The sequence below is a fragment of the Pogoniulus pusillus genome, chromosome 9, assembly GCF_015220805.1.
Source record: "Pogoniulus pusillus isolate bPogPus1 chromosome 9, bPogPus1.pri, whole genome shotgun sequence".
In the NCBI taxonomy this organism is placed as follows: Eukaryota; Metazoa; Chordata; class Aves; order Piciformes; family Lybiidae; genus Pogoniulus; species Pogoniulus pusillus.
The window spans coordinates 16,282,131-16,398,049 of record NC_087272.1 but is presented as its reverse complement, the minus strand read 5'-3'; the positions used below and the strand labels follow the sequence as shown (position 1 = coordinate 16,398,049).

The following is a 115,919-nucleotide window of genomic DNA, read 5'->3' as shown; positions in this document are numbered from 1 at the left end:
CACCTTGGTGAGACATTTTAATAGCTGCATTGCTGCGCAGGAGGAAAGCCAGGTGTGACTGTCTACAACTACCTGAGGGGTGGTTGTGGCCAGGAGGAGGTTGCTCTCTTCTCTCAGGTGGCCAGCACCAGAACAAGAGGACATAGCCTCAGGCTGCGCCAGGGGAGATTTAGGCTTGAGGTGAGGAGAAAGTTCTTCACTGAGAGAGTCATTGGGCACTGGAATGGGCTGCCCGGGGAGGTGGTGGAGTCGCTGTCCCTGGAGCTGTTCAAGGCAGGGTTGGACGTGGCACTTGGTGCCATGGTCTAGCCTTGAGCTCTGTGGTAAAGGGTTGGACTTGATGATCTGTGAGGTCTCTTCCAGCCCTCATGATACTGTGATACTGTGACTTCACGGAGGACTCATTTAGTAGGAAATCAAAGTCTCCCAAGAGAGAATCGTTAGACCTATTCTCCTTCCCCCAAAGATACTTCTTTTCCTAACGATTTCCCCATCCTGGGGAGCTGCTCACCTGTTACCTGCCACAGTCTGACATTCTCAGACATCCCACATTGTGATTCCAGGGGAGTATGGGCCTTAGTCCCTGGCCCTTCACCCTTGTGCCTGCCTCACCACAGTGGCCCTGGCCAGAGGCAGCTATTGGCATTAGCTTGCCTACACATCCAGCCTGTTGCAATTTACTGCCTGGTTTATTAACTGCCTCCATTTGTATTAAGGTTAATTCACAGGAGCATGAACTGGAGCAGACAAAATGCTGGCCTGGGTCTCATCCTGCAGCTGTGGAGCAGTGCCACATGCAAATGAGCAGCAGAGAGTGGGGAGAGGTAAGTCATGCACTGCTGCCATGATGGCTGGGCACCCTCTCTGAATGTTTTTCTCTGTCCCAGCTTACTCTCCCTGGTGCCCAGGTAATTGCCTTTGTAGTCACTGGGAGGAGTTTCAATACATTTCCCAGTTCTCAGCCTTCCCAGTTCACAGCTTATTCCTCGGTTCATAATCGACTGTGTTTGAAATGAGACACAGAGAGACATGTAAGTGGAAAACCAAAGGAGAGGTCCCAAACCGTGCTGTTACACACTATTAACAGCAGGGCTACCAGCCAGCGAGTTCACCTGGTTATGCCAAACCCAGATTAGACAAACCCTGACAGTTTGGTATGATGTTCTGAAGAAATTATTCCAAACCAGTTTTCTAGCAGGGAGCACAGACAGTGTTTTGGGGGAAAGGAATAACTTTCCTGAGCTGCTGAGCAAATACAGAGCATCTGCCTAATATGTGCTATGCATATCCAAGGAGATGCAGGCAAAAAGAAACTTCATGGATGAAATCCTGTCCCATTATTGTAAACAGGAGATCTGCCACTGACTTCAGTCAGGCCAACATTTCACACAACACTTTTAACACATGTCTTACAATGTTATTATGATTTATGACTGAACTAAGCCAATCCCTTTAGAGACTATATGAGGATCATTCTCTACCATGTGGGGAGCAATCTTCATTTGTTGCTTGCTATACTGGAGTCCTTGGAAAAAACATGGATCAGAGAGGCTTTATTGCACTAATGATGCGTACTTTATCTTGCATCTCTCTTTTGTATAATCCATCAACAGCAGGATTACAGAGAGGTTAGCTGAGAAAGTAGCACAGATAGGAAGAAGATGTCTGAAATTGTGTCTGGATGGAGGTTGTAACCAAAAGAGAAAGCAAAGAGAGTATCTTTCCCTTTGGGCTTGTCTGTCTTAGGTTGTTCCAAGTCTACGATCCAAAGGCCTGGTTGGGTTTCCAGTCTCATTCTGGCTAAATTTCTTAATGCTCAGAACAGAATTAGTATCCAAGACAAACTTTTTTGTTTGTTTCTGTTTGCTGCCTGGCCAGGAGAGACTCTGATGAATTCTTCTGGAAACAGACCTTGTCATTTCATCCAAGCCTTTGCCTCCCAATAGCAGGTTCTCTCAACAAGTTCTCTATAAAGATGTATCTTCCATCTGATCAGAAACTGATACCTGTGGAGATTACGAGCTGGTTTCATCTCCCTGTGAGCACATAGTGCCTATGTTCCATAGTCTGTTTTGGCCGCCTTGTGCCTTGATTTGAACATGTTAGTCTTGGCCTGGGAAGCTCCAGCAATATGAGGGAGCTTGTCCTTTCCTGGCCCAGCCACAAGTTAATGCTGGCCCTTGGCCTGGAAGGCTGTTAATGTGAGAGAGAAAAGAGGTAGCTGGAGAACCATTTTCTGTTCAAGACCTTTGACTTGGAAATTTGCTTTCTTCTTTTTTTGTCAGAATGTCTTGAGTCGAGTGAATAAGTGGTTTGGAACTTAGGGAAGGAAAGAAAGAGAATGAAGCTAATGTCATGCTATTTTCTGTTGCAAGACTGTTCTTAGCAGGCAATTGAAAGAATACTCCGTTATGGCAACTGTGCTTGGTTTAAATGTTAGGTGGAATAAGAAGTGGCCACCCAGTGAGAATAAAACCACAGTTAATATTAAGTGTATGTAAATCAGAGAGTGAGAAGATGCTACGAACACCTAGTAGGAGAAAGATGTTGATGATGCTGTTGACCAGAGTGTGCAAAATTCCCAAACCTTTGCTGGCAAATCTGCATTGCCCAGTTCAGAAGTGGAAGCAGTAAAGCCAGTTGGGTGGTATTGTGTGCGAGTCAAAGAGCTTGTCTTTTCAGATCAATTTGGATGTCCTTTGCATCTGTGGTACGAGTAATTCCCAGTCGTGATGCTTTATTGCATGTAATTGAGAGTTGTCTGTGTTTCCAAGTGAATCCTACAGTTATGAGTGCATTACTGCTATTTACGTAGTTAAAAAGGTGTATTTAAAATTCATAAGAAGATTGAATTGCTCATTGTACCTCTTTAGCAGCCTAACAGTGTGCAATTCTGAATGCTTGTGATGGTTTGGGTGTTCCCCGCCACCCTACACTTTAGGAATCACCCAGACTAGACTCAGCTGGCTCTGGAAATATGAATGAAGCTTATATTTACAGCTAGCACAATATACAAGCAGATATTTACAGTATATACAGTTATAGACAGAAATACACAAGGTAAAAAGGTAATACAGAAACACAACTCCCCTCCCAGAAACCTGAGTCCCCAGGAGGGGCTCCTAACCGCCCCTTCACCTTCCCCCTACCCCTCTCAACCTTACCCCAGTCCCAAGGAAGAATGGAGGTTCTGCCAGGGGGTTAGGAAGCAAAGTGGATTAGGAAAGAAACAGAGTGTGAGGTTAGAAATGCAGCTCAGCCAGCAGCCCCAGTGAGAGTGGTTATCTGTGTTCTTATTTCTTGTTCCTATACATCTCAGCAAGCCTATGAGTGAAGTAGACATCACCATTGTTTTCCTTTCACAGCCTGTAATCTAGTTCTTCTCACCAAACCATTCTAGCCTGCTTCAAACTAGCACAATGGTCCATATTTTTCATTTCCTCATACACCACTGAGTTTTGACTTCTAGTTGGTACTTCTGCTGTAGCTTGTTAGGTGATTAAGCTAACATGAAATTGTTGCAGTAAATAAAGCATTTCAGGTAAGTTTTTAGTGCTCGAGCAAAGAATCCTGTGGGGATATTTCAGCTTATTCTTGTTTCCTTCAAGGATCATCTTGGCTACAAAGTGCTATTAGTTGTCCTTGCAATATGAAATTTTGCTGGAAAGCTTTAACACAAGTTCTCTTTTATCATATTGTCTTACAATAAATCATCGTGGTTTGGCTGATGTTCTGGTTTAAGTCATCTCTAAAACAGAAGGAAGGAAAGTAGCCTAAAATAGCAATTAGAAGACAGATTTGAGGTCATGAATTATTTTCCATTTTTTGTCACTAGCTTATGTCTCAGCTCAGAACATTTGAAGCCACAGGAAATCTTCCATTGGTTACAGCAGATGTTAGATCAGGTGCATTCAGTCTGACGCTGGACACGTCAGGTGCCTTCTCTACGTAGGAATGAAATGTGCATGCTCTGCTTACTCTCTGACAGAATCATTGTAATGCTTCATTCATTCACATCTGCAGATTCATTCCCTGCAGAGGGACTTTGACAGGTTGGATGGGTGGGCAGAGGCCAATGGGATGAGATTGAACAAGGTCAAGTGCAGAGTTCTACACTTTGGCCACAACAACCCCAAGCAGGGGACAGAGTGGCTAGAGAGCAGCCAGGCAGAAAGGGACCTGGGGGTGCTGGTAGATAGTAGCTGAACATGAGCCAGCAGTGTGCCCAGGTGGCCAGGAGAACCAATGGCATCCTGGCCTGTATCAGGAACAGTGTGGCCAGTAGGACAAGGGAGGTTATTCTGCCCCTGTACTCAGCACTGGCCAGGCCACACCTTGAGTACTGTGTCCAGTTCTGGGCTCCTCAATTCAAGAGAGATGTTGAGGTGCTGGAAGGTGTCCAGAGAAGGGCAGTAAGGCTGATGAAAGGCCTGGAACACAAACCCTATGAGGAGAGGCTGAGGGAGCTGGGGGTTGTGCAGCCTGGAGAAGAGGAGGCTCAAGGGGAACCTAATTGATGTCTACAACTCCGTGAAGGGAGGCTGTAGCCAGGTGGGGGTTGGTCTCTTCTGCCAGGCAACCAGCAACAGAACAAGGGGACACAGTCTCAAGTTGTGCTGGGGGAAGTATAGGCTGGATGTTAGGAGGAAGTTGTTGGCAGAGAGAGTGATTGGCATTGGAATGGGCTGCCCAGGGAGGTGGTGGAGTCCCCATCCCTGGAGGTGTTCAAGAAAAGCCTGGATGAGGCACTTAGTGCCATGGTCTAGTTGATTGGATAGGGCTGGGTGCTAGGTTGGACTGGATGATCTTGGAGATCTCTTCCAAACTGGTTGATTTTATGATTCTATGATCTGTAGAAAGCTTTAGGACTCACAAACAAATGTCACTTTTTAAAGTAAAAACTGTTAGTTCAGTGTAGATTAATTCATTTTACATTCCCACCGTCTGCCAAAAATCTGTTTAGGGCAATGAAAACCTAACAGCCTGTGTCAACAACTGAGAGCAGCACTTTCATGGCAGACAGAAGAAAAAGACAAAGCACAGACCTGAATTCTTTGTCTTACAAAGAATGTCTTAGAGCATGAAAATAAAACTTGTCTGTCATTTCAAAGGGCCCTCTCGTAAAAGGAATGCACATGAAATTAAACTGTTGTTATTGTTTCATTCCATCTCAATACAGGCCCCTCCTGGTCCTTGATGAAGAGTGAGGTGAAATATCACACGACTGAGCTACAGAAAAAAGAGCAGGCAGTTCCAAGTGTGTAAGCCAAAATGAGCACTCGGAGAGAGATCACTATGTCATGAGCTCATGCTAGCAATATGTTTTTTTCTGTGGGTGTAAACTGAGATTTGAGCCTCAGAGAGACCCTATATTGAGCCTCTCAGGAGCACTTTTATGTGGTGTTTTCTTTATCATCAGCAAGGAAGCTGTGAACTGCTTCCAGACCTAGAAAAACACCTACAGCTTTCAGCAAGTCCTGCTGCCCTATGGTCTGCTCCCCTTCCATCCCTCTCCATCACGCTGCCATAAACTGGAGGTGGATCCAGATTTCAGCGAAGGGACAGTGTCATTTTGCCCTGGGTAGCTATTTGGGTTTGTGTGGTGGTCTGAGAATCTTGCTCGGTTTCACTTGATGTGCTGAAGAGGTGTAGGGATGCGGTGAGCAGGAGCAGGGGTGTGGTGGGTGGGGCTGGGAAGCCAAAAGGCAAAGTGAGGCTACATGAGAGGTAGGTGTGGTGAAGACCCTGGTGTTCCTGCTCTCTGTGGCAGTAGGGAGCACATGTGTGTTGTCAGAACAGCAACTTTTCCCATGCAGAACGAAGGCCCCATGGTGGCTGTGGCATCCTTGAAATTCCCCTCTTAGGCACCAGCCCAGAAGCCAGCTGGAGAAATGGCTTTTTTCTGGTTCCTCTGAAGGGAAGATGATGGTCCTGTCTTCCCTGTGAAGGGAAGATGACAGCCCAAAGTCAGCAGAGCACCCAGTTTCTCCATATTCTGAATTTTTCAGTCAAGTATCTACTGTGCTGCACAGGAATAAGGGCATTTGAATTCTCTAGGGTATTTTATGCTCTTCCCAGTGCTGGTTTGTTTCTGCTGGATGTAAGCAAGAGTGGTATTGATGTTTCTATATATTTTGTTGTTGTTATTATTATTTTATTTAAAGTAGTTTTAATTTTCTTTTTCTGTATTGTAAGTCTCTCTCTTACAAGCCTGAAATATTCTGCTTCTTTCTAACAAAAACTGGTTTTATCTTTTGTGATGCAGACAGGCACTGCCAAATACAGAAGTCTGTGCTATATTGAGAGTGCAAAGACAGTTAAAAGTAAAATTATTCCGTTAAAATGGCAGGGGGGTATTGTTTGGACTGCATTGCTTCTGTGAAATCCAGTTAAGCCTCTCTTTCAAGATGTCCATGGGAGAAATGTGGTGACTGTGTAACAAGCTCCTGTGTGCAGCTGCACTCTCTCTCTCCATATTCCCTTTCTTTTCCCCTTTGGGAAAGGAGAGGGGCTAACAGCAGGCCACTCATTTAGCAGCCAGCCCAGCCCTAACTCTTGACAAGACTGTCATACCTTTCTTCTTGATGAGGTCCAAAAAGCATAGCAGTAATTCCTTTCCTTGGAGTTCTAAAAAATAGATGTACTTCTCTAATACATGATATTCTGGCACCTGGTTTTAGACTGAGGCCAGAAGGATCCCAAAAGGTTGAGAGGAGCCATCCTCAGCTGTGCTGACCCTGAGACACCTACTCTGATGAGCAGGCTTAGGAATCTGGTTTCATTTCCCTGATGGCACTGTTCAGCACAGTCCAGCAAAAGGATGTGTTTTCTGTTACTCTGAAAGAAGCAGCCATAAAGCCTTTGATGTAGGAACCCAGGAGCAAAGTAGTCAAGTCAGGCATGAATACATGGTACGGACAATTGAGGCGTTCAGACAGTTCTTACCTAAATTTAGCTATATGAATTTAGACTTCCCATGATATTTTCTTGACCCTGTAGCCATATTCTAGGGCATTTATGTTTATAGGTCTACAAGTACTGCTTTCCTTTCACAGATGCCTACCACTTTTCCTTTTTCCTCTCCATATATTGCAGAAATTTATCTGGACCCTTACTTAAAGGTTTGGGAAGCTTCTCTTTCCTGTCCTTTTTGGCTGAGTTCATTCTGAAGCACAAACACTGATTTCTGTATTTACTGCTGAATGATACAAGAAAGCAGTTAACAGTAACATAGTCAAAGAGGTGAATACAGAGGAATATGACTAGAAGTGCTAAAAAGATATTTTGAAAGGTATTTCATTGGCAGTTCTATGTTGGGGAACAAACTGCTTTGGGTAACAGTGCAATCCCCAGTGTCTGAAACTTTAACAATACTGCTGTGAAGCTGTGATCTCAAGGATCTCATAGCTGACATTCCAGCTAGCAGAACAGAAGATACACAGCTGAAATGGGTAAAAGCCTGCATTATTTTATTCTTGGCACACCAGAACAAAAAGGTTGATGGTCAAGTTTATGTAGAACAGGCTGATAAGTGCAAGCACAGAAAAACACACCCAAAGGCAAACTCTGCAAAAAAGGATGAGGACTTAGGATAATTCAGTGAGAGCACCATAAGGTTTCCCCCTGCAGATGTGGACTGGCTGGCTGGAGGAAGCTGGCAGAACTGCTCTTATGTCACCAGCACTTGGTTTGGCTTATTTTCAAACAGACAGGATCCTTTAATTAGGACTTGCACAAATGTGTTTTCATTCATAGTAAAAATGGTTGCCTGTCCAAAAGCTGCTAGGTACTCCACTACCAGTTATTGAAATGAAATGAGCAGAATTAGCCAGCAGCAGTTTTTACTGTCAGCTGTCAAAAACCCCAAGCCTGCTACAGGAGATAATGCAAACATCTGCTCACTTATGGCTTCTGGAGGGGTTCACCTTGTTCAGCCACACCTCCAGTTGTCACCTTCCCAAAGAAACAGTGCTGCATGATACTGAGTGCCCTGCAAATCAGCAGGTCAGAGCACTATCTTGGTCAGGCAAGGAGCATTGCTTTGCTCTTGTCTAGCTATAGACTTAACAGACTCTTCAAGAAAATAGAAAATAGGCAAACCTTTTAATTGCAATTGTGGTGCTATCAGTTGGAGTACAGCAACCAAGACTCAGGCATCCAAACTCCTTACGAGATTATTGTCAGGAAAAGGAGTGCAAAGGCTCAAAACCTTCTGGTGAATTACCTTCTTCTGGTGTTTGTGTGCATGTGTGTGAGAGAAGGTAGACAGGGGCCTTAATTCACACGTGGGTTGTAGCATATTTTACTCGTAGAACCAAACCTCTTTTCTGATTTACAGCTATTTTAAATAATTACTTAGTTCAGAACAGCAAGGGAGTCGGCTGGCATAGTGGCTTAGTGTATTAAGCTACAGCTGTATGTGTCAACCCTCTCCCCTCTCAGTGCCACAAGCTTGAGCCCTCGGCAGGGACTGCAGCTGATGAAGTGATAGCAGCAGGTTTCCAGATCTCAAGCACACTGTGTGGGCTGCTTTTCTGTGCTGAGGGCAGCTGCCCTGGGAAACCAGATTTTCATAGATGTGAAAACCAGAAGGAACAGTCTAATCATATACCTTGACTTAACTTTACTTAGTAATTCCTGCCTGAAGCCCTGTTATTTGTGGCTGAAATAGAACAAGTCTGTTAGCTGTCTAATCTTGATTTGAAGACTGTGACAGAAAATGCATCCTATACAGTGGCATGCCCTTGCAACTGCTCTTGCTGTTTGCATCTTGTTTGCAGTTTGAGCTCCGTTAACAGACTGTTAACTTGTAACTATTTTGGCCTGCTGGCACCAGTGGGGTTCTGTGTAGCTCTAGCCAATGTTAACATTGGCTATCTGACATCCCTGAAGGGAAATCTGGGCAGAACATCCTTGACTTGATGACTTCTGTGTCTTCAGATATGGTTGCACTGGCTTTTTTCCTTTCTCTGCACCAACTCTTGCTTTTTGAATCTCTGAAGTTTAGAGAAAGAGAGAGATTTAGGAAATGGAGGATATCATATCTTGTAGATGGCAGAATAACTTCCCTAATGCTGTGCCCCAGTCCCTGAGTTAAGATGCCCCATCCAGATGAAGATTACCTGTGGATTTAGAGCTCCTGCAACTACGTTTAGTCATTGCATACTCCCAGCATTATCTGCAGTTCAGACAAATGCATCAGATTACAGGATTTAGTCCTCCTTTGTTTGTCACGTCTGTGCATTTTTCTCTCTTGCTCTTCTACATAGATGCAGTTTGGTCTGAGTGCAAACTGTGATCTGTTACTGTGTGGAAAAAGTTTATAATGGAGATAATCTCATCGATTTTATGTGAAAATTTAACACAGTAGCCAAGGGGGGTATTATATGAAGGAAGTATTAAATACTTTATCAAGCTTTTTGGAGCTCACCTCCAAGTTTTAGAGGGACTACTACATTCTGGATTTAGCAGTGGAAGCAGATGGCAAAAGACAGCTTTATGCAAAATGCAACTCGTGTAGTAAGAACTTCTGGTGTGCTCATTCCTGGCCCAAAAGGGTGAAACTTTTGCCATCTCAAAAGCATTTCTTCAAATCTGCATCAGCTTTTTGGAGTGACAGACAGCAAGACACCTTCCTTCTGTTTTAAAGATAAGTTGGTAACATGCTGGATTGCAGACCATGTGAGGATGTGAACAGCAACAAAAAATAGGGTATTTTATTTTTTGATAAGTCCTATTGCTAATCAAACTTATCGCTAAGTTTACAAACTAAATGAAGATATATACATGAAAAAAGGGTTAAGATGTTAAAATCTGAATGAAGACCTATCTAGCAGGATCTCATTTAATTGCTGATATCTGTTCTCATATTTTCACATTTTCTAGAAACTTTGTTCATTGAAAAAGATGAGTTCTGTATTAACAAGAAATGTCTTCATCGTGCAGGGGACAGTGGATATGATATCATCATATATGATATGAGTAGACAAACATGTTAACATTTTCCAGGCAGATCCATATATATTTGAGCAATCCTCTTGACAAGTGATGTGACACTTGGGTTTGCAGCTGGGAAGATATGGAGTAGAAATAGAATGGGATTGAGAGCAGAGAGACCAATGAAGGGCCATAAAATAGAAATGCGTCAGCACAGATTAGGCCTGGATGATAGCATATGAGGTAAGTGATCTAGAAATAAAGGTAATGTGAAAATATTGATCTGGGTAATCCTACTTATCCAACTGACACATTCAGAAATAATTTGCCACAGAAGGAAGCAGCAACATCCACTCCACAGATGGGAGTGAAAGCATCACAATACATATATAATGTAAGGGAAAAAAAAAACTCTCACTAGTGCTACTCCAGCACAAAAGCCTTGCCTACTTTTGAAGAGAGACTCAGGTGCACTATTTCCAATCAGATTCTGTCAACAAACACAGTTCCTCATCACTGAAAGCAAAGCACCTGTTCCACAGTTCTGCAAATTAATTCATAATCAAGAGTGAACGAATGGTTACCAGTAAAACAAAAATCACTCTTAAACACATTTCACTTCATTTTTAAGAAAATCAGTCCATAGCTTTCTATTGCAGTAACTGTGACCAGCCTTCATTTGGTCACTAGCAAATCTTTTGTGCAGCTGACATTCCTTCAAAGAGGTGTTGCTGAAATCAATATACATATACCTGGGGAATTGTAAATAATGAAACGCCTGATGCTCTGCAAAGTTAGCCCTTTCTCCATACATCATCTATTCTAGGCTGAATATCTGTAGTAATCCCAGCCCATAAGGCTGTGGACAGACATCCTTTCTTAGATCCAGCTGCAACAGTTGATAATAGTAGTGCTTCCTCACACCACAGTTTTGCTAGAAAGCTGATTTATATGGGATCTCTGTAATCCAGCACAGGGGGAAAAAAGATCGATGGGGTTAAGGGAAACCATTGTTTCATCGTAGCTTAAACTAATCTCTTTGCTTAAACCCACAGAGGATCATGGAATACCATCTGGTAGGCAGAAATGGAAGTGTACTGCCCGCTGACTGAAGGGCGTAACAAGCAGCTGAGACCATACTGCCTTCAAAGAGCACAGGAAATAACTTCATGGAAAGTTGTTTGGGTTTTTTTATTTGCTTCAGCTCCATCGGGAGCAGTTCAGCCACTCTCTGCCCTTGGCTGCCTGCTACCACCCATCTGAGGAGTGCTGGAATGGATCCTGTAGCACTCCCACCCTGTGTCAGCCCCAGTTCAGCTGGTTTGGCTTAAGCTGCTGCTGCTGCTGCTGCTGAAGATGGCTTGCAGTAAGCCACTGAGCTGCAGAAAATGAAGTAGTCATGCTGCTTTACTATCTCAGCTGCTGCACGGACAAAACAATGTTTGTAGGTAGAATTAACTCTAATAATGATGGACCTTCACGGTTGTAACAACACCGTCTCCGTTTCAATGACATTTTGTGCTCTAGTATTGTACCGCAGCTTTAGTTTGTTACAGTTTAATTCTCCTTGAAGGAAAAAGAATTTCCAATTAATCTGAGGATTAATCTACAGCAAACACTGATTTACAGATATGGGCTGGTTAATTTTGAACAGCTGATACAGTTATCACCTTCCAGTTTCCTTCCTTGCTTCTTTCCTGGAAGTTGGGTCTTTGCCACAAGGGCAGCTGAATTGGCATCCAAAGCTGCTCAGGGAGCACCGGAATTCTCTGCCTTGCATAGCAGAGAGATGTCTGTGTAGCTTTCCTGGAGAAGCAAGGCTGGAAACTTCAGTGGTTTGAAAGTGGATTCACATACTCTTCACCTGCTAGGAAGTCAAAGGTGGTCTCCTCCAGGAAAAGGATAGGACAGCTGGAGAACTAACTCTTACCATTATCTGACCAAGCGTGCTGGCTCACAAACAGATTGTCCTTTCTGAACTATGCTAAATGCCTGTAGTTTCTAGTTCAGAAAGGACAATCTGTTTGTGAGCCAGCACGCTTGGTCAGATAATGGTAAGAGTTAGTTCTCCAGCTGTCCTATCCTTCAGACAAGGTTATACTCCTGCCCACTTTTTAAATGGGACAACTTGGTAGATCTGAGGAGCTAGCAAGTGTCTTCACTATGAGAGTGACTTGTTGAGAATACAGGAGATAGCTAATGCACTAAGATTTTGCACCCTTGCTTCCTTTCTGATGACAACATAGTGCAGCTTCCCTACATTGTGATGCCACTTTTGGTTGGTTTGGGGCTTTTTGTGCAGGTCTGAACGTCACTGAGACCAGAGGGAACAGCAGAGGTAGATAAATACACCTAGAAGATGGCAAACACCTCAAGATTTAGAAACTTCCATTTGTGGAAGGAATGAGGTTATGAACATGGCAAAAGCAAGAGAGAGGGGAAAAAAGCTTGAGAAGGGAATGGAGGAAAGAAGAAAAGGCTCAGAGAAGACAGAAAAACAAAGAAGGTGGAGGCACACTTACAAGGTAAGGCTCACAGTAAACAGGACATCTGTGGTGTCATGAAGATGTGGTATTTCTAGAAACACACTGTAGTTGGGCAATGCTTTTATACCACTTCATTATAAAATTGTTCCAGTGCCCTGGCCTCACAAAACACATGAATACCACCATAATAACAAAAAGCTATGTCCACTGTAGGCTTTTCCCCACTGTCTTCATGTGTGCCATATCCTAAACACAGACCTTTGCTCTCTAGGCACTGCCTGACCTTGGCAACAGAGGGTTTTGTTTGGTTTTTCAATGCCTGTGCCTGACTGAACATGATTCACATATTTTCTTAGTGACTGCATGGGCTGCATGGGACATGGCTGTTTTTCCAAACTTGCTGTGATTCAATGGAATTCAGGCATTTTCATACTGAACATCTGTGACTTGGGGAGGATCCATGTGTTTTCTCAATGAATGTGAATGAAACTGGCAAGGGCCTCAGCGTTTCCTTCTTGCTTCTATGTTTGTAATTATCACTGTATATAAATATACAGAGACTGTCTCAGAATGTACCTAAGAAGATCTAACAAAATCTGACTTGCTCAGGCCGGTCTCTCTGTAAGGAGGCAAATCAGATATAGTGGATGCAAACTTGCCTGTTTCCCCTCCTGTGTGTGCAGATGCACACATGCACTGAGACTTCAAGACTTACTTTAGAACCTAATTCTCCTTATCTGGATATGTGGAATGGTTGGAAAACACACTTCTCTTCCCCTACTTCTTCCCTGCATGGAAACATCAAGGGCTGTTACGGGGGCTTTGTCCCCTCCTTGGGCAACAGGTTCTCTGGAAGTGGTACTTAGGTAGTTCTGTGACAGGAGAAAGCATCAAATAGCAAAATGTCTGCCTTCCCAAGTGCCCCTTCATAAGAGAGGGTTGAGCTACTGTTACGTTATTGTCTTTGTCCTGATTTTACTTGTCCATTCAGCACTTTTCTCTGCTAGGCTCTTGCCAGAAAGGTGAAATTAAGTTTGGTAAAGGACCAGTGTTAACAGCAAGAAATTGGCAACTCCAAATATTCTTAGCCAGGCAACCAGCAACAGAACAAGGGGACAGTCTCAAGTTGTGCTCGGGGAGGTCTAGGCTGGATGTTAGGAGGAAGTTCTTCAAAGAGTGATTTGCCATTGCAATGGGCTGCCCAGGGAGGTGGTGGAGTTGCTGTTCCTGAAGGTGTTCAAAAAAAGACTGGCTGAGGCACTTAGTGCCATGGTCTAGTTGACTGGCTAGGGCTGGGTGCTAGGTTGGACTGGATGATCTTGGAGATCTCTTCCAACCTGGTTGATTCTATGATTCTATTGCACTTAGCTTTTATGGAAAGATAGTACTTAGTGTTTACATAATGCTGTGCATTCTCAGTATCACAGAGGAAACAATAATTCAGCCTTAGACCATTTTCAGTTAGGCATAGGAATCAGAAGTGGTTAAAAAAGAAGGCAATTCTGGTCTTGGTGAAGCTGATATGAGTTTCTACTTAAAGCTCATTTCTCATACGTGTTCCCCTGCGCTGCTACGCACTGCCAGAATAGCAAGCAAGCCTTTCCATGGTGAACGACGACCAGAATATTAAGGTAAGAAAACTCCGGATGAATTGAGCAAACCCGTTTATCCTCGCACAACCCTGTCGCATTTAAACTCTCCTCCTCCGTGCGCCATGCCTCACCGCTTTCTCTCCATCAGCAGCTAAGCCGGCTGATTCCCCCAGAAATCAATTCTGACCCAAGACCTCTCCGACCCCAGGGCTGCCTCACAGCAGCGTCGCACTATACAAAGCATACGCGACGTGCCCGCGGGTGGGGAAACGCCACCTCCCGGGCGTGGGGTGGGCGGGTGGCGGCCCGGCAGCCCGACAGGGGACAACGCGCCCCGCGGGGCGGGGGCTGTGCGAGGCGGCAGCGGAGGGGAGCCGCCTTCCCCGCCCCTCGCTTAGGCTTGTCCTTTCCAGCCGCGGCGGGGCCGCGCACAGGATTTGCTCCGGCGGCGGCAGGGTGAAGGCACCTGCCGGGCGGCGGGGGGGGACCGGCGCGAGGCCGGCTGCCCTCGATGCTCGCGTAGCGGCGGAGTATGGCGCAGCGGCTACAAAGCGGCAGGTGCCGGGGCGGGCGAGGCGGCGGTCCCCCGACGGGGAGGGTGCTGGTGCTGCTGCTGCCGCTGTGGCTATGCGCGGCGGCCGACGGCTCGGCGCCGGTGTATAACCTTAGTTTGTCAGTGGACGAGGGGCTTCCGCCCGACACGCTGGTGGGGGACATCCGCGCGGGCCTCCCAGCAGGCGCGGGGCCGCCGGGGGGCTTTTTGCTGTCGGAAGGGAGCGGCGAATCGGCGGTGCTGGCGGACTTCCACGTCCAGCCAGAGACAGGTATCATCCGCACAGCGCGTCGGCTGGACCGGGAGCGGCGAGCCCGTTACAGCTTCGCAGCGGCTACGCTGCGCGGGGAGGTGGTGCAGGTGGAGATCGCAGTCACCGACGTGAACGACCACCCGCCGCGCTTCCCTTGGGATTTCCTGCAGCTCAACGTTTCCGAGCTCAGCCCGCCCGGCACCTCCTTCCGCCTCCCGGCCGCCCGGGACCCAGACGCCGGGCGCTTCGGCACACAGGGCTACGCGCTGCTGGAGGAGGGCAGCGTAGCGGGTGAGCCACCGCTCTTCCAGTTGCGCTACGGGCACCCGGAGCCGCTGGAGCTGGTGCTGTTGCGGCGGCTGGATCGCGAGCGGGCAGAGGTGCACCGAATAGTAGTGGAGGCGTGGGACGGCGGCAGCCCCCGGCGCCGCGGCCGCCTGCAGGTGTCGGTGCGGGTGCTGGACGAGAACGACAACGCGCCTGCTTTCAGTCGCGCCGAGTACCGGGCTCGGCTGCGGGAGGACGCGCCGCCGGGCACCGTCGTCTGCCGCTTGCGGGCTACTGACCCCGACCTGGGCGCCAACGGCGAGGTGCGCTACGCCATCAACCGCCGTCAGAGCGACCCCGACGGCTACTTCGCAGTGGAGGAGCGCAGCGGCGTGCTGCGCCTCCGCCGCCCGCTGGACCGCGAGGCACGAGCCCTGCACCGTCTGGTCGTGGAGGCGCGAGACGGCGGCGACGAGCCCGAGGTCTCCAGCGCCCTGGTCTCCGTGGCCGTGCTAGACGTGAACGACAACCGCCCCACTATCCGCCTGCTCTACCTCACTGAGAGCGGCGACCCACGGGTCTCCGAAGGGGCGCGGCCCGGTGACTACGTGGCCCGCATCTCAGTTTCGGACGCCGACGAGAGCAGCTGGGAGGAGAGCGGAGGCATCACACTAACACTGCTGGGCGGCGACGGCGCCTTCGCGCTGCGGCTGGCCGGCGCTGGCATCTTCTTCCTCTGCGTGGCGGGGCCGCTGGACCGCGAGAACCACGACCTTTACGAGCTGCGGTTGGTGGCCACGGACGGCGGCGTGCCACCCCTCTCCTCCGAGGAGTCGCTGCTGTTGCGCGTCGCCGACCTCAACGACGAGGCGCCCGTCTTCCCGCAGTCCTATTACCGCACCTCTGTCTCCGAGGCCGCCTCCCCCGGCACCGCCGTGCTCCACCTCAGCGCCTTCGATGCCGACGAGCCGGGCTCGCCCAACGCTGAGGTACGGTACGCGCTGGAGGGCGAGCCGGCCACCCTGGCCTTGCTGCGCATCGACGCGCGGAGTGGGGCCGTCAGCACCCGAGCCCGCCTGGACCGGGAGCGGCAGGCGGCGCTGGAGCTGCGCGTGGTGGCGCGGGACGGCGGACACCCGCCGCTTTCCGCCGCCTGCCGCCTCAGCATCCTCGTGGAGGACGCCAACGACAACGAGCCGCGGTTCGAGCGGCAGCTTTACCGCGGCCGCCTGCCTGAGCACGCCGCGCTCGGCCATTGTCTCCTTCAGGTGAGCCGCCGCCTCGCCGCGGGTGTGGGCTCGGCCGCCGGTGCGGCGTGAAGTAGTCGCGCTGCTGCGGGCGCTCCAGTAACCAGCATATTCATAATACCGTAATCCTCACCAGTGCCCTTAAAAATGCATTCCTTATCCCGTGAAACTAGCAGCACGGACACTGAGCACAGACGCTCATCTTCAGAGAGGATCCCGTGGCGACTCTCGTTAAGTCCAAGGGGGAGCTGAGCTTCAGCAGTACTTTCGAGGGCTTGAGATCATCCTCACTCAGAGTAAAATTAGTTAAGACCTATCTTTAAGGGTGAGTGTGACCTTCACAAAAGCAGAGAGAAGGCCAGACGATGTAATGGCATTAAAAAGCACTCCTGGGACTTAGTAATATTTCTAGAGCACTCTGCCACTGAAGGGGCAGTTCATTCAGCCTCCACATAAAGTGACTAATCTCAGTAGTCAGGTGAGGTTGGGTGGAGGTTTTGCAGGGCCAGGAGTTGTCTGGTAGTGCTTTTACCTTCTCTTGGAGAGGCACCTCGGAATTTGTATCTTTGAGTATTCACTGCAGTTGATCCTAGGTGCAGGTACAAATATTTCAGCCTTTGTGCAGAAACTTACATGCATTTCAGGAAAATGTGCTCGAAGGGGAGACCTAGGGAGACCTGTAGTGTGTTTTTGCTGTAGTTTCGAAGAAAAATCATTCTACTTTTATCTCCAGGTAGCCTACTTGTTTGGTTTTTTTTCCTTTCTTTAATCATGCCCTATCAATGATGTTCTAACAATCATACAATGTTTATTTCAGGGAAAAAAAAAATTGCACCAAAACTCCCAAAAGTACACAATTCACACAGCTGTAATTACTAATCAACCAATGAACACTTTGGGAGGGTGGAACTCAGGGAGTTTTTTATTTCGTATCTCAAACTGAAAAGAAAATCCCATCACTGCTCTTTCTTTTCCCACCATTCCTGGGGGAGGAGGGGGGATAAGAAGGACATACTGCAGTATATCCTCCCCTGAGGACCGAGGGACCTCCTGGCAGCCTTAGACACTGCAGGTGCACAAGGGGGAGGGAGCAGGATCAAGATGGAGGGTGGGTATCCCTAGTGTTGAAAGGCAGCAGAGCAGAAGTCTCTGCCGCCGCCAGATACTGTGGCTAGAGATGATGAATAGTGTTTTCTACTTTTGAGTTAGTTAGGTGGAAGCATTGTGAAGGCTTCCTGACATTTTTAGAAGAAAATAACTTCTGGGGGGTTCTGTTTGTTAAATTTTTGTTTGTTTGCTTTGCTTTGCTGCTTGTTGTACATTTTGATATAGTGCAGATTTTCTAGCAGGTCAAAGGTGTCAGCACACTGCTGATAATCATCTGTGGTCTGTGTAGTTTTGAAAGTGTCACCCTACTGCCATAATCGTCTTTAGAGTGGGAAGAAATATTTGTGTCCTGGTGGCTGAATGATTAAACCTGGGATACTAAACATAATAAGGCTTGTGTTGGAGGAATAGCAGATAAGCATCCCATGGGCTGCCAGCTGGTGTCTCTGTTTGCGGTTTAATTCTAGACTATCATAGTGATGTCCAGATCTCATACGAGACTGTATAGTAGGCTTAAGCTTTAAACATAGTCACCTTTTAACCTTTAAGTGTATCTGTTTTTAAAGTAATCCTATTTTCCTTCTACTCAACCATTCTTAGCAGGAAAAGCTATCATGAAGCAGGCAGCTTCATTTGTGTTGCTGCAGGAGGGGCAGATAGTGATAAGAAGGAGAAAAATACTTTTTAAGTTGGCCAGACTCTTTTTCAGGGTCTGTATTTAACTGGGCTCTTGAGTTTAAAAACTAGCATGAAAAGGAACTAACCATGTTATTGCAGTGCCTGGAGAACTGGAAATAAACAAGACCCCTGAGGAGGTGACTCTTGTCAGTTGCTTCTGCTCCACGACCAGCAGGGCAGCAGAAGAGGCCTAGGGTTGTTTATAACGCATTGTTGATAAACATTTCTGCTCTGTTTTATATCTGGATCACAACCATAGTAGCTGGAAGTCTTTTGAACTTTCCCCTCTTTCCCCTCTGCAAGTGGAGGTGGCTCTTGCAGAAGTGCATCACTGAAGTCGTCATTAGTAGCCTTTGTTTGGGAACCAGCTGCTGATGAGCCATCACTTTATAGATCACGGGTTTGGGGCTTTCAGCACTAGTGCTTCACTGTAGCTCTGCCCAGCCGCGGAATACTGGACAGTTTATTCCCTTGTGTTCTTCACTGTGTTGGTAACAGGAGATTTCTTTCCTTTTGGAAAATCTTTTACTCCTACTGCTACCATAACTTAGGTGCTCGCTCCCTATTCTTCACAAATCTAGCCCATAACGTGGGCTAGCTTTAAGAGGTGGATCAATTTGCATGTCAGTCTGTCTTTTACTGGTTTCTCCTACTCAGCAGAAGTTGACTGGTTAGAAGAGCCAACTGTGCACTTGGAAGACATAGTCTTCAGTCACTTCTGAAAACGCTGCTTTATTCCAGGGCTTGTGTGGGCTTTTCCGTGTTGGCAAAAGGCCATCTCACCAGTGCTGATTGATCAGTAAGGAAGAGTCTGTGTCCTGAAAAATAACTGGAATTTATTTCCATCAGCTAATACAAGAAAGAAAAATTGTCAGTGTAGTGATTGGGAAAGACAACACAGGTGGAGATCAGAAATCTGAGAAATATGAGAAAGTCTAAATGAAAAAAGTGAAAATGGGAAAGTAATGGGATGTTGGACATTGGAAAGTTGAGCAAAGGTGTGCTGTGAAACAAGTAAGTAGGTTTTTTAAGATCTTAACAGCATTTACCACATTTTTGTCCAATTTTGGATACTGAACTTCTGGTTTATTATCAGTTGTTATTGTCACAGCTTTGTTAAAAATCAAGCTATGCTAGTGGCATGATTAAAAATAAGCAAACAAACAAAAAATGTACAGGCACAGGGAGGGAAAGGTGAACACAATTGCAGACCAAAGCACTTTGCAGTAATAAAAGTGGAGGGAGAAGAAGCACTCCTTTTGTGATGTGACATGTCAGTAACACTTTGGATTCTGCAGATGTATTAATGTCCCTGTTTCTTCTTGTAGGGACATTGTATATTATTATTTTTGAGTAGTCATTTGCCATATAGATGGTATTTCTTAGTCAGTGTGGTGAACTTTAAGTGTAACACAGCTCTGTTTCCTGAAGATCTTTAGCATGACCTAGAAACAGGGTAAGATGGAGGAATGAGTGAGAGAGCCTCTTGGGCTTTCTGCTGTTTTTCTTACTATACCTTTCATCCCATCCTCAAGAACCAACCTGATCACAAGTGTGTGTGGACTGTAGAGTGACAGTGATGATTGTGTCCTATTTCTGCTTTCCTTAGTGCCAGCTTGGCAATTTTAGGTGGATTTGGCAACTGGTGATGTATAGCTCTGTGATGATTTTTACCTCTCTTGCCTAAGAATGAGGAGCATGACAGAGTTGTCTTCTAAGCCATTCTGTTAAGCTCATGAATAAATTAACCTTGCTAACATAGGTTTAATTCTCATTACATACTTTATTTTTAAGCTTTTTTTAGGTGATTACAGTGCTTTTCAAGACTCAGTGATATGTTTTTCTTTAGCATAATGTCTCCAAATTACCAGGTTTGTCAGGATTTTCAGTCTGTGAGCTGAAGTGACAAAACATTGTATTTCTCTTTCTCTCCTTTATGGAGCAAGCTAAAATCTAATCTAAAGGGAAATAATTCAGCATATCAGGCTGGCACTAGTTTTTCTTACATTGTACCTTTTACCTTGATAAGATGCAAACACCCCATTCTGTTTTGTACCCTCCAGGGTCTCCTGTATACAAGAGTATTTCTTCCTTATTGGGCTGTGCAGAGCTTTTAGCTGGACAGAGATTTGGTAATCATGGCAGCTTTCAGCTGAACTCACATTTTTAACTTAACAAAGGTGTTTATTTTGTGTTATACAGCATAGCATGTTCTGTATATGTTTGGGGCTTGTGGGTTAAACTTCCTTCCACTGCCAGGGTATGCTGTAGCTTGTAAGGTACAGCTCTGTGACACAAGTGTCGCTCACTTTATACTGCACACGCATTCATAAGAAAAATATAATGAGTTATGGACTTGCAGTTGCATCTAAAAGATAATTTATTTGTCATAAACGAGTAAGAGTCATATCACTAGGTTTTTACTAAGTTTATTTTCTTTCACAGGTTATTAGAAGACACATTTGTTTGCTTTAGAACCATCCCTGACAGAGCATAGGAAGAGAAAGAACACATGTTATCTGTCAGATGATAAAGACCCATATGCATTCCACTGTTGTGACAGCTTGCATTTTTCTGGCCTGTTAAGGAGGCTGTTTTAACTCACTGGCTAGAGTTCCTTAGTTCATTTTATTTAAAAAAAAAACACTTTCTGATGCTGAGATTGTAGAGGCTTTGTAAATAAAATGACAGCAAGGAAAGAATTTGTTTAAAGCTCTTAAAGCTAGCCTGGGTATACCAGAAATTATGGAATAATAAACCTGTGAGGTTTTAGAAAATAATGTTTATAGTGTCTGTAAGAAGGATGCATGAGTTCTGAGAGGTTTTTAAAAGTGCTTAGTGTATTTGAGAGTTGTTCTTTCTTGAAGTACACATTTCCAAGAGGTACTTGCAGAATGATAGAGGTTATTTAAAAAACCCAAACATTTTAATATTAATCTTACACTTTTTCTCTGCCTTCTGCAAAAGAAAAAAAAAGAAAGCTAAGAGGACAAAAAGAGATGGAAGATCCTTGCTGTGAAGGATGGAGACTTGGAGACCGTAATCAATTACTGAGCAAATAGCAGCATCTGTTGCAGACTATGTTTTATTTCCTTTTCTTTCCCTGAATGCTGAAGCAAGGAGCTAAATAGGCAGTCCATTCTCTTGACGGCTGTGGTTCTGGATCATTTAGTCCACACTGGAATTAATGAAACCAGAAATGAAGCCGGGAAACTAGGTTCACATAAGTTCTAAGTATAAACCCAACTCATCCTAGCTAGAGGTAAGACAAAAACATGGAGCAGAGCTGGAGATGAGTAGGTTCAGGCTGGATATGAGGAGGAAGTTCTTAACTATGAGAGTGGTGAGACTCTGGAATGGGTTGCCCAGGGAGGTGGTTGAGACCCTGTCCCTGGAGGTGTTTAAGACCAGGCTGGATGGGGCTTTGGCCAGCCTGATCTAGGGCAGGGTGTCCCTGCCCATGGCAGGAGGGTTGGAACTAGATGATCCTTGTGGTCCCTTCCAACCCTGACTCATTCTGTGATTCTAAAATAGAAGAGATCAGGCTAAGCATTTCTTTGTTAGCTTCTTGAGCTTTTCAGAACTAATTTTCACTGCATCAGATTTAAAGAAGCCAGGTGCAGATAGATTTTGCTTGTTGACTTGAAGTGCTGCTGTGCCTTAAAATTAATAGAACCGACAACAAGCTGACCAAACCCCAGACTGAACTACAGTTATAGGAAGGAAATTGATCATCTAATCTATAACACAAATCTATTTATTTGTTCATCCAATTAATGTGATCATTTTACTGAATCTGAAAGCAGTTATGTCATCATGTCTGTACTAGGCATATGCTTTTTTAGTAATTACTGCTTTCCAAATTCACAACAAATGTTCCTTTGCACTTCAGAAGCCATTCATTTGATTCTCAGTAGATTATAATAGCTTTGTGTCTATAAAACCACTTTTCACGACTATGCACAACTTTTTTTCTAATCTCTTGATTACTTTAGGTGGTCTGGACTCAGAGATTGATAGATGTCTCTTTGAATCCATGCAGTAGTCTGATTGCAGTACTGAACTGATTTCATGAAGGGAGAAAATAAAAAAAAATCAGAAAACTGCATATTATTTTAATATTTTTCAAAGTAACTCCAAGTGAATAGGATTCCTACATATTCTTTTACTTGAGAATTCTAATTACGTTGCCCTTCTGTTGGTTTTTTTTAGCAGTAGGAAAAACATTCCATTTATTGTTTCTGTTCATAAGAATGAGAGTCTGTTCCTTGATGCTGTCCTTCTGAAAGTGCCAGCATCCAACATGAAATGGATGGTTTGTAGATGTTAGAAGCTCTGATCCTAAAAATGCAAGGCTGTGAGAAGTGAGAAGTGGAAGACTTTTACTTCTGCTGTTCTTAGTTTGTAGTTACTCTTCAATATGGGAGGTGTTAAATTTTTAGTGTCCAACACCTGCAAAGATCAGATCTCTGGAGGTGATTCTCCCCACCACTGCCCTGTATCGCATCTACATCTGTTTACTATCTAAACCTAACACTTAGAGAACATATGAAGTACTGAAGCATCAAAAACATTGTCATGGAAACATTTGGCTTTTATTTGAAAGTTAAAAATTATGTGGAAATTCAAGAACAGAAACATTTTTTAAATTATTGCAGAAAAAATTACCTGTTTTTCCAGTTCTCAGGGAAGTCTTTTAATTGATGTCAGCAAGCTGGGTCTGGGAAGAAGGAAAGTTTGAAGGCTTGTGCATGGCTGAGACTGACGTTGTCGGTGCACCTTGGTCTATAGCCATGAGGAGAGAAGAGATATATGGTAAAAATACTGTTAAATAAATTTGATGTGTCCCTAGCTTTGAGGTAGTTGAGGAGGAATAATGATACTAAACAGTCTTAATCATGTACTTTATATTACAGAAGTCTCTGTGTTAAAATATTAGCTAAAAGACCCAGTGGCAAATGCAGAGTCCTTGAATGCTTCTGGTTACAAAGTTTGTGAAGTTCATTCATAATGAATGAACATTGAGTTGTGTATCCAGCAAGCATTCATTCATAGCCACTGACCTTTTGAAGTGAGGATTGTGAACTGGTTTTTTAGATGGAAGACTTTCTAATGCAGAGATGTAGTGGTTTTGCTGGTTTCCACCTTTATACAAAGAGCTGACTTCAGCAGTTGCATTGTAATATACCTGAGCAAATTATTAATAAGCTGTAAATGGCTGGGTAGCTGGGTAGCCTGTCTGATAATTTATCAAATATTAATGTCAGTTTATCATCTGTATAGGTTTTCATGAAGTGCTAGATCAGCAGAAGGCTCAGTCTTTCCTGGAAGGTTTCAAATACTTGGGAAACAGATGAGTTAGGGATCTCTTCAGTTTCAGCTTACTATGCAAACAGATTGACATCCTGCAGAGTGGGCCTTTTTATTTACTTTGCTGCTCAATTCATTCTTGCAAACAAACATCTAATTGCGTGCTGAATAAACACAGATGATATACAGAAACTGAATTTCTCTTTTAAGATGCATGAATTTGATTTAGAACCTGTCTGGAAGTTTTCTGGGCTTCAGTGTGTGTGTGTAGATAGGTTGGAGAAGCTTGTTCTGCAGTGCATTAATGGTAACGTCAGAGCAATTATTACTCCACGTTCAGTGTAAAGTGATAAGTAATAGAAACACAGCTGTAGGGTGGAGTGGGGGTCTCTGTCCAACTGATTATCCATCCTCCGCTGCAGGTGTCAACTGTACAGAGGCACAGATAATCAGCTAACATAGTACTTGCAGGGAAATACCACACAGCCCATTTGGCACAGGTCTTAACCTGTAGAAGCCCATGTATGTATTGTTTCATACCAATATCCCATCTAGCCCCACATGTTTTTTCTCACTGGTGTGAAAAGCCTATGCCCTGGACAAGTGTAAGAACAGGGCAAACCTGTGTGACTCTTCCCCTTACAGATTTTTGGTGCTCAACTGTTTTCAGTTCAAGGATATCTCAAAGAAGATAGGAGTTTCTATGTGTTTGTAACCTTGAATAGACTTTTTTCTGTGAAACATACCTAACCTTCAGCTTTTCCCAGATACCATCAGCTACAGTGTACTGGGGCAAGGGGTTTGCAGATCAGTGTGATGGTTTGGGTGTTCCCTGTCCCCCCACACTTTGGGAATCGCCCAGCCTAGACTCAGCTGTCTCTGGAAATTGAAGCTTATTATTTACAGCTTAGCAGAATATACAAGCAGATACTTACAGTGTGTGCAGTTATATACAGAAATATACAAGGTAAAAGGTAATACAACATCCCTCCCAGAAACCTCAGTCCCCAGGAAGGGCTCCCCCTACCCCTCTCAACCTTACCCCAGTCCCAGGAAGAATGGAGGTTCGGCCAGAGGGTTAGGAAGCAGAGTGGATTAGTCACAGAAATGGCAGAGAGGTTAGAGAGAGATGCAGCTCAGAGCTCACCAGAAGGAGAAGTGAGTGCCTTATCTATGTTTTGATTATTCTTGTATCTCTCAGTAAGCCTATGAGTGAAGCAGACATCACCAGTGTTTTTCTTTCACAGCCTGTAATCTAGTTGTTCTCACCAAAACCTTCTAGCTAGCTTCAAATTGGAGCGATCAGCTAGCTATTTTGTGGGAAATAGCCCCTTTGCTTTTAAAATGGAGCTAGGGAAAATGAGTGGTCCAGATTACTCCTATTTCACACATCTGTTACATCATTGCTTCATCTTATTTCCAGTATTCATTAGCTAGAAAAAACCCAACAACCCAGATTAGCATTTGGCCAGCAGCTGCCCTTGAACACTGAATGTGCCACTGGTGAAAATAGGAAATTAAGCCTTGTTTACAAAGATGATATGGTAGAAGAAAATTCCTATTTTATAGAATTTGACAGAAAGTGGTGTCTGTGCTCACAGTCTGTGAAGAAAGTGTGCTGATCTGTGTAAAAAGGCATTTTGGGAGTAATAGATTTTAAAAATAGTGCTTAAAAGTCACAGTTCATTCAGTCATTTCTAAGAGCTTTGAGACTCTTCTGCAAAAGAAGCTGTAAAATCTCAGGACTTTTTTAATTTCATTGGCACTTAGGTGAAATAATTTTTCTGGTGTATGTTAACTTGCAAGGGATTTACATCATGCCTGGAGAATATGTCCAGGGGTAGTGTATTTAGCATTACAACAGATGTGCAGATGCTTCTCACCTTTTCGTACTGAACTGCTCCCCTATATATATTTGTATATATTATATTTATGTGTATATAAAAATGTGCAGCCCATTAAACAGTTGTATCCTAACACATACATGGCCAAACGTAGTAACTGTCAGCATTTACAGTAACTGCTGCTGCACTCTAATGCAGAAGGGATAATTGTCAGGGCCTGAGTGCTGGTCTGGTTATACTTGGATGTAAAATGTCAGCTAGTTCTTGACAATTACTTGGTTAGGGTTTTCAGAGTGGAAGCAGGAGCTGGGTACCACAGCAGGCAGATTACTGATGAAATTGGACTGCGTGTGAAGTCAGTTTGTATTCTTCATTCAGTCCCATTTAAGTCAAATAAAGAAAGTTTTGCCGTGGCTTTCTGTTTGTGGTAGCATCTGACAGTGAGAGTTAGCAGTTAGTTTCTGAAGGACAGCATTTATATTGCAGCAGGTTTTGTGCCTATGTCCTTACTCCCACAAGCTCCCCATTGATATGTGGGTTGCTCTAGATACATCAGTCTATGGACTTTGAAATAGTACTTTGTTTAGAAGTGGGGTTTTGTTCTGTAACTGAAAGCACAGCATTAGAGACGCAGCTCTAGGTTCTGTCTTTTCCTTTCCTTTGCACTAAATGAAAACAAGCATTACACTTATGCCAGATTTTAATAGCTCTGTTTCCTGCTGGATATGACTTCAAATAAAAATCATGCCTATTTACTTGTGCTCACAAGCTGTACTGCTTTAAGCATTAAACTGTTGCAGTACCAACAATATTTGCTATAATAAAAGCAAATGTACAGCCTTGACAGATGTCTCAGTCTCCGGCGCTGACCTTGTGTAAATTGTTTTTGTCTCCCCTACCCCCTCCCCATCCCCAGCTACTTTTCTCATGCAGAGAATTAGGTTGTCATGCCTGTGTCTGCTCCACTTCCACCGGCTTATGCCTACATCTGGTACTAGAAAAGGGGTAACAGGAAGGGCAGTTTTTTAACTAATGTCTGACTAAACACATGCAAGGCAAACAACTTGTATATGCGAGGGGTTTTTTAACATTTATGAACAAACACATGTGCTTTCATGCAATGTCCAAGGAACTGGAAGTATCTTTTCAGCCAGAGAAACTGCTGGAGACAACTGTATTTAGCCTCTGGTACAATAGCTTATACATGACCTGTTGTTTTCAAAGGTGTAAAATCCCACTAAAGACAATTTTATGCTACATACTCATTTTTTCCATCTGTGTTTTGTGGTTGCCTTGAATTCTGAACTCATGTCCAGACATGCCACAGTAAGGATTTCCCAAATCCTTTTCTCCCAAGCATCCTTCTGTGGTGTGGCTACACTGATTATAGACCTGTCACTTCTGCAAAACTCTGTTTCCTCATAGACTGGTATCAGTCATAGAAATGTTGATATCTTTATCTCTGCTTCCATACACAGATGAGATTACATATTAAACATTCTCCACTGATACATTGGTGCTTAATAATGTTTGCTTAGACATATAATATTAATCTTCTAACATATAACCAGTTAGATTCTGGTAGAAATTCATAATGTTTTTGTTAGCTGATATTATGGCTGCATTTCAGTTTGGTACTTCCTCACTGTGATGCTTAATGACATTTCTGTGAGCTTGATGAGCACTTTGTGTGCATGGGCTCAGTAAAGCACTTCTGTCATTCTCTTCTGAAAAGATCTTTGGTTGTCTTACAACGCTTTCAAATGGAGGAGAATAAGCTCTTGGAGAGCTCTCTGTTAATGCTTATGCTGTATGTTATACCTTAAGCCCTTGCTGTAGTTGTTATATTGGAAATAGACATTTCCTGGTAAGTCCTTTAAGCAAAACTGTTAGTATGCTGCAGGTATCATAATGTAGTAATTTGCACTGTGTACTATTCAAAGTTCTCATTTACAGAAATTTCTCAGGAAAAAAATGATTTAAGTGATTTAAGAGTGATTGGCATTGGAATGGGCTGTCCAGGGAGGTGGTGGAATCACTGTCCCTGGAGGTGTTCAGAAAGAAAACTGGATGAGGAACTTGGTGCCATGGTCTAGTTGACTGGACAGGGCTGTGTGATAGGTTGGACTGGATGATCTTAGAAGTCTCTTCCTACCTGGTTGATTCTATGATTTGTAGTGTACCATTAGAAGATAAGATAATGTCAAGAATGTATCAACATAGAATTTAAACCTAAACATTTGCAGTTAAATCTAGGGGAAGGGGAGCAGTCGCCTGAATATAAATTGCTCAGTTTTCAACAGGCTGATGCCCATTTTGCATGTTCTGTATACTGTGGTGTTACACTTGCTCCTGAAGGCATCAAACAGAATTTGATTTTACAGCTTTTTGAGAAAGGAAATCACTAAAAGAGCACAGAACTCCTTCTTAATGGAACATATTTTAGAACAGTATGTGCTTCCTTCACTAGTAATGGTAGAATAATTGTTTTCTGCAAAAGTTTGATTTGAACACAGAGTTGGAGCTTAGAAAATTATTCCTCCTTTTAGATTTATGTCTGTATAATTTCCCAAGGATCTAGGGGAGAACATTTCATTATGGCTTCAAAAAGAAAGAAGAAAGGCAGACTCCCATATATTTGGCTTCTCTTATTTGTTTGTTTGTTTGCTCCTTTTTGTTACTACTAAAGTAAAATTCTGTATCCTGGAATTTCTTTCTTCTTTTCTTTTTTTAGCTGTCTGTAGAAATAATTTTGGCAGTGCTGCAGTCTTGTAATGATTTGCTCAGATACCAGACTGCTTTTATGTTCTCTTTCCATTGAGAAAAACCAAGCCCCAAATCTCTCATGTTTGTAATTTGCAGTTAAAGAAGCAAGGTTTAAATTTTCATGGAACGAATCAGTTTTAAAAAAAAATATTTTAATCTCATTTTTTGCCTCTTTCTGAAGATTGGGAAAAGACCTGACAGTTGAAACACACTTTTTTATAAAGCTGACTGCTTTTAATTTTCAGATACGTTTGTCTGAAGGGAAGACCCAAGCCAATATTTGGGACTTAGAGCAGAACATGTGTTACATTTCCAGAACCCTATGGTTATGGGGCACAGGTTATTGCACAGTTTCTAAAACTCTGTTGTTGAAACACCATGTTGAACAACATTTATGTTTTCTGGGAGGTTTTTAATGCCTGTTGTATTTTATTGGAGGCCACTTAAATCATACTTTTTGAGACTTTGATTTTATGCTGTGGCATTATTGTTAGTAGATGCTCATAATGAGAAACATGTTTTAGGCCTGTGGACGTGCACTAAATTGTGACTGTTTTCCTAGAAGGTGTGGGTGAAAGTTAGGACATTGCTGGGGATTATCAGGGGCAAATCTCAGTACTCACCATCCCCAAGGGCTCCCAGTGATTACACCTCCCCTTGCCCGCCCTACATTTCTGGGAAGCAAAGCACAACTGCTGTGCCTTCTGAGTTGAAAGGAATGGGCAGGCAGGTGTTTTTGTCAAGTTTGTGGTGCTAGCTGGACCACCAAGCCTCTGCCCCATGATCTATGCTCAGTATTTCACAAACAGGAACTGACAAGTTATTTGCACAGGAATGTTAATACTTAACTGGTAATATCTCACCTAAATCAGTTTACAGTTCTCTTTTTTTTAAGGCTGAATCACTTTGACTCATAATTGTCCATGTTGTGGTTTGTTGTTTTTTTTTCCTCTTCAGTTTTCAATGAATAAATTCCCATCTTGACAGCAAAAAAAAAATAGTTTGTGGGTATGTAATTTCATATTTTGTCATTCTGCTTTTATTACTAGTTCTTCTATATAAAGATGATCTTGATCTTCTACACTGACAGCCCTTCCAGTTTCAAGAAGTGGTGTTACTCAATTACTTGTGTTTTGGTTTTGTTGTGTTGTTTGCTGTTGTTTTGTTTTTTTGCTGGTTAATAAATAGGATTAACAAGCAGGCTATCAATACAACCAACGTATTTGCTGCTTTTTTTTTTTGAGACATCTTGTTTTCATTTCTTCTTTACCTCATTTCTTGCCATATGCTTTTTGACTAGTAGTTATGTTGTCTGTACTACATAAAACATAGAGAAATGTGATTCCCTAAGTTGCTTTACTAAATCCAGATCAACTTACTTGTGTGTCCAGAAAAAATAATTTATCAAAAGGATACTGAGGTACTTGGCAAAAAATGTTTCATTTTACCTTCTTTTCTGTTTATTCTTTGAAACTTGTTCTAAAATTTGTATCTGTTTAGATGAGGCTGATAGGATTGTAATGCCTACATTCAAATGTTTTTTAGTAAGTGCAGTCCTTCATTTTGATATTTTCAAGAGAGATGTTTTTGTTAAGGTCTAGAGTGATTGTGGCCACAAGCTCATAGTTTTATTTGTCAGTTCTTTAATAGTTCTAGGTTAGATCCTCCCCCTTTGAATGGTATTTGCATTTTAACTTTAAGATGTGTAGCTTTCATTCTCACTTGAGTGATGATGGCCACAATCATTGGTGATATCAGAACTGAGGAAAGTATCTCTTCAGCTCTAGCACAGTGGTTGATTTTAATAGCCTACCATCTTCTCATCTTAGCACATCCATATCTGCTTCTTTTCTGTCCATGAATACCTATGTAGTCTTGTAATTATTGAAGTTCAAGACTTCTGTCACATCCAACCCCCTTTTTTCTGTCTATTAACTACTAATTTTTAACATTAACTATTTATCACTGAAAATCTTTGAGATGCAGACTAATTGCTGTTTATTCATCCATTTAATTTAAGCCTAAGATGAAGGTACATGATCTGAAGTATTCATGTCCAGTGGCTTTATTGTTTTCATTGATTTATGAGTCTCTGAGCAGTTAAAGCTCCTCATAAAGAAGTGACTGCTAGTGATATTCTTTCTTCAAGAGCATTGTAATTCTCTCTGTATATCTTCAAATCTAACCCTGAGGCTGAGGAGGCCTGTAGCAGATGCTCAGCTTTGTTCCATGAGATGCTGGGGAAAAAGTCCATTGAGCAGCATACCCTCTGAGCATTAGCTCAACTATTTACATCTATTAAAATCTCATCTTCTTGCTCTGAGGACCAACCATATATGTTTCTTTTGGCTCATAGACTTGGATGTGAATTCATTCTGGTCTTGGTTTGTTTTGTTGGGGTTTTTTCTTTCTTTTTTCTCCCTTTAAATAATAATTCAGATTAGCTGCATTCACTAGTAGAGTTCCTCCTCAGGTCGGACATTTCACCTTCAAGGAAAGCCAAAAAGATCAAGTAAGTGATGTTTCTGATAGCTCAGTGGCTGTTTATCTCATAACGGGCACCAAGGCAGAGATCAGGCTTCCATTTTCTGGAAGGAGATGTGTGATATCTGTGAGAGAAGGCTTTTCCTGATCATTGAAACCATATTCAATTCAGACTATATTTTGCACAATCACAGTTCTAGCCTTGTGCTTGGGAAACAGCTTGAGTCTGAAGGTGTTTTTAATCATTGTGGTGTTATCCTGGCTGAGGCACTGTAGCATGTCAGGATGTTTCCCAAGGAACTGATGATAAGAAAACCTAATCATGGAATTCATCTTGCAGAAAGAGGAAAGGAAAGAGAAAAGTCCTGGACAGGAAAGCAAGGTTGCCTTTCATAAAGGAGAAGTTGCTGTGAAATTTCAGTTTTCCTTGTTTGTTCTCTGTCACTGCTGTTGATTTATTTCCCACAGAGGACTCTTTAATACTGAAATCCTCAGTTTATTGTCCTGAATTAAATAGCTTAATATTAAGTGGAGGACACGGAGTGGTTGTCTTGGAAGGGACCTGTAGTAAAGTTGTAGAAATGGCATAAAAATCTGAAAGCTTTCAGGAGCTCCTCTGCAGGAGCCCTGGAAATGGTAAGGAGTTACTTTGGAGCCTAGTTGCTTTGTGCAGATGTTGACAGTCTCAAATGGGACAGTCTTGGCAGCACACACCTGGTGCAATATAACATTTTTGGCAGTTAATTGCTTAATAGGTTTAATTTCTGCAGGAGAGATTATTAATTGATTCTTTCCCATTCCCTTAACATGTCGCCTGCGGAGCATTTATGTGTAGCTCCTGCCTTTACTTGCTAGTGGCATATTTTATCACTGTGTTGTCTGTTAGTTTTTGTTCAGCTAGTGTATGTTTTAGAGCAGGAAAAAGGGCTTACTTGAAATGTAAAGCTGAATGTCTGATGGTCACAAAGCTTGCGTTTTGGTAGTTATGTGTGGAGAAAGGCTCCAGTAATTTCAGGTATTTGCAAGTCTCTCAGATTGTATTTTGCTTCAGTGAGGATTACATTTTGGTGAACTATGCCTTGTCTGTCTTACATATTCTATATATTATATATAATATGTAGTATTTCCACCCTTTGTGTGACTAATTTGTTTTTCTTGTTTGACTTACAACTGAAGCTGGTTTGGCTTCTCACGTCTGTCTTGTATGCTCTGTCTGGACAGACATCTTCCTCCCAGAATTGCTCACACAAAACGCACCTCTTGCTGCACTGTGATGTAATCCATGGAACTATTCATATTGTAAGCAGTAGCACAGTAAACTGACAGGTACACGAACTGTGATGACTGATTTGGGTAGGTTTCCAGCTATATTATACATTACTTACATGGGGTTTATTTCCAGTTGTTCACATTAAACTTTTACATTGTAGTAATTGCCAGCTCAAAAGAGTTGTTAGAATTTTTCAAAGATGTGCTGTATGTGCTGCTAAAAATACCTCATTCATATGAAAAATGCTTTTAATAATATAGATGGCAGTAGATCGCTGAAGAAGCTTTTGTGTTTGTCAGCAGCATTCACATTGTTATGCTTTAACAGTCAGGAACACTTAGCTCCATCGACGTGACAAATGCAGGACATTTAGTCCTGTTATGATGCATTTTTGGTGCATGGCAGGATTTCTCTTTTGAATTTAGTCAGCCAAAGACTGTTCTGTTTCCTTGTCTTTTTGCAGTGTGGTTGGTAAGTCTGAAAGTCTTAACCAAGAGAGTGGTCAGTCTGTTGCTGGCATGCATTGCAAAGGTCTCTGAACATCAAAACTTTGTCTAGTAACTGTCATACTTCTGTGGTTCTGTCAATGTTGTCACAGTTCTATATCAAAAGGTTCATTTTTCTTCTGTATTCCTGCCATGATGCTTCTTTACTTCTAGTTCAATAATTGTGGGGGTTAGCATTTAGTCCTATTTCTGCATTCTTTGTCCGCTCAAGCAGAGTTTTAATTGGTAAAAATGGGGTGAAGCTGAAGACCCAGGCATGGTTCCTCAGCCATTCATCCCTCTGCCTGCCGTTGTTCAGTTTCCCTTTTAGTACTGTCTGAGTTGAGGAGGAAAGAGAACAAATCCTCTTTAACATCTTCATAGATGATCTGGATGAGGGCATCGAGTCAGTCATCAGCAAGTTTGCAGATGACACTAAGCTGGGGGCAGATGTGACTGAGCTGGAGGGCAGAAGGGCTCTGCAGCGGGACCTTGACCGCCTGGACAGATGGGCAGAGTCCAAGGGGATGGCGTTCCATAGCTCCAAGTGCAGGGTGCTGCACTTTGGCCACAACAACCCCATGCAGAGATACAGGCTGGGGTCGGAGTGGCTGGAGAGCAGCCAGACAGAGAGGGATCTGGGGGTGCTGATTGATACCCGCCTGAACATGAGCCAGCAGTGTGCCCAGGTGGCCAACAGAGCCAATGGCATCCTGGCCTGCATCAGGAACGGTGTGGTCAGCAGGAGCAGGGAGGTCATTCTGCCCCTGTACTCTGCACTGGTCAGACCTCACCTTGAGTACTGTGTCCAGTTCTGGGCCCCCCAGTTTAGGAGGGACATTGAGATGCTTGAGTGTGTCCAGAGAAGGGCAACGAGGCTGGGAAGAGGCCTTGAGCACAGCCCTACGAAGAGAGGCTGAGGGAGCTGGGATTGTTTAGCCTGGAGAAGAGGAGGCTCAGAGGTGACCTTATTGCTGTCTACAACTACCTGAGGGGTGGTTGTGGCCAGGAGGAGGTTGCTCTCTTCTCTCATGTGGCCAGCACCAGAACGAGAGGACACAGCCTCAGGTTGTGCCAGGGGAAATTTAGGCTTGAGGTGAGGAGAAAGTTCTTCACTGAGAGAGTCATTGGACACTGGAATGGGCTGCCTGGGGAGGTGGTGGAGTCGCCGTCCCTGGAGCACTTCAAGGCAAGGTTGGATGTGGCACTTGGTGCCATGGTCTAGCCTTGAGCTCTGTGGTAAAGGGTTGGACTTGATGATCTGTGAGGTCTCTTCCACCTTTGGTGATACTGTGATACTGTGAAATGTCTTCCATCAGAGCTGTTGATAACTCTCCTAGGGCAATGGTGTGCAGAGTTATACAGTAAAAGTAAAATCTGTGTTCCAGTTAGTCCTAGCTCTAATTTATAAAGCTTGTCAGTGTGCTGGGGTTTTGTTAATGTAAGAAAAAGCTCTATCTCTTAAGTGCTTATGTTGAATAACAATACTGCAAAAGTACTGTTTTCTTAATGCATCCTTGTGAGGTTTACATATAGTAGTCATGTAAATGCTTAGCTTGATGGAATAGCCATATGGAAAACACGCTGTACGTATTAATTTGCCCATAGCCTGTAGTATCTTAATAAGCAGTAAGATCTCATCAGCTGTGTTTAGTGTGAGTTTGCAAACTAAGGAGTTTTTTTATGTCAGCAAATACATGAACTTCATAGTTAGATAGGGTAGGGTAAATACTGTTAAAAATGTGAGAATTTGCTTCCACCTCCTCAGCATTGTGTCAGATCTCATTCTTCCTATAACAGATGTCAGCAACATCTTTTCTTTAGGCCACAAATAGCTGATTTTTGTTTTGGCTATAAGTCTTCTTCACTGTGTGTTTTTTCTGTCTTCTTGTTGAGGTATGTGTTTTTCCTGAGTGTCTTGAATTCTTCAGAATCTCCTGGTGCTTATGGAAGCCTCTACCTGACTGATTCTATAGATTGTTCCTACTGAATGGCTTCTTCAGTGTCTGTTGCTTCGTTGAGAAGTTCTGTAATCATCTGGAAGGAATTTAATTTAGTCAAGGGAAGGGATTAGACATCTCTTTCAGAAACTAGTGGTGCCCTTGGCTAAAGTGCTGGTTTGCCTAGGGGAACACAACTATGTATGTTTGTACATTCTTTTGGTGGTGCTGACCAAATACTGCTTACTTGGAGAGGAGAGAGATTGTTTTAGCTGTTACTGTTAGAAGAGTAGTTTGGGGAAATTAGTTTTGCCTTCTGTTTTGTTAAATCTGCAGTTTGTTTCTTGAAAATGATGGTTATGTCACTTTAGAAAAGCACTTTGTCACATAGGTGAGCCATTTCCAATGAAGAGAACTAAAGATAAGGATGGGAGATTTGAATTTGACCTGTTATTTAATGGAAAGTTAGTCGAAGGAGAACAAACTTTGAGATGTATTCAGTGCTTGTGGCCCCAAAGCAACTGCAGCACTGCCTTTTTATTCATACTGGAGTCTTTTATTTATACTGGAGTCTTTCCAGGATTCAAACCCATGTCCAGGTATCTGCTCTGTGACAGAAGAGCTGAGAACTAAAGGTGCTTATATGATGAGTGGGTATTCATTAAGGGTTTCATTCTTCTACTGAGTTCTGTGTTAATTTCAATCACTTGAAGCGGCTTTGAACTTTGCAACGAGAGACATTTTTCACTCGGTCATGAAATTATCCTACCCAGTACTGGCATTCTGTCTTTGCTTATGTTGCTGGAAGTCCAGAAATAACCATAACACTGAGCTTGAGAAGGGAAGTTTTCACACTGGAGGCATGAATCCTCCAGCTTGTTGAATTCCTGGAAAACATTATCTTTCCCTATTGCATTCAATATTTGGGGCATCGTGTCCAGGGCTCTTTAGTGTTATCATTAATAGAAGCAGTCTGCAGTTGCCTGGAAGCAGAGTGCTCTCACAAAGCTGCAGTCAAAACCACCTGGTTGTTCCAGACTTCCCATCACTTGTGTTTATGCTTTTATTTTGAAGAACATTGGCAATATTTGGTAATAATTTGCTTTCATTGTATTTTGAGAAAGTTATCTCAATGTGGTTGATTTTGGCACAGGTACCAAACAAATAAACAAAGTCATGCTGGCACGTGTTTTATCACTGATACTATTGCCATGGGGTGATGTTGTTTTCTATGCTAGGTGTGAAAGAGGCCTTGATAAGACACGGGGTTTGTGTTCCTTTCCCCTTAAATGCCAAAGTGGTAATAGTCTAAAGCCAGTGATCATTTTTCTGAACATTCCCAGTCTATTGCTAGCATCTTAAAAACAGTGAAGTTCTTTACAAGGGGAAAGATTATACAAAGACAGTAGAGGAGGGTAAACATACCATGGCACATTTTGCTTTCAATTCAGTACTTTTTAGTAATTCCATAGTAAACAAGAACTTGTATGAATGTTTGCTGATGGGAAAGTTGTAGTTTAAGAATTTTGGAACACTGAAGAAGTAACTCCCCTGTGATTGGAGTCAGTGAGCCTGGAGGGAAGCTAGAGCAAGTGGTAGGGTGTTTTTTTTTTCATTGTGCTATAAACTTTAGGTGGTGGGAGACACTTGCAGGGAGGAAAATAATGCTGAGAGAGACCTTTGCTGCATGCTGGCCTGCATAAAGGGCTGTTCTTTTGTCTGGAGCCCACAGGTGGTGACAGTGGGGTTAATTTCAAAATGTGTTGGTGTGTAGTCATGGTCAGTTCAGATCAGTCCCTTGGGATTTCATGCTGTAACAGAGAACACTTCCTATGCTGGGAAATGGATTTTCACATACATTTTGCAAATACCTTTGAGTGCTACTGTAGTAGTGTTACTGGAATCCTGAATTCCTTATGCTGGAGAACAGTAGGAGTTCACAGCAATCTTTCAATTTTTTTCCTCCCCCTTTGGCACAGAAACAGGTTTTTAGTATTTTATCTCTCTAGTATAGATTTCTGTTATTTTTATAGTAGAATTTTGTGTGTTCTTTGCCGTCCTTTCTTAGTGGGTGAAGCAATGGTTAACTGTAATTTTTCCATACTGTCTCATGGCTTTAGATAGTTTGGTTGGTTGTTGGGTTTTTTTTCTGTGGACTTTGTACAGTTTTCTTCCTGTCCTTGCTGGTAGGTCTCAGCCTATCATTTTGCCTTCTTGTTTATTATGTACTTTTAAAGGTATTGGCGTGTGGTCATACATTTACAAAACAAATTAAATTGAGTTTGCTCTGAGATTTTGAATTTGCTATGTATGCAGAGCTGCACATCTTCCTAGAGAAGTTGTGTCAAGCAAGAGCAGTGCATACTGCTGGTGTCACCATCTTTACATGAAAGTTTGCTCTGCCCTTCAGTGGTTTAGTTGTCTGGGGTTTTGGTGTTGGTTTTGTGTTTGTTTTTGTTTGTTTGTTTTTGTTTGCAGTTTTGTTGTTTTTTTTCTTTTTGTGTTTTTTTTGTTTGATTCTTTACACATCAACAAAATTTAAATGCAGTTTGCCCTTTCAACACATTCAATTCATTCTTTTGTTTTAAAATTGTCTTTCTAGTGTAATTTAGGTTACTAAGTTCTTTCTCTGAACTGAAGAAGCCTTTTTTCTACTACTACAGGACTGAGATGAGGGAACCATAATGACTTGAGTGGGTTTTTTGTCTATGAAATGATCTTTGAAATAGATTATTTTTTTCTTTTAATGACTGGGTAAATTATTCTAATTGGTAGAAATGGATCTTTACAGGATCAGAAAATAAAGACTTTTGTACTGTGGGCTGTGAAAAGCCTGACAACATAGCCAATAGGATGGTAGTATTGAGTGCAACTTTAGTATGGAGGATTGCACCAGTTGGTGCCCATGATGATCAGGAGAGATGTAGAGGTGCTGGAACGTGTCCAGAGAAGGGCAACAAAGCTGATGAAAGGCCTGGAACACAAACCCTATGAGGAGAGGCTGAGGGAGCTGGGGGTGTTTAGCCTGGAGAAGAGGAGGCTCAGGGGTGACCTCATTGCTGTCTACAACTCCGTGAAGGGAGGCTGTAGCCAGGTGGGGGTTGGTCTCTTCTCCGAGGCAATCAGCAACAGAACAAGGGGACACAGTCTCAAGTTGTACCGGGGGAAGTATAGGCTGGATGTTAGGAGGAAGTTGTTGGCAGAGAGAGTGATTGACATTGGAATGGGCTGCCCAGGGAGGTGGTGGAGTTGCCATCCCTGGAGGTGTTCAGGAAAAGCCTGGATGAGGCACTTAGTGCCATGGTCTAGTTGACTGAATAGGGCTGGGTGCTAGGTTGGACTGGATGATCTTGGAGGTCTCTTCCAACCTGGTTGATTCTATGATTCTATGATTCTATGTGTGTCCATTGCTTTCTCTGCAGGCTGAAGGTGCGGATTTCTCTGTTCATCTTGTTTTCTCAGGGTTTTGTGTGGAGTTTCCCCTTTGCTCCTTTTCTGATTTCGTAGTGACAGAACACAGCTTTGTGTTTCAGAGTCCTCAGTCTATGGGTTGATATTCTCATTGTTTGTATTCATTATTACTAACCATAATAATCCAAGTCTTGGTCTGTCCCACAAAGTATGACTAAGCATCTCCTGATTTTGATTTAGCTCCTTAAGCAGTGCCTATGGATGGCTATAGAACTTTGTAGAAACAAAGTACTTTACAGCAAACAAGGTGTAACACACCACAGGACTTAACAGGGGATCAGTTTGCAGTTCCAGCTTTTTGAACTGGCGTAAAAACAGCTTTTCATAATTGTAGAAGAAATTTATGTAAGAGATTTGAAAATAACTTGGAAGGTGAAAAATGTTTTTTTGTTGCATTCTGTGGTTTTCCTATAATTATAGGGTTTCTTCTGAAAATAAAAGGAAATGTTGTTTTGCTTGTTCTTTACTCATCTCTTTCCAGGCCAGGTGTAGCACAGATGTGTGCTGTGATCCTGCTATGATGCAGAAGGGGTGGGAGCCATTGGTGAACCAAAAATTTGGCTGTTATTCTTAGGACAAGACAACTGAACCATCATTATTTCTAATTAGAGGAAAAGTCAACTGAGTTTGGTAGAGAAGGGGTGAATTGGCTCTCAGTACTTGCCTGCATCGTCTGCTTTACCTGCAGTAACATGTGGCACATAGTGCAGGATCAGATTTAAACCTGGCAGACAGTTCATGAATGACTGTGTACAGCACACTAGTGTCATCTACACAACTAGAGTTGCTCAGCCAGTGTTATGGACCTTCACTATTTTAACTGCTGTGGCTGAACACAGAGAGGTAAACTGAGTCCTGCCGAGGAGGAGTGGATGAAAGGGAGGAGGCTACTGAAAATGAGACAATAGTGACATTGGACAAATCTCAAAAGGATCAAGAGATGATGTGAAGGCTCTAGTTATGTTTAACTAATGAATCTGTTTTCTCTGGCTTTACTGGAGACCTCTTAGAGAGTTTGCAGGACTCGATACAGTCAGTTTCTGTTAGTTACAGTGTGTTCATAGCACAATTAAGCAAAAACCTAGGCACTTGGGTTTTGTAAAGTGTAATACTACTGCTTGTGCATGTATGAAACAGTGCATTTACTTGCTTGATCTTTTCTCCTGATATTAGCAGGTTTTTGTGAGTAAAGTATACTCCAGTTCTGATAGACAGTTTTCAGGTACAGGAACCATTTAAAATTTCACTAGTGAGAGAAGATAAATGAAAATCTTACTGGTCTCCAGAGGCAGATGAAGGATGCATGGTAATGTCGAAGATAATTTTGCTCCTCAGTGAGAATACAGAGTATATTTTTTCCCCCACAAATCTTTATATCACTTTAAAAAATCTATTTGAGCATATTGCACAGCCCAGCAGATATTTTTTATAATCAATATTTGGCAAACATCCTCTGCAGTGCAGCATTCCTGTCTAGCTCAGCTGCTCTCAAGAAGGAGCATTTTCTTTGTTCTGTGTAGGCTGTTTATGAGTGCATATCAATGGTAAAGTGGCTCTGCTAAGAATTATTAAAGGCAGCTCACTGTTCATGAGCTTTGCCTGCTACTAACACAGTCACTGTGCTTTATTTTTTCTAGATGTGTTACTGATTCTTTCTGCCTTTGCTTCTAAACACACTCATTTTATGTCATCCCACCTGTGCATGGTGTTACCAGCTGTACACTCAGACTGGGCTGCTGGAGTGGTAAATTTCCGATGTGAAAGCAGCAGCTCAAATGACAGAGTTGTGAATCTTAATGGAGCGCAGAGCAGGGTGGCTGTGGAGATCATATTTCTATTTCCTGTCACAAAAATCTGCATCTGCAGATTAAGTGCTGCAGTGTGCAGGCTTCTCTAGTTCTCTTAAGTGTGTTTGTGCAGAGCTGACTGGCCAGATGGACTAGGCTGACCTTGTGGTAGAGCAGGTTGCTTTCCCACCTGTGATAGTTTGAAGCTAGCTAGAATGTTCTGGTGAGAAGGATTAGATCACAGGCTGTGAAAAAGAAACAAGGGTGATGTCTTTTTCACTCATAGGATTGATGAGATGTGTAAGAACAAGAGTCAAAACATAGATAAGGCAGTTTGAGCACTGCCTGGGCTTTGAGCTGCATTTCTCTCTAACCTCACTCTCTGTCTCTTTGATTAATCCACCTGCTTCCTAACCCCCCTGGCCCACCCTCCATTCTTCCTTGGGGCACAAGGCAACGTCTGGGGTAAGGTTGAGAGGGGTGGGAGAATGTGGAAGGGCAGTTGGGAGCCCCTCCTGGGGACTCAGGTTTCTGGGAGGGGAGTTGTGTCTCTGTATTACCTTTTACCTTGTGTATTTCTGTCTATAACTGTATATACTGTAACTATCTGCTTGTCTATTCTGCTAAGCTGTAAATATAAGCTTCATTCAAATTTCCAGAGCCATCTGAGTCTAGGCTGGGTGATTTCCAACGTGTGTGTGGGGTGGGTAGCACCCAAACCATCACACCACCAAACCCCATCACTCTTAGCATAGTCCATAAAGTTCTGAAATGCATTAACGCCTTATGAAAAGACTCACATTTTAAAGTACAAATTCTCTACCTCTTTCTCCTTAAGATTTCTTTTCCTCTCTTTGCAGTTGTAGTTTTCACCTCTTTGAAAAGCAATTCTTCAGTGGTAGCACCTGTATATTCCTGGTGGGGTTTTTCCCTCCTTGGAACAGACTTCTAAAAATCGTAAACTTTTAATTTTAACTTCTGTAGTTGAGACATTTTGTTTCCTCTAACTGCAAGCCGCACCCACCCCACCCTGCAGTTAATTTAGGCTGCCCAGGTGCATGATTGCTTTAGACCATGTGTGCCTTATTTGCTCCCTAATGTCAGTTAGCATTCTTCAGCCTTTCTTACCGGCTGATTTCAGTCCTCCTTCATGCACCATTATCGCCACATTAGTGTCCCAGGATGGTAAAGATTTGAAGAAAGCAGACCAGCCAGCTCTTCCTTCTTTGCCAGTGACTCTGGCACATTGAGGTATGTCCTTTAAGAGATCTCATCATGCCTTTTCAACTTCTCATGAGTATGTGACTAGTCAGTACCAGTGCTCTTCCAGGCTGAAGAGACCTTACTGTAGTCCCTGTGGACAGATGAATGGGTGGATATCAAAGATTAGTAGACTGTCATCAGTGGAGAAAGAGATTACACTGTGCTTCTGTTGTGCAGAGGCTGAGGCTTGCCTTTCCTACAGGGCTGACTGATGCCAGCTTCATAATCAGTGAAGGGGCTGGGGTTTTTTTAATGCTGAGTGATGGGATTCTGCAGATCCAGTAAGTCAGCTTCTGAATGCAAGTTGAGACTGATTTCCCACTTGAGAAATGGTTAATGAAAAAAAAAAAAGTGATATATGACTTATCTTGTCCAGAAAATTAACAAAGGGGCACAGTAAAGAAATTATTAAATAATAGTTCTTTATTATGAACTTTTTGTCCAAAACCAGAAAATACTCAAATTGGAAAGGCATAAATAAAAATAAAAAAGAGGTAAAATTCTTAATAAGATTCTAGCTGTTACTTGTGTTGGCAAATAGTTTAATAACATGTTTGGAGAAAGCTTGGACACTGAAGTGTATAACAAGTGAAGGTAGTTCATTCAGAAAAGTTTGGGAAAGAGTAAAACTCTGACCTGGGGTTACTAACCTATTTAACTGTTATGTTGAATCCTTTTGTGGGGAAGGAGATTGAAGGGGAAGAGGGCAGTTTTTATTGACTATGGATTTTTGCATCTTACTTTTCAAGCTTTGAAACTGACTGTTGTTCAGTAATGAGATCCTGTGCTAAAGAATCAAGTCATTCTGCTTGTCTGGAAGTTTTCTGTCTTTATAATGTTCCTTCAAAAGCTGTATTTTCATTTGGAAAAGAAGGAAGGAGAAAAGATGATAATGTGGTGGGAGAAACTATGAAAAGTTGTGATTCTGTGCAGTAGAGTAAAATCTTCAGAATAGAATAATGTTGGTGCATTTGCAAGCCAAGTGTAAGCTAGTGGTGCAAAATGGAAATAGCACATACTGTAGCTCAGATATTCCCATCTCTCTGCTGTATGGTCTCCAGTGTCTCTTGTGTGGCTGAAATACTCTAGCTTTGTGTTAAATTTCAGCTGTTGTGAGTCCCATTTGTGTAGTTTAACAGGAGCCAGCTCACTGCAAGAAACTGTTTAAAAAGTTAAAGGCATGTTGCTAGGTGTCTGCTGCATAGCTGTTGGGGAGGAGGAGCTGTGATTCCTTGTGGCAGTGCTGGAAATGATGGGACAAAAGCTAAGGATGAGAATGACATGGCAGACGTTGGGAAAACCAAACTGTATTTTTGGCCAGATGGTGAAAAGGTAGCTGAGATGAACTAACATCATGAAACAAGTACCAGTATGAGAGATGGAAGCAATTGAGAGCAGAATCTCATTACTCAGTAGTTCTCTATTCTAGCATATCTTCTTAGCTTCCTCCATTTTCTGGAGACACTCAATAATGAAAATTGAACAGCTCAAAATTTAGCATAGAGATGTGACAAACCTACAGGGACCCTTCTGGCTTAAGAATGTCTAGTCTGTTTGTAGTTTGGATACCATGCTGCAAATGGTCTCACCCACTGGTTTCCAAAAAATGTAATAAGGAAATGGGTTGTCTAAAAGCAGCACATGTGATAAAGTGATTCACTGTTAGAGGCATACTGTCTTAATGCTCAGGGAGGCCTCAAACGTCCCTGAATGTATGGGTGTACAAGTAGTTGGATGTAAACTTCATAGTTGCTATGTTCTTATTTATAGTTTCTGCAGAGCAGGTGCTGATGGATGCCTCTACTTAATAGCATCATCTCACTCTTGCTTTGACCACTGAAGGGACTACATCCAAAATACTCAGAAGCAGTCCTCAGAACAAAGTATTTCCTTTTCTTAAGAGAAAGTAAAAGACCTCAGAGAATCCCAGAGCTGGGCAAATGGACCTAGTTATCTGTTTGTCATCATCTCCCACTTCAAACCAACCCTGACTTCCGCTGTGCAGGAAATAGAGGAACATTGTGGGACTCCAGTGTCCTGTTTGTGGGAGAATTTCTTATCGGAAAAAAAAGGATGCTTCCGTCTGTATCACTGATGTGGCCAAGTTGTACCCTGTCAGCCCTTCTTGTTTCCTTCCTAGAATTTAATCCATCTGCTGCTTTTGCTAATTTAAAATTTGCTGCTAGAACACAATGTGCTTTCCTTAGATGTTATACTATTAAACATAGCCACATTCTTTGCTGTAGATGCACTTGAGCTATTCCCACATCCGAAGTTTATTTTGCTGTATGGCGTATTTTGCGAAGACTTAAGGTTCTCTGGTATTAGGTCATGCTATTTAAAACAAGGGGGGACAGTCTCAAGTTGTGCTGGGGGAAGTATAGGCTCAATGTTAGGAGGAAGTTCTTGCCAGAGAGAGTGATTGGCATTGGAATGGGCTGCCCAGGGAGGTGGTGGAGTCACCGTCCCTGGAGGTGTTCAGGAAAAGCCTGGATGAGGCACTTAGTGCCATGGTCTAGTTGATTGGATAGGGCTGGGTGCTAGGTTGGACTGGCTGATCTTGGAGGTTTCTTCCAACCTGATTGATTCTATGATTCTATGAAAAGCTCTTTTGCTGCATAAGTTGAGGTATTGATGAATAAAGTAAATGGCATTTGTAATGGCATGGGATGGGATCCATTTGTGCTTCAGGTTCATGGCTGCAATATTTGGTTATACTCTTCTCTTTGCTTTGACCCTGTTAGTTGGCTCTGGGCTGTTCTTTCCTGGACACTTTTGTAAGCTGGTGTTTCTTGGCTTCTCAGCTGTGTTGTGGGTGTGGCCCACAGTCTCCTCCTGGGACCCCATCTGATGAAAGAGCCTCTGTCGTGTTGTCAGATGAAACACGTATGCAGTGCACCATCTGGCTGCGTATCCCAGCGTGCCTGCTGTAGTTAATGACGGTGATCGTACTACGTTCACTTGAAGATCTGTAGCTTGTGAAAGGGTGTGCACATAACAATTATTTGGCATGATATCGTATGTTAGATAAATTTTATTAGCTCTTTATCAAACAGGGGTTTTGCTGTATGCATAAGTGTAATTCTCATAGTACTAGTTGGGAATGCTAATTGGGATTTGTAGTTTGGAAGTGGGAAATAATTTATGGTAAGCTCTGCTTTAGCTATTGGAAGCATTTAAGAGCTTTATCTTTAGAACAACTTGTGTTAGCTTTAGAGTGGTGGTGTCTGGTGCTTTCTATATGTCGTTGTTTTAAACATCATGGATCACAGGTGATGTCCTTTAACTTTTTACCATCTCTGTATACCCAAAGCTGAGCCATCTGAAGCATATTTGTAAACTAGATAGCTAATTTAAAGTGAAGGAATTGTTGGTTTTGTTACAAACATCTTGTGCCATTTGTGTTTTGTATTTCAGAACAAATGAAGTACTAAAGGCTTTTTATTTTGTTCTTGTTAGTATCTCAGATTTTGCTTTGTGTCACAGGACTGAAGTTAAGATTTTTGCGTGTTCTGTGCCTTTGATTTTTCTGGCCTTTGTTTATTGTTGCAGATTCTAGTCTGCTGGCCTCTAAATTGTGTGAGACTTGTATAGAGCAAAAATAGCTAGAAAGATGGATGTGCAGTGTTGGAGAGTTAGAAAATAAAACTGGTACGTGGATGAAAAGTTGATTTAGAAGGGGGAAGAGGAAAACTATTTCTATACTTTGTCAGGCTTCATTTCTGCACCAGTAATTAGGAGATGTATAGAGCCCTTTTTTTTCTTTTTTTTCTTTTTATTTTTTTGTCTAAAATGAACAAAATGCAAAAATACTTTCCCAACTACTAAGAATACATTATTCAAGCTGTGAGTTTGGCCATGTTTTAAGTTTTCCATAAAAAAAGAAATGAACTAAGCTCTCATCTTCTTATTTCCAAATATAAATTTGCTGTGATTTATAAGGCTCCAGTTACACAAAATAGATGCTTTCTTTAAGGGAGAGTTTATTCTTTTTCGATGCTTAGGGACACAGCTTTTATAGGAAATAGCTGAAAGTAGTTGAGGCCATATTTCTGACAGCCAAAGCTAAGGGGCTCATTGATGATTAGATGTTATTAATAGTGTGATTTTGCACATAAGCATATTAACAAATATTCATATGGGGATAGGGCAGCAGGGACAAGCTTTCTGAAGAGATTCAGATGCCACAACCCTCAGATGCCTGTGAAATTTGCAACATTCGGAGACTTCTCTGGGCACACAAACCCCTTAAGAAGAAAAAAACCCCAAAAACTCCAGCAAACCCAAAGGCAACCAAAAAGCCAAAACACAAACCCAAACAAAAAAGAACCACCCTAAAGCCCATTTCCTTCCCCTACCCTGCAAAAAAACCCAACCCCACCAGCCCCACAAACCACATTAGCCAACCATAAAACCCACGAACCAAAATATGCGCATCTCTCACCCGCAGAATGGAAGAGCAAGGAGCTGAACATTGTTAAACTCCAGAGCACTCAATGATTTATTTTTAAATTAATGCTTTCCCACCTCACATATTTCCTGTTGGAGTAATTCAAAGTCATTTTTTGTCATCCTAACTGCCGGAGGACATAGGAGGATAATCAGGCTTCAGCATGTTATTGAGCAGTGTCTGGTTACTGGAAGGCATTTCATGTTTGTTAACTTTTGGCAGACTGTTTTATAAGCATTTGGATTCAGAGCTTTAGAGATACAAAGTGATAGAAACCTTTGCCTACCTATGCCAATATGTTGAAAATCAACATGCAGATGTGAAAAAACTGAGACAAACCAAGATGACGATACTATAATTGTATGATCTCCACTACTAACATTTGCTATGATTGTCATAAAGCCTGAATTTCAATGGATGTATCTTCAAAAGTGTGTGGATGAAAGTAGGTAAATTCAAACAAATCCATTTTCACTTAACTCACTGATGCAGCAGAGAGAAGGGTAAATACTTGTAAAAGAAGTATGGCTAGAAGAAAGCTCACCACTAATTGAAGAAATAATCTGAAATGGCAGGGCATAGGTGATGCCATGAAGAGTGCAAACACACCCCTGTAGCTTTGAATAATGTGCTTGTTTTCTTTTTTGAGGACACCATCCTGATTTATGGGAAAGGTGATGAGCAGCTAAGTGGCTGCTTCAGCAAGCATCCACATGCAATGCATAGAATAGCTGCAGCTGTGATACAGGCATGGGAAGGACTGAGCTCTGGGTGAAACCTCTGAGCTTGAGTACAGAGGTCTTTGCATTTCTTTAAGACAACCTTCTTCTAGGGCACTTTGGGACAGTAATGATACCTCAAAGGTTGCTTTTCTAGTGACAGCAGACCTGCAGTTGGCCTGCCATCACGTTTACCCTCCCAGAACAGCAATTTGCAAGTGTATTTGTAAGTGGCTATTTAGAAGCCCATGCATGGGCTTTGTTTACTGTAAAGATGCAATCCTTTATCAGAAAAATCAATTTAAGATATTTCTACCTTGGCTACTCTGGTCCTTGCTGGTGTTACTCTGAAGTGAACCAGGAAAATAATTCTTGAATAATCTGACCAAATACAAACAAATCTTCCTGAGTTTTATTCACTATGTTGTCTGCTTTGTTAAGGAATTAAAATGTGATACAAGCAATCTCGTTCACAATGTGGCCTCACAAATAGTTACAGGAGGCTATCTGGGGATATCGGTTGGATCACTGTGGTTTGTGGTGCTGCTCAGACTGCTTTAGAGGCTTGGGAAATGTATGGACAAAGTTTTAAGTATGACTTTCAGCCTAAGCTCATGCCATTTCTGAAGGGGCTTTTAGGTTCCACCTGGACTCTCCTCCATCTTATTAACAGTCCAGATGCACCAATCTGTTTGTCAAAGGGAAGGGGCAGCTGGGTGTGAGGTTGCCTACCCACTTGTGTATTTCTTTCTCTGTTTCGTGGCAGCCTCCTTTAATGTCTCTACTAGAGGCACTAGTGTAGTCAAAAGCTCTTTTTGTCATTAGTGTTCTGCTTCGAGTCACACACTCAGCATTCAGGAAATGCACTTTGATCGTTTAGGCTCAGTCAGATGCGGAATTACAGTTTCATAATTGCAGTAATTATGTTGATCTAAGCAAAAAATGGAATTATTAATGTAATATATACTGCCAATAAATTTATCATTCACAGTAAGGCATTCTGATGGGAAAAATGTCTGCGGCCCCAGGATAGCCAGTACCTTCAGCTGTGCTTTCTGAACCATTTTCTGTGCAAAATATTACTTTGTGTGAAAGGTAGCCTAGATTATTAAACCCATGACTCCTTGCTTTATGCAATTAACATGGAATAAGGAAGATTTTGTGCTCTGCTGTTGCTTGGCAGAGAAAACTGACTGGGAGCTCAGAAACTTACTAAACTTAATGAGTAAAAATGGATTTGCACTTAAAGTCTTCACAGTGCATAGCAAGATTTTAGCATGGTATAAAATGTAAAATTATAGCAGAGTATATGAGCAGCATTAATAAATGGATGGAGCTGCTTTTACTGAAAGGCAGGGATCTTGACTTTAAGGCTTTAAGCTTGCAAATATTTGCTGGTCACTATGAAAATGAGTTTTCCTTCCTCAGAAATATATTCTATTTCCATTTTTGTTCTTTCAGTTTACACAAGCAATAAAAATAGTGTTATACTTGTGTCAAGGTCCAGAGAACAGAGATTAACAATGTCTCTGTCCAGAGGAGCAAGATCTGTTCTTACGGATTTCCGTGTTGTGAAATTAAGGTGCAAATGAGACCACAGATCACCACAAAACTATTTATTGAAGGATAAAGCTGGACAAAACAGAGGGAGAGAAGGGAGGCGGAGAGAAATAAAGAGAACGAAGGAGGAGAAGAGAAAAGCAGAGAAGGAAAAGAGCTGGGATCATATTACCCTCAGTGCAGATGTGGGTCTGGGGGGAGAGAGACTGGTGCATGGCCCAGGGATGATCTTCTGTGGAGTTGGTCAGGGGTTCTTCTGGTGGTGGTGCAGCTCTGGTAGTCTGCTGGAGGTGTCCACCCTTGGTAGTCTGGTACAAGTGCGCACCTGGTGATCTGGTGGAAGTGCACACTTTGGCAGGCATCCTCCTGCCTTTTATACAGTTTTCTGCTCGGTGTCCAGGTGCAGCTCCCCAGGAACTCTTGCTGTGTATCCTCATGCATTCGCAGGGGTCCAGTGCCACCGGGGGGAAGGCCTCTGCCCCCTCCCTGGCTGTCCCTGTCCATACCCTGAACACATGTAAGCCTTTTTGGGGTAGCTGAGATGTAGACATCCTGAGCATTCCAGCCAGGCTGAAGTCCAGGAGTTTTGAAGGTGTTATCTGTTGATTTGCATCCCTGAGCTTTCGGCCAAGCACTTAGTCTGAGTCCCAGAAGTTAACAAATAGAATCATAGAATCAACCAGGTTGGAAGAGACCTCCAAGATCATCCAGTCCAACCTAGCACCCAGCCCTATCCAGTCAACTAGACCATGGCACTAGGTGCCTCATCCAGGCTTTTCTTGAACACCTCCAGGGACGGTGCCTCCACCACCTCCCTGGGCAGCCCATTCCAATGCCAATCACTCTCTCTGGCAAGAACTTCCTCCTAACATCCAGCCTATACTTTCCCCGGCACAACTTGAGGCTACAGAGAACATAAATAACAGAAGTCCAGCCAGTAGCTATCCGTACTGTGACTTTTGTTGGCTTTTAAAAATGCTTCTTGGGGAAGTACTTTGTCCTCTAGTTACTTATTCCCAAGTGTACACTCCTTAACATGTGTCTTGCAACTTAGCATATTGAAAACATATTCAGTGAAAGAAGGAGAGAGGCTCTGTGATTACTTTTATCCTCTTTGTTTTCTCCTGGATCTCAATCTTTTGTTCAGCCTGTCAGAAGTGTTACAGATTTGGTACTCTTGCCTCCCACATATCCAAGATGTATAAATCCTTTCAGCTCTGTCACCTCAGTGATATTGCTGACATACAATACTCTTGATCAGTCCCCTGTGAAAATTCCTACTGCTGCCTTCATTTCCTCCTATTTGGACTCCTATAATTCACAGCTCTCAGGCACTTAACTGCTGTTATATTCCATAGGACTGGTGCTAGCACAGTATACTATCATAACCCAATGTTTTTTGGGTTGTCACTGCTGCATGCTTTAATTTCTAAATTCTGATAACTTGGGCTCTGAACTGTAGCAGAAAACCTGAACTTGTTAGTGTGTTTTCACTGGATTCCTCCTAAATCAGCTTCTGTCAACTCGCTGATCGTAAGGATCTTCTCTATTGTAAATGGTTCTGTGATAGTAGTTAATTGCTCCCCTGATTTCAGGCGTAATGCCTTTCAACTTCACTGGTCATAGGATCATACGGGATCATAGGATGTTAGGGGTTGGAAGGGACCCAAGGAGATCATCGAGTCCAACCCCCCTGCAGGAGCAGGACAATAGTATCTAACACAGATCACAGAGGAACACATCCAGACAGGCCTTGAAAGTCTCCAGAGAAGGAGACTCCACGAGCTCCCTGGGGAGCCTTTTCTAGTGCTCTGTGACCCTTACAGTAAAGAAGTTCCCCCTTGTGTTGAGGCAGAGCCTCTTTGCTGCAACTTACACCCATTGCTCCTTGTCCTATCAGAGGGAGCAAGTGAGCAGAGCCTGTCCCCCCGCTCCTGGCCAGCCCTCAGATACTTACAAACATTTATCAAATCCCCTCTAAGTCTTCTTTTCTCCACATGTCTCTCAGCCTCTCATAAGCCATGCCCTCCTGTCCCCTAATCATCCTTGCAGCCCTCCGCTGGACCCTCTCCAGCAGATCCCTGTCCCTCTTAAACTGGGCAGCCCAAAACTGAACACAGTATTCAAGATGAGGTCCCAGCAGGGCAGAGTAGAGGGGGAGGAGAACCTTCCTTGATCTGCTGGACACACTCCTCCTAATACACCCCAGGATCCCATTGACCCTCTTGGTCCCAAGGGCACATTGCTGTGCCATGGTTAACTTGTCTGCTACAGCACATTTTTCATTCATTTTTAATTCCAGATTCTCCTTTCTTCACATCGAAGATTCTATGTTGAATGATAAAAACCAAAAAAAGACTATTAAGTGAGTGGAAATTGAATAGCTGTGAGGAACTTGAACAGGGAGAAAGGTTGTGCTTTTCTAAATGCAAGAATTGGTGCCGCTTCGGTCTGCTCCCTGAGAGGATTAATGAAATTTGATCACAATTAGATCTTCAAATTTGTATTGCTTTGAATTGAAGCATTTTTACGTAAATCATAGAATCAAGCAGGTTGGAAGAGACCTCCAAGATCATCCAGTCCAACCTAGCACCCAGCCCTATTCAGTCATCTAGACCATGGCACTAAGTGCCTCATCCAGGCTTTTCTTGAACACCTCCAGGGACGGCGACTCCACCACCTCCCTGTCAGTTGTTTTGCCTTTGTGTGTACGGTTCAAAGTCTGAGAACTGCTTAATTGGCAAGAACAAACGAGCTGCTGAACATAATGGGCTAAACTTCTAACAATACCCTTGAATTTCACACCTGATGTTAATCGCCCATGCTCAACTGCAGACAAACGTTAGCATTTACACATGGAACTGCATGCAGGCACAGGGAAACAGAACCTTTCAGTATTGCATCTGTGTTAGATTTCAGGCAGAAGACACAAATTTAAATAGTTTTCTTAAAAGAACCAAGTGAGTTACTGCTCCGTAGCATCAGGGAGTATCAGGCAGAGTCCCAAGAGCACACTGGTTTTGTTACTTTTAATGACAGCAGTGTGATGGTTTGGGTGTTCCCCGCCCCCCCCACGCTTTAGAAGTTACCCCGACTAGACTCAGCCAGCTCTGGGAATATAAATGAAGCTATTTATTTACAGCTAGCACAATATACAGGCAGGTATTTACAGTATATACAGTTACAGACAGAAATGTACAAGGTAAAAGGTAATACAGAAACACAACTCCCCTCCCAGAAACCTGAGTCCCCAGGAGGGGCTCTCGACCACCCCTGCACCTTCCCCCTGCCCCTCTCAACCTTACCCCAGTCCTAAGGAACCAAGAGGTTAAGAAGCAAAGGTGAGTGGAAGGTGAGGTTTGGGAGATGCAGCTGAGTCAGAAGCCCAAAGCAGAGTGAGACAAAAATGGTGAGAGTGTTATCTAATGTTTTCATGTCTTCTTCAGCAAGACTGAGGGAAGCAGACCTCACCATTGTTTTCCTTTCACAGCCTATGATCTTCTCACCAAAACATTCTAGCTAGCTTCAAACTGGCACAAGCAGTAACAAATACAAGGTTTGTGAAATATGTATGTTGCAGACTTGATTTATATACAGTTGTAAAGTATTTTTGGAGACAGATCTTTATTCAGCTGAACCTAAGAGTGTATTTTTCCCTCTAGCTTAGCCAGAATAAGTGGTGGGACTGGAGTTGGAAGTGGCCATGCATTGCACCTTTGCTGCAAACTGCAGGGGTGGGAACGGGGGTCTGGAGGGCTTTCTAAGTGTAGGGCTCTGACAGAGGAGCTTTCTGTTTACAACAGCAGAAACTCTGGTGCAATGGGCTTTGGTGCTCTGAGAAATTGGCAGAGGGAAAATGCACTGGAGTGCATGTTGCAATTGCAGTCACAGTAATACCTCATCTGAAATACAGCAAAAATAATTGAAGTAACGCATGCGTATTTTGGGCTGTAACTGATCCAGAGCAACTTTTCACTTGTTATGTGGTTTCTTTTTTCCCCACTTGTTTTTTGGCCTTCCCAAGCCGTGTTTTTGTTCACTTGGGTTTTAATTCTGTCGCAGTTCATTCTCTTAATGCCAAAACAACTCCTCTGTGGGTAAAGAAGTGAGCATGTTCTGAAGGCACTAGCTGGTCTTTAAGGCCATGTTTGTACTAGTAGGAGAAGTAAAGTAGAAGATGAACTGAGGAGGAGTAATCCCTAACTATGATACAAATTAGAGAACTTAAAATACTGGCATTCTTAATGTATGCATACTTTACAAATTACTTTCTTCAGCTATTTGTAAATTTGAGGAGAAGCTTTCATAATGGAACATGCCAAAGAAGAACTTTTGTAAGCTGAGATCTTAGGGCAATAAAAGGAACCATGTACATAACTATTCTGTTTATTAAATATGTATTTAATCAGTCTAGCCCTGCTCCACAGAACAAGAGTTGCATGCACGAGCATCCATTTGGCTTTACTTGTGGTAACTGGTAAAGCAGCATGGTTGTGTCACAATACAAATGCAGCCAAGCAGCGTTTTATTCTATGGCCCTACTAAGGATGGGGGAGGTGGTGGGAGTTGTGTTGGTAGAAATCGATCTCCTTGGACAGAGAACTGGAGATTAAAACCCTTCCAGTCCTGAATTTGTATGGATCACTGTGCCACCGTGCCTTCTTTCAAGTGAAAACTAAATTTAGCTCCGAGGAGTCTTTTTGAAGATATGTTAGGTAAGAATGTCTTGCAGCGCTTCTCTGATCTGTGCATCACATGGGACTTGTAAGACCTACCTCCACTTCTGAAAATAATGTGAAGGGAAAAGTAGCTTAAGGTGTGGCCTACTGACATGGCTTAATGTGCATGGCTTTTCCAGTCATGGAAAGTCCACTTGACTGAGACAACTGAGAGATAAACAAGGGGTGGTACAGATAGATCTAACTGATCTCACAGGCTTGTTGCAGTAATTGCACTGTCAGTAGCAGAGTTACTATTTTATAAACTTCAGACAACTTAGGTAGCAGAGTGTGTTTGTATTTACCACGTTTGCTTTTACAACACAAACAACTTCAAACAAGGTGTCTGGCTTTTGAATGAGTAATGGTTTTGCTGCCTGCTTCTTGTTTTTTACATCTCTTGTTTCTCTGCAGGTCAAGGCAACAGATGCAGATGCTGATCAGTTTGGTGAAATAGAATATTCTCTTTATGATGGATTTAATTATTATGAAAAAGCCAAAGCCTTCCAGATTGACCCACATACTGGTCAGATCTGTGTATCTCAAGACATTGACAGAGAAGAAAATCCAACCACTTACGATCTCTTAGTAAAAGCTGTCGATGGGGTAAGTTTTGACGTAGCATACTGCCAGGTTTATGACTGCATTTGCAAACTTGGATGTGCTGTGTACTTTTAAATGAGGATGTAGTGAGTGTGCCAAAAAGTGTTGGAATTTGAGTAAATTGAGAAGGTTACGCCATGAACCATAGATTTTGACCCAAATTGATTGATTTGCCTGTGAAATTCCTAATTCCCGAAGTTCCTGAATACTGTTTCTAGGATGTGTTGGCCTCTGCTGATTTTCTTCTTTCTCTAGGAACATACGGGTTCTAAGTTACCTTTGCTCCCTGCTTTCTGAAATAACTACAAGAGTAATAAACCAGTAACTTATCCTAGAGCTGTGTGGCTAAATAACTTTGGGGTCCTTTCTCACTAGCTGATGCCATTGATGCTGCTGTGGCTGGGTACAGCCTCCCTGCAGGAGCACATCTGAACGTTTTCCCACTCTCCAAGATCAGGCGCTTAGAACTGGGTATTCACAGAACATCAAGTGCAGGGTAGTTGTGTGTGCCTGAAATAGAGCCTTTCAGATCCTCTTGGCAAGGAGGATGAGATGTTCACTATGTGGGAGCATGTGAAGGTATCTGATGTACTCACTTGGCCTACCCAATACCACGTAACAGAAAATTTTGGTAGTGCAACATCTGAAAAAGACTAGAAGAAAATAAGTAATGGATTATTTGGTTATGAAAGCAAGAGATTTAGGAGAGCAGGTGATGCATTTCTTAACTTTGTTTTGCTGTAATAGAGAACTGAACAGGTGAAAGAAAAATGTTACGGGTTGGCTGCAAACTTTAAAATTAACATAAAGACACTTAATATTATTCAAGCCACATTTTGTAGTGTAATTTGAGCTAAAAAAAAAATTACTTCAGGCTACACAATCTTTATATCACATTTTGAAAGTCAAGCTTCCATTTAAGCTATTGTCCTTAGCATATCTAGAACCTGTTTGAAATGTAGTTGTGCTAAGAGTTTTAATTTATTTTTTTAATTGATGCCTGTGCTTTTTATTGTGGTGCTATGAAGTAGTGTAGTGAACTGTGATTTCCATACTCATTAGCAGATGAACTTAAATAGCTGCAGCTGGTACATAGTATTAGCTGTTCCATTTTAAGAATATAGTAGTTAAAGGTGTATTTGTATGCTGTTGCATTTGGGTATATGTGTAATAGTTAAGCAATTAATCTCCATTTTGTGTTAGCAATCACTGGTCAGTGTGTTTCAGAGGCTACAGAAGTATTCTCTTGTAATAATACCTTTAAGCAATGTGTCTCTTCTTCCTCATGGACTTCAAGGGAAAACAATTGTATAAGAATACTTTTTTTTCTTGTATGTTTGTTTTCTGCTTCTTACTTGAAGGTTAATTATTTAAGAATGGAAGTTGAGGTTCCACCTCAACACAAGGGGGAACTTGTTTACTGTAAGGATAACAGAGCACTGGACAAGCTCCCCAGAGAGGTTATGGAGTCTCCTTTTCGGGAGACTTTCAAGGCCTGTCTGGATGCATTTCTCTGTGACCTAAGCTAGGTTATGGCTCTGCTGAGGCAGGGGGGTTGGACTTGATGATCTTTTTGGGTCCCTTCCAGCCCCTGACATCCCGTGATCTTGTGATCCTTTTTGTTAGGATAGCATCTATGTTTACAGAACCAAGTCTATGTTACCACTTTTGGAATTTCTCCAATTTGAGATTTCTGTCTTAAGTTCCTTCCTAAGCAAAGTTTTGTCAGATACACATGAGTACAGATCTCCAAGCCCCGAGGAGTAAATCAGTCAATATTACAGCAGAAAATTATGTATTCTGCTCTGTTTCATCACTTAAATTTTCCTCTCACTCACATGTTTTCAAGCTGTATAAATGCAAAGCACACATGCATGCATCGAAGATATCAAATCCACCCTTTGTAATAAAGACTATGGGAGACCTGGGCAATACAGTAAAAGTCTGTCAAGTTTCTAAGATATCCAGTCCAGAAGATTATTTTGAGAGTGTGCAGAAAAGAAAAAGGGGTTGCCATGAAAAAAAAACCACCTGATGCTTTTTGTTAAATTATTGCTTTAAGTTAAGTAGTCAGTGCATTTAAAATGATTGACTTTAAATGACAGACCAATTTAAGAATTATCTTCATTTTCAGGGACATTGTGTTTTTTGAAGTTCAGTAGCTGGGAGAGGGCTTCGGGTTTTGATTGCCTTGTCTGTGACAGGAAAGATTTCATCCTTTTACTGAAAGTTAGCACCTCCTAGATCCCATGGATTTCTCTTGTGAATATGTGCACCTCTGATACCTAAATACTAGAGCACCTAAATTCAATACTGGCTTTTCTAAATTTTCAGTGTACTTGAACTTTCCACCTTTAAAGCAGAATTGCAGCAGGATATTTTGTCTCCTAGCATTCTGCTGCTGGTTTTGATGAATTGAAGACATTAGGTGTAAAGTTCAAAGTAAAAGCTATGATCAGGGGAGAAAAGATAGAGAGGAAGAGTAAAGGGTCACTGTTGACAAAGCAGGAGGAAAGAGGTTAAAAGGAAAGAAAATAACATTTAATTAGAAACAAAGAGGGAAAGAAAGTGTTTTCCAGGTGGTGTTCAGTTTATCTTACAGCAAAAGTATCGATTTCCTCCACCTGTTCATGCCTACTCCATTACATGGTTGTGGATCCTGTCAGTCTTGTCTTTTATGCATTATATGGAGAACATGATGAGAGAACTGAAATTGCACCCAAGAGCCCATATAGAGGCAAGTGAAAAGGGATGTAAACAGTCCTTGTGAGCTTGTGGGAGCGCTCTTCCTGATGAAGTTGAGACAAGACTGATCATGTTAGCGTTAGCCCTTTCAGTTGGCAGCACCAACTGTGGTCCCAAAGTCACTAACTTCACATACCTATTTGGTACTTGTCTGTAAAATACTTGTATATGAGAAGACATCATGTAGCTAGGTTTGTAGAAGGATGTTTGCCTTGAATCCCACATCATCTGCATCCAGCTCCCTCCCCCAGGCTGTGGCAGAGTAGAGGAGGTGACCCTCCTGTGATTGGCATGCCAGTTGTTCCTGTAATATTGCCTGTTCAAACTGCACCCTTAGTCATGACACCTGTATTTATGCACTTGTGATAGATCAGAAGCAGTTGCAGTGGGCATTTGGGGCATCTTTGAATTTACAGTCAGGTGAACATTTCTTGTAATGGTGTTAAAATAGTACATTTTCCTTTCTCTTGAGGAAAAAAAATGGATGAAGCTATGTTGTTTGGGGAAAGACAGAGGCTAAAAACTGAACATTTGAGAAGAGGAATTTAAAAATTAACTGTGGCTTTCTGTTGCTCGTAACATGTTTTCATAGATGTTACTGTTTCAGTCAGCAACAGATTTATTTAAATCAATCTTTATATTTTTCAAAATATGGTATGTCGTGCCTGCTTCTGAGTAGATGAAGTGTATCCACATGGCTGAAAGTAGAAGTTTTTTTTGTTTTCCCCTCAATTGGGATTATACTTAAAAAAATTTCATAGCCAAAGTAAGAACTGGGTCACAACCAGTGAATATTGTAAGGTAATACTGTCCTTGACTTGTGTGAGGGGAATACACTGCTGCTTCAGGAAAAGAAGGATCTGTCTCCAACATAAAATTTGACCTGTCTCCTGAGAAACTGATTCATTCTAAAGTAAATGGGAGAACCTAATTTCCAGAGACTTCAGTCTTTATGTAACTCCATAGGATAAATGCAAATCGACTGAAGAGTGGGTTGGATTTTTATGTCTATTTAGCAATAATGAAACTTGGAAAAAGCAGTTTCATACAAGTTCTCATGAGCTTTGCAGTCTGGTTTCATGCTGTTCCAACCATGTTTTTAGATGCTTTTAATCCTGGTGGCATGTCTTCTTTGGTCCTCTTCCCTTAATGGTTCTGGTTTCTGTTCTAAAGTACATGAAGGTTGTGGAGCTGCAGAGCATCTTCTGACAGAGCACTTGGGCCACCCCTTTTAGCTCCTGTGCAGGGATTTCCTTCCTGTGGAAATCAAGGTATTGGAGAAGGGACTCACCTTCAAGTGGGATCAGAGTTTTGGCAATAAGCCAAATGGGTTTGCATGTCTCCACTTCTCCATGTTTGCCCAGGATTTCATGGCTATCTCAGTAGTTTTGAAGCTGATGGAAGCCCAGTACTCATCACGGTGAAGGAAAGAGTGGTGTGTAGGTGATTGCAGTAAAAGCTGGTGAGGTTAGGCTAGCAAGGATTTGACTTGTGTAACACTTGGTAGTCTTAATAAAAATAACTATGTTCAGACTTCTCTGTCAGAAGAAGCTCAGTTTCTTTGTGGGCTCAGTCAGCCCACTGGAGTTGCTCTGAGTGCATAGCTTGCCTAAATTTGGTATTTCAGGGTATTAATTGTAAGTGGGTTTTTTAACAGATGTTTCCATTGTTCAGTGTTGTTGCAGCATGTTCCATTGAAGGAAACTGGGGCCGTTTAGTTTGAAATAGAGAAGCATGAGGGGAGACCTTATTGCTCTCTACCACTACCTGAAAGGACTTTGTGGAGAGATTGGTGCTGGTCTTTTCTCCCAGATGATAGGACAAGAGGGAATGGCCTCAAGCTGTAACATTGTCAATTTAGACTGGCCATTAGGAAAAAAAAATCACAGAATGAATGGACAAGCACTGGAATGGGCTGCCCAGGGAAGTGGTTGAGTCACCAACCCTAGATATATTTAAAGGTCGTTTAGATGTAGGGCTTCAGAATACAGTTTAGTGGTGAACTTTGTAGAGTAGGGTTATTGGCTGCCCTTGTTGATCCTGACGCTGTTTTCCAGCCTGAGTGTTTCTATGATTCTGTATGATTTCCTGACGAATGGCTGAAGTCACGTTTGCACTTCTAAAATGTATCTTGTTTTTTTTTGACTTCTACCTCTTTGATTTATCCCAACAGGGTGGGCTGAGTGCCCAAGCTTTTGTTCGCATTGACGTAGAAGATATTAACGACAATCAACCTGTTTTTGAACAAGCTGTCTATGTGACGAGCATCAGTAGTCATACACAACCAGGAACAGAAATCATCAGTGTTGTTGCCACAGACAGAGATTCAGGAATATATGGTGTTGTCACGTATGAACTGATCCTAGGAGAGTTTTCTTCTTTTTTCACAGTGGATGCATCCACAGGTACTGTATGAGCCTATGATTCAAAACGCTATAATAATACAACATGCATCTTAACCTTGACTGGGCTTTTTGGTTGTTGTTGTTGTTGTTGTTTTTTTGTTTTAGTCATGTCATGCAGTTGAAACTTAGACTGTGCTGGAAAATAATTCTAGAGAAAGATGGAACATTTGCTGAAATAAAAGGAATAGCAAACAGTGCATGCCAGTACAATACAGGGCAAGCGGTGTGCTACTATCTTCAGCTGCAAATCTATTAGTTGTTGTAAGGAAGTAATGAGATCATTAATGGTGTTGCTTTTTACAACAATATCTGAATTTCTTATTCTTGAGGAGCAATAAGAGATCCTCATTGCTGTCTCCAATTACCTGAAAGGACATTGTAGCCAGGTGGGGGGGTGGCCTCTTTTCCCAGGCAACCAGCAACAGAACAAGGGGACACAGTCTCAAGTTGTGCCGGGGGAAGTATAGGCTGGATGTTAGGAGTAAGTTCTTCCCAGAGAGAGTGATTGGCATTGGAATGGCCTGCCGAGGGAGGTGGTGGAGGTACTGTCCCTGGAGGTCTTCAGGAAAAGCCTGTATGAGGCATTTAGTGCCATGGTCTAGTTGACTGGCTAGGGCTGGGGGATAGGTTGGACTGGATGATCTTGGAGGTCTCTTCCAACCTGGTTGATTCTATGTGTTCTATGTGCTTGTCCTTTTGTTTAATCTCTGTTTCTGTGCTAATGTTTTTTCTCCATACTGTTCTAGGTTAAGTCCTCATTCTGCTTACAGCCTTGTAATATCCAGCTGCTTCCCTATTGGATTCAGTGATGAGCTTTGCAATTTTTTTTTCCTTTTGCTTCCTGATCTGACTGCATCCTTGTTGTTGTTGGAGAGAGGTTCAATAAAGGAGTGACAATGAGAGCAAGAAAACAATTATAATGAAATCAAATCTGGGTGATTTTTTTTGAAGGCAGATTGAATCTGAGAGATCAAATTACTTTTCCTCAAAGTGTTTTGAGTTCTGAACATGTCTTTATTAGTGATACTTGTAGCTTTTGGATATTTTGTGATATTCTTTTATAGAACTTACTGCATTTCCCTTTCAGATAAAAACTGAAATTAAGTTTATTTCTATTCTGATTTGTGATAGACTATCCACACAAAAAAAACCAGCAACACTTAAAGAAATGTGTAATCAGAAAAAATGTATGGATAGGGAACTGTAGTTTCTCTGCTAGTTCGTGACTCTTGCTGTTGTTTGTTTCTAGTGTTGTTGTAAACAACATCTTGGGTTCGTTATGTTTCCTTTTGTAGATATCTGATCCATGCATAAGCCGTGAACAGCACTCATGAATTTATTAGAATAGAACAAGCTGAAAAGCTCTTCTGGCTAAGAAACTGTTAGAGCTATGTTTATTGGCTTTCCTATAGTTTCCTAATAAGCTATCTGAAGGATAGTGTATTTATAGTTAGAGCTGAGCAGGCAATTAAAAATGTAAGTCATAGAATGCAGTCACAAGTGTGGCAGTGAATAGCACAGGACATCATTCAATTAAACCGTTCACTAGGAGATGTAGAGCAGTCTAGTAGCATAGTCAGCTAGAGAGAGAGAGGCTCAGGGGTGACCTCATTGCTGTCTACAACTACCTGAAGGGAGGTTGTAGCCAGGTGTGGGTTGGTCTCTTCTCCCAGACAACCAGCAACAGAACAAGGGGACAAAGTGTTAAGTTGTGCCGGGGGAAGTATAGGCTGGATGTTAGGAGGAAGTTGTTGCCAGAGAGAGTGATTGGCATTGGAATGGGCTGCCCAGGGAGGTGGTGGAGGCACCGTCCCTGGAGGTGCTCAAGAAAAGCCTGGATGAGGCACTTAGCGGCGTAGTCTAGATGACTGGATAGGGCTGGGTGCTAGGTTGGACTGGATGATCTTGGAGGTCTCTTCCAACCTGGTTGATTCTATTCTAATATCTTAAAAAGGAAGAATAACACCTGAAAGACAGAGAAATTGAAGTGTGCAAGAGGTATTAATTTAATCAGCCAAAAGACAGATGCATGTTCAACATCTTACCTCTTTAACAGTGCCTGGATGCAAAAAGAGGGGTTAAGTGTAGAATTTGTGCAGAACAGTTCCTTCACTGACAAATTTTTCTTGTGTTGGTAATGTGCAAATTTAGCACTGTACTACTTCCATTACTGTACTATGGCACCATATGTAAATACTATTTAATGTCAAACTGACTTTAAATATTTTTTTGGTTGGTTTAGAGGACCAGAATAGATTCACTATAGTTACAGATTTTGACAAGCTCTGTCCTATTGAAGAAAATGGAAACATTGTTGTTTTAACAGTCACATCTTGAAAGGTTTTCAATGCATGAAAGCTGATTTTTCTAAATTACAGTACAGGTTGAAATACAAAAAATTTCTTTTTGAGGAACAAAAAATCCAAATTTTTCTTAAATGCATGCATTCTACAAGGTTAATGCATAGCAGACTGTAATATGCATCAAAGTAAAATGGGGATGCATCCTTTTCTAAAGTAAACAAGGCCATTTTTATGATGATTAATGATGTTTTCATATAGTACTGTAGGAAAAAGTAGTTTATTTTTAAACTACTTCTGGCATTTTCTTACAGCATGGAGTACATTTGCTCAACATATGAAGAGGTTCACATAACATCTTAAATGAGGAGTTTTTTTATTTTGGAATATTTTGAGGCCACTTGCCTTTTTTTGTTTTTGAACTGCAGTTTCTTCAAGTACTGTTTCTCTGATCTTTCATGTGAAATTGATAGCATATTCGCAGTGCTGTAAATCAGAGAGGCATGTCTGAGACATTGGTTTGACATGCTAAGTTTTCAGTATGGAAGAATTTTGAGTTGAGTCACAAAAGAAAAGCTAGTGGTCTCAGCTGAATAATTTGTGACCATCTGCCTTCACTGGAATCTCATTTAATCAGAACTCTAATGTAAAGAATGCAGGAAATGGTGTGTTCTCCTTGAATCACACACTATTTGCTATATGAAGTGTGAGAGTGCAGATTCTGGCCTTTAAAGAAGGTGTGTAGCAGAACAGCATTAAAAGCATATCCATAGTGCCTGTTAATGTGTGCCTTTTTCTTTTATGAGTAAGATCCAGTAGAACTGATGCTCTACCAAGAGAAAAGTGCCTACAATCTATGTGCCAAAAAAGTCAGCTATACCAAAGTGCAGTGAGGTGTGCATGGGATTCACTGTGCACAATACAATGCAGGCTGTTGGCAAAAATGTTCTAGTCCACTCCCCTTTCTTGTAGTTAAGTCAGTGTAAGATCTCAGAAACAGAAGAACCCACCAGATGATACAGAGCAGACTGCCATGGCATTGTACAGAGATTGTGGGCTAATAACAAGAATAATGGAGAAAAGGTAAAAATTACATTGAAACCTCTCATATTTGAGGAGGGGAATAATGTAAGATTTGTACAGTGAGGTTCAGACAGCCAGCACTTTTCATTAAGAGAAGCTGTATGGATTTCAAGAACAGGTGCATACTTTGTGTTCTCAGGTAACCTAAAGAAAAGAATAAAGTGGCAGGTCACACCGAAAGCAGATAGCCTTGGCAAGACGCCTTTGTGCTGTCAGACTGTTAAAGTAAACATCCTAGGGGAGTCTATGCAGTAGAAAATCAGTCTGTGAAGATTAAGGCGATCATTTGGAACATTTCTTAATTCCTTCAATATAAGAACAGCAAATTGTATCTCACTGTGCTCGTATCAGGCTTCATTCTGTACCTGTGCTGGAAATGTGCAGCTTTCAGTGCCTTTGAAGAAATGTCATCTCTCTTTACCACAGCAGTCGAATTTTATTACCAGGTGGTGCATTGTGTTTTCTTTGGCTCTGCAGGCTGACAGCTTCATTCAAAAGGTCTTTAATTAAGAAGATGGTTTGGGGAAACTTCAATAAGATAAGGAAGCAAGGCTGACCTGGTGGGATGATACATCAGTGCTTGACCTGTGTAGGTTGTGTAGGAAAGGCTCTGCCTTTGTCTTTGAAGATACCTTTCACCAGGCCAGAGTCCTGCTGACTTACTAGTGTATACTTTGATTTTTGGTGCTTTATCATTTTTTGGGTTTTTTAGTTGGTTTGTTTCTCTTCTTAATTTATGCTTTATGTAGAAATGTTCCTTTTGCATGCAGTAGGACAGCAAAGGTACTCAGAGTAATATTACATCTTTTTAAAGGAAAGAAAACAAGGCAGGAATAGAGGAAGTGGCTCTGTAACATCAAATTATGTCTTTTCTTATATGCTGTTACTGGCAAATTTTGTTTTTTTTCATTAGGGAAGAATTATTTGAGTGTAGTAATCCGGTATAGAGAAAGCTGCATTGAAATATGTGTGTGTGTCCCCCATTTAGTTTTGTTGTCCTAAGGTGAGACATAAAGTGTTTGTTGTACTAACTCAGCATTGTACTAAGCAAAAATCCCAAACCATAGTCCTGTCCTGTGAGGGTCAAATAGTGAGATGGCAATGGATTAACATGACAGTTGGTTCAGTATCCCCAGGTTTATTTTAATGTGTACTGTGGAAAATGAGAGGTTTTGGAGAGCTGAAATGTTAGATTTGATAGTATCCTGAAGAATGTGTAGCAAACAGATTTGTTGACAATTTGAAATTTTAATTTGGAGGGGAAAATTGAGCAAAGTATTCCTTTATTTTTATATGGTTGAGTCAAATCAGTCAATACATTCACAAAGTAAGCAAGGAACTGAAAACCCTAACAGTTTAGGAACTGCTGTTCTCCCCACAAAGACCCAATTGGGTTCTTCCTTTGTTCTGATCAATACTTAATCTATTTGCTTTCTGGTGGATGTTGTGACTACTTGATTGAAGTTGGAGTCATTGCATGTTTCTTCACCCTATTAATATTTCATCAATCATTTTGGACAAAGTGGAGCACCTTCCCTGCTCAGGATAGCTGCGTGTACTAGGGACTATAAAGCACTGCCATTTCTTGATAAGTGGGGAATGAGGGCCACTCTCTGGCCAGCAGCTTGTTCACTGCCTGGATTTTAGCTGGAGGGAACACATTCAGGTTGTTTTATTTGTCTTTTCTTGACTGCTTGTTCAGTTAAATACTCATTTTTTGAACCAATATAGGGCTTTGGAAAGCTCTGACTAGAACTGATCCAGCTCCATGTGAGACTTTTGGGCTTTTACTGCTGCATACTTTTTCCTTAGGAGTTCATTCTTGGTGAAATCAGTAGGCTATCAAACTTTTTAGATACAACAGTATTACTGCTGTTGCTCTAAAAAACTTCCTTTCTTTAAACTCTCTTTCTCAAAATCAATGGAAAAAAAATCATTACAAATTCTGTTTTATCTGTCCTTTCCCTTGACAGTTGTTAAATCAGCTCTTCAAACAGTGCATTTTGCAGAGGGTTGTTGTGTTTACCATCAGAGATGCAGCTTCACTTAAAAGGTGCATTTTAAACACAGGTGAACTGCTAAAACTGGGGACTGTTACGCTCAGGTTAGAGAATGGACAACAAGTCAGATAAAATTATATAGCAATATCAAGCAGAAATATCATTCTTCCCTAGAACAATGCTGGGGTTAGCGCTAGTCTACACCTCTGAACTGCATTCATCTCTCAGAGCATCACCCTGACTGTGCTCATCTTGAACGTTTTCCTGGCACATGCACCACAAGCAGTGTGGTACATGTCTTGGCACTGAGAAGCTGGTGTGCCAGGCTGGGTGAGCCATGCTCTGAGCAAGTCAGTGGGCCAGCACTGACCTCTGCAGTATTAAACAGCAGCTTCAATGGCCAGCTTGGAAGGTAGATTGGGGTGATGACCTATACATAGCCTTTTGCCATCTGCTTGGTGTCTGAGCCATAATTTAAAGATATTAGGGTGTTCGCATTTGTGGTCTTAGAAAGCACTGTGGGTAGTTGTTAATTTTATTCCTCTTGCCATGTTTTAAAATTGCTTTTATATTTCATCAGCAGTGAGAACTTATTGGAGGCTATTTAAATGAGTACAGATTTCAAAGCAATCCAGAGTCTGCTGTAGAAGTTAGTACTTCCTGATTTGTATCTTTGCCTCTGCAGTGGGAAGGGTGGAAGATGTTTTGTTTACCTATTAATGACTTAATGTTTTGCTTTCATAAGGACCCTGTGTCAAAGCAGGTATCCTTTCAAAGTGGTCAGCTTAGAGTAATGTGTGGAAAACCTGTAGGGATGGTCAGCCAGACAAAATGTGCTTTTGATGAGTGAACCTAATTTGGTGATCTGTGCCATTGTGATGTTAGAGCTGAATACAGGATCATGGAGAAGTAATGTGTTTTAAAAGAACTGCCTTTTTTGGGTTTAAATTTAAATAAATTTAAGAACAGCAAGGTCAAGTCCATGAGGAATTATGCTATTGCTAGAGAATGGCAGGTGCCATTTCACTTTCACTAGTGTGTTTGCATATTCTGTGTGACCATCAGCATCACTGGGAGCAAAGTGGAGAACGAGAACTTCCAAAGTTAGTACCATCACACATTGAGTGAGGGAGAAAGAATGGAGCAGCTCAGTCACAATTTCACCTGTCATTAATGCTAGCTCTTACTATATATTGGGTCTTCAGAGCAGTTGTATGTGCAGTAGCCAGTAAGCACAGATAGTTCTGCAGCAGAATATCTCTAACACCCACTGTGGCTGTGCTGAATTAACCTGCGCTAGTGCAGAACCGTTCCCAAGGTCAAGCTGTCATGCAACCAGCATTGCAGATTCTGTGTAAAATGTGCAGGCAAATCATGATAGGCAGTCTGAGTCATGGTTTTGATTTATAAAGGTTGGAATATGTAGTCATGACAGCCATGGTGCTCTTGTCAAGAAAATGAGATTGCCAAGATGTTAATGAGGCTGGATATTAATGCTTTTTCTGCTGTGTATGTGACTGTTCACCTATGAAGCAAAATTGATTTCAGCTCACTGTTCTGCACAGTAGAGAATAACCAGAGGTAAAATCTTCAATGCATTGCAGTAATAAAAACAATAAATCATTAATAATGGGAATTAAATGCTATTAAAGGCATCAGGAAAGATTGTTCATATATATGAAGAGCCAAGCTGCAAGAAAGAAGATGATGTTTTTCATACAGTGACTTCTTAAAGTAGAACCACTGTCTGTGTGGTCCTCTGCTGGGAGCTTTGTTCTCAGTTCCTCACAAAGGAGCAATCTCACTATTCCTTTCCCATTGGAAAGTGTTTCTAGAAATTGCTTTTTATAATAGGAGCATATATTCTCTAGAACAGCAACCTAATGGTCTTTTAAGTTCTCTGAAGCCACAAACCTGCAGGCTGCAGATGACCATGGTAGTAAAGCTATTAACAAGAGAACAAGGAGGAAAGAAAAACTGTGACTGGTCTTCAGTGTGCTATTTAGCACAGCATACCTCTGCTGAGATTGTTTCACCCAATGTGTCACCTCTTCCCAGCCAGGTACTTCCTACACCTAGCTCTTCACTGAAAGAGTTATCGGACACTGGTGGTTGAATCACTGTCCCTGGAGGTGTTTAAAAGATGCGTAGATGTCATGCTGAGGGGCATGGATAAGCACCAGACTTGGTAGGGTTAGATAATGGTTGGACTCAATGACCTTTAAAGTCTTTTCCAAGCAAAATGATTCTGTGATTCTGTGGCTCTTTATTCCATTTTTTACCTGGCTGAAAGCACCTGATCTTAGTGTGCCCTCAGGCTATAATGTTATATACAACTTGTGAAGTAACAAACACACTGTAATCAGCTGTATTGCTTTACAGTTTAGTGTGCTTCCCTAAAATTTTGAGTATTAGTGTTCACTTAATCTAGAAAAAAACATTCCAGAGTGCTCTAAAGACTATAGAATTATTTGTGGGTTTATATCTTAATTTGTAAGTCCCCAGTATGCTTACAAAGGACACTGAAATGCCTGTCTCATGAAACAGTTAGCAAGTACCAATTTGGGATAATGGTTGTGAACCTTTATGAATGTCATGTAGGGTGCTATGGTTTGAATGTAATTCTAATCACTGAGGCCAAAGACCACTAAAAGCTTTCTTTGGTGTTCATAAAATCCTTTTCTGGAGGAGAACATGGGACAGTTTCTTGTCATGTTCGTTCATTCCATCCTTACTACCATCTTAGGTAATAGTTGTTAAATATGGGTTTCTGTAGTAATATATAGAGTGTTCTAAAATCTGTCATAATTATGTGGTATTATCAAAGACTTATTTCAGCAGTCAGAAGAGAATGTATTTGGAGACATCTAATCTTATTTAAAGTGATGAAACTGTATTTGCCTTGAGGAAGGCACGTGCAAAAAGTTGTATTTGTGGTTGGATTGTTGCCTTTTTTTTCCCCAAATAATTATTTATGTTGTACAATTATATAATACATAATTGATAGTGTCTTGCAAACTCAGCAGACCTTAGAATTTGCTCTTAGTGGGTATTCTACCAGGAACTTGTGATCATGCAGCAGATGCTTGCTTCCCAGAAACTTTTCACAAAGCCCATTATTCTTAAGGTTTGTACTTTGGGGGTTCAACTGTGTTTATGTGGCTTTCTTACTTGGAGACTTCTCTGTATTCTGACAGGAATTATTTACCTGATCTCAGCTCTTGGACACCTGGTTCATTCTGTGCTCTTCCTGACTGTTTCTGCTCGGGATGGGGGTGGCCTTCCCTCTGCCACCAATGCAGCCATCACGGTAAACATCCTTCAGACTGCTTCAGCCCCTGCCATATTTGAGAGATCCCGGTATGCTTTTTCTGTTCCTGAAGATGCACCTAAAGACAGCCCAGTTGGCACTGTCAAGGCCAGAGAGCCACCAAGTAAGTTGCACTGTCAGATGTTACCTTGTGGTTTTGTTGTGACCATTAATTGGAACTATTTGCAGATAACTGTTGTAGTTTTCTAATACTTTCATGTTAGTTATTCAGTCTGTCAAGCATTAAAGTGTATTTACTATGATGTTTACAGCAGTTGCTCTAGTCATTGCTGTATTGGCATGCTCTTTAAAGTAGATGGACATTTGTTGTACTCTCCTTGGTGGTCTGTGAGAGTTCAGAACTGCCTTTCTTTTATTCCAGATGGATTGCTGGGAAGCATATTGTGAAAGTGTAAGAGTATACGGTGGTGTGGCTTATGTTAAAGCATTAGTGATGAAAGACAAATCTCAGAGCAATACTTAAAAGCAGACAATATTGAGAAGTTTCAGAGAATTCAGAGAAGGGTCACTGCAAAAAAAAAACCAGAGAAACACCACCCCACTCCCTGAACCTCAAACAAACAAAATCAAACCCCCATGTTTTTCCCAAATTAACTTTTGAAGTCCATTCATTTGTTGGTTTGGCTTTTATAAAATTATTTTTAGAGGAACATGAAATAGCTTCTGTGAGACCTTAATCATAAAAGATCCTTTTTGTGAAAGTCATATGTCATATAATCAGAATGGTTTGGGTTGGAAGTGACCTTAATGATCATCTAATTCCAGCCCCACTGCTGTGATCAGGAACACCTACCACAAGACCAGGTTGTTCAAAGCCCCATCCAATCTAGCCTTGAATACTTCCAAAGAAGAGGCATCCACAACATCTCTGGACATGTAGATAGACAGACAAGCAGTGGGAGCCATGAGTCCATGTGAACAGCTTCATGATGGATCTGTATGTGTAAGGTGGTAAAGGCAAAGGATTTATCTAAGTTTAATTAGTCTGGTCCTCCCATTTTCTTCTTGGAAGAGCAGTGCACTGACAGCTGTGCACTCCACCTGTGGAGTGGCCTTGGTAGTAAGTCTGAACTTTAGGATAGCTTTTGCTTTTGGTAATGTCGGATGTATAAGGGCTATAGCAATGGTCATCCATGAATGGTAAATTCAATTCAGTAAAACCTAGTTCTTTCAGAGAACTGCCATCTGCATTGTTCCTTCCTATAGAGAATGCCTGCACCCAGTGAAATTACTTCTATAAGACTAATGTGTGGGAGTGTTCTTTCTATATTTTAGATCAGGGAAATCCAAATGGTCTCATGCTATTTTCTGTATAGAGTTTTAGCATGCCAGGGAGATGAAAGTCAAACAGTACACAAATGGACAAACTGTGTACAGTCAGCCTGCCTGGTGTTGTTTTTTTTTTCCACTGAAAGGCTCCATGGACAGGAAGAAGCAAGCATAAAAAGCCCAAGAAAGCAAAATGTCTGTGTAGTTTACATTTTATTCTGATGAATTTAACAATATTCATTCTTCACAGATGTTCTTACCAGCTTTCATGTTACCATGTTTGTTTTTGTTCTGTTTGGGTTTTTTTTTAACTTTTTTTTTTGTTCTCCATTTCTAGATTGTTTAGAAGTGGTTTCTTACAGAATTGCCTCCGGTGATCCACATGGAAGGTTCTCTATTGACTCCCGGTTTGGCATCATCCGCACCAAAACTGAGCTTGACCATGAAACTCAGTCTGTTGTGGTGCTCACCATTCAGTCACAGCTGGGTAACTTGCCTGTCTACAGTAGCACCCAGGTCAACATATCTGTGATAGATGTTAATGACAATCCTCCCATGTTTCTTATCAAATCTGATAAGGTAACCATTTCACATACTCAGCCTCCTGGCACTGCTGTCTACATTGCTCATGCAGAGGACAAAGACAGTGGCCTAAACGGGGCAATCAAATACAGTATTGCAAGCACTCAGTCAAATGCATTTAGCATTGATCCAAGCCTTGGAGTGGTAAACCTCACCCGAACAGTGTTTACAGATAAGCAGCAGGAATATACTCTACACTTAGCAGCTGAAGACTGTGGAAGTCCTCCTCTGACTTCTTTGCTGATGTTGACAGTGATTATTGAAGAGCAGAAGACTGCCCCTACTTTGGTTTTTCAGAACTTGATGTATCAAATAGAAATCAGTGAAGCTACCCCTCCAGGTGCCCGAATCCTTCAGGTTCAAGCCCATTCACTTAAACCACACAGTGTTACCTCCAAGCTGACATATTCCTTGGAACCTAGCACAGATTCTGTTGCATTCGGAATCAGCTCTGATACTGGCTGGATTTATCTTCGGAAACCTTTGAACTATGAATGTGCACAGATACTAAGTTTTAGAGCCCTGGTCACCACCTCCAAGGATGAAAACCTCAGGCAAAATGCAAGTACAGCAGTAGTAGTTAATGTCTTGGATGAAAATGATAATTCTCCCGTGTTTATGCATGAGAGCTACTTCTTTGAAGTGGAGGAAAATCCACTCCCCAGGGGTGTGGTTGGCACCATTACAGCAGTTGACAAAGACTCAGGAAGAAATGGGCAACTTTCCTATTTCCTCTTATCTGATGGGAAGTATTTCAAGATGAATTCCAACACAGGTAGTATTTTTTAATTTGTAACATGCTTAATACTGCTTTGGGGAAGCATCCCTCCCTAAGAGAATGGAACTAAAATGTAAAGCTTTCAAGAACATCTGTCACTCTCATGGGTTAAGATGTAAACATTCCAATCATATTGACTGAAAATCTTCACAGCACGGTGCACTCTGCAGTAGGTTGCGAACGCCTTGAGTAGTAGATACCATGTCCACATAGTACAGCACCATAGAATACATCATGGAGAGACCAGAGAAATGGAATCCTGTAAGGAACACAGGTGCTGTAAATAATCTGGTTTAGCAAAATGATCATAGAATCAACCAGGTTAGAAGAGACCTCCAAGATCATCCAGTCCAACCTAGCACCCAGCCCTAGCCAGTCAACTAGACCATGGCACTAAGTGCCTCAGCCAGGCTTTTCTTGAGCACCTCCAGGGACAGGGACTCCACCACCTCCCTGGGCAGCCCATTGCAATGGCAAATCACTCTCTCTGTAATGAGCAGAAATCTGCAGTTTAAAATTCCTATTCTTAGGTTTCCTGCCTTCATGGGAAGTGAATAGGCTCTTTGAGAACTCCTCTGTATCAATCTCAAAGTAAGACTCTCATTTCAAAGCAGGTTCCTGTTGAGTACATTTAGGAAAGAAATGGAATACTAGGAGTTAACTAAGAAGGACTTTGGTCAGCCACTAGTCTAAGTGTGTTTGAGCTGATGGAAAGAGGACTGGGTCACATTTATTCACTAGCATTACCAGAATGTATAGGAGCCGTAAGGCTTCCTGAGTAATGTACAGATGTTAAGAATTTCCTGGGGCAGAGAAACAACAAAGCCTGCTAACGAGCAGTAAAAATGCCGTGTTGGTGTATCATCTCCCCTAAAGTGTGCTAGAGAAGAGGACAGTTTGATACTTTTGACAGGACAGAATGTTGAATCATACTGTTTCAGTCCTTTGCTCTGGGGCATCCATTGTGCAGTAAAGGGTGCAATAAGGTGCTTAACTATAAATGCAGACCGTGATTGACAATGTTTCTATGGAACAGAGCTTGGGCTATAGGGATTTTAATGCCAGTAGTAAGGTGTATCAGAAAACAGGTGTCATTATTTCAAGTCAAATTAAGTGTAGGATTACGTGTAGTAAAACGAGCGCTGGCACAGTAAATATCTAACTCCCCTTTCTCCTTCATCGTCATTGTCCATCAGGTGAAATCATAAACTGGGTTGCACTAGACCGTGAAAAACAAGCGCACCATCAGCTGACCGTGCTAGTGACCGACCATGGCTCACCGCGGCTTAACGCCACGGCAGCAGTGTACATCGCGGTGAGGGACCTCAACGACAACCAGCCGCTGTTCCCGCAGGCGGGGCCCGAGCAGCGCCTGCACCTGGGGGTGAGTGCGGCTGGCTGCGCGGTGCGTGCGCCGAGCACCACCCTGTGGCGGAGCCAAAGCCCTGTCCTGCGGAACGCCGCCTGCGGAACGCCGCCTGCGCAGCGCCCGGACGCGAGAGTCACCTCTCGGTAACCGAGGCTCGGCTCTGCTGGGCAGCGTCAGCGTTTGTTAGCTGGTTACGCTTCGCCCCCGAGTGCGCGGTTAGGTGTAAGGGATGTGCGCACAGGTACAGTGTTACTGATGCATGCTGTAGAGTCTTAACTTCTGACCTGCGAGTCTGCTGAACTAAAGATGTCCGAATTAGCAGTTTGTACAGACCATAGCTGGGGACTGCTAGAACGGTATTGTTCAGCCATTTCCTGAAACGCATTTTGCACTGGCTTCAAATATTAGTAAAATGGAAAATGGAGCAGCAGCTAAACTCTTGTGTTAGGGCAAGGAATTTGTTGTAAGACTGGCTGTTATCCCTGTGTACTTGCAAATGATTTCTAAATTTCTTGATGGCAGGTTTTGGAAGGGCAGCCATCAGGGACACTTGTTACCACTGTCTTTGCAAAAGACTTGGATTCTGGAAACAATGGTCTTGTGTTATATTCAATAGAATCAGGTAAGAATTTCAAGTGCTATTCATAAGAAAAAATACATTGAAATAGCTGTAATTCTAGAGCTACAGAGTGCTGTGTCTGATTTGTGTCTGTTAGAATAAAGATGCTTGTGCAAATAGGAATCCAGACCATCATGTTTTATGAAGTATCAAGGGAATGCAAGCAGTTACCTTTCCTCTCTTTTCCTCTACTGCATCTTCTCAAGGGTTTAGTTGCTTGTGTGGCTTGACAGTATTCAAACAGTACTCAGAAAAGATCAGGACCATGATCTTGTGTTGTACAGTTTAGTTTCAATCAGTCGTTTAACATCAGCAGAGGGCTATGAGGATGATTGGGGGACTGGAGGGCATGGCTTATGGGGAGGGGCTGAGGGACCTGGGGCTTTTTAGTCTGGAGGAAAGAAGACTTAGAGGAGATTTGATAAATGTTTATAAGTATCTGAAGGCTGGCCAGGAGAGGGGGGGGGACAGGCTCTTCTCACTTGCTCCCTGTGATAGGACAAGGAGCAACGGCTGTAAGTTGCAGCAAAAGAGGTTCTGCCTCAAAACAAGGGGGAACTTCTTTACTGTAAGGGTCACAGAGCATCGGAATGAGCTTCCCAGAGAGGTCGTGGAGTCTCCTTCTCTGGAAACTTTCAAGGCCTGTCTGAATGTGTTCCTCTGTGATAGATAGTGTTGGCCTGCTCTGGCAGGGGGGTTGGACTCGATGGTCTCCTTGGGTCCCTTCCAACCCCTGATGTCCTGTGATCTTAAGGGAAAGACAGTCTCCCATTTGTTACGACCACTTGAAATTTTTCTTGCTAAAGGAATGGTTTGTGACAGTCTGAGACGGTGATCAGAAGGATCAGCAGATAATCTGGGCCAACAATGAGGCTTGTAGGTTTAGTTCTTGTTTCACCCTTTGTTTAGCACTATGTTAGCCTGGTACAGTGTGGGCGCTTGAAAGAGCTTCTCTCTTGCTACGTATAGTAGTTAATTTCTGGGATGAGCTGTAGAATCCAGATTTGTTTGCTGTGAAACCAGGAACAGTGCAGTCATAAATTACATCATAAGTGGAATTGCGGCACTACTACTGGTAAGAAACATAGATGCCATCTCTGGGTTTGGCACATACCACTTGCTACACTTTTATGCAGAGCAACTTTATTTGTAACCAGTGAGAAAACATCTGGTACCCCTTCTTTGCCTCACTATTAACTTGAAACAGCAAGAGGTGCCAAGAATAGAACTGTTTGTTCTAATACTTACTGTATTCTACCAACAAAGCAATATCTTTTAAGCTTAGTGTTTGTAGTCTATGGTAATATGCACACAGAGCCTACAGTTTTATCAGAGCAGGAAAACATTATCAGTGTTTCCATCCACGTGGTGCATTTCCTCGGGTGTTCTTTTCTATAAAGGCAGACCTCAAATGTGGCCTTGGTTACTTTAAACTTGATACAGTTATTTGTCAGTGATGAGTAATGAATGAAATACTGCGAAGCTACATTACTCCTCACTCTTTAAAAGCGAGGGAACCTCTCTTGCTGAGGCTGAAATTACCAAAATATTTCCATGAGGTATGCTATACTGTGTCTTTACCCTTCTGACTTCTAAGGAGGCAAGGACCTTAAGATCCAAATTCACAAGGGCCAGACAAACTAACACTGCTCTCTTCCACCGAGGAATGCTTTTAAAATGAGAAGTATAAAAACTCTGTTGGAAATGTTGCAGTCGAAGTATCTGTAGGCTCAGTCACACCTACTATTATCTTAATTTTGATAAAAAGTGTTTACTTCTTCCAAAATGAGATGGATAGAATTGTAGAGTTCTGCATTGTGCATAATGGTATTTTTCATGGAATGACTCCCCCTTAAGAATAGGAGTGAATATATATGAGTATACAACCAAGGAATGAGTACACAGCCGTTATTTTGAAGGGTGATGGCCAGGCAATAAGGAATGTGTTCTTCAGGAGTCTCTGCCTATTTACCTAACTCTCTTCTCTTTCAAACAGCACACTGAGTTGTCTTACTGACTTCCCTGTAGAGCCTCAGAGGGGAGTAATTAAGAACTCAAATTGTAGAAGTGACTAACAACAGAAAAGACAACTGATCTTGTAAGTGCTGTCTCTAGAACGAACAAAAGGCTAAAAACAGCTGTTAAAAGGGAAAAAAACCTAACCCTCCCAGCCTTGGAACTAGATATTTTTGCCGATAAACAAATCCAGAAACGGCTGAGCTTCTCTGATACTAATTTTTGTTGTTGTTGTTAGTTGGCTCATAGTCCTTAACATCTGGTCTTCTGTTTCATGGTGAAGTTCTTGCCTGATTTATATTTAACATAGTATTTTCTAGCTCTGGAACACTCCTCAGGACTAAAATATGAAGAAGCAATATGATCTGATTTACAGCTGTATTTGTTAAACACAGAGACATCAGGTTAATTGGAGGACTGCATGCAGACCAGTGCTCTTCTCAACAGCCGAGGCACTGCCACAAGATTAAGAGCTACTAGCCTCGGTGTCAGCTGTTAAGAGTTACTGAGTAATTTTTAATATTCTTGAGACCTTAAACAAATGCCAAGGTAGCAGCAATAGATTATGCAGGAAGAGTAACAGCAAATGCCAATAAATTACATAAGTAAGAATCTTAAGAAGAACTATGAGATTTATACAGCAGCTGATTTTTAACCTTCAGAGAATTGTTTTTATTCAAAATGCCCCTCCCTCTTCCCAGAAAATTCAAAAATGCCATCCTTAAACGTCGATGTGTATGGAAACCCATGGTCATACATCCATACCTCTACTTCTGTGTTGTCAGTCGAACAGTAACCTCATTCAGAGGGAGGTAAATCCCAGCTGTGTGATCCACTCCTCAGTCGTGCTGGCAATTGCAGAGTGAGTTGTCTGGCCTTCTTTGTAGCTGTCAGGAGGTTATAGAATAGCATTTATAACTAGCAATACTCTGTATTTGTAATGCATCATATGCTGTTGCTTTGCATGTTAAGACTAGCACTCGCGAATTAGAGGCTTTTACAGTTATTTTTTGACCAATTCTGCAGATACATTAGCAACTGGCTGCAGAAATGCAAGGATAAGCCTCATTTACTAACGTATGAATTGGTAAGTGTTGTACACACCTGTGGACAAGTGCTTGTTTTCCAAGGTGATTTTCAGGCAGTGTGTTGGAAGTGTTCCTAGACTTGCTGTGGTGTTCAATCTCTTTGGGAGCCACGGCGTTGCTTTCCTCTGTTAGAACAAACAACTTTTCTTTCATCTCAAAGGAGAATGAGATGACCAAAACACTAAGTATTTTTAAACCTAGGAAATATGCAGTTCTTTGGAAATTAGGTAAAAATACATGGCTAAACAGCACGGCGTGCTGAAGTCATGAATATCCAAGAGAACTCTGTTATAACTTCTCATTTGCTTTCTGGGCCATTTTGCCTGAATGCCAGTTGATGGAAGGCTTGAATGTTCTGCCTAATTCAGGTGACTTGGAGAGATGAGAGATGAGCAGATGTTTCTGGAAGTGCCAGGGCCATGAGCTTTTAGAGCAGCGAGACTGACATGGTCTTTGAGTGTGAAACTTAAAATTGCCTTTTTGTTTATTCCTTTGAATTTCCCAAAGAATGAGGAGAAGGATTTGGAGTGTCATTCAGAAAGTTAGCAAGCCACCAACCACACATGCACTTGGTCTTGGCAATCTCGGGCTAAAATGTTTAAAATGTTCTCTCTTCACTTAGTGTATGTCATTTATTAAACCAGTTGAAAAAGCAAGATCTGTCTTTAGGTGGGTTTCATAGAATATCTTGTTCCAACATTGTCAGACTTTTCTGTTACTTGTTTCTGTTTTCCATCACTACAAAAGCATGCACAAAACAGACTGTTTCTTGCAATGTTTCAATTTTAGTGGAATTAGAGTCTTTAGGAATGACATTGATAAGTTCTTTTCTGACCAGTTCTCTTTTAATTTATTAAAAAATGTAGATTATGACCATTTTTTTTTCTCCTATCAAATAAACTTCAATCCTTCAGAACCTGTGTGGACTGACACGTTTGAGTTGAGCATAGCTATCTGTTCTGCTGCTTGAAATGGAAAATAAGTGTTGGTCTTTATGATAAGAAGTACTGACTGCCCTCATTGCTGCCAAAATAAGAGCAGATTGTTACAGTCTCATGCTCAGATTGCAGTTATGTACTCGCAATGATTTTGTTCTCTGGTTATTTAACAGTATTTTACTCTTTATTCACTTTGGTAGAAAAATGAAGGGAATAATTTTTGTGCATTTCTGTTTACAGAGTGTATGTTTGTTTTGTTGGTGTTTTTTTGTTAGCTTTCCCTGTCAGTCATTTTAAATGTCGGTTTTAGTGAAGTGCTGTAAAGGTATGCATGCAATTCCCATTGTGTTCTGTTTGTCATACCTCCTCTGCCTTTTCTTAGCTGGGATTTTGTGTTATGAAACTTTAGATGGAACAAATTGGTGTATCTGTGGATATAGACATACTGTTGGGACATAAGCCAGGAGAGCAACCAAAAGCAATTTATGAAAACTGCATAAACACAGCAGCATCAGTATTTTGAAACTATCATGAACAATGCAGAATGTAGGACTGTGTTGTTCAATACAATTCTCTACATATTGTATCATTGCCAATTTCCTTATTTCGTTCCAGGCTCATTGCAAGAGTCAACCCAGAAGGGACTCACGGAGCACTGGAAACCTATAGTCAAAAATATAAGAACAATATTGAAAGAAACTCTTACTTGTTTTATTTGTTAGTCATGGAAACCCTGTTTTCTAACTAGCCTACTCAGTGTTTTGGTTTTTTTTTTCCAAAGTCTACAGGTGCAAATATTTCACATTGCCAGTGAGGTGATTTGAAACAAAACTGAACATCTATGTGTGCAGCTGACTAATTTGCATGGGCTGATTTGGAGAACATAAACAGCTTCATGCTCACTTAGGTGCCTATAGAAATGTAGTTCTTTATGGGTGATCCATGTACTACATCTGCACTGAATTTATTTTTACCATGGTTGGTTATTAGAATGGCAGCTGTTATGCTGCATGACTTCGTTTAGCCCACTAGCACACCTTATTAAAAACTCACATAGCAAAAACTTGCTTGTGTAGTGTTTTAAGAGAGAAGTAGTTAAGACAAATTTGCTTTTTCTCACTTTTTGATAAGGTGTACCAAGTAATGCATACTTTCCTAATATTATTTAAAAATTGAGAGTAATTTGTATTGCATTGCTTGAAAATGGGGAAGTGAGAGGTCATTCTGTTTTCCCAGAAAAAGAGGAAGCAGCCTCAAGTCATGCAGGGGAAGTTTAGATGGGAAAAAATTACTTCAATAAAAGGGTTGTCAACCACTGGAACAGGTTACCCACAGAACTGGTTGAGTTACCATCCCTGGAGGTATTTAAAACATATGTAGGCTTGGCATTTAGGGACAGGGTTTTAGTGGTGAGACCTCATAGTGTGAGGTCTGCAGTTGAACTCTGTAATTTTGAGGGCTTCTAGCAACCTAATTGATTCTATGATTGTAAGTCACAAAGAGCTGTTTACTGCCTGGTGTGAATGAAGCAGTTGCTTTAGTACTCTGTAGAACTTCTCTCTGCATCTTTCATAATTCAGAGTAAGTGGTTTAGGTACTCTATGAAGGAAGAAGTGCACCAGAAGAGCCAGAAATATAAGTGAATGCAGCAGGTTCCCTTTTCTTTGGGTCCTGCTCTTTCTTACTGTTAATTACAACGTTCAGTACTACGGAGGCAAGCTGGAGAGACCTGCAGTAACTCGTATCCATTTTTTCCCCATAGAAGAGGATGTAAAATACTTCCAGATTGATGCTGTCAGTGGCGAGTTGAGAACAACCCAATCTCTGTCACATACTGAGAGATCAGACTACAGAGTGATGGTCACAGCCAGGGACCAGGGGATGCCTTCACTTCAAGGACATGCAGCTGTTTACATTGAGGTACTTGTTTACGTTGAATGTGCTCAACAGTTATGTGACAATTTATTTGAAAAAACAGTTTTGGGAGAAGCTAGGAAAATGAACAAAGAAATGAAGAAGTTAAGTAAGGTGTTTATAAATTTTATCTGACAATAATTTACTTTATCCATTATTCTATTGAGAGAAGAAAAGAGAAGGAAGAGTCATTTTGATTTGTTAAGAATACACAACAATGTTCTGGGCTGTCTTACAAATAGGTGATGTTTGTGCTTTAGTAGGAGGTTATTGTGAACACTGGAAAAGGGAAGGGAAATATCCAGGCAGACAGGATGAAAAGCAAATAGCAGGAGGCACTGAAAGTGGGGGAGTATTTTTTTTCTCCCCTCTTACTTTCTTTTCAAAATTCTCTGTGTAACCTAGTATAAGGATACCTTGATGTTTGCTAGTTTATACAGGTCTGCTGTGCATGGGAATGTGCAATCCAGTGTGTGCTCTTTCTACAACCATCCACCTGCTATTTATTGAGCTGTGGTGAGGCTGCTTTGTCCAGCCCGCCCGTGTGCTCCTTTATCAGAGGTTGAACATGGCTGTGGCTGCTATTTTCACGTCACCCAAAAGAATAGCTTAGCAGAAAACACTTCCGTCAAAACAAGGCAAATGCAAATCTCATAGTTAAAGAGATTCTTTCATTTTAAAGCATTAACTTGGAATGCTGCAGCAATCTATAACGAATGAAACCATGTAATGACATAAGTCTCACAACAAACTCCAGCTATCTCTTATGTTTGGCAAACTGCATAATGTACAGATTCTTTGTTGCATCTGTCCGTGTCATGATGCCCTATGTATAAAGACATAGCTGAAGTGCTTCAGAGTAGAGGCAGAGTTAGCAGTGTTCAAATTGCTCTTTGGATCCCTGTGATTCAGAAAGTGAGAGACTGTCTTGTCCCTTTGTATAAGATGGGAACGGAAGACAGGGTTTATGGAATGACTGGACAATGACTGTTGGAGCTCTTAGGAGGATGTTGAGTTTTTCTAGCTTTGAGACATACTTTGAATAAATATAATTGCCAGTATAATAAATTATTAAACTTTAAATCAAGAAAGACAGTTTTCATTACACGATTCATAATAACAGTAAGAAAATATTGCAGTCTTTGTGCTTTTGTTGCAGATAATCCCACTACCCAACGTGACATCTGTCTTCTCTCAAGCTGTCAAGCACTTTGCTGTACCTGAAAATTTTAAACCTGCACAAATGTTGAATTCTCTGAAGGAGCCTGATAATCATCCAACAACTAACAGGAAACTGCATTTCAGTATCACTAAAGATGATGATGTTCGTTTTGAAATAGACAGCTTGACAGGAAACCTTTTTCTTTCCAAGGAACTTGACTATGAAACAGCTTCACACTTTCTTTTGCAAGTTACTGTAAAGGATTATAGTGATACTCCTCCACAGAATAACACTGTCTTCCTAAGTATTGATGTAGAAGATGAGAATGATCATTCTCCATATTTTCAAGATGACTTTGTAGTGATTGGCATAGAGGAAAATGTACCTGTCGGCACTCTGGTGTACACATTCAATGCAAAAGATGGAGATGGCAGTTTTCTGAACAGCAAAATACAGTATTCCCTAGAAAAGGGTGACATGAGTGAAAATCCATTTCTTATTCACCCTTCTTATGGCACCTTGACCACAGCTTTTCCACTAGACAGGGAGACTACCGCCTCTGTGGTCCTTACAGTGTCTGCAACAGACCAGGCAATAAACGAGACTAATCGCAGGCTTGATTCCCTGGCTGTGAAAATTGTTATTTTAGATATCAACGACAACAGTCCCACTTTTACATCTTTGCCTCTTTCCTATGTGATGGAGGATGTGGAGGTGGGCTTCCTCGTGCACCACATACTTGCAAAGGATCCTGATGAGGGAAGAAATGGACAAGTCACATATGGCATTCTTTCCGGCAATGAAAACGAAGTATTTGTGTTGGATAAAATCACAGGTACTGGTTCTTTGTAATTTCTTCAGCCCTCTGAAATTCTCTGCCTCTTGAATGAATTTTGCAGCTGTTACACCATCTGCACACAAATGCAAATCTCATCCTAGGAGTTGCGATATTTTCTAGTTCTTATTCTGATTTAGAATCCATTATGTGATACAACTGACACAGATTTGTAGAGTATCTTCCAACCAGAGTTTTCTATTCTATTCATACAACTCACATATGAAAGAAAACTAAAATTAAAAAAAAAGAAACAAACCCACAAAAATAAAGCCCAAAGTTGAATAAAAATGAGTATTTGAGCTTCCTGTGAATGTTTAATGAATATAAATTTCCTTTGATTTTAAAGTGTGTATTTCTGGGCCAGGTAGGGCTCTAAAGACAATCACAGGTAATGGCTGACTCCAGATGATTGAAGCCTTGCATCAGTGGCACAGCATACACAGAGATACTACATTAAAGCTGTGAGTGCTGGAACAACTGAGTTCCTAACCTGGACCAGAATACTTTTTTTTAGAATACCAGTGCCAGAGTTTGAACAGGATTGAGCAGAATTGAATAGTCTGAGGAAAATAAGGAGAGTAGACTGAGTCACTGAACAGACTTAGGCCATTCTGATAAGGAGGCACAGCTGCAGAAAAGTGGCCTTGGGAGGCTAGCAGAAGCTGCTATCTGTAGCTGAGCTGTACAAAGAGGGCAGGCTGGTCAGCCCTGGGAACAAGCAATGTTGTGCCTAAGCTGCTGCAAAGGGGGATTAAGGGGGTAGTTGGTCAGGTCTGCCTCTGTGTGTGTGGACAGCCCCTTTCTGTCTATGTAAGCCTATCGAGTGTACATGACTCTCTACTGAACTCCACTGTGTAGGTATCACACTTAGCTTCAATAAATGGATTGACCTTTATGCATCACATTGGTGTAGGCCTGGTGCCTCTCTTGCTCCTGTGCAGCCTAAAAGAGAGGCCAACTCAACATACCTCTTTGTTTTTTCTTCCTTTCCTTTTTTAATAATAGGACTCTTAACTACAGCCCAGCTTCTGGACCGTGAGATTCAAGAGTGCTACACTTTGACCGTTGCGGCTCTTGATGATGGCAGCCCAGCTCTCTCTGCCACACAGGTTCTAACCATCATTGTTGTTGATGCTAATGATGAGGCCCCCATGTTTCTGAAAAAACTTTATGAGACTGCAGTTCATGAAAACCAAGATCCAGGAGAGTTTGTCATAAAGGTGGAGGCTATGGACAGAGATGAAGGTATTTTCAGTCTTGTTCAATTAATTTCATTGTACACCATAGTAGATTCAATAGAATTGTTTAGGCTAGAGGAGACCTTTAAGACCATCAAGTCTGACCATTAACTACCAAGTCCACTGCTAAACCATGTCCCTAAGCATTGCGTCTACCTGTCTCTGTCACCTCTCTATTCCTGATGACCATGTTATTTGTATTTCTGATAAGCCCAAGGTGCTGTTGTCCCTCTTAGCCACCTCGGCACACTGTTGGCTCATTTTCAGCCAGCTTTTGCCCAACACCCCTAGGTCCTTCTGTGCAGGCAGCTTTCCAGCTGTTTTCCCCCAAGCCTGTAGCAGATCAACACTCCTGCCCAACTAGGTGTTGTCTGCTAACTTACTGACAGTACCCTTGATTTCCTTGTCTAGATGATCGATAAAGACATTAAAAATAACTTGCCTCAGTGCTGAGCCTTGGGGAACCTCACTTGTGACCAGTCACCAACTGAATGTAACTCCATTCCTGCTGCCAGCTCTGCCAGAACCCTTAGTTGAATTCCAATCAGCCCCATATATTTGTGTGGATACCATTGATGTAGCATTTCCATTTGCATTCTGTTCCACATCTTCTAGGTCAGGGAACTTATTACCCAGAAAACAACTAGTTCTACTACTAAAGAGTGAGGCTCAGCTTTCCTGGACTCCCCTGCCTCTCAGGACCACCAGTCCCTCACAAGGGACTCTCTCAATCAGGTTCTTAAAAAAGCCCAAGTCTGCCTTCCTCAAGCCCACTTCTCCAAGAATTGTACTCCATTATTTTGTGATTGGTGTTCACAGACAGCAGGTCCCTGGTTGTCTTTCTCATGGTCTGTGTCAGGAAGTTCTCTTCCTCACACTCCAGACACATCCTGGGCTACATCGTCTTTGCCGTGTTATTTCCTACAGGCATCTGGTAAACTGAAGTTCCCCATGAGAACAAGAGGAAGTGATGGTGATGCTTCTAACAGCTGCTATAGAATATTTTGTCTGCCTTTCTATCCTGGTGGGGGTTCTATAACACCTGCAACCATACACAGTGTCTGTCTTGCTGGCCTTCCCTGTGGTTCTTACCCATAAACAGTTAACCCTGTTGTCACTGTCGTTAAATTCTAGATGTTTGTAACACTCCCTAGCATATAGGGTCACACCTCCACCTCTCTTTCCTTGCCTGTCCCTTCTGTAGAGTTCTTAGCCTTGTATTGCAGCACTCCAGTTGTATGTTATGCCACCATGGGATCGAATCTTGCTGCTTGCTGTGCTGGTGTGTACAGTTGTTGTCCTTTTCCCAATTTAATGCCTGCATTTTGAGTTTTAAAGCATATATACTATTATTCAGGGCTTGGGGGTGTTCTGGCCTGCACACTGGAGTAGCTTCAGCTGTGACTGGTATATTAAGTTTAAAACATGTGCTTACATGATACCAAGTTGCTCAGTGTACTGTGGCTTCCACGTGGAGATAGCGTGCTCTGATCCAACTCAGTTAAAGTTAGGTGTTTGAACATCATCTTCCTCTCTCAGTCAGAGCATCTTCAATCAGTTCAGTGCAGCAGAAGCGAGCACATATGCACTGCTCTCTTCTGACCAGAGAGGGGCACTGTCAACCAAGGTTTTCCAGCTAGTTTATCCCTGGATGTCAAAGAGAATTTTGCATACTTAAGAATGTTAACGCATTGCTGTTCCAACATAGGCAGAGTGGATGAATAAGAAGGGGCGGTTCATATGCTCTTTGAATCGCAGGTAAGGACTAAACGTGAGAGAATCTTTGCTAAGCAACAAAAACTTCCCTCCAGTTCTTCATCTGCCTGCTCTTCTGAAATGCATAATATGTTACAGGTAGCCTGTGTACTGGAGAGGCTCTTCTCTTAAGTAATACTGCACGCACAGTGCATACATTTGGTGTAACATGAAACAATTACACAGAGCTTGTGGTCTGCAGTAAAGATAAAGTCTGGAAAGAGAATTAAATACTACAGTACTGTTACAACTGGCCCAAAGGTTTCAACTCTGAAGGATTTTCATTTTACTGTGGATTCACTTTCTGTACATCTTGAGAATTATTTAAGGTTGTGCTAGTCAAAAATTAGATAAAGCATAGGTGTTGCTAGCCAAATAATGTTCTGCCTTCAGTAAAATTTGTCATTTCATTGTGTTGGTTACAGAAGGCTGCTGTGAACTCAGAGATGCTATATGGAAGAAACAATTCCCCATAAGTATGTAAAGTATTTAGAAAGTAGGGAAAAGGTGGATAGCCCTGCCTATAAAAATCTTCATGACAGCCGAGTGGTGTTAGTCTACCTCTGTACGTAGCTCTTCCAAGTATTTTCTTTCTTTTATGGATCACACTATTAAAAAAAACAAAGGCAGTATTTAAAGTTAAAGTTTTGCAATAGAAACACAGAATGGAAATTTGCTTGAATTCCTCTCCCTCCTTTTGCCATCTGTTATTTATTTATGATGGGTACATCTTGTGGGAAATACAGCAGAAAGGAAATTTTGGGAGCTGTTAGGAGGAGGGAGCAGGATTGGCTTGGCAGAACGATGAGGAAAGGGCATTCCAAGTGTACTGGGTGGTATGGTGTGTGCCTGCCTGTGCAGACACTTTGGGCTGGAGCACTGTTGTGGCTGATAGTTCTTTCCTGCTTTGCTATGAAGTACATTTTCCTTTGACCACCATCCTTCTATTGTTTTTTCTTTTTCTCATGGTTTCTTGATTTAGCCCTATGTCACGTGAGTGTAACAGTATTGCTCCAAACAAATACTGAGGTGATGCTCATCATTTAAGACAATGGGCTGTATCTAGGAGTTATTTAAATATAATCCTTCTTTTATTCTGCTTTGGGGACAATGTTTTTGAATTAGATTACTTTTCTCATGGTGTTCTTTATTTATGACATAATTTTATTTCTTCTTTTTTATACACTATTTAAGTTGCAGTTCACATTCCAGTAATAATTGCATAGTCTCAGTGCAAGACTTTTCCTCCCATCACAGATATTGTTTTATTTTAGGCTTTTTTTTGGTCACTTCTTATGTCCTATGACTGACCACAGGGAGGAATAATTTTTGCTGACAATATCAGATGTCATCAATCCTTCCTATTGTCTTCCTATTGTCTTCCTATTGTCTTCCTATTGTCTTCCTATTGTCTTCCTATTGTCTTCCTATTGTCTTCCTATTGTCTTCCTATTGTCTTCCTATTGTCTTCCTATTGTCTTCCTATTGTCTTCCTATTGTCTTCCTAGTGTCTTCCTATTGTCTTCCTATTGTCTTCCTATTGTCTTCCTATTGTCTTCCTATTGTCTTCCTATTGTCTTCCTATTGTCTTCCTATTGTCTTCCTATTGTCTTCCTATTGTCTTCCTATTGTCTTCCTATTGTCTTCCTATTGTCTTCCTATTGTCTTCCTATTGTCTTCCTATTGTCTTCCTATTGTCTTCCTATTGTCTTCCTATTGTCTTCCTATTGTCTTCCTATTGTCTTCCTATTGTCTTCCTATTGTCTTCCTATTGTCTTCCTATTGTCTTCCTATTGTCTTCCTATTGTCTTCCTATTGTCTTCCTATTGTCTTCCTATTGTCTTCCTATTGTCTTCCTATTGTCTTCCTATTGTCTTCCTATTGTCTTCCTATTGTCTTCCTATTGTCTTCCTATTGTCTTCCTATTGTCTTCCTATTGTCTTCCTATTGTCTTCCTATTGTCGGGAAGAGGAAAGAAAGCAGCTATCACCCATTTGTGTTTCAGCCAAGCTTTAAGGTTTCTTCTAATTCAAAAGGTCTTCTCTTTTTGGAAATCACTACTAAAATTTTTGCTTGTAATGTGGTTATCCATGAAACACTTTATTGGGCCAGCTCCCTCCTGCTCATTATAAGATGCTGCTTCTGAGAAGCTGTGGGAGCACAGAGGCTACCTGTGCATGGCTGAGGAGTGGGAAAAGGGGTTGAAATTTTTCCTTGGCTGCAGCTCAGGCAGCATGCATCCACCCTGCCATTTGGCCTGAAGAGAAAGGAATCCTTGCCAAGGGGCTTAGCTCCTCTTCCAGCTCATAGTGCACAGGAAGAGTAGTTCATTTCTCATTTCAGTTTGTAATTTCAGCCCCCGAAGTGTGACTAGCAGTACTGAAATTAACTAACAGTGCAAACATGTCAACTGTTGTGAAGTATTACCTGAATAGAGTCATCACATTTCTCTCTTAGGCAGGATGTGCAGATTTCTCTTACTGCTAGGTATATGCTCCTAGCAAATGAAGTAAGTACTTGGTAAATAAATGTAATTCAGGTGTCAAATACCTCTGCCCTTTAAGAGTAAAAAGTTTTATTCTCAGCAGTGTGTGAATAGTCAGGTAGGTTGGCTGTTGCATTTTTTGACACTGTAAATAATGTCTGTTGTGAAATCTGCCAGGCACTGGGTTGCAGCAGTTCAGTTGCAAGAGAACCAGCATCTAATAGTTGGTATCAGCCCTGCAGCGTTATGTGTCTGTTTTTCCTTCTATAGCATATTGGTGATTAAGGGTAAACAAATGCAGGCAGAGCTATGAGTATTGTTTTTTAATGTAGTTGCAGGTCATCTGATGTGGGCAGATCAGACAGTGCATCAACTTTCAACTCATTCTCTTTGATTGTCCTTCCTGCTCTGATTTATTTTTTTTTCTTTTCCTTTCTTCTGGAAAGCTAGAGGGATTTCTGCAATTATTTATTTTTCCTGCTGTATTTATTATGAATGGGTTCCTTCTTTGATGTAGCTTAGGTGCACATGCAGTTGCAGTAATAGTTCTCTTAAATTTCAGTGGCATTATCAACTATATAGCAAAGCTATTTGAAGGCAAACAAAAGACATCGCAGATGGTAAAACCCTCACAGGCTCTATTTTCTCTGACACTGCTGTTTCTCCATCAACTCCAGTATAGATTGTCCCGTTTCAAATCTGCCAGAAGAGATCAGGCAGGCAGTGTTTGAACAACAGTTTTCATACGAGCTAAGAGTGCTGTAGTTTTCCAGGTGTATCAACTGTCCATATGCAGTGCTGTAGTTTTCCAGGTGTATCAACTGTCCATATGCAGTGCTGTAGTTTTCCAGGTGTATCAACTGTCCATATGCAGTGCTGTAGTTTTCCAGGTGTATCAACTGTCCATATGCAGTGCTGTAGTTTTCCAGGTGCATCAACTGTCTGTACACTCCTAAAAGGCTGATTGTTGGTTGGAAAAGCACAGGATGATGGAATGAAACTTAGAAAAAAATGGGAAAAAATAAGAACAATAGGACAAGGCCTTCAAGTATCGTGCAGAATTAAACTAATTACATGTAGTAATTTAAGTATGATGGGGATGATGTTATACTTTCCTCAGGAGAGCGTGAAACTAGAAAAAAGAAGAAACAGATTATTCTATTACCATAGAATCATAGAACGGTTTGTAGGTTGGAAGGGACCTCAAAGATCATCTAGTTCCAACCCCCCGCTATAGGCAGGGACACCTCCCACTAGAGCATGATAGCTTCAACTCAGGGAGGCAACTTTGAAAGAGATTACTAAAAGCTTACAGACTTTTAGTCTGTTTCCCAGAGAGGGACAAGCAGACTAATATTTGTGTACTACATAAAGTCCAATTAGGAACTGAAAGGAATTGGCATTCAGGAAAAGCTGTAGGTAAGGAAATTCTTTAACCTTCCTTTCTGGAAATCCTCTGTGACTTCATAAAACCAGGCTGTATCATTTCAGAGACTGGGTACAAGTTGAAGTAGTCTAAAAGGCCTGATGCTTTCTGTGGGAATGTGCACCAAATTTGGCTTTTCTGTTCAAAACAGCTAGGAGATGTCTACGCTGTGATCCCTGATGGGACCTGCCTGCTCAGTATTATGACTGTTTAGAACTGGTGGGCATGCCAAGAACTGAATGTTTTCTTTGAATGTTTATAGTATTCAGTGTCATAGTGTATGGAGATACTTGCATGTTAAGTGGAGAACCAGAGCTGTCACAGCATCCTGTTGAGAACTGAACTCAGGGAGAGCAGAAGATAAATGTGTGGATTCCACTGTTTTAATTAATGCTCTTTTGTACAATGCTGATGTATCAGCTTGTTTGGAGACGTGCCCTGATTCCCTAGACATGTAGCTGGGGTCACTTTGAATGGTTGGAAAACTTAGGCATAAAGCAGCATCTGGATAAGGATTTTGAAGGTCCAAATTTGAAATTTGGATCTCTTATACTGGTGAAGAAGCAGTTACTGCATTAAAAATAATTTCATCCATAACCTGTTTCCCAGGGAGGGAGAGAAGAGAGAGACAAATCTGACATGAACTTGAGGACAGTGACTGTGTTTTGCTAAGACTTCTGTTCTGCTTTTAAGGACTGAATTCCCTGCTTCAGTATGAAATCTTACCAGGACCTGGTTTTGAGAAATTCAAGATCAACTCAACCAGTGGAGAGCTTGTAACAGCTGCGTCACTGGACAGGGAAACCCAGGAGATCTTCATTATTAAAGGTAGCAGTGTGATTGTATGAGTGGCTGTAAAATGGGAAGTGAGAACAAGGATGGTGTTACCATCAGTATTACCTTTCTTCATGCCGTCTGAATTAAACAGAAGCAGTAAGATTTTCAGGTACAGAGGCGCATGTGCTTTTCACGTAGCACAAATAACTTCTATTCTGCTATTATTAAGGAACATCCTACTGTTGCACCCACAACCATTGTATAAAATTTGCTTTCTTTTTATTAATCTTAGTTTTGGTTCGAGATAGTGGAGCCCTGTCACTGTCAAGCACAGCGACAGTTATCTGCACAGTGCTAGATGAAAACGATCACGCTCCCAGGTTTCTGCTTCCCACCCCTGAGATCCGTATTCCAGAGAACCAACAGCCTTCTGTCATTTACATTACCCAGGCTGTAGATATGGATGCTGGCAATAATGGAGCTCTCAGATACAAGATAATCGGTAAGTTACACTCCATCATTTTTGTTAGTATTAATCAGGAAGCATATGAATGGCAGTACGCAAGTTTTACCCTAGTCTTGATTTTACCAGGCCTCCCTAGCTTCCATCTTATCCACATTATTTTTTCATGTGGAAAAAAAGGATCTTTCACCCCTTTGTCAGTAGTAATAAGCACTTTCCAGGCATACTTTCAGTCTGCTTTCTGCATTTGAAACCATACAGAAAAGAACAACAAAACTACCAAATGCTGGAAGGAGGCATTAATCATAGTGGTGTAATTTTGTCCTTTTTGTTATGTAGGTTCTGAAGATAAATGTATTTCTGCAAATAACTGCAATATATAATCTCATTTTATTTGTTTTGTCTTCTTTCACCCAGCAGTTAGCAATGTCATGCTTGGTTTTCATACTGCTAAACTTTCCCTGTGTCCACTATGCCAGTGTAAGCTCCACATCTGTTCAAGTCGTCCTTTAATATCTTTGCACAAATACAAGTTTGCTCTGCTTGCATTGTGGCTCTCAGTGATAGCTCAAATATAGTCAGATAGCTCTTGTGGTAACAGACAACACTTTTTCCTTTGAAGAAGCATTTAAGAAAATCCTGTGTTTTCTTGGGTTTAATTTCACAGTGATTTATTATTATTTAATTACCCTTGGTCTTTCTGCATGTTAAAACGTACATATGCCATTCGCTGTTATTTAAAACACTGATGTTTCTTTTGACTGCTTCATATTTACCTCCCCACGCCCTTAAAATAAAGACCCTGCATAACTACTCACTTCCAAATCACAGGTTTGTAGAATAGAACAAGGAACAAGTAATTACAATTGTCAGTGATGCTTTTTTAGGTTTCTGGAATTTGTAACGAGGGTTGGGAATAGGTCATTTCATGCAGCAGTGTAATTGCAGTAGATTTTACAAGGTGTGCTGCTTTAGGAGAAAAGACATGCATCTGGCAAAATAGGCACACTGGAAATTGATATGACTTTCTTTACTGTCATTGCCACCCACTGATTTAAATGAAATTCAGGTTTTAATTCATATAAGAGGAATAAAATACGTGAAAGGCACGAGGGGCACCAGCTGTATGAGCAATTGGATCTTGTTACTGCAGTTATAACTATTCACAAAGGGTTCCTTAAAAAAAAGGCAGTTGTTTTTGATAACTTTATTTTTTATCTATTTGAAAGGTGGAAATGTTGGAGAATACTTCACACTAAATAACACTTCGGGAAAACTGATGGTCACTCGTAGCTTAGACAGAGAAGATGTCAGCAATTTCACTCTCATCATTGAGTGCCGTGACCTAGGCAATCCTTCGAGAAGCTCCACTGCACAGCTCCATCTAACTATCTTGGATGAAAACGACCATAACCCATTGTTTGTAAAGACCCAGTATCAAATCTCTGTGAGAGAAGACCTAGAGGAAGGCTCAACTGTCCTGAACCTCCTTGCTTCTGATGAAGACGATGGCCTGAATGGTGAAGTTATGTACTCTCTCATTGATGACACCTTTGGAGTGTTTGCTATTGATAGTGTAACAGGGTCTATAATTACTACAAAGGCACTGGACCGAGAGACCAAGTCCCAGTATACATTTCGGGCTGTGGCAAGTGACTGTAGCAGCCATTTGCCAAGAAGCACCACTGTCAGTATTGTGGTGTATGTTGATGATGTCAATGACAATGATCCAGTTTTTTTACAGAACCCCATCAGGGCCTTTGTACCTGCTGAAACTTCTGTGAACGAGATAGTAGCCACTGTGAGAGCAGAGGACATGGATCTGGGGTCAAATGGAGCTGTTGTTTATAGTTTAATGGTAGCAGATAATGTATTTCAGATCAATGCGAAGACAGGTGACATCACTCTTCAGAAGCCTTTGACTTCCAAAGACTTCACTAATCAGCTACTAGTGATGGCTTCAGATCAAGGTATCTCACCTCGAACAGCCACAGCTATTGTCACTGTCTTGACAGAGGAACAAGAGGAGGAGATTTTATTCATCCACAGCCTGTATGAAGCAAGTGTGTCTGAGAACAGTCTACCAGGTGGGCATTAAATCCCAGTGTGTGTTCTTGCATTTGCCAATATCCCCACTTTCTGGAGCGGTAGTTGTAATGAATCTTGTAGGAAAAGCTTTTTTCCCTCACAGAGCAGGGAGAAGTTAAGTTGGATGCAGCAGATGGCAATCTGCCCTTTTCCAGTGCACCAGCATGAAAAAGAAGCATGGTCTGTTAGTTAGAGGTTTGTTTGGTTCTTGGATTTGCCCATGTACAGCAGTGATACCCACATTAATCAGCAGGCTCAAAGGTGGTATGTTTCCATCCGTTAGCCTGGGAAGCCCTGAGCATCAGTAGATTCACTCTTTTAACAGGACCATGTTCAGTTGTTTCACTTGACAGTGCACACATGCTCAGATAAATACTGTGTACCAGATAGCAGCATGACATTTCTTGGTTTTGAAAAACCCTTCCTGGGCTTTAAAGTGTCTCTGAAAGCTGCTAAGACCTTACTGAAGTTTTGGACTTTCCAGAAGAATAGGGGGTAAAGTTGGGTGAAGGGAAGATCCCTGTGTATCTCTGTGTAGAGCCTATGCTGTAGACAAACTAGCTTCAATCACAAAGTGCTTACAGACTTGTTCAGAGGTCTGTCCTGCACTGTATCCTTCATTCAAACACTGCCTCCTGAGGTTCACTCTGAAAAAAGGGTTCAAATATCCCTCAGTATTTGAAAATAGTCCTTTAAATCCTAAGTGTATTGTGAGACTAATGAATTCTTAGATATATTTGATGAGTAATTGGTGAAAAAGAAGTGTGTTAAGAATTTTGTAAACCCAATCAATACTCCTGCATAATTACAAACAGATAAAGAATGAAGGGTGAAGATTGCTGTTGCAGTAATTACTGCTGTGGTTGCTCAGTCAGCCTTTCCTCTGTGCCTGTTTGGTCCTGAAAGCTGAATTTCCAGCAGTGTATTTTAAGATAAATGCAATACTGTGAATATTGCTGAGGTTTCAGATAACAGATCCAAACTAGGCCATAAGGTGAATTTTATTTTTTTAAGTAACTTTTTTAAAGCCATAGATGAAATGTTTTGGTTTCTCGCTATTTTTAAAAAGCTGTGCTGAGTGACCAAACCACTAAGCTAAAGTATCCTTCTGACCTCTCTCACTGTACGTGGGAAAAAAATCAGGGGATTCTGGAACAAGTGGAAAGCTTCCAACAGGAAAGAGTGGAGCATGCAGTGGGCTGGTGCTTAAAACACTTTCCTGAAATGTGAAGGGTCTCCTCAGGTAAAGGAGCATTGAATTCCCTGTCACTCCATACTGAGCACCCAGAGCACAGAACCAGTGCCTCATTTATTGCTTCTGTTGCACACACTAAACAAAACAACCAACCAACCAAAAAAACACCAAGACCTGGAACACAAACCCTACGAGGAGAAGCTGAGGGAGCTGGGGTTGTTTAGCCTGGAGAAGAGGAGGCTCAAGTAAAGATCAAATAATTACATGTTGGGGGGGGTGAGGGGAGAAGCATGTTTATAAATCTCATAGAAGTTAGGTTACAGGTGATGTGTGGTCCTGGTACCAGGACGTGTGAGTGGTACCAGTGTATTCCATCCCAGGGAGATCTACGTTACATACTGATTATTTATAGAACTGGTAAGTGGCTGTTTCTCCCAGTTTTATACTTTTACCTAAACTAATAGAATGGGAAAACTTCAAATTTATTTTTGAAAGACTAAATCTGAACAGTACATATGACAAAAGCCAAAGCTAAGAGTCTTTAGTTGTAATTTAGTCTTAACTTGTCAGTTGGGTCAATGCCTCAGAGATTGGTCCTTGTGATCAGATTTTCTTTAAGTGTTTGACCTTCAAGTGTGATGACCTTCAGAAAAAAAAAATTCTTTTTGTTTAATACTGAATATTTGATGTCTTTAAATATTATAAACTGCATTACAACAGGCCCTTGGAACCCAGTCAACAAATTATTGAATCACTGCAGTCTCCAGAATGTAAGAAACCTTTGCTATTCATCAAGCTTTCAGTTGAATGATTGTTTGCATAGTACTTCCTTGGACACAGTTTCACCAGTAAAACTTGTTGACTGCTCTGTATTTCTTTCTAAAAGATATAAAATATGTAGTCTCTTATACTGTCAGTCAGCTGTTACTCTGTGCTCAGTTAGCTTTTTCTGTCACAAGCAATTAAGCAATAATGGCAAGGATGAACCAGGGTTAGATGACAAACTGGGGAGAGACTACTGTAATGAGAGCTGAAGAGGAAAAAAACCAGATATAGTGATACAGTGGCTCAGTTCTGGTGCATATGTTATGTCCTAACATAGGGTAGAGAATGTTTTGAGCCTATTTGGCCAGGTAGGCAAATACTGTTTGTACTGCCATCCTTCACTTTCAAGTCAGCAGGTATAGTGTAAAGGTTGGCAAGTAGGCTGTTTAAAGCAGTTTGAGATACTTTCAAATGTAATCAGATAGTCTATGATTGAACTGGAAAAACACCTAAATGTGAACTGCTCTCCACTTCCTTAATGTTATTAACTAATTCAGAAACATTGTATGGTATTTCAAGCCAATCTTACTACTCTCTGCTGTGACCTTGATCTCCCTCCCTTCCTTGCACTAGCTTCATAGAATCAACCAGGTTGGAAGAGACCTCCAAGATCATCCAGTCCAACCTATCCCCCATCCCTGTCCAATCAACTAGACCAGGGCACTAAGTGCCTCATTCAGGCTTTGCTTGATCACCTCCAGGGACGGTGCCTCCACCACCTCCCTGGGCAGCCCATTCCAATGCCAGTCACTCTCTCTGGGAAGAACTTCCTCCTAACATCCAGCCTATACTTCCCCTGGCACAACTTGTGTCCTCCCTTTGTTACCCTCATCCCACCATTTCAGAGTGCTCTGCAGGCAGAAGTCTACCTTTCTTTTAATTTGCTCCAGGTTAAGTATTACATGTTGTGACCTCTGCTTGAAGCAGTATCCAAGTCCCATATACTTGAAACTGCAAGCTCCAGCAGGTGGGTACTGTCTTTTGCTATGCACCTGTATGGGACTTGTGTGTTACAACCGACCTCAGAGTTGGGTCTTAATTAAAAAATAATGAAAATATGCACTGCACTCTTTGAAGCAGCAAATTTCTTTAAAAATTAGCAGAAACAAAAGAAATTTGTACTATGCCCCAAAGAAGTGTAAACAGTTTTAACTACATGAAAAATATGAATCTTAAAGGATTAGAATTTGAGGACCCACAGCAACAATGTATTAGCCTAACCCTTGAAAAATGGGGATTGAAGTAGAATTTCTATTGTGTCTTTTCTGATATTTTTTTCTTAAACACATAAGCAAAGAAATGCTGATAGCATTAGAAGACAAATAGTGCCATTTTTTTGGACCTTGATTTTATTATTTTCCCTTATCTTTAATGCTGCTGTGAATGATTGCTCGTGCAGACTTTTGTGGTAAATCAAAGTTGCTCCACAATGAAAACTCAAACTACAACCCTTTATTTTAGTTCCAAAACAAAAAAAAAAACCCAGTGCAGTGTTCATTCCAGTCTTGATTGGATTTTACTTCTGTAACTTTTCTAATGAATGTCTTGTGAACATGCTGACTAGCATAGAAAATTACAGATGTCAAAATTGGCAAGATTTTGCTTTTGACAGATTTTAGGAGCAAATGACAAACCACTTAAATAATAACTAAAAAAAAAAGGAACAAAGCCCAAAAAATGTAAAAATAGTAATAAGAAAAAAGGTAACAGTTGTAAGGGCAACATTTCCTCTCATTTATGCACCTAAGGTCCTTTCCTCCCACATCCAGGACACTTGAGTGTGAAATGCACAGTCTTTGTCATGGAATTCAATAGCTAGTTGTCTGTAATAGCTAGTTGTCTGTAATGTTGCTTCCTGAAGGGAGGTCGTAGCTAAGTGGGGGTTGGTCTCTTCTCCCAGACAACCAGCAATAGAAGAAGGGGACAGAGTCTCAAGTTGTGCCAGGGAAGTATAGACTGGATGTTAGGAGGAAGTTCTTCACAGAGAGAGTGATTGGCATTGGAATGGGCTGCCCAGGGAGGTGGTGGAGTCACCATCCCTGGAGGTGTTCAAGAAAAGCCTTAGTGCCATGGTCTAGTTGACTGGCTAGGGCTGGGTGCTAGGTTGGACTGGATAATGTTTGAGGTCTCTTCCAACCTGGTTGATTCTATGATGTTTGGAAGAGTTCAGGTTGCACAATAACCTCACTCAGTCACAGCTGTGTTGGATCAATCTTACAATTAAATAATTAATCCATTGGAATCAATTCCTGAATATACTAAAGAATTTCATAGCTCTTGTGAAAAGAACAGTTATTTTGGAATCTTGACAGTGCCTTATAAAGTCACTGTACTTTTGTTGAATGTGATGGTTCTGAACGATATAATGCCTTCAGTTGCACGTTCTTCTGCTAGCACTACCTCAAAGAGCATTTCTATTTTGTGTGTCTTGCATTCTATATTCAGTTACTGGTTGTGATGATTTGGGTGTTACCTGCCTCCCTAACTTTGTAAATCACCCAGACTAGACTCAGCCAGCTCTGGAAATTGAATGAAGCTTTTTATTTATAGCTTAGCAGAATATACAAGCAGATCAGGAACAGTGTGGCCAGTAGGATGAGGGAGGTTATTCTTTCCCTGTACTCAACACTGGTCAGGCCACACCTTGAGTACTGTGTCCAGTTCTGGGCTCCTCAATTCAAGAGAGATATTGAGGTGCTGGAAGGTGTCCAGAGAAGGGCAACAAAGCTGGTGAGAGGCCTGGAACACAAACCCTATGAGGAGAGGCTGAGGGAGATGGGGGTGTTTAGCCTGGAGAAGAGGAGGCTCAGGGGGGACCTCATTGCTGGCTACAACTACCTGAAGGGAGGCTGAAGCCAGGTGGGGGTTGGTCTCTTCTGCCAGGCAACCAGCAATAGAACAAGGGAAATTATAGGCTGGATGTTAGGAGGAAGTTCTTCACAGAGAGAGTGATTTGCCATTGGAATGGGCTGCCCAGGGAGGTGGTGGAGTCACTGTCCCTGGAGGTGTTCAAGAAATGACTGGATGAATTTGGTGCCATGATCTAGTTGACTGGCTAGGGCTGGGTGCTAGGTTGGACTGGATGATCTTGCAGGTTTCTTCTAACCTGGTTGATTCTATGATTGTAAGTTGAAATGCAGTGAAAGTCATGGAGAACTTGCTTTCATCATTGTTTATTGCAATTAATAAATAAGCAGTTATCCCAGTACCTAGGTGTTTGGCTGAACATCTGATATTAATGTAAAAATAGAATGAAACCTTTAAAGTATAGATGATGAAAATGCCTTCCTGCATCCTTAGGTACACCAGTTCTAACTGTGGAAGCTTATGAAAGAAAGTTTACAGGAGAAAACATAAAATACAGCATCTTCGGTGACAAGGAAAGCATATTCTCCATACACCCCCTTACAGGTATGTGGGTCTCTTTTGAATGTCTGTATAGTTTCAAGAGAATAGTCTCCAAAATATAGCAAGTTCCTACTACAAGAACAAAAGAGTAGGTAGGTAGCTTACAGTATTACTGTCCTCTTAAATCATTAGTACAACAAGGGACGTGAAGACTACGCTGTCGTAAACTTGGTGTGAAAAGATGTTGAATGCCAGTATACCTGTTTCAGATGCTCAGTTCTGACTAACTATTGATCACTAGGTGTTGAGAATTGATAAACTGCTGCTTTCTGCTCCAAGGTGAGACTTCATCTTGTTCTGTATACAGAATGTGGCAATTTTTTAATCTTGTGCTGAAGAGAGACCACCTGGCCAGCTTTGAAATCTTTGTTTCTTGAACACTGGCCAGGTCCATAAACAGCATCCAGTCATTGCTGCTTAGCTTAGAAGATAAAAAGCACTAGTTTGGAGAGTCACAGTAGATGGATTCTTACTCTGTCACAGGTTTGGGATTTGAAATTCATGGTGTCATTACTGAAAAATTAATGTAAAACTGAATTTAAATTGGAATGAAATTAAGACACACCCCAACTGTTTGATGTTTGGGTGTAATGAGTAACTTTAGTTGTAATGCTCTATTACCTAAAATATTGAAACAATGACCACAGATTTCCAAGGATATTTCAGATTTAATTTCAGGATAGCTAATTGTGCTTGTGTCCATCATTTTGGTGGAATAACAGTTGCAGGGGTTACTCGCTGCATCAGGAGTCAGTGTTTTTACTGTATGTCTGTCAGGTATGGGGACTGATACCTATTGCCCAGTTGGGATATACATGAAAGACTACATGTAGCCACTGGGTTGTCACATGTCCAGGAGTACACATCATGAAGCCACTTTATTCCTTTTATCCCTCTGCCAATGGATCAGCTTTGTTTTAGGAAATTGCTAACATGATGGTTGATTAGTGAAAACTTAGGTATCTAAGCTAAGCTACAGTAACTAGTATGTGGGAGGTGGTTAAGTGGAAGAAGGATACAGTGGGGAGCTTGCTGGAGCTCTGTCATGTGTTAGTGAAGAGGGCTACATATATTAGGGGCCTCAACTTCATTTGTGCATACTACTTCTTGATTACATTTGTCACGTCTTGATATTTTTTTAATTTATTTTACTAAACCAGGTGCAATCACAGTGCAAGAGCCAAAGTTTCTTGATTATGAAGTTAAGAATAAAATATATCTTTCAATTTTGGCTGAAAATAGCTTGAATTCAGCACTCTGCGGAGTGACAGTATTGATACAAGATGTAAATGACAACGCACCTAAATTTGAGCAAAGATATTACAAAGCATCTGTATGGGAAGGACAAAGCCCTAGAACAGACATCATACAAGTAAGTGGAAATATATCTATCCAAGCTCAGTGTTATAGTTACAGCCAAATCTGGCTGGTCCATTCATGACTACAGACCTGTCAGTTCTGGATCACTGTCTCTTGGGGTTCTTGATGTTGCTACTACTGTGCTTGAACACCTAAAATACTATTTATATATTTTTTTTCATTTCAGATCTTCTATTTAGTTTTAAGTTGAAAAAGAACTCTTTATCTTCTTAACAGTTGTGTGGATGGACTTGATTTTTAACAACATTTCTGGTTTTCTCTTCAAGTAGTGGAAAAATGCCATTCAAGTCTGTGGTTCCAGCAACAATATAGACTGAGTCTTGCATTAATGCCTCTACTGAAAGGGCTCTAGCAATAAAAAGAATACTTTCAACTCATCAGAGCAGTAGAGTCAAGCCCAAGTGTTCAGTTTAAAATCTGATGCTTACAGAGCAGCTTGTCTTAATTTAAATGTGCAAACACTTCCTATGAATGGATCCATTCTCCAAAAGTGTTTCCAGCTGGCCATGTTAGAGCAAAAGAAGACATCAGTTGAGCTAGAAGAATGCATAATTTCCTCAATATATGTTCTTACATTGCAAGTCAGGTCACATTGAGGGTCATGTTAGGTACTAAAGATATTTCTCCTCTAGAGAATAAATAAATGGAAAGCTACAAATGCCTCCAGGGCAAAGTGATTAGAAATTGATGGACATTGTATTTAGAGAAACATATGTCTAGGAATGCTGAAAAATCAGAAGGCAGTCAACCCAGATGTGCAGTCAGAATTTTATAACAGAGTAGATTCTTTTCCCTTTTTCAGTTTGCTGTGTTTTGGATCCCATACTCACTAGAATGCTTGTTCAGCAATCAGAAGAATACAAAGATAACTTTTTAAAGTCAGAGGAGTCCTTGAGAAACCAGTTCACTGGTGTTGGATGCTGTTTATCCTGTTGGTTTTGTAGCTTGCCTTTATCTTTCTTTTTTTTAATATTTGTTGTTCCTATTTTAAAAAGGAATTAAAGAACTATTCCATGAAAGCTCCCAACCCAAGTTTATTGAATTATTTTATCCTTTTTTTGTATGGCAGTAATACTTTAATGGTTAGTCTTGGACTCCTGAGAAATTGTGTTTTCATGCAACTAAACAGAGTCAGCATTCTAACAGCAACGTTAACAGAAGCAATGTGAAATGATTACACTCAGCCCTAACACTTTCTGTGGCTGAATTTCAGATTACTCAAGGAAAGAACTCATATGCATCCTATTGTAATAGATGAGCAAATTTTGTGACCTCACATGACATTTGTGTTGGTGACCCATGATTATTTGCTTAAACCTGTCAAAAGGGAAGTAACCAGAAGTATATGGCTGTAGTATAAAGTTTTTCTGTTGGGAACTGGCTGAAAAATAGGGGGCACAAGCCCCTGAGCTTGTACAATCAAGCCTTGGATGTGAGGTCTGAGTGTGTTGGAACGGCAGTAAATCACAGCGCTGTGTGAAGAAGCTCAGAGGAGTGTGTCCTCGAGCCTTCTGATAAACAGCCTCTGTGGGACTGTGTCCAGAGTAGGAGGGAAATAGGAGGAATGTGCAGATTCTAATGTCTAGGTGCACTAAATGCTTTTGCAGTAACCGTAAGTAGGGAGGATTATGCATATTCAACTATTTAGATGCACCAAATGCTAGTGAACAGTACCACGTTGCATGCTGCGTGTGCTCACTTTTCTCACCCCAGCTGAAAAGTATGTGCTTTGTAGCTTGAAGCCTGATGCTCTCAATAAAGTGTGGATTGCTTGGATAGCATAGCTCATATGGAGCCATCTCCTTGCTTTCCCATTCCTTCTGCTTTTTTCTTTCTGAAATATTCTGCCATGCTGAATTAAGCCTCAGTTTGGGTCCTGAACAGGTGTTTGCGACTGACCTTGACAGTGGGCTGAATGGAGAAACCGAGTACTCCATTTTATCTGGTAATGAGAATGCAGCCTTTCTCATTGATTCAGCACGAGGGCTTATAGCAACTAATGCAGTCCTGGATCGTGAGAGTGCTTCGTCTCACAGGTTTGTGCCAAAGGTTTTGATAAAAATGCATTATTCTTTTTGTTCACATGAACTTCATATTGTTGGTTATGTGTTTTATAGTTTTGTCTTGATATTCGTTACCAGTAGAACCTGGGGGGCAAGCCAGACAGCCTTCAGAACAGCCCCGAAGCTGCCCGTTTGTATCGTGGACTCTTGTGCATTTCTCCAATTTAGGGGAAGAAATGCAAACTTGTCTAATCAGTGGCAACACTTGACGATGTGAGTGTTATTCACTATGCAAAGGATGACAGTTCCTGGATTTTAGTTGGAGAACTCTACAACCATTCCCTCTCTGGAACCACTTTTTATGTGAAGACACAGAGAAAATACTCAAACCAGATACAAGAAATAGGGATATATTTTGTTCTTTAATTAGAATATAGTTCAAATTTTATTCTCCCTAATATGATACTTAGTACAAGAGCTTATAGATGATAGCATGCTTCTATAAGCTGTTTCCATCTCTAAGCTCTTGTACTAAGTATTTGGTTTTTTCCTGTTCTTTAAGGAACTGTGAGCAAATATAATCGAGGAGACATGACAGTTTTTCTTTACAGGTCACACCATAATTGGAATTAGAATGCAAATAGACCTTGCATTGAAGAGAAAGTATGGCTGTGCACATTCATTTGTACACACTTCCCATGTACTCAAGTTGCACCGGAGGAGGTATAGGCTGGATGTTAGGAGGAAGTTCTTCCCAGAGAGAGTGATTTCCCATTGGAATGGGCTGCCCAGGGACTTGGTGGAGTCACCATCCCTGGAGGTGTTCAGGAAAAGCCTTAGTGCCATGGTCTAGTTGACTGGATAGAGCTGGGTGCTAGATTGGCCTGGATGATCTTGGAGGTCTCTTCCAACCTGGTTGATTCTGTGATTCTATCATACTGCGATCTCTACAAAAAGTAAATTTTGTGTATGTGTCAGTGTAAATTACCTTTGTTTTTTTCGTATGGTTGTGGTATCAATTAAGTTCTCCTATCCTCTGAGGCTTCAAAATTGTAAACAGAAATCAGAATTCAGTATTGAACATTTTGATCCTCAGAAGTTTGAAGTGCCTTATAGGAGTTCTAGTGAAAGTGTTGACAGAATTTTAGTTTTAGTGCCTTGACTGAGATGTTTTTATGAGAGCTTTCTCCTGAAACTGTTGAAAGTGATTATTTTTAGTAAAATATTTCCATATGTATACCTTACCAATATTAATTCTAGAAAAAGTACACTTTCTCTATGGCTTTATACATGATCACCAATTGAATTCTAGCCTACAATTCAAGATATGTGTTTGTTATCTTGCCATCAGAAACCACAAGGATACCCAGAGCAAAGCTGTTGTGATTCAGGAATGGAAGTGCTGCAATCCACAGCTTGAGTTGCAGCCTTGGTATTTCATATTGTCTTGGGAACATTTATGAAATAATAACTATTTGGCTTTTTAAACCAAAACAGTGACTTAGAAGGAAGAGGGAGAAATAAAGCATTTAGAATATCTACAGGGAGACCCAGAAAATAGGATATGCCATGCCAGCAGTTACTTAATTGAGATGCTGAGCACTGACTTGTGTATACTTTTGCATGGGTTGATGTTATTTTCTTTATTTTGTCTGTTCCTCTTGTTTTTGTTTCTTTTTTTTTTTAAGAGCACCTGTTAAGTAGGAGTTCATTTTCAGTTCTCTTTGGGATAATTTTTAATACATGGAAGCGATGAAGTCATCTTTCCTTACAGCAAATACTTGCTCTTTATTGTTCAGAAGCTAGAGGGTAAACATCCTTTTATCCATATTTATCAGGTTGTTACTTATCATTTTCTTTGCTGCATTGTAGAAGTCAAAAGATTGTTAACAATCTACTACCCATCTTTACACAGGTATAAAATGGAAGCGTACAGGCAACCTCTCTTAATTTGACAGTGAGATTTTTGTCCTACTAAAATCAGTGGGAAATTTGCCATTGTCAAACGCTGTTCCAGGTTTTCACTTTTTCACTCAGGTTACAATATCAGGGCTGTTCATTATCTCTGCAGACATTTTGGCTCGATATTACTGTGGGTGTTTTCATACTACCCAATTCTCACATTCCTGTTGTCTCATTAAAAACAACGAGGAGAGTCAGGTTCCTCCAAAGGACAATTTAGTGCTTAAGTTTTAATTCTTGCTCTGAATTACCAACTGGAAAAATATGTCTCATAGGAAAGATTCATCCTAGCTTGTTTAACCACCTGCATTTGGTATGAAATTGGGTGAAATGAATACAGGTTAATGTTTCCTTTTCTTTGCATGATTTTATGTTTTTGTCACCTAGAATCTCCTGAATGTGTGTTTTTTTCCCTGCAAAATAATAATTAAACAAACAAAAAAACCCCAACTAAACCCAAAACAAACAAACCCCAACACTCCAGCCTGTCAACCTTACAGAAAGAAAGATGGAGGTTAGGAGTTGCATTGAGAAGCAGAAAGGGTTAAGCTTTTTGTTTGCATCTTTTTCTCTCTGCTCATAACATTGGTGGATAATTTGATTTCTGACCAGTATTGACAATTACTTCTTCCTTTATTTGTAGGCTGGTTGTACAAGCTGCTGATAAAGGAAATCCCAGACTTTCTGCTACCAGTATTGTGAGCATACAAGTGTTAGATGTTAATGACAATGCTCCAGTTGTCCAACCCCTAGATGAAGTGGAGATCCTAGAAAGTAAGTGTGACAGTACAACTAAGTTTTTGTTAAGACTGAGATTTGTCAGACAATGGTAGTGCTTGTGGTGATTTGTGTAACTAAGCAAACATAGTAAAAAAGGCCAATGAATCATATTAAAGCAGAAATATTAAGTAAATTGTGATCTGTTTTTCTTCATAGAGGCATGAGTCTTAATCTTTAGACATTGTGTTTAAGGTTGGAACAAAAACCATAGGCAATTCCGAAAGAGGAAAACAAACTGCAGAAATACATCTGTAATCTGTTCATTTTGGGCTCCAGTGTCATTCTTCAGATGTCTTCAATTTCTGCTCTCTCCAATAAAAACAGTTGGTGTTAAAACCAGCATTGTTAGAAATGAGACATTTTTAACTTCATTGTGATGAAAGAAATAATTTCTGTAAATTTTAAGGGGTGGTTAAAATGCTCTGTAGCTTGATCCAGTTCATCATGAAGTGGAGGACTCAGGACCTCCTGAATTCTCATCTCATCACAGATCTGTTGCTTTGCGTAACATTGGCCCAGCATTTACAGACCTTGATTGAGTCTTCAGCCCAGCATTTTCAAATACGTCATGCATATTACATTAAGATACATATCAGATGATTTATAAAGATTCAGATGCTGAAGTTCCAGTACCCATCTTAAAAGATACAAAAGCTGTCTTTCTCCTGATAATTTTTAGCCTGTCCTAATTTTACCTTCCACTCATAATGACAGGTACAGGAGTCCTGGATGCACAGCAGCTGTAAACTACTGGCTGGTTAGTTAGGTTTTTGTATTCTGTTTAAGAGCACTTGCTTTAGGACATTGCACAGCAGTTTTTGAGGCTTAGCACCCCAGGCATGTAAATGGGAAATGGTTTTGTTTCTGTTAACTCCAGACTTTGTTAGATGATCACTAGTAGGGTTAGTTTGCAATCTCTGGTGCTATAAACTTCACACATGACAAAAGCTGTCTGTATCCTGTTTCTCAATGCCTTAGGACTGTATCTTGAGATCTTAAGATTTTTGTGCTGTGTAGTTCTGTCTGGAGGTCTCATTTTCCTTTACTGGCCTTCTCCTTTATAGAGCTTAAGAATTGTATTCATTGGTTGTAGACAGGCCAGGGGATTCCTCAGTTAAATATTCTTATGTAAGTTTGTGACACTATTCAATAAACTAAAGTCACCTAAACACTTGTGAAAAAACATGGAATTTCCCATGGCTGGTGAAGAAACAGCTATGGCTACACTGGATCTGGGAAGGTCAAAAGAAAACCTGAATTAAAATTGGGATAAAGCAAATGCACTTGAAGAAATCCACTGCTGTTTCTGTAGCATTTCTGGATGTCATTCCTATTCTAAAATACAAAGTCAAAATACATCAAAAACTAATGCCAAAAGATTGTGTATATTTAGGATTCAGTATTACAAAACTGTCAAAATCATCAGAAATTGTAATGTTTTTAGCTGTGACTTATTCTGGAAATTGTTGTTTCAGGTGCCCCGCCTGGTTTTATAGTGACTCAGGTGTCAGCAAGTGATGCGGACTCCAGGCCAGCACTTCAGTTTGGTTTTATTTATACTAGTCCTGGAATGAAGTTTGCCATTGATCAACACACTGGTGTAGTCATAGTGGTGGAACCACTGGATTTTGAAGAAACTGCTGTGTATAAGCTGAGAATCACAGTTTCAGATTCTGTACATCAAACAGAAGCAGAACTCACCATCGTTGTTTTGGATGTCAATGATAACCCACCAGTTTTTACCCAGGATTTATATCAGGTGGGAGTGTAGCAAATGTGACATCTTTCTGTCTGTGATGATAAGTAGTGTAAGTGCATGTTTATATTTGTCTTAAAAGTGCTTTTGAGCACTTAAAAGAAGGGTCTCTTCAGACTGTTCTTGAGTATAAAGGAAGCAGAACTTTTTGGGGCAAAGCTAGCCACTTCCTAGAAATAGGAGGACAGAGGGAATTGTTCAGTTCTGACTGAACAATTGTTCTGACTTCAGAAGAAAAGTAGTGTAAATGCTACCTGTACACCATACACTATTCATTTATCTCTGAGAGTTACGGGATATAATCCAAACCAATTTGTGGATATGAGAGTCCAGTGTTCAGAACCTCCTTCTGAAAGAATGGTAAAGAAGTTGGTAGGTTTATTCTGGCCCCATTGCTGTATCATGAATTTCTTTGTTCTCAGTTACACAGCCTCACAGAGGTATAGAAAATGCCCATGGTATGGTTATGCACATACAGTTTGTAATGTGTAACCTTGGCTTGTAGCAGTGACATTCATTATGCCAGTGAGGGATACAAGTTTTAATTTGGTCAACAATCTCCTGTTAGACTGAGAAGGGTACAGCTTATGGACTTCTGGACAAGTATTTGAACTGCTAGACTGTGTAAAGTCAAGTTGTCCAACAGTGTTTTGAAACCACAGACAGCTGTAGGCCACTAAGATGATTAAAGGAGTTCAAGCACATATGAAATAGAATAAACTACTTCAGTCAGAAGGCAACTACAATGTTCATCTAGTCCAACTAACAGCAATTTAGAATGACAAAAAGCATGTTAGTAAGGCATTGTTTAATAGTCTTTTAAACATTGACAGGCTTGGGGCATGAACCTTCTCTCAAGCCTGTTCCAGTGTCAGATCACTCTCCTGGTAAAGAAATGCTTCTTAATATCCAGTCTAGTTCTCCTCTGATGCAGCTTTGAACTGTTCCCACTTGTGCTTTCACTGAATACCAAGGAGAATATCAACACCTCCCATTCCATCTCAGGAAGCAGTAGAGAGCAACAAGATTGCCCTCAGTCTCCTTTTCTCCAAATTAGACAAGCCCAAAGTCCTTTGCCGCTCCTCACAGGATGTGCTGGTCCTGTGAGCTAGACTAGTTAGTTATACCATGTTGCACCCTAGGCTGTGCAGGGCTGTCTTGGCTGCCAGGGCACGCCGTGTGCCCATATTGGGCATGCTATCAACCAGCACCCCTACCCCCTTAATAAAAAGCAGTGAAATGTTTCATGAACATGCATGTCATCTTTGCATAAGGGCTGTGCTAACCTTCCCTGTATCATTCTGCATCTAGTGTATATGCTACCAATGTGAGCATGATATCACACGAGGCATTCGGGTAGGCGGCTAAAAGAGTTTTGCCCTCACTTCATTGGTCCTAAGGTTGTGGGGCTTTGGAATATGCATGTGGGCTCAGTGCATGTGATGGACTTAGGGTTAGGAATGGAAGGAGAGACAAAGCCTGGAGCTCCAGGCAAAGTTAAGCTGCAGTAAGGCTTCCACGGGAAAGATGAGGCTGGCACAGGAGTTGCTTTGTTAGGACATTTTTGTGTGAGGCTACGCTGTGCAGGTTGAGCTGAGACCTGAGAGAGTCTAGAGCATGGAAAAGGGAAGGATCTGTGTGTACCAGCATGTGTGAGGGGAGTAAAAAAGACAGAACCAGACTCTGTTCTGTGGTCTCCAGTGACAGCACAAGAGGCCGTAGGCACAAGCTGAAATGCAGAAAATTCTGTTTAAACATTAGGAAAAACGCTTCAGAATTCTGGCAGAAACTGACTACTGGCACAGCTGGCCTAAAGAGGTTGTGGTGCCTCCATCCCTGTGGATACTCAAAACTCAGCAGCATTCTTGGGCACCTTGCTGTAGGTGACCCTGCTCTGAGCCAAAGGTTGGGCCAGATGATCTCTGGAGGTACTTTGCTAGCCTTAGCCATTCTGTGAACTGAACTGTTTACTTCACTTGTCACTTTTTGTGTGTGATGGATGTGCTCAGAGCCAAAAGAATGAAGTGCTACAGAAGGCTTGGATTGAATAATGCTCTATGTTTGTAAATCTCAGCCATATTTAATGAAGAAATAAGCCTAAGCATTTGGTATAGTAAAGAAATTTTGACTTCTTAGCATTTGCAGGCACATCAGTTGAGGTTCTTGGATGCCTATGGGACATGCTATAGGCACCTGTGAAACACTCAGGTACCTGGGTTGTCAGGATTTGTGTGAATTGTCCACTTAAACTCATCAGTCTAAATTCTGAACAAGAAACGTGCTATCAATGCTCAAGTGATTTTTAGACCTTGCCTTAAGTTTTGTCAATCCCCTTGTATGTCTGATTTTAGAGAACAGTTTGCACAAGTAACCTGCTTCTGCAGGTGCTAGGAATTGTCTGTTGCAGCAGACGTTACAGGCAAGGTTCTTAACTGAATTGAAGCAGTGTAGCTCTGTTGACTAACATAAAGAGCTAAGCTTCTGTCTGCACAATCCTGATGTTTTGGTGTGTTGCTTGGACAGTGAGATGCACTGCTTCTTCCTGGTCAATGGTATGTATAAATTGCCTGGTTGTCATCCTGTAATGCTTACCCTTTTATTGTCCTTTCAAGTGTTTTCATGTTTATACTTCTCTTTTATACAGTTCCTTATGTATATATGGCTCTTACATACATTTAATCTGTCTGTACAGTTACTTGATCTAACACTTGAAGCTGTGATAAAGATTGCTGCTACATCATGCCGTTAATCTGAAATTGCACTTATAAAGTGGAAGTAAACTTTGGTCACAAAAGTACTGTATCTGGACTTCAAATAATGGCAGCTCTTAAGAAGGGGAAACAACTTTTTTTTCTAGATTGCATGAAGAAAAAAAAGAGGACTAATCCAGTAATGATTAAGTGCTCTGGTTCTGGAATTTTCAGGGTGCATTTGTTGGTTTTATTAATAGTCAATCCTATACTCTAGAAGGGGACTTCAAACTCTATTCCAAGTAGAAAAATCAAAGTATTTCTGAAAGCAGGGAGAAAAGTCCATTGTAGACATTCCTTCCACTCCTGAAGTAATCTTAAACTCCCTGATTTGGAGAAGAAAAGTTTTTGGAGGGAGGAGGGAAACAAACCAAATATTTTCCCAGGAAAGGAGAAGTGGTTCTTAGCTCTCAATGTAACTGATACTTAGGAGTCTTCTTGATAATCTTTTTAATAAAGACATTGAATGTGGATTTCTGTCTATGAGAAAATCAGAGATAAACTTTCATGCTGCCTTAAAGAAGAAGGAGGAAGATGTATATACAGACCCCAGAGCTAGGAGGCTCAGAAAGAAACGCATCTTTGTTCCTGTGATAATGAGAAGAAGCCACACAAAAGGAGGAAGTTCTTGCTAGAGAGAGTGATTGGCATTGGAATGGGCTGTAAAGGATTCAGTAGATCTCTGAACTCGATGCCGTACTGAAGCAAAGCTAGATTGATATTGCTACTCTTTGAAGTTTGCTGTAAGTTTTTGCTGTACAGTGTGTGGTTTCACTATCTCACTTCTTTTTATAGTTTTGTTCCAAAAGAAAATGAGTATGTGAAACTTTCCAAAGCTGATAACTTCCAATAAGAAAGTTGAAGGGAAATGTATTTTTTTATGTTAAAAATCTTTTATTGAGTTCAGTCAATTTTGCTTTACATGTCAGGTAAGCTTGCCAGAGCTCATACCCATGGATGCCACTGTTCTGACAGTCTCTGCTGTGGACAGGGATTCGGAGCATAATGGAATGATTTCCTACAAAATCCTCTCTTCCTCTGAGGGATTTTCCATTGATCACAAGAATGGTGAGTCTGTAAGCATGGCTTCTTATTTCAGCTTTTTCAGCGTGAATTGAAGAGTTCTGCTGCATTTCCTCACCTATTGCTGGTGACCACTTGAGTTCTGGAATTACTTGGATGCTGAAGTTCACCATGTGTTTTGTCTAAATCTAGCATTATCTATTGCTGAGAAACTTGGCACATCAAAGGCTGGCATTCTCAGTTTGTCCCTGAAGCATGCATCAGGCAGCTAGTTATGGCATCCTGTAAGTGCTGTTCTTCTGTTCTTATCACTTACTTGTTCCCAGAGCTTTACACACAGAGCTCTACACACGTAAGTTGAATGTTTGAATGCAGTGTTCATTGAGTGATGGGAACTCCAAATACAGAATATACAGTTGTCTCACCCAGTTACACCTGTTTTCTTTTTGTCTATTGGCTACTTTGTATTCACCATTTACTTTGGTCTTTGTTTGGCCAGTGGCTTTTTTGAGCTATTATCAGAAAAACTATCACACATTCCAGCCCCATCTTTCTTTTTAGCCCCATTTAAGTGTTGAAAGACCACAGTAAGCCCCCCCAGAGCTTTCTCTTCTACAGCCCAAACAACCCAAACACTCTCAGCCTGTCTTCACAGTAGGGGTATTCCAGCCCTCTGATCATCTTTGTCCCTTCCTCTGGACTTGCTTCAAGATGCACCCCAACCCAGGTGCAGGACCTTATGCTTGCCCTTGTTGAACCTCATGAAGTTCACATGGGCTCATTTCTTGAGTGCTTGTCCAGGTCCCTCTGGACAATGTCTCGCTCCTCTGGTATGTCATCTGTAGCACTGAGCTTGGTGTCATCCACCAACCTGCTGAGGATGCCTCAATGCCACTGTTTGTCACTGACATTATTAAACAATACTGGTCCAAGTACAGACCCTGAGGCTTACTACTCTTCACCAGTCTCCACTCAGACATTGAGCTGTTGACCCACTACTCTCTGGATGCAGGTGAGTTAGTCTAGGGTGTGCAGATATTACAGTGGAGTAATTTTCAAATATGATGAGATGTGTTTTTTGAAATCATTTACTTGTCTTAGTGTGTGAAGTGTGGACTTCTGTTAATTCTCTTTTATTTCCAGGTTCAGTGTTCACTACAGGACCAGTGACACAACTGGAAAAGATTTCCTGCATTCGACTCCTGATAGAAGCCACAGATGGTGGCAGTCCCACCTTGAGTGCAGTTACTTCTGTAGAAGTGCACATAGAAGATGTCAATAACTATGCCCCTCAGTTCACAAGGGTTCTGTACAGTGTCAGTGTGAGTGAGGATGCCTCAGTCGGAGAACGCATCCTCACATTTTCAGCCATTGACTATGACTGGACACATGAAAACACCTATACTGAATACTTCATTATTGATGGCAATGCTGCAAATCTATTCTCTGTGGAAGCAAGCATGATGGAGTCAGATACATCCTACCAACTCGTTGGCAGTCTTGTTTTGAGCAATATTCTTGACAGGGAAGTGGCAACTTCTCACAGTTTGGTCCTCCTTGCCTCTAATCGTGGAATGCCCTCCTTAAATTCAACTGCTACTGTGCTAGTGACTGTATTGGATGTTAATGATAACCCTCCAGTATTTAGCAGCCCGGAGTACCATGTTCACATCAAAGAAAGCGTCCCTCTAGGTAGCCATGTCACTGAAGTTCTAGCAAGTGATTGTGATGCAGGCCCTAACGCAGAGATCACTTACACCATCATCTCTGGAAACGAGAGAGGACATTTTCGCTTGGATGGGAAAACAGGATCAGTGGACTTAATGAAAACGCTGGATTATGAGGATACCATGGCTTTCACTTTGGTCATCCAAGCCACAGATGGAGGAGATGATGTAAAAAATGTGGCTTTTTCTGTTGTTTCTGTTAGCATCCTGGATGACAATGATTATGCCCCTCTGTTCCTGTTTCCCAGCCTGAGCTGCACTGTCAGTGAAAATCTGCCTACCTTTTCTTCTGTGTGTGCTGTTAATGCATTGGATTTTGATAAAGGCTCCTATGGGCATCTTACCTACTCCATCCAGTCTTCATGTTTGGCTCATCGTGAAACTCCTAGAGACCATGACATGTTCTTCATTGATCCTTTGACGGGAGATATTCTTACAAAGCAAATGTTTGACTATGAAAGTCAAAATAGGTACTGTCTCATCATCCAAGCAAAAGACAAAGGTGATTTGCTGGCTACTGTTACAGTCCAAGTAGATATTGAGGGGACAGATGAATTTGATCCAGTCTTCACACAAGATCAGTATTTCTTCAGTCTCCCTGAGAGGAATGAAGCAGGCCAGTTGCTTGGCAGAGTGACAGCATCAGACAGTGATAGCGGACTGGATGGAGTTGTTCATTACTCCCTGCTAAAAATGTCTCCATTCTTTTCTGTGAATCAGACCACTGGTAATATTTATTTGACTCAGAGTGTTCACAGGAAGAAAAATAGCAGCAAAAGGAATGATGACACCCTGAAATTGTTGGTAAGGGCACACAGCCCAAAAATTGAGTCAAAGTTCATGGTATGCACTGTTCTGGTGAATATCTCCAGTTCTCCTGAGTGTTTTCCCATAGTGTCAGCATACAGACTGACCCTTAGCATTTCAGTCTCCTTGGTAGTGTTCCTGCTGCTTGTGGTCAGTCTGATCATGCTTATTCTGAGACATAAGCAGAAAGACCTGATGAACTCTTGTGTGAAAAAAGAAGCTGTAGCCTCCTCAGCTACTGGTGTGAATTTAGTCAGTGAAGATAAGGACTGGCATAAAATCCAGAGTACCGAGAGCAGTATGCTTCCCATGGGTGCTATAGCAGAATGGTTGAGCCTAGCAGGAATTGGAGAAGGGAAGGATGATGGTGTCCCCTGCAGACATTCAGACTCCAGTGGCCATGATTCTGCTGAAGGAGAAACTGCAGAGGATGAAGAAATCAAAAGGATCAATGAGCATCCATGCAGAAAGAGTACCAGTTCGGTCCTTAGTGAGTGTGGCTCACGGGTGCTGGATTCGGGGATCCCAAGAGAGTCTGATCAGCTTTCCTGTGAGTCTGGCGAAATGAATGACATGGCTACCACACAAAGCATGGAGAGTGTGCAGGCCATTAAAGGAGAAGGCAGGGAAGCCACCTGTGAGACAGCCTATGCATATAAAATGTTGTCTCAGTCACTTAAGAAAATGGGGATAAAAGAGGAAGACATGATGACAGACCGCGCAAGAGAGTATGCCTCGATGTCAGACAGGCAGGACTCTGGGTATGATTCACTTGCAACTCTTAGCACCTCTGATGAGGATCTTGGAGGGGGTTATAAGTGGGAACCCAGGTTTCAACCTTTTGCCTCGGTGTTTAATGATATTGCAAAACTGAAAGATGAAAATGTACACATGCATAGCTTCCCTAAGGAGAAGAAATCTTCTGTTTTCCCTCCTCCCTTGATAACATCTGTAGCTCAGCCTGGTGTAAGGACAGTGCCACCACGAATGCCAAATGAAATAGCAGGACAACCGTTTCAAAAATGTCCTCGTTCTCCCCTTATCCATAGTCCTGAATACCCTCCACCAACCATGACTCCCAGTTTTTCTCCCTCTCTCTCTTTACTTACCATGCAGATGCCTCCTACTCCTCCAGTAATGTCTGACAGGAAAATTATAGGAACATGTCATATTGATCCAAGCCATGAACTTGAAACAGAGGAAGAAATTCAGGTCTAGGTTATTAACTGATAGTTTATGGTAAAAAAAAAAAAAAGGCTTAAAAAGTATTTTTGTTATTTGACAAGAAGAATATGCCTGCCAGAGCTATCTCAGCAGTATCCTTTTTCATAAGCAAGAAAAGTGGAAATATAAAAATAGCCACAAAGTTGGTAACTATCCATCTTGTTCTTCCCTTAATGTGAGGCCATGAGGCTTCTCTTTCAGCTCCCAACTGTGGTTTCCTATGTAAATTACCCAGCAAAGTGCCTAATAACCAACTTAACTAGTTTTACTAGTTTTTTCATAACATATGCCAATAACAACAACAAAGGTATTAAGTTTTTGCAGTGGAAAAACTTTATTAGCATGCTGGTAGATTCTGACTGCTTCTGCGATGGCATTAGAAGAGGGCACCAGAGGGACATGCACGAACTGCCGGATTTGGGGTGAGTACACAATAGAGCAAGCATTCTAATGAAGCTATTCCTCAAGTTTTTGCTCAGCCTTCCCATGTCTCAGCCTCTGGGTCCCAACAGCCTGTTGGGCCTGGTGCAGTTTCATCATCTGCCAGGGCTCCACGGTGTGCTTTATTAGCTGTCATTGTGCTACACAGTTTCTGTGTACCTTTTGTTTAAGTCTGATGTAAAGTCAGAGAGTTCTGATTATCTAAGTAGTAACAGATCACCCTTGAAAAACAGAGTAACCAGTGATAAGATAAAAGCAACTAACTGTTCTATTGCTAGATCTAAAATAGATACCTGTTGTCTTTCTGTTCTGTTGAAGAAGCTGTCCTGGTCCCCAAGCACCTGTATGAACAGACAGTGTTAACAGTTCTGAAGGGCTTGTGTGCCTTTATTCTGGCCTTTGGTCCTGTGCTGGACATACCTCTGTAAGGCCAGGTGATCTGGCCTTGTCTGTTGTATGTATCATACATAAAGGCGTTTCGTGTACCTATGTATATCCAGACACATACCTGTATTGCTGTGTGTGCTTGTATGTTGTATCAGATCAATAAAATACACAGAAAACACATCTAGAGTAACTCTGGTTTCTCTTCAGTATATATTTAAAAGTATTTCACATTTATAGGTATTAAAGCGGTCTGTAGGGAAGGGTGTAATTGGTGCCCAGCAATCTGTTACAAGTTGGGTGTGTGCAGAAGTATCTATTGTGCAGGTCATGGCAGATGGAGGAAGAGCATACAGTGTGCTTAGACTGAAATAGTCTCGTGAGGTTAGCATCATGCATGCAGTGGCTTTTGTCACTTCCTTGGTCAGACCTGCCAAGATTTGTAGCCCGTGAGCTTACATTCTGTCTTTGTATATGAATCTGTTTATAAGTCTACATTCATACTATCATCCCACAGGATCCATTTCTTACTACAAGAAAGAAATTGTGGTGGTAGAGCAGATCCAGAGAAGGGCAAGGAAGCTGGTGAAAGTTCTGGAGAACAAGTCTTACAAGTTGCAGCTGAGGGAACTGGAATTGTTCATCTGGAGAACAGGCTGAAAGGAGGTTTAGGTGAAGTGGGTGTTGGTTGGGTCTCCCAAGTAACAGGATAAGAGGAAATGGCCTCAAGATGTTCCAGGGGCGATTTAGATCAGACATTAGAAGAAGCTTCTTCATTGGAATGTGCTCCCCAGGGAGAATGTTGAATCTGCATCCCTGGAGGAGACGTGGTGCTAGGGGACATGGTTTAGCACCAGGCTTGGTTGAGTTAGTTTGGACTTGATCTTAAAGGTCTTTTCCAGTTGAAATAATTCTGTGGTTCTGTGCTGCTGTGCAAGAGTGCCTCTTTCAAAGCTGGGTTCTTTCTACTACTATAGGTTATGAAATGAGGTGTAGCCTAGGAATTCATTGGGATAGAAAAATGTTACTAATAAAGGAGACAGGATGATAAGTTTTATAATCATAAAAGCCTGTGCCAGGAAGAGGAAAGCAAAGAAGAGGAGTCATTCACAGCTCATATCTGAATACAGAGTATCAGTTTAAGGCCATTATTTCAGAACTAATATTATTTTCCACTTGTTAAAGCAGGCTGACAGCGTAATGTTGAGTGTTATGTCTTAACTTGTAGTTTCTAATAGAATGAGACGTGTTTTTGTGGTTTCCAGTTCTCTGCAGTTCGTTTCAGGAGGCACACATGACTCAGAACTACCTTTTGTATATAGTCAACAGCTTAGCTAATGTGATTTTAGTTTCAGATGGTAGTGGTCAAGTGGCAGCCGTTGCTTTGAGGAGCAATGAACGCATACTGTGCTGATAAGGAGTCATCTTTCCAGTAGGTTATTGATGGAAGAATAAATGCTTTACACAGCAAAACTGATCTTTCATGTTGATGGATATGAAGTGGTAGCTAGGGCCTCATGTCATGCATAGAGTGTGGTCAGCAGGAGCAGGGAGGTCATTCTGCCCCTGTACTCTGCACTGGTTAGACCACACCTTGAGTACTGTGTTCAGTTCTGGGCCCCCCAGTTTAGGAGGGACGTTGAGATGCTTGAGCGTGTCCAGAGAAGGGCAACGAGGCTGGTGAGAGGCTTTGAACACAGCCCTACGAGGAGAGGCTGAGGGAGCTGGGATTGTTTAGCCTGGAGAAGAGGAGGCTCAGGGGTGACCTTATTGCTGTCTACAACTACCTGAGGGGTGGTTGTGGCCAGGAGGAGGTTGCTCTCTTCTCTCAGGTGGCCAGCACCAGAACGAGAGGACACAGCCTCAGGCTGCGCCAGGGGAGATTTAGGCTGGAGGTGAGGAGAAAGTTCTTCACTGAGAGAGTCATTGGACACTGGAATGGGCTGCCCGGGGAGGTGGTGGAGTCGCCGTCCCTGGAGCACTTCAAGGCAAGGTTGGACGTGGCACTTGGTGCCATGGTCTAGCCTTGAGTTCTGTGGTAAAGGGTTGGACTTGATGATCTGTGAGGTCTCTTCCAACCCTGATGATACTGTGATAGAGTCTAGGCTCATGGATAGGTAGCTTTTTCTTCACTGTATTGCTGTTGCAAATGGCATGTTGTTAACATAGAAAACAGCCATATTTAGCACAAGATTTGAACCTCACCATGCTAATGTGTGCACACTTCCTATAGTTCTACTTTAAGTTTCTGAAAGGCTTGTTCCTGTTTGTGCTCTTCTCCTTTGAGCACAGGTTGGTTTTCATCCCTTTCTAAAAAATGAGCTATGTTTTGCGTTGTGTTTATCAAGTACATGGTGTAGCCAGTGCATACTTTGTGCTCCTATTGAGTGTTACAGCAATCCTTTCCTTGGCCCTTACCTATTTGCTCATCCTGTATCAAAGGAGAACTAACACTTGGCTTGATATATTGTTATTTTCATATATAGTAAGCCTTGAAAATCTGACCATTGACACGAGTGTCCACAATAAATCATGCCTCATTCTTTTAACTTCACTGTTTTCTTTTTCCTTGAGTAGACAGTATCACTTCTATAGTTTATCAGCATTTTAATATTGGCTTGCCTCAATGAGGCTGTGTTACTCTGCAGTTCTGCACACCAGTTTTAGCGCTTTGGAGAAGGTACAGGGCTTGTTAGTGGAAAATCATATTAAGCTCAAAATGCATAAGCTATAAAATAAAAGGCAGTTGTCTCTTCTGGAATTTTGGCTGCCTGCCTTCTGGATTTGCTTGTTGGCAGCCTTGAGAACACTGGTGTAAATCACTACCAAATGGATATCAAAATTCCATCTACCAGTAGTAATCATCAAATTGAAATTCAAAGAGATTCCTGTGCAGAGAGGAAAGGCCTTCATATTTTTAGTGATTATGTCATTTACAGATTATAAAAGTATATATACTTCTTTTCTAAAATGATACTAAACCCACTAGTTGCCTACACAAGTCTGTATTCAGTTTGTGTTTTATCTTCATCTGAAGACAAAAATTGTTCCTAAAATGGTTTCAGAGAAAAATGGTTCAAATGAAAGTGAACCCTCATTGCTAAGTCTCTTACACCGATGAGTCCCACTACACTTTCTATTTGGATGCTGTCAGTTCTCCGTGCTATACTGTCACTTACTTTCTTTAACTGACATGTAGTTTCCTGAAGAACTGTGTTTAACTCTTGTGTTTGTGAGACCTCTAAGCCAAACAATGCTACCGTGGCAGAAATTGTTACTGGAACATCAGCTCGTACCAGACTCTGTGAGCATGGCTTTATACTTCCGCAGCTCAGGGGCCAGTTGGGTATTCTGGGTGTGCAGGACCACTGGGATTAGACCTCCTCCCAGTGCATGCTGACTGCATTGTTCCTTGAAAACCATTCCCCTGGGAGTAAAGGATACAGGGGAATTCTTGCAGGAGAAGAACTGGCTGAGAGTTGAGAGTAGCATTCCCTAAAATCTTGTAACACTAACTGTAGTAGGAGGCAGTTGTGAATTTGTGATTGAATATACTATATGGTGGGAGGTTTATATGTAGTATTTGGCTTGCCTTGCAAGAGAAATGGCTTTGCAGCTTCTTGCTCTAAGTGTCTGGCATAAGAAAACCAACTCACCGTGGCAGTATGTGAATGATCTGGTTAGAATAACTAAGGTGTTGCAGAATCAAGCTGAGTATAATTCTGGGTGCTGCATAGCTGCTAGCTCAGCCAGCTGTTCACTAGCATGTATAAAGCTGTAGTCTGGCAACTAAATTCTCTTGAAGGCTTTGAAAATTCCACCATAAATACCATATTTTTTAAGTGCTGGAAAAAACTTGGATGGCTAAGCAAAAGAAAATGAGCCCTACAGAAAAGAAAACTGAGGATCTAAAGCTTTCTGGTTTAGGCTTTCTTTTTACATTGCTATTAGGGCTATTCCTCATAAAAAGACAGATGCTTTTCTTCTAAAATATGTTAAGTATAGTGGCACATCTGTAAGGAATACAGAGAGGCATCAGAGTAGGCTAGAGCTGCAGAATGGCTCTGTTTCTTGACACATAAGCATTACCTGAGCAATGCAGATGAAACAAAATCCTTTAGCTAATGATAGTCACGGAAATAAAAATTGTTGCCCTGTTACTGTGTAAATATTTGACTTAACCAAACAAGTCCTGTGCCAGTTGAGTGTTTTGATGCCAAATCACAGGCCTGAAAATGCAGATGTCATGGTGAAGGACTGAACTGAATCCACCATGGTATTCAAAATGTCAGCTGAAAATCTCATTGCAGTTAGAAAGCTCAAATTTCTTCAATATTATGTTCAAACCCAAGCATTGCTGTACTGCAAACTACACTCAAAACTAATGGTCCACATCACATTATCCTCTTGAAATTAGCGTTACATTTAACACTTTATTTTGTAGCTTAGGCTATTAACACAATACTGGACTTTCCCTAAAGCTGCATATTAGCTGTCTTTAGAAAACAAGTTGAGTTGTCAATTTTGAAAGCCTAACCTAGAGGAATGCTTTGCTGTGACTTACATGTGCCTACAGCATTGAGTTGAAAATTTTCAAATGGGAAATTCAGAAGTGTCTAAAATGCTCTTACTGATGCTGTAACCAAGGGAAATGAGTCGCAAGTCAAGCTTGCTTGCATTGACCTCAGGAGTTTCTGCTTCGAGCCCTGTATGGCTGGGTGTAGACTCACTTACAGCATCTCCATTTTAACAAACTGTAGTTTCAGAAGGTTTGAAAGTACTGGGTTCTGATCCAA

General features: G+C 41.5%; 1 protein-coding gene and 1 non-coding gene across 2 annotated transcripts; one reads left to right on the top strand and one right to left on the bottom strand.

The window, feature by feature from the left end:
- Window positions 1-14,546: 14,546 nt before the first annotated feature.
- On the top strand, window positions 14,547-111,297 carry DCHS2 (dachsous cadherin-related 2). Its single transcript, XM_064149424.1, has 20 exons — window positions 14,547-16,355; window positions 52,601-52,792; window positions 57,708-57,939; window positions 66,520-66,756; window positions 68,260-69,279; window positions 70,479-70,666; window positions 71,174-71,273; window positions 77,075-77,232; window positions 78,386-79,223; window positions 80,232-80,471; window positions 86,824-86,958; window positions 87,200-87,409; window positions 88,600-89,457; window positions 94,779-94,889; window positions 96,047-96,258; window positions 98,151-98,302; window positions 100,875-101,005; window positions 102,487-102,770; window positions 106,447-106,585; window positions 107,684-111,297. Exons 1-20 carry the CDS (start codon window positions 14,547-14,549, stop codon window positions 110,290-110,292), a joined length of 9,855 nt encoding a protein of 3,284 aa, XP_064005494.1. The 3' UTR covers window positions 110,293-111,297.
- LOC135178526 (U6 spliceosomal RNA) lies at window positions 103,996-104,102 on the bottom strand. Its single transcript, XR_010303583.1, has one exon. It is a non-coding gene; the product is annotated as a U6 spliceosomal RNA (small nuclear RNA).
- Window positions 111,298-115,919: the final 4,622 nt, after the last annotated feature.

What these genes read in the sequence shown, in the direction of transcription:
- DCHS2 (XM_064149424.1), top strand. Translation starts at nt 14,547, where the DNA reads ATGGCGCAGCGGCTACAAAGCGGCAGGTGCCGGGGCGGGCGAGGCGGC. An exon ending in TAGTAAAAGCTGTCGATGGG is followed by an intron (nt 52,793 to 57,707) that starts GTAAGTTTTGAC and finishes TTATCCCAACAG; the next exon opens with GGTGGGCTGAGTGCCCAAGC. An exon ending in AGCAGCGCCTGCACCTGGGG is followed by an intron (nt 70,667 to 71,173) that starts GTGAGTGCGGCT and finishes TCTTGATGGCAG; the next exon opens with GTTTTGGAAGGGCAGCCATC.